General features: G+C 48.8%; 2 pseudogenes; one reads left to right on the top strand and one right to left on the bottom strand.

Moving 5' to 3' along the window:
• The window catches only part of LOC123461478, a 2,958-nt pseudogene extending 2,805 nt beyond the window's left edge, over positions 1-153 (top strand).
• Positions 154-45,615: 45,462 nt separating this feature from the next.
• Positions 45,616-105,713, bottom strand: LOC123461479 (annotated as a pseudogene).
• Positions 105,714-133,931: the final 28,218 nt, after the last annotated feature.

The following is a 133,931-nucleotide window of genomic DNA, read 5'->3' on the forward strand; positions in this document are numbered from 1 at the left end:
CTGACTGCCAGTCTCAACATTAGGCCTCACCCTTGCCACCCCCAAACTCTCCAGGACAAGCCTGCCTCACATTCACCATCCCCAAGACCCCCAGGACAAGCCTGCCTCACCCTCACCATCCCCAAAACCCCCAGGACAAGCCTTCCTGGCTGATTCTTCAGGACAACCTTTGAAATACTCGCAAGTCTCTCTCTATCTCCACCTTTTCAGCTTTCTAACAAGAAACACCATTCCCTACAAGAGTATCAGTAATCCTAGCATGTGTGTGGTCCTCCTGAAGCTTGAACACACTCCCCGAGGTTACACAATCAAAACATCTGCCTCAGTACACAGTGCAGAGAGCGGAAAAAAAGTGCTGAAACTTTTTAAAAAATATTTTTTAATTGACAACTTCCATAATTGTAGACAATAACCCATGGTAATTCCCAACTCCTCCCCACCTCCCCCTTTAAAACTCCACTCTCCATCATATACCCTCCCCTCAATCAGTTTCTCTTTGATTTTGATGTCATCATCTTTTCTTCCTATTATGATGGTCTTGTGTAGGTAGTGTGAGGTCATGGGTATCCGTCCATGCCATTTTGTGTCTGGAGGAGCACACTGTAAGGAGTCCAACCCTTCCTTTGGCTCTTACATTCTTCTCACCACCACCACCTCTTCCGCAATGGACCCTGAGCCTTGGAAGGTGTGATAGAGATATTGCAGTGCTAAGTACTCCTCTGTCTCTTCTTCTCAGCACCATGATGCTTTCTGAGTCATCCCAAGCTCACTGCCATCTGAAAAGAGAAGCTTCTCTAACCAACAGTGAGAGTAGCATTAATGTATGGGCATGAACATTAAGAGAAGTGCTTACTGGGAAGTTTGTGAGCATAGTATATACATTCAGCCAGACATCAGCGGACGTTTTACCCCTAGGGCTCATGACTACCCTTGTAGGTTTTCAGTATCAGGAATGTATTCCCTCCCATGGAGCGGGCCTCCAGTCCAATTAAAGAGCAGTTGGTTTCCCCCATAACAGACATGCCACTATTGCACCAATTGGCTCATTTGACCTGGCTGGCCAAATTTAAGGCTTGCAGTGTCCACTGTTGAGTTGGTGAGTTGGTGATTTTTCTCTTTCTCCTTGAACTGCATGCAGTATAGCTTTTTCCAGCTTTCTGTCACATGGTCTACATGGAGGAGGCTTTAAGCTCAGCTCCAGCAGGATTTCTCAGTGACTTTGCAGCCCAAGTATGTGGAGACTTCCCATGCTGAAACTTTTACTGCAAACCTGGAAACACTAGAAAACCAAATGCAGGAATAAATGCATGGGGGAGGGGAGTGACCCACACATCATGTGTGTGCACGCCTCAGGAGATACAGAACTTTGTGGCATGCATCTGAATAAACAAACCTGTCTCTGGCCACAGTAGGAGATAGCTTGTATCTCAGAACCCCTGTGTAGGGTTCTAGGAATTAAATCACTGTGTAATTTGAAAAATATTTATTTAATTTGAGAGAGAGAGGTGTAAGAGAGAGAGAGAGATGAGAGAGAGAGAGAGAGAGAGAGGTATATGAAAGAGAGAGAAGAGAGAGAGACAGAATGGTACACCAGAGACTCTAGCCACTTCAAATGAACACCAGACACTTGTGCCACCTTGTGCACCTGGCTTTATGTGGATACTGGGGAATCAAACCCAGGTCCTTAGGCTTCACATGCAAGTGCCTTAACTGCTAAGCCATCTCTCCAGCCCTAATTTCTGCATATTGTACCAATACTATTCTCTCTCTATCTCTGGAACCCAGTGTGTTGGGCATGTTAGGCAAGGTCTCTATTACTCATCTTTCTTGTCAGTCTTAGGAAATAGTTTTTCTTTTCTTCTTTTGTACTATTTTCTTCTATTCTATGTTCGTAGACTTCTGCCGTCCTTTGTATCTTTCTGTTTTGTTTTATTTCTTTCCTCAAATTTGTTCCATTGCTATTTCTCTAATACAAGTTGAATGTGCTGGGCTGGGGATTTCATGAATTAGCAGTCACAAAGCCCTGGATTTGATCCTCAGCAACGCATGAACCAGGAGTGGTGGTGCATGCCCGTAACCTCAGTATTCTGGAGGTGGAAGAAAGAGAGTCAGAAGCTCAAGGTCATCCTTGGCTACAAAGCAAGTTTGAAACTAGTTTGGGACACATGAGAACCTATCTCATAAAAGAGGAAAGAGAAGGGAATAGAAGAAAGAAAGAAAGAGAGAGAGAGAGAGAAAGAGGGAGGGAGGAAGGAATGAAAGAAGGAAGATGAAAAATAACATTGAATATATAGTATCCCTTCTCTGGTGGATCTAAAGCTATAGTTTTTTTTAAATTTTGTTAATTTTTATTTATTTGAGAGTGACAGACAGAGAGAGAGAGCGAGAGAGGCAGATAGAGCGAGAGAATGGGAGCCCCAGGGCCTCCAGCCCCTGCAAATGAACTCTAGATGCATGCACCACCTTGTGCATCTGGCTTACATGGCTTCTGGGGAATCAAGCCTTGAACTGAGGTTCTTAGGCTTCACAGGTAAACACTTAACCACTAAGCTATCTCTCCAGCCCCTAAAGCTGTACTTTTCTGCAGAGTACACACTTTAAAGTTGCCTTACAAGTGTGGCAGATAGTGTATTTATTGCCCCTACTTGATCAGGGCTGAGAAACTCCTGGTGAGACTGGCTCCCTCAGCCCAGCCTTTAGGCATCAGAACAAGAGTCCCACATTGTAGCACTGGCCCAGGCCAAGCTTGGGGCCTCCATAGCACTGGGCCATGGCTGAGCACTGGTTACCAAGCCATCCCCTTCCCTGCCTTTCACTCTGCCCACCTTGTGAACCCATTACCACCCTATGCACACAGCCAATGTCTGGGTCACCTCAAACCCAGACAGGAGTCTGCCGTATCTGAGCCTCACTGACCCGATCTGGGAAGGAGACCCTAATGACAATGTCATCTCTCACTTGAGCCAGGAGGAGAGCATGCTTGGCGTGGGGGGGCTCAGGGACTTTGCTTATCTGGCTGACGCAGTTATGAAGAGGCCTTGCTTTGTGTCTTTTTCTTTTCTCACCATGACCTTGGCTGAGCTTGGCTTTCTGTGAGACTGTTCTTGGCTAGTAAAAGGCCAGCACCTCCAACTGTGAGCCCTGGCTGGCTTCTGATGGCAGAGGCTTCCCTTTTCTCCCCTTAGGAGGCACCCTGTGAGACAGTCTCATGGCTTCCCCTCCTTAAGTAAGCCTGGCTAGAGCCAGCTCGCATGCCCAGGAGCCCAGTCTCCAGACCGGTATGCATCCCTCACACTGAGCGCAGATAACACGCCTGGTTTCCAGATAGAAACTGGAGCACAAGTTGCTTCAGGGCACAGCTGCTCTGGGAGTGACTGAGCCAGTCTCCACCTTAGACATTAGGTTCCATATACCATGTTCCTGTTCCCGACCATTGCACTGCGCTGTCTGTTTGGGCTCTGCATCCTCCTCCATAATTACCCTTGTTCTCCTCTCCCCACCAGGTCCCCGTCCCTCTCATTCCTCAGAACGTCTTTCCCCAACTACCTTTACTGCTAATGATATTGGTTGGCATTAACCAAGTCCCTACTGTGTGCTAGGGCTATGGTAGCCCCTGAATCCAGACGACACCCTCACCAGGTGGGTATTGCCACTTTTATAGATGGCAAACCCGAGGCACAGAATTAGCCTAGGCATCTGAAGTCTGCTCACCTTGCAGGGTGAGCATTGTTGTCACCCTAGGGGAGTCCTTACCCCCAAACTTGCTAGAGCTCAGCTCCTGGTCCTATCCCCCCACACTAGAGTCACCTGCTTCTAGGGCTCTCTTTTCCCTCACTCTGAGGTTTGTGGGGACTGACAAGGCCATTTCTGTGGCTTCTCTGGACAGTCGGAGCTGGGCAGTCAGATAGAGCATCCAGTCTGGAGCAAGTCCCGGTCCTCCTTCTGGGATCCAGGCCCCAGGTGGAGGGTCAGGAGTGGCAGGCAGCAACTCGGATCCTCCCGCCCCCTGCTCCCCAGGGGCCAGGCATGTCAGCAACTGGAGGTCTCTGATACTTCAGCAGTGACATTGTGTGCCTGCAAGCTGCTTCTTGCTACACCCTGGGGACCCTGGCTGGCCTATTTAAGGTGGGAGGCTCTAGTTCCCAGCTTTCCTCTCATAGAAAAAGCCACAGTGAAAAGCAGCCCCTTGCCCTTCATCTGTCTGTAAGCTCAGGGCGTTGTGAGGGGCAGGAGTTTGCAAGGGGGAATGGGAAGTTTGATCAGCTGAGGAACAGACCTCAAGCCCATGCTCACTGGGAGGTCACTGCAGTGCCAGTGTGTGGCTGGGCCAAAATGCACGGAGCCAGATCCCTTTGACCCCTAAGTGTCCTCTGGACAGGGTTGACTAATGCTGGCTGCAAAGGTGCTGGAGCACCAGCGTCAGCATGAGCGAGCCTTGTGCAGAGGGCCAGAGCCCTGCGGCTTCCAGACAGATGTGAGAACTGCTGCTGCCTCACTGGAGAAGGCTCAGCTGCCCGCTTCCCCTGTGAGAGGAACCTGCTCCATAGTTTGCTCTCAGATACCAGGGAGTGAGGCCGGGAGGAAGTTCAAAGGCCGCCCTTGCTGTAAGCCTTTCTCCAGCTGCTCTTATTTATTTATTTAATATTTTATTTTTATTTATTTATTTGAGAGAGAGAGAGATAGGCAGGCAGAGAGAGAGAGAGAGAATGGGCATGCCAGGGCCTCTAGACACTGCAAATGAACTCCAAATGCATGTACCCCCTTGTGCAACTGGCTTAAGCGGATCCTGGGGAATCGAACTTAGATCCTTTGGCTTTGCAGGCAAGTGCCTTAACCACCCAAATCATTCCTCCAGCTGCTCTTTTTTTTTTTTTTTTTTTTTTTTTGTTTTTCGAGGTAGGGTCTCACTCTGGTCCAGGCTGACCTGGAATTAACTCTGTAGTCTCAGGGTGGCCTCGAACTCATGGCAATCCTCCTACCTCTGCCTCCCGAGTGCTGGGATTAAAGGTGTGCACCACCACGCCTGGCTTCCAGCTGCTCTTTTTTAGAACATTATTTGTGTGTGTGCGTGCACAAGGCTCTCTTGCTAGTGTAAATGAATGCCAGACTCGTGCGCCAGTTTTGCACCTGGCTTTACATGGGGACAGGAGAAGTGAACCTGAGCCAACAGGCTTTACAAGCAAGTGCCTTAACCACTAAGCCATCCCTCCAGCTGCTCTTTGCCAAGAAAAACCTCATAGCTGCCTGGTGGGAGAGCTTGGAGCGCAGAAAGACTATGAGGTCACTTGGCTGAAGGGGACTACAGGGCAGCAAGTGGGCACTGAGTGTGGTGGAGACCTTCACGCTGGCCAACATGAGGACGCTTGGGTCTTCAGTGAGAGCAGAAGTCAGTCAGAGTGTAGATAAGCCATGACTCTGCAGGGAAGCAGTGGCGGCTCCCTCCACCTGTCCATCAGCTGTCCTCACGTGGCTGGGGCATGACAGGACCAATGAGATGCCTGGTGCCTACCTGCCAGGAGGGCTTCTTGGAACCCCTCAGCCTAGACAGACACATAGTTGGCTGAGGGCAGCTGTGCCCTTAGCTCAGCCCTGGCTCACCAGTGGTGGAGAGCTGACGGCGGCTGCCCCTCCTGAGAGCTGTTCTACCTGGCAGGGTGAGGCTATGTCTCTGTGCAGAGTGGGCAGCCTGTGGGCCAAGAGGCAGAAGACTACTCCTACCTCTGCTGTGACTGGACCCCCAGGAATGCCCTAGGCTGCTGTGGCTGGTGGATGGGGGTTTTGAGAGCTCTGAGGTCAGACACTTGGGTGGGAATCTGGTCCTCAGAAGCCACCATGACATGGAAGCAATAAAGGTCAACGAGCTTAGCTACTACTGAGTAGGAAGGGCCCTCACAACCATGACCAGATGCCCTTGGCATGCTGCCTCCATTCTCAGGCCTCACAGGTCCCATGGCAGCGACCTCCACTTAGGAGCAGACATGACCTTGACCTTGGCCCAGAGCTCACTGGGAATGACGCGCAGGCAGGACCCTCGTCTGTGCGGCCCAACTTCTACTTGGCGCCTTTTCACCTGCGGAAGGATCCGGCAGATTATCTGTGGGAAACTGGCTGTTCCCATAAAAATTTAGGTGAAAGGCCCTGGGGACAAACACCAGAGCTCGCTGAAGGTCCTGCGTTGCTGTGTAACTTTGGGCAACTTTCCGCCCATTTTGTCCTGTTTTCTTCTGCAAATGGGACATCTCCAGTCGGAAAGGACTCCTGGAGAGGGTCACATGAGTCAGTGCCGCCACTCAGTGCTGGGCACACGTGACGCCTTCCAGGTGATTGCACACTTGGCTGACAGGCGCAGCGGGACTCTAACAAGTAGTTAGACAGCGGCAAGTGATCTTGGGAGAAGTCAGATTATAAAGAAAGTAGAGCTGGGCGTGGTGGCACATGTCTTTAATCCCAGTGCTAGGGAGGCAGAGGTAGGAGGACTGCCACGAGTTCAAGGCCAGCCTGAGGCTACATAGTGAATTCCAGGTCAGCCTGAACTAGAGTGAGACCCTCCCTCAAAAAACAAAAAGTAAGAAAGAAGACGGACTTGATATAGCTCCCATGGCTGGCCTGGGGACCCAGAGAAGGACTTGTGGGCCATGTGAGAAGAACAGAAGAATCATGGTCCATATCCCCAGGGGTCAGAAGGGGCTGATGTCCTGAAGCAGGAGCAGCAGGGTAAAGGTGCCACCAGTTGATAGGTAAGAGAGGGAGCCCCACAGACTGCTTCCTTAACAGGTAACTGAGATGTGTGTTCTTGACAATGAGAGCTTGCTCGGGAGAGGCGGTCCCTCTCCTAGGTTTTCAGAGAAGCAAGAAAGTTGGACTCTATATGGAGACATTACAGAGGCAGCGGAGAAGCTGGTGGGAGGTTTAAAAGGCCTCTGATCCTTTAAGGTGTCTAAGAGGAAAGGGCTGATCTGCTGCAGCCCTGCTCTTAGAGGGGACCCAAAGCCACAGCTTAAATGCCATTTGAGCCGTGGCTTTGGGTTTCTCTGGCAACAGGGCCCGGTCTTGATTTCCTACCTGGCCCTGGTCCCTGGCCAGCCGGGGCCTCTTCAAGTGGCCCTGTCTGTGTCCTCACACTTGGGGACTGGGCTGTGGCTCAGCAGTAGAGCGCAAGCTTGCTCTGTGCTCCATCCCTAGCACGGAGCAAACACATCAAGGAGAAGCTGGGAATGGAACCATGGAAACCATGAAGACCTGAACAGCAGGGGAGAAAAAAATATCTGAACTAATGAGCCAGAAGATGAGGGTGAGATGTGGCTTTAGAAGGCAGGAGGGACGGACAGTTGTTAAGCAGTGTGGAAGACAAGGGCCCCCACCTCCAGATGCTGGATTCTCAGGAGAAGAGGGAAAAACCAGGGACAAGAACTATTTGAACACACAATGACCTACATTTTTCAGAATTAAAGCCACTTGAAAGGTTGAAAAATACTGAGAAGAAAAGAAGAGGCAAACACCCACTCTCTCAACACACAGCAAGATTAATACCCTTCAACAGAAAGAAACTTCAAAGGTTCCCCTGGGGAAGACTTGGCTCCCGGCGAGGAAGCTTGACCCAGCGTAGTGCGAGGTTTCCTGGCCTTGCAGTGAAAGGTGCTGAACACACATTTCTCCCACCCCCGTGGCGCTCTCTTCTGGTGTTCAAGGAGAGCAAAAGGAGGGGGTAGAAGGAGCAGCAGTCTGAGTACGCATAGGATAACACAATGACAACCAACCAGAGTTCCTCCACACGTGACCATCAAGCAAGTCTCCCAGCCCCGAGGTTCCTCTCCAATGTCACAGGTCAGGACACAAGTTCCATTAAAGCTCCTGCATCCATCATTGTGTAGCTTGATGTAATTAATGGGCAACAAAGAAACGATCTCTCTCTCCTTTCCACCCATCCTAGACGACCCTTAGGGCCCATCCCAGTCATGCCTGGCTCAGGTGTGGCAAGAAGGCAGGGGGCTGTATCCTGAGTAGACATGATCTCCACGGCCTCATTTCCCAAGGTGCCACCCTGTCACCCGTCTGTCCACACCAAAGAAGCTACTAGATCGCTCACATCTCTCAAGGTTACCTGTACTTGCTTCTTGGTCCAATTTCTATGGGTCTGAATTTTGTTTTATCACACCCCATATTGAAAGTTGTGAGGCTTCTGGCTCCAGACATAGTGGAGAAATATATATTTCTCAAGTTTCCTCCTGCTAAGCACAGCCAGAATCTGAATGTCTCAGATGGGATGAACATGGGGCCAAAAGGGACAGGTAAGGGACCTGTGATGATAGGGGGTGAGTTCCTGAGTATACCCTGAGATGGGCTCTGGGAAAGCCAGTGTCCCCGAAGTGCCAATGAGATAGACAAATAAGTAAATAAAAGGTTTTTTTTTTTTTTAAGCCTCTTATCTCTGTCCAAAGAACCAAGAAAGCAGTAGCCCAGAAAAGCAAAAAATCTGAAGACAACAACCAGATGCCACAGAGAACCCACAACCTCATCAGCAGCCCAGACTTCCTCCTTTGCCTAACTCTAAGGAGGCATTGGGGGTATGGGAGAAGCCCAAGTGGGGAGCTAGGGGGGTTCTTTTCTGCCTGCTTTGATGAGGTCCCATCACACAGTGTTGCTTGAGGCCAGAACTGGAACTTCACAACCCTGAAAGGAGAAACCACATGGGGAGCAGATGGGAACCAGCTCCGAACAGGCTGGTATTCCTGAAGAGGGGATTCCGTGGGAAGGGTGAACTCTGCCATCCAGGATGTCAAAAAGGGCTGAGTGCCAGCAGGGACTTCCACCGCCACCCAGTGTCTTGGCTGCCTCTTGCTTACTGATACCTGAACCAAAGGAGGTAGCAAAAACAGGATTAAATGTGCCCTAGAGTCTCACAGTATAAGGCCACAAATACTCAGCAAGCAAACATGAGCCACCATTATACTTACAACCTAAAAGATGTCAACTTAAATGATTAAAAAATATAGCCAAGGCCAGGTGTGGTGCGCACGCCTTTAATCCCAGAACTTGCAGAAGGCAGACAGGGGAGGATTGCTGTGAGTTTGAGGCCACCCTGAGATTACACAGTAAATTCCAGGTCAGCCTGAGCTAGAGTGAAACCCTATCTCGAAAAACAACAACAAAACAAAACAAAAAATACAGCCAACAGAGTCCAATGCTAAGGTGACAATGATGTCATCACAACTGTATCCTTTAAATCAGCTCCATAAGACTTGGGGTGGGGTGGCACCAAATAATAAAAATAAGTAAATAAATTCCATAAATGATACTTCAATAAGCAATTAAGAACACACATGAAACAAACAAAATAGAAAAATCTTAGCAAAGGCATTAATGTACAAGAAAAGAATCAAATAGAAATTTTATAATTGCAAAATATAGTGTCAGGGCTGGAGAGATAGCTCAGTGGTGAAAGGCACTTGCTTGCAAAGCCTGATGACATGGGTTCCGTTCTCCAGTACCCATGTAAGGCCAGATGGATAAAGTGGTGCATGTGTTTGGAGTTTGTCTGCAGTGGCACTGGGCCCTAATGTGCCCATTCTCATTCCATCTCTCTTACTGTTTGCAAGTAACTAAACACTTTTTTTTTAGGTAGGGTCTCACTCTAGCCCAGGCTGACCTGGAATTCACTATGTAACTCATGGCAATCATCCTACCTCTGCCTCCTGAATGCTGAGATTAAAGGCATGTGCCACCATGCCTGACTCGAATTAAATTTTTAAATTTTTAAAAAATTTTTATTTCTTTGGTTTTTTGAGGTAGGGACTCACTCTAGCCTAGGCTGATCTGGAATTCACTATGTAATCTCAGGGTGGCCTCGAACTCACAGCAATCCTCCTACATCTGCCTCCCAAGTGCTGGGTTCAAAGGCGTGCACCACCATGCCTGGCTTAAATAAAAATTTTTTACAAAGAAAAATAGCATGAGAAATTTAAAATTCAATGTTTAGACTCAACAGCAAAGAGATGAAAACAAAGATTTAACGAACTTAAAAATAGAACACTAGAAATCACCCAAGCTAAACAACTAGAGGAAAAAAAACATAAACAGAACCTTTGGGATCTGATATTTGGGAGACAAGAGAAAGGATAGGTTGAAAACAAGTCAAGGAAATAATGACTTGGAAATTTCTCAAACTTACTAAAAGATCCTCTCAAAAGTAATGATAAAGAAAAAAGACAACTTGAAAACAACAAGAAACTGTATCTCCCTGGAAGGGAAAGATACCGCCAGGCTCAGATTTCTCATCAGAAGCTGTGGAAAGCTGGAGGAGATGCCACCATCCTTGTCAAGTACTGAAACAAAAGGCAAATCAAGGCGTTCTCAGACAAAGGAAATGTAGGGGATGTTGGCCGCAGATCAGCTCTCAGAGAATGGTTAAAGGAAGATGAGCACAGGGAAGGAAGAAGCAAAATTATGAGAGCTTAAACCAGGTGTACACCTGTAATCCCAGTACCTGGGAGGCTGAGGCAGGAGACTGCTGTGAGTTTGAGGCCAGCCTGAGCTGCAGAGGGAGGCCTTGTCTTACAAAAAAAAAAAAAAAAATGAAGCTGGCCATAATAACACTTCTCTTGAGTTTCCTACATGGTGATTGACAGTTGAAAAGTATACCATTTCTGGATGAAGTCCTCAGTGTAGGTAGAGAAAATATTCAAGAAAATTGTATTTCACACCGTGCAGGGTTAGGTTTCTAAATGCCCTTGAGCTGGTCAAATGTTGGCCGGTCGGCTGATATCTACGTAGACCAGGAGGTTCAGAGTGATGATTTAAAAATCGAAGCAAAGAATTATATTGAAAATGCTGCAGACAAATCAAATGGAATTCTAGAAAACATTTGTAACATGGGGAGGCAGGCGAATGAAATTGGAAAAAAAGAAAAACAAGAAACAGAAGATTTAAAAAAAAAAAAAAGCAAAGTCTAGCTGCAGAACCGGGTGGTGCTCAGTGGCTGAGTATGAGGACGTGAGGCGCTGGGCTGCATCCCCAGGGATGGAAGAGGAAGAGGAAGAGGAAGAGGAAGAAGAAAGCAGGGCTGGAGAGAAGACAGTGGTTAAGGCGCTTGCCTGCAAAGCTTAAGAACCCAGGTTCGACTCCCCAGTACCCACAGAAAGCCACATGCACAAGATGGCTACATGTGTCTGGAGTTTGTTTACAGTGCCTAGAGGCCCTGGTACGTACACCCGTTCTCCCTCCCTCCCTCTCTCAATAAATAACTAAAATGTTTAAATTTTTAAAAAGAAGAAGAAAGCAAACTCAAGTCCCACTGCCACTAACCGTAAACAGCCTGAACCGAGCTCCGCGCTCTGAGGTGCCTTTGTCGTCCTCAAATGACGGAATTGTAGAGATTGAGGATAGATCAGCAGCTGGCAGAAGAGAGGACGGGGCGTGGGGGGGGGGGACATGGCTTGAATGGGGGTACTCCAGAAAGCCTGTGTGGTGACATTGGTCCCACCCCCGATCACAAGCACACATGTGATACCAGGGCACAGATAGGCACACACCTGCTGTGCCAGTTGCAGTGCCTCCAGCGAGGGAAGATGGGGGAAAGGAGACTTCTCTCGGCTGTCTTGACAACTTCCTGTGAACCTTCACTGATTGCAAATTCGAAAAAGAGCCACAAACTGTGACTGGCATACTAAGAGACCAATGTACCTTGTCATACAGAGAAGAACTGAAATGCATTTCCTGGGCTGGGGACAGAATTCTGTCAGCAGAGCGCTTGTCTAGCTTGCAGGAAACCCTGGGTTGCAACCCCAGCACCGCATGACCAGGGCTGAGGTGGGGCATGCCTGTAATGGGCACCGGGGAGACAGCAGGGGCATCTGAAGTTCAAGGTCATACTGCATAGTGAGGGAAGCCAGCTACTGAGACAAAAACAAACCAAAAGCAAAAATGCATTTTTCTGTGTAAATACATGGCTGTGGCTTCCTAGAAACATGTCATCAGATGTCCCTATCTCTTATATAGGTTTGGATTTGAGAAAGAAAATTAGTTTTAGTTCCAACCCCCCCCCCAAAAATACAGAGACTAGAGGTCATAGTCACTACCATCCAGATACATTAAAACTATATTAACATCGTATTAATATGTAAAAGGAGCCCACTTCCAGGCTTCAATAGCTCCATGCACGTCCCCCCACATGGGACACCTGAAGGACAGACACATCAAGAGCTGTTCTCACTGGGGAGGGACAACCAGCTCCCGGGAGGTCGCTGAGCATCCAGTCCCTGCCCATTAGGAGTCAGCAGCACCCTTCAAACGCGCCAATCAGAAAGACTTCTGTTTCTAGATGTCCCCTGGGAGGAGCACCTGCTCCACAGTGTCCCTGCCAAGCGCAGCTCCCTGGGGACACTGCATCCTGTTGGCTTCTCCAGCAAGAACATCCTTTCCCTCACTGTGGAGCCAGCCATAGGGTGTTTCTTGCCCCATGTGGTCACAGGGGCTCTGCTTCGGCCCACCCTCTCCCTGCGCTCAGGAGTCTGTCAGGGTGTCCTGACTTTGCACAGCTCAGCGGCCTCCCAGCTTTCTTCTCATGATGCTGGCTCTGTGTCTTGGTCATTGCCACATGAGCGTGGATGTGTCTTTCCAACATCTTGCACCTGTCCCCTCTCGTTGCCAACCTCTTGCTCTGATTTGCCTCAACCCATTCCCAGGACGAAGCGCAGATCTTGTGATCACCAACCTGAGCGGCCGTATCTAGTGACATGAGGGCCTTCGCTCTTCACAGGAGCCCCGTCCTGCCCGCCCACTTTTCCTAGCTCTCTCCATTCGAACCATGCTTTGACTTATCTAAAACTCCATTTGCAGCTAGATGTAGTGGTGCACGCACATGAATCCCAGCACCTGGGAAACGAGGCAACTACCAATGGCCCGGGCTACAGAGTGAGATCCCATGCTTGCTCAGATAGGGAGCCGATCTGTGCAGGCCCCTCACCGCACCCTTGGGCGCTGATCTGGCCAAGATCTGGCCGCCTCCTACCTGGTGACAGTGGGTGGAGGTCTCCCATGTCAGAGTGGGGGGGACTGAGTAGGAGAGTGGGGGGCCCCTGAGGCAAAGAAAATGTGCTGGTGGCCATGGAAGCTAGGTACTGGCTTTCCACACCGCGATCAAAGCTGGAGGCAGCCCTTGACCACAAGGACACGGGATGACACTGCCCCATTAAGGAAACCAACACAGGAAGCCTCGCAGAGGGACTACTGGGCCAGGTCAGTGTGGAAGCATTCATATATTGGGCTGTAGCAATGGGAGCCAACGAACTTTCCTCCAAGTTCTGCCTTGCAAGGTTAGATGCTCCTGTGCTTCTGTGGGTCATGTCTCTGCTCATTCATCCCTGATGAGAAGAGGCCTTTGAAGTCTAGATTCCAGGAGTCTTCTTGCACGCTGCCCCTCATACTTATGGTGGCTTCACAGGGCTTTCTGATGCCTGTCGTGGGAAGACAGGGTTAGAAGGCAGGGAGACGAGACAAGCGGCAGGAGCCTGAGGAATGAAAGCCAGAACTAGGTCTAAAGCCTCTCAGAGGAAGAAGGGAGAAGCGCATCACGGGTAGAGCCCTCCGTGGGCCACACAGTTGTGTGGTAGCTACTTGACACATTTCTTGAACATCTGAACAAACTCTGAAGCTGAGCCTGGTGAGGAAGACCACAATTTCAAGGCCTTCTCAGGCTACAGAGCAAGTTCAAAGACAGCCTGGGGAACTTACTGTAGCCCTAATCTAAAATATAGAAAGGTTTTTTTAAAAGGAAGCTTAAGATATGGCTCAGTGGATAGAGTAGTTTGCCTAGCATGTATGAAGCACTGGCTTCATCCCCAGTAGTGTAAAACAATTAAAAAAGTAAAAATAAAAAGAACTTCTCCACATTTGGTCTTTTATGGTCTCCCTCTGTGCAACTCACAAGAAAATGGTCTCGTTTTCTTCCATTTCAAGGGGAATCCTGATGGCCAAGCCAGAAATAAAAGGTTAACAAAACCCCTGAACTGTGGCTGGAGACACAGCTCAGCAGTAGAGCACGTGCCTCATCTGCAGGGGGTCTGGGTTTGATCCCCAGTTCCAAAATAACGAAATAATAATAACCCTATTACAGTATCAAGGGGTCAGAAAAGTGATGGTGTGCTCTCAGGCGCTATAAGATGGGCTGAGCAGCTGGGTAGGTGAAAACACATTTTTAAGCCGGCCAAGTTCATCTTCCAGTCAAGGGGGACCCTGCCTCCCCAAGGCAGTCAGGACCCCATCTGCCCTTCCCATCAGGCTGGAGGCATTCTTACCTTGATAGTCGGTGTTGGCCAAGTTCTTTCAGCAGCAGCTGAAATGCCCACGAAGATGAGGTTGCCTTGGGTTCTCCTGATGTGGCAGGACTGGCTCTTCCTCCTGGGATGCGGAGATAATATGGAGCAGAGGCAGGGTGCACCCTGTCTGCGGAGCTTCTGCGGCCTGGAGGTGCTCTTTTATACCAACTAGATGGAGGGGCATGGTCTCTGGTAAGGCAACCAATCAGGCGTGGTAGGCCAGGTTTCAACTCCTATTACTTAGAAAGCAAGAAAGTGGTATGGAGGGATGGTTTAGCTAGCTCTCAAGGTACTTGTCAACAAAGCCAAAGTCCCAAGGTTCAATTCCCCAGTACCCATGTATAGCTGGATGCACCAAGTGGTGCATGTTCTGGCATTCATTAGCAGTTGCTAGAGGCCCTAGTGCGCTTGTTCTGTCTCTCACTATCTGCCTCTTTCTCAAAAAAAAAAAAAAAATATATATATATATATATATATATATATATATATATATATATATATATATATATATAAAGTGATGGGTTGATTAAATCATCTGCTTATCCCGGAAACGAGTGGGGGACTAAAATTGCATCAAAGGCAAGATTAAGTGAACATGGATCTGTCCCAGGGTGGGAGGTGGGAGGTTCAGGGGTTGGGCATTTGGCTAAAACTGAGCCCCAACAGGCCCCAAGCATGATGGGGCTGGGGAGCTGCACAGAGAAGAAACTGAAGGGAACCCTATAAGGGAACCACAACAAGGATGGAACCAGCTACTGCCCACACCATTCGGGGCCTGGAGTGTGAGAAGGATGTTGGGGATGTCCAGGGAGCAGTAGGAGCTAGCTTGAGGCTCTGACACTCCCACATGAGGCCATCCCTTAGGAAAAGAACCCGGGTAGTCTGTGTAGGCAAGAACAAAGGAGCTCTGCATAACCTCTGCCTTTTCTGAGGCTGAACGAGGTTCTGTGTAAGCAAATAGCCCATGAGCCACCTTAGTCCTCACGTTAACTCTGGACCATCCACCAGGAATCATACCCAGGCAATTGAATCAATTAGCTTGCAGGTCAAGGTTAATATAAATTTCACAGGATCCTAAGAAATTCCTAAGTAAAGATAGTAGCAGTGACTTCTTGCGCTGGCCCTGTCTCAGGAGACGAGGTCTAGAGTGAGTTATAGCAGGGGTCTAAAGTAAGGTCCTTGTTGAGTTGGACCCAACTTGGGCCCTGCCTGTGTCACTGTCCCCAGGGAGTTAGAAATGTAGACTTGACTGTGCTGCTGGTGTGTAAAGGCTTGAACAAGAACAAGCTTCTTGTCTCTTTGAGCTCTTTTTTTTTTTTTAAGTTTTTTTTTGTGTTCATTTTTATTTATTTGAGAGTGACAGAGACAGAAAGAGGCAGATAGAGAGAGAGAGAGAGAATGGGCGCACCAGGGCTTCCAGCCTCTGCAAACGAACTCCAGATGCGTGCGCCCCCTTTTGCATCTGGCTAACGTGGGACCTGGGGAACCGAGCCTCGAACCGGGGTCCTTAGGCTTCACAGGCAAGCGCTTAACCACTAAGCCATCTCTCCAGCCCTCTTTGAGCTCTTTATGCCATGGTCTTGCCAGCAGCCCTCTCTCTGAGCCTGGGTTTCCCTGGATACTGGCCTCACCATTCCTTCCCCACCCAGAAATAGCAGTGAACAGCAGTGACCCCCCACTACCCACAGACCCTGGGGACTCTACCACACCCGACAGCACCCCCGCTGCCCATTTCTTTCCTCTTCCCAGGCCTCCAAAAGACACCCCTTTCATTCACCATTAAATGACTCCTTCACACTAGAGCCTTGACAGGGGACACTTGAATTTCCTCTTGAATTATATTCTGTCTGAGAACAGTTACCAAACATGCTACTGTCAGTATTTATTTTTCAATAAGCAATTGGGCTCTGCTCACATTCGCTTATCTTAAGTTATCAAATCAATAGCTGTGTGCTTCCTCCAAGGAAACAAGATTCTGAATGCCATTTCTCTGTTATCTTCTCGTCTATTCCTAGCAGCCTATGTGGATGCTTGGATTCTTGGCTTGATCCTGACGTCTAAGTTTTTAAAGCCATGCTTAATTAGATTTAGCAATAGTGTTCACTTAATGTCTGTCACTTCTGACCCACATAATTTATTTCTAGATTTATCAGCCCCTTATAAATTTCTTTCTGTAAGCTCTATAGCATATGGCTCTGCAATATTTCTTCTACTTTTCGCCCTATGAGGACATCCGCATGGGAACACACAGAAAGGGTTGTATGTAGAAATGTGCCTCATTCTCGTTTTGATTGACATGGGGCTGGGTTTAGGATTGTAACTTCACAGTTACTTTCTCTTTACTTTTGTCAGTCACTTGATCTGTGTTTAATTTACCTCCCTCCTCTATTTTTTCTGTGCAAAACTGTGATTTTTTTTTTTTAAATCAGAATCTCTCTCCTTAAAGCAGTTTTTTTTTTTCCTGCTTGAGAACGGGTAGGATTTTCTTCATCCTTTCGTATTTTGACATGCCACTAGGTTCTAATTATGACTTGTTTCTCTACTGTGGTGGTTTATTCTGCTACATGCTTGGTGTGACCTTTCAATATGAAGTTTAATTTCTTTCTTCAGTTTTAAGCATCTTAAACATTCATTATGTTGATTAATGAGCCACCAGTTTCACCAAAGAAAATCTATTTCTGACACATATCATAGGATTAAAGCCAGAAATAGCCAAGATGAAAGAATAAAGTGAAGCACTTACACTGCCAGCATTTAGTCCCACTGTAAAGCTACAATAGAAAGTGGTGTTTATCTAGGAGCAAACATGGGCTTAGTGAGATAAGATACTGGGGTTTGTCCATAAACAGAACCACCATGGCTTTCAACAAAGGGACCAACGATCCCATGCACAAGTGAAGTATGTTCCCATGAATGGTGCTGGAGATCATGCATTCCCATATTGAAAAGAAATAAGCGGGGCTTGAGAGATAGCTTAGCATTTAAGGCATTTGCCTGCAAAGCCAAAGGGCTCAGGTTTGATTCTCTAGTCCCCATGTAGCCAGATGCACAAGGTGTCACATGGGTCTGGAGTTCCTTTGCAGTGGCTGGAGGTCCTGGCACACCCATTCTCTCCCTCTCGTTCTGTCTTTCTTTCTGTCTCCTTCAAATAAATAAATAAATAAAATAAATAAATAAATAAATAAACAACCCATGCATCATACTACACACTCATTTGCAAAGACTATAGACCTAAATTCAAAAATAAAATAAGGTTTCTAAAAGAAAGAATCTTATATAAGATACTTACGTTAAGGGAAGATGGCTGAGGAGATGGCTCAGTGGTTGAAAGCACTTGTTTGAAAGACCTCTAAGCCTGGGTTCAATTCCCCAGTGTCCATGTAAAAATCAGATGCATAAAGTGGCACATACATCTAGAGTTTGTTTGCAGTGGCAAGAGGCCCTGGCACATACTTACTCTCTCTCAAATAAATAAGTAAAAAATTTAGAGTAAGGGAAGGTAGATGGAGTGGAAATGTGAAATCTCTGTACTAATTTTTTTTTGCAACTTCTATGAAATCTAAAATTATTTTTATTTTTGGTTTTATTTGTAAAATGTTATGTATAAATGAAAAGTCAAAGAAATAGTATAACTTCATAACTTTGGGATATGCAAAACTTGCCCAATTAAGAAACAAAGCCAGGCTGGAGAGATGGCTTAGCGGTTAAAGCGTTTGCCTGCAAAGCCAAAGGATCCCAGTTCGACTCCCCAGGACCCACATAAACCAGATAAACGAGATGGTGCATGCATGTGGAGTTTGTTTGCAGTGGCGGGAGGACCTGGCGTGCCCATTCTCTCTCTCTCTCCCTCTTTCTCCCTCAAATAAATAAAAAAATATATTTTTTAAATATCTTTAAAAAAAGTCCCAGCACTCAGGAAACCGGGGCAGGAAGATCACCTTGAACTCTAGGCCAGCCTGGGACTACAGAGTGAGTTCCAGGTCAGCCTGGACTACAGTTAGACCCTACCTTGAAAAAACAAACAAATAAACACACAAGAGATGGGTGTGGTGATGCACGCCTTTAATCCCAGTACTAAGGAGGCTGAAATAGGAGCATCTCTTTGAGTTTGAGGCCAGCCTGAGACCACATAATGAATACCAGCCTGGACGCTACCTTGAAAAGCTAAAAAAAAATTAAAAAATTTAAAAAAAATTGGTAATTATAAATCCAAAGTTAGATGCAATTGGCTACATTAAAGTTAGCTACTTATCAGAATAAACATTAGAGAATATGTGAAGACAAGCTTGGGTTGGAGGAAGACATTGCAATGTATATATCACCAAGGATACATACTAGACTGCATAAAGAGCTCCTACCAGTCAGTAGGGCAGAAGTAGAGCCTGGATAGGAATACATTCCACTTCACAAACAATATCCAACTGCCCAGAGTGTGTGTTGGTCACAATGGGCTCAGCATTAATAGTCATCAGTGAAATGCAATTGAAACCAGATGAGGCACTACTCACACTGTCAAGGTCAGTATTATTCACTGTGGGAGAACTAGGAGCCCCCAAAAGATAATCATGGGAGTTTAAATTGGCCTGTACTGTTGGCAATGTTCTCCATTCCAAAAGATGCACAAGAATGCTCTTATCAACTTCAGTCATTAAGGGCAAAATGGGAAACAGGATACCCAGCAATGAAGACAGAGGAGGGAGTGCTGTTACATGTATGGAGAGAGGTGGGTGTCACAGGCTGAGCTGAGGAACCCAGGTGTGGAGTCTTAGGGCTCCCACCATTTCAAATTCAAGGATGGGCAAAAGTGACCCATGGTACTAGGAATTAACTGTAGCCCCATATGGATGGGAAGGGTACCTGGGAACATTCTGGAGGCTGGGAGTGAATTGTGTTTATCTGAGCTGTAGTTATATGTGTCTCCATATATGAAAATACATTGACACAATGGTAGCCCAGGGAGAAAATAAAATTAAGCACCATACTTAAAGCACTGGTAGGCAGAAAGACATCACCAGGGAAGTTAGACCACCAGTCATTTAGGAGTGTGTTGCTTAATTGCAATTTGTCTCGATGTGAATTTCTTTGAGGCTATACTTGGAATTCACCAAAGTTCTTGGATATAGAGAAAACTTTAAGTTTTCAGCAATGATGTGTTCAAATATTCTCTCTGTTCTTTCTGCCTTTTTCTTCCTAGGACTCCATGCCTGTGCTGATGTTAGAAAAAGCAAAACCCTCACTTTCCCTTCAGAGAAGACAGGAACATAAGAAGTTACTAGACCCAAAGCAAAGTCCCGGAAGTGTGTTGTGCAGATTGTCAGGGAGAAAGATGAGACACAGTCAGAGGAACTGTAGACCAAGACCCACAAAACCAGTGTTCACAGAACAGACAAAACTTGACACAGAGTAGTCAGCAAATCTCACAGTACCTTACCATGTATTTAAGTGTACCTACAAGGCAGGGGTTTGATGTGTCTAAAGTAATGATAAGGACTTATTAGTGATACTGGAAATGGAAATAGTTAACTGACATTAGACCTATGTACTGAAATATTGCACTGTGCCCCATAACTATGTTCAGTTTAATGAAAATTGTTAAAAATTAAAAATATTAAATTAAATAAAACAATGTCACAGGAGCCAGACGTGGTGGCACACACCCTTAATCCCAGCACTTAGAAGAAGGAGGTAGGAGAGTATTTGTGAGTTTAAAGCCAGCCTGGAACTACTGGGTGAGTAGCTTCAGGTAGCCTGGGCTAGAGTGAGACCCTACCTCAAAAATAAAATAAAATAAAATAAAAGTCACAGGAGAAAATCATAATTTCTAAAATCAGGAATAAAAGATGGAATATGGTGCCGGGCGTGGTGGTGCACGCCTTTAATCCCAGCACTCGGGAGGCAGAGGTAGGCGGATCACCGTGAGTTCGAGGCCACCCTGAGACTACATAGTGGATTCCAGGTCAGCCTGGGCTAGAGTGAGACCCTACCTCGAAAAAAAAAAAAAAAAAAAAGGACTGTTACTACCAACCTTACAGAAACTTTAAAAGATGGTAAGGGGAATTTTCCCACTTAAGGCCCCTCCCAGCTGGAGGAGGGATCCCTCTCAACTTGGAAGCTTTTCTGCTTTATTTCTACTCTTACTCTTGCTCTCTTTTAAAATAAATCTTTCAGGCTGGAGAGATGGCTTAGCGGTTAAGCGCTTGCCTGTGAAGCCTAAGGACCCAGGTTCAAGGCTTGGTTCCCCAGGTCCCACATTAGCCAGATGCACAAGGGGGCGCATGCGTCTGGAGTTCGTTTGCAGAGGCTGGAAGCCCTGGCGAGCCCATTCTCTTTCTCTCCCTCTATCTGTCTTTCTCTCTGTGTCTGTCACTCTCAAATAAATAAATAAATAAAAATTTTAAAAAATTAATAAAATAAATCTTTCATAATTTACCTCTCACAGAAAAGATTATAAGGAAATACTATGAAATAACTGTATAACAGAAACTTTGAATAATCTAGATAAAATAGATAATTCCTAGATACAAACTACCAAAACTGACTCAAGAGGAAACAGAAAATATTTATCTCATTGCAATAAAAAATCAAGACGTGGAGAGATGGTTTAGCACTTAAGGAGCTTACCTGAGAAGCCAAAGGACCCAGGTTTGATTCCCTAGGACCCATGTAAGACAGATGCACAAGGTGGCACATGTGTCTGGAGTTTGTTTGCAGTAGCTGGAGGTCCTGGAGTGTCCTTTCTCCCTCTCTCTCTTTCTGATAAATAAATAAAAATAAAATGCTTTTTAAATAATTGAATCTGGGCTGGAGAGATAGCTTAGTGATTAAAGTGTTTGCCTACCAAGCTTAAGAACTTATGTTTGAATCTTCAGGTCCCACATAGCCAGATGCACAGTGATGCAAGTGCTCAATGCCATACATGCACACAAGGAGGCGCACGTGTCTGGAGTTCATTTGTAGTGGCTAAAGGCCTTGGCAGGCAGGCCCATTCTCTCTCTCTCAAGCCCAGGGAAGATAGCGTTACAGGTGAATTCCATTTAAAACCTAGTTAACTCCATCCTCACAAAGTCTTCCTAACAATAGAAGAGAAGGAATCCTGCCCAGCTCACCTTGTAATCCAGAATTGCCCATTTCAATGTCAAAACTCACAAGGGGACTACAGATCCATGTCCCTTATGAAAGCATCAGCAAAACACCAGCAAATCAAGTCCAATCCATGACTGAAAGATGGCACACTACACTTTAAAGAGGGCCTATCCCTAGCATGCATGGGCAACTAAACATTCGATAGTAACTCAATGTCTTCGTGGAATAAAGTAGAACTTCATGGTCATATCAATAGCTGTGGAGCTGGGCGTGGTGGCGCATGCCTTTAATCCCAGCACTTGGGAGGCAGAGGTAGGAGGATCGCCATGAGTTCAAGGCCACCCTGTGACTAGGTAGTGAATTCCAGGTCAGCTTGGGCCAGAATGAGACCCTACCTCAAAAAAAAAAAAAAAAAAAAAGCTGTGGAAACGCACTTGACAAAAACCCAACACCTTCCTTGGCAAAAACATTTAACCCAGGACAGAGATGGGAATGAGGAAGGGAAAACCATACTAGTGGGGAAAGACAAAAACTTCCCCCTGAACACCTAGAACAAGACAAGAATGTCTATTCTAACCATTTCTGTCAGACAACGGACTGGAGGTGCTAGGCAAGAATTAAAAATAAAAAGGCACCCAGACTGTAAAAATAAATAAAGTGTCTCATTTGCAGATGGCATGGTTTCGTGCATAGAAAATCCGAAGGAAGCCGGGCGTGGTGGCGCACGCCTTTAATCCCAGCACTCGGGAGGCAGAGGTAGGAGGATCGCTGTGAGTTTGAAGCCACCCTGAGACTACATAGTGAATTCCAGGTCAGCCTGGGCTAGAGTGAGACCCTTCCTTGAAAAATCAAAGTCAGGAAAAAAAAAGAAAATCCAGAGGAGTTAACCTAAAACCAAAACTAAAATGAACTTAATATAGCAAACAAGCAAGCTCAGTGAAGTTGAAGGATCTAAGTCAGTATGTTTGAAAACCTATTCTACTTCTTGAGTTAGGTGTGATGTCACGCTCCCAAAATCCCAGCATTCTAGAAATGGAGGCAGAAGCATCTCAAGGTCAAGGCCATCCTGGTCTACATAATGAGTTTGAGGCTAGCCTGGGCTATCTTGTGAGACCACCCTCCCATCACAACCCCTGCTAAACACTTGTAATAAGACATTAAAATGAAACTTTAAATTCTTTTTTTTTTTTCACCTGTGGTATGGTTTCACTCTAGCCCAAGCTGGCCTTGAACTCATAGCAATCCTATCTGTACTTCCTGAGTGCTAAGATTAAAGACATGCACCACCATGCCCAGCAAACTCCATTAAAAAATATTTATTTAAAAAAAAAAAGAAAAAATATCTTTATTTTTATTTGGGACAGGGAGAGGGAGAGAAAGAATGGGTATGCCAGGGCCTCTAGCCACTACAAATGAACTCCAGATGCGTGTGCTCCATTATGCATCTGGCTTATGTGGGACCTGGAGAATTGAACATGGGTCCTTAGGCTTCACAGGGAAGCACCTTAACTGCTAAGCCATCTCTCCAGCCCCAAATTCCATTTATAATGATATCAAAACATAAGATATTTAAGAACAAATTTAACAAAAAAGCAGCTTAAGGTTTGTAACTGAAAAGTATAAAATATCATCAAATGAAATTAAAGAAGATCAAAACAATTAGGGCGATCTCCCATGTTCACAGATAGAAGACTTAATATTGTAAGATAAACAAATACTCCTCAAATTGATCCTCAGATTCCCTGTAATCCCTTTCAAAACCCCCAGACGGTTTTTTGCATACATTAATAAGATGATTCTAAAATTCATATGGACACGCAGGAGGCCAGAATTCACAAAACAATATTAAATACAAAGAAAAAATTCAAAGGATTCACATCAGGATTTCAAATCATAAGGCAGGGCCATGGTAACCTTGACTGTGGAGTGGCTTGGGGAGGTGGTGAGATGGGTTAGAATGGCAAATGCAGATTAAACCCACACAGCGATAGCCATTGATTGGGACAAGGGTTCCAGGACCACGGGGTGGGGGAGTTTGACCTGTTTAGCACATGATGCCAGGGCAACTTCACGGGTACCCACATCCAAAAGCACAAAGCTCAACCCTCTCATTGTGCCCACCCTAGAAAAATTAACCCAAAATGGTCCCAAAGACCCAAATGCAATACTAAAAACTGACACACTACTATGAGCGTACACAGATACACCTCTTCATGACCACGGGTTAGGCGATGGTGGTTAGATATGACTGAAGACCAGTGAGCAAAGGACAAGTAGATAAATGGATTTCACCACATTCAAAAGTGTGTTCTGTGCTGGAAAGAAGGATAAAGTGCCTACCACGCAAGCATGAAGCTCTGAGTTCAAATCCCCAGAACCCATGTGAAGGGCTGGGTATGGCACCCACCTGTAATCCCAGCACTGGAAAGGCAGAGACAGGAGGATCTCCAGGGCTTGCTGACTAACTAGTCTGTGAAATTTAGATTCAGAGCAACTGAGGAGGAGACACCAACCTTGACCTCTGGCCTCCACACACATGCACATACACACTTCTCTGTGTACCTGCAAGCATATGTGCCCATACACACACAAACATGTATATGCACACCAAAACGAGAAAGAATTGAGAATGAGTAAGTAATTCTTTATTTTTTAAAAATATACTTACGGTGCCCCACTTTCCTCATAGTGTTTTTATTTCATCTCTCTCTCTTTTTTTTCGCTTTATGTATTTTCAAGTTAAATTTGTCATTGCATATTTTCTTGTGATTGTCCATCTTCTTTGCATGAGGAGGCCGCCTTCAGCCACCTTCTCTACTTACCTCCCTCGGCCCACCTTTTTCTCACCTCCCTGGTGCCCCAGAAGTTGACTTCAAGAGTCATATCCTGGGCTGGAGAGATGGCTTAGCGGTTAAGCACTTGCTTGTGAAGCCTAAGGACCCCGGTTCGAGGCTCGGTTCCCCAGGTCCCACGTTAGCCAGATGCACAAGGGGGCGCACGCGTCTGGAGTTTGTTTGCAGAGGCTGGAAGCCCTGGCGCGCCCATTCTCTCTCTCTCCCTCTATCTGTCTTTCTCTCTGTGTCTGTCACTCTCAAATAAATAAATAAATAATTCAAAAAAAATAAAAAAGAGAGTCATATCCTGGGCTAGAGAGATGGATCAGCAGTTAAGATGCTTGTTTGCAAAGCCTAAGGACTTGAGTTTGATTCCCCAGTCCCCACATAAAGTCAGATGTACAAAGTGGTGCATAGATCTGAGGTTTGTTTGCAGTGGCTAGAGGCTCTGGTATGCCCATATTCTCTCTTTCTCTCTCTCTCTCAGATAATAAATAAATAAACAAAACCTTTTTTAATAAAAGACTCACATCCTTCTTTGGCTTCTAGAAGACCAGAGAGCAGGGCAGGGATGGTGGGTAGGTAGTGAAGTTGGGGGAGAAGAGGACTTGGCAGAGGAACTCATTCTTGGTTCACTCCTATCTACTCTCCCTGCAGAGCTGAGGTGGTCCAGCCCTTTGTGGAATCAACTTTTCTTCTCTTAAAGCTACAGCTGCTGTAGGCCCCTAAAATCCCACTTCTACCCTGCACTGATACAGTCTCAGGCTGGCCTCTGGGGACCTCAGCGTGACTTGCTGGTTCCTACAGCCTTCCCAATGCCTCTGTGATTGATTTTGGTTTTGGTGTGGTGTGTGTGTGTCAGAAAGAAAGAGGAGAAGGTGGAACCCCGGACCTCACCCATGGTAGGCAAGTGTTCCACCATTGAGCCACACCCTCAGTCTGTTTTTTGACTGTACCACAGGGGTTTTGCTCTGAATTCTAGTTTATACTGTGGGACGAGTACTATGTCTGCTTTCCTTTGTTAATATTTACCTATCTGTGGAACTTTATCCTTTCACAGACTTATTTAATCCCTCCACATTTAGCGTCTTTCATTGACTGGATCAATGCCATCACCCTTCCACAGTGGACACAGTGGAGACAGTTCTCAGCGTCATTTCTTTGCTCTTGGCTCCTCTTGCAGATCCTCGGCCTGTAATCACTACTTCCATGCTTCACACAGAGCATGCGGCCATGCCTACCTCTGCTTCTTACCTTCCACAGCTTCTCTGTGGACTGTTAGCCACAGCTGAGGGTCTATGAGGGCAATAAACCTGCCTGGATTCTTGTTATGTCCCAAGCCTTCCTCATCTCCTTATCAGCCTTTGACAAGTGGGTTGCAATAGACCTCTAGGTCAAGGTTGTTCTGGGCAGCACATGGAAGATGCCGTTGGGATATCTTCCAGCCTTCACTGCTACAGATGCAGTCTCCACCTGTAGGAAACCCAGGATTTTGTTTGCAACCGTTTGTGGGGATTCTTGGTGTGATGAATTTTAGTGCAACATATCCAATTTTTTTTTTGTCTTATGCCGATTTTCTTTTCAATACAGTTCAGGAGTTGATTCAATACAAAGATTATTTTGTCAATTCTAGAGTTTCCCAGTCTTATTTTTTTGAAAATATTGCTTCTTATCTAGTCTGTCCCTTTTCCTTTGTGGAATCCCCAGGAGTAGATATTGAAACCACATTGTCTCCTCATTGCTCTTTGTCACATTCCATCAGTTTAGTCCTCTGTTCTGCATGGCTCTGCAGTATGCCCAGCTCTTCATCTCTTGTGTGAAATGTTATATATTTCATCACCACAGACTGGATTTGGCTCCTCATGAGTTCATGTTTGTTATGAATGGAGTGCCAGGGAGTATGTGTGTGTGAGAGAGAAAGAGGCTTTAATGAAACTCCAGCAGATTCCTATGTTCCTTCTCTCTCTTCCTCTCTCTCTCTCTCTCTCTGAGGCATTCTTCCCTCTGTGGAAGACATACTTAGCCTCCCACACACCTGCTGATCCTAGCTGTGTCACTGACTTACTAACCTTACTTTGTCTGGCTAATAGTTTTCTCTGCTGTCATATCACCATGGTCCATGTGTTTGGGCACTGGGGGATTTCTCAATCTCTTTTTTATTCAGGCGAATGATGTGTTTTCTTTTAAATTGGCGAACATTTTCAGTATTGGTATGGATTTAGCACTGGGATGGGTCGGTTGCAGCTTAGAATTTCACACAGGAAGGGGTTGTAACACAGGGCACAGGGCTCCAGGAAATTAGAAACAGTTAGAAAATGATAGAGAAATAGCTAGAGGTCAAGATATAGATGGATGGAAGGATGGGCAGAAGGATGGATAGATAGGTAGATTAGTAGGTAGGAAGGTTAGTAGGCAAGTAGACAGGCTGGAGGCTACTTATTTGGGAGAAAGATGCACACAATTACAGAGGCTCAGAAGCCCCCTATTGCAGTCAGGTTCACATTGCTAGTAGAAGTCACCCAAGAGCAGCTTGTGGGAAAAAGGTTTATTTTGGCTAGCAGGCTCAAAGGGAAAACAATGGCATGAGCAGAGGGTGGATATCACCTCCTGGCCCACATAAAGCAGACAACAGGACCAAGATAGTGTTCCAAACACTGGCAAGGGGACACTGGCTGTAACACCCATAAGCCCATCCCCAACAGTACACTCCCTCCAAGAGGCATTAATTCCCAAATCTCCATCAGCTGGGAACCTAGCATTCAGAACGCCTAAGTTTATGAGGGACACCTGAATCAAACCACCATACCCCCCCACCTTTTGTATGAGAGTTGGAAAAACACCCAAGGGCAAGAGAAGATGGATAGTCCAAGCAAGAGGGGTCACCTCTCCCTGCCTCCTTGCCCTATTTGGACTCTGTGTGTGATGCCTTCCCACATGGGGGCAGGTATTTCTTACACAGCTCACTGATTTTATTTTCTTTCAGAAATACCTCACAGACACATCACACACGATGCCTAAGCAACCATCTGGTCACCCTAAGCCCAGCCAAGTTGACATCTAAAGTCAAAGTGACTCCATCATGCAGTGTATATTGTCCTGAACCAGGACACATCTCTGCCTTTATTGTTCTATATTAAAATAATTTAGTGTCAGGCATGGTGGCGCATGCCTTTAATCCCAGCACTCAGAAAGCAGATGTAAGAGGATCACTGAGAGTTCAAGGCCACACTGAGACTCCATAGTGAATTCCAGGTTAGCCTGAGCTAGTGTGAGACCATCCCTCAGAAAACTGAAAAAAAAATAATAATAATTTAAGCCTTTGTCCTTAACTGTTTTGTCCTTTCTGTAGTTATTGTGAGATTTTTTTCTATGGCATTATTTATTTTATTTATTTACTTATTTATTTATTTATTTTTGGTTTTTCGAGGTAGGGTCTCACTCTGGTCCAGGCTGACCTGGAATTAACTCTGTCATCTCAGGGTGGCCTCGAACTCAAGTCCATCCTCCTACCTCTGCCTCCTGAGTGCTGGGATTAAAGGTGTGCGCCACCATGCCCAGCTTTCTATGGCATTTTTATAACAATCAAATTCTCCAGGAAGCCAACTGTTGGCAGAAAGGAAGGAAGCAGGACTGGACATAGAGAGGTCAAGGGCATGAGAGGTCGTGCAAGCCTGACCTCATCTGGAGGGTGAGGAGCTCTGGGGCCTGCTGGACTTGTCTAGTGAACTGGACATCTCTACCTCCCTCAGTGGCTGGGTGTGTGCAGCCGTTAGATGGGCATGTCTGGTAAGGTGGCCATCCCAAATGGGATGTCATCACAAGCTATCTGCTGGCCACATCCATGTAGGGCAGCAACAAGTCCCTGTGCAGAGGGGCCACCAGAGCATGATTCTGTGCTTGTCACAGTTTCTTTAACCAGTTGCTCATATTTCTGGGGAAGTTATTTGCTTGTGTCTATTCATCTTCCACTTAGCTACCTACAGCAGCCTCTTAACAGTAATTAATTTTCTATTTATTGAAGGGGATGTAAGCATACCCAAATTAATCCATGATAGATGTGTCTGTTTACCATGCTTGTGGCTCCCATTTCAGTTTCACCAAAATTGACCCACAAAGTAAATATTGGTTAAAACTGTCACAACTGAGAGCCCCAAGTGGCTCTTGATGGCCCATGAGAATCTTGAATGAAATCAGACATTGCCCTGAATTTTCTCTTCCCTTCCCATTGAAGAAAATGCCTCAAGCCGTGTGAAAGCGCCTAAACGGAGAGTGACAGGAAGTCAAGCATCTGTCCAGGGAGTAGCTTTGCCCCACTCTCCATAATGTATCATGCAAATGATGAGGTCACCCAATGAAATGTCCTTCGCGAGCCCCGCTCACTCCTGGTACCCGCTGACTAGCTCTTTGGACCTCATACTGTGCATGTACTTGTCCATTCTAGAATTTTCCTTGGGTGATATCTTCACTCTTGTGACTCTCCAGCACCTACAATCCAGGCTCTTGTCCCTCTAGCCCTGCTGGAGGTCCAAAAGATTAGAAAAGACGCTGGCGCTGGGGGTAGCAGTTGCCATGGATACCATGAAGATCTGGGGTTGGGCTGGTTTTCCTTTTCTGTGACCCACATCAGCCTCTCCTTCCCTTCTGGAGATAGTGCCTACTGTGGGACAAGAGGACCCTGCCTCTAGCGTGGCAGAGCATGAACCGCAAGATGTCAGAGGAGGGTAGGTGCCACTCATCTTTCACTCTGTCCCCTGCTTGTCCCCTTCAGAAGGACCTCATTTCTCAGTGTGCCCTCTATGGATCCAGTCTGGTCCCATCCATGCCAAGCCACCAGCTTTGCTTTCTGTCGTGAGCCTTGCAGCGACCTGTGACCTCTGAGGCTCCCCAAGAGCCACGTGTGGATCAGCAACGACTCTTTCCCCTCCCGCTAATGACATTGCCCAGTGAGTCTCAAATTGCTTCCGGCCTGGCTGTGACGCCTCCCACGTGTGGAGCTCTGGCATCAGGCCCCGCCCTAAGATAGTTAGTGTGGCTGGCTGGGTTGGCACGTTCTGGCATTCACCGTATTGGCCTTCACTGTTGCTTTCTCCCTGTGGCAAGTGGCTCTGGCCACTTTGGGGTGGGGGCCCTCTGAGACTTGGTTTAGTTTTTCAACGGGGATCAGAATTGATCAGGGACTTGTTGCTGCCCTACATGTGACCAGCAGATAGCTTGTGATGACATCCCATTTGGGATGGCCTGGGTGATATGAGCCATACTGAGACCCAGAGAGAAGAGACTTGGGATGAAGCTAGGCTGTAGCCCTCCAGGATGTTCCCACCTTAACTGCTGTATAGATGCCATGCCCCCCGCCCCCTCCACAGCTCCTCCATGCACCTTGCGGGTCCGTGTGCTAGGCATGACCATCCCTGCCTCAAGTGTGCCCATGCACAAAGCCTCTATCCTGGACTGCCCTCCTACTAGGTCAACTCAAGGTCAGGACCCTCCTCCAGTGCCCCTCTCCCTCTCCCCCTCCCTCCCCCGCTGCAGGCTCTTTCCACGTCACACTAGAGAGCCCTGCTTGCTCTGCAGGGCAGACTGTAGCCAGGCATGTTCTGACGGCCCCGGAGCCGCCTCGCTTACCTTGCACCTGTGCAGGTCATCAGGCTGGTGGTGGGCCAGGCTGGAGTGAATAGATGCATTTTGCTGTGCATCTGCTCCATATAGGACACAGGTGAGGGCTTTGAGAGCCCCTGTGTGTGGTGACCTCAACGTGCCTGTGTGACATGCTCTCAGCTCTACAAAATAGAAACAGAAGGCCCTAGGTCAAAGGGGACAAAATCACCAAGGTGTGTTTCTGTCCTTCGGCAAAGTGTCGGAAGGCAGGTGCCCGCCGCTTTCTCAGCTCTGAGCAGCCTCGGATGATCTGCACAGATAGCACGTCCACGGGTGAACTAGACCGTGCCTGACTGTCACAGCACTGTGGATGTTTCGTCTCTGGCCAGGGGCCTGGCCACTCTGAGTCACAAGGGAGCCTGATAAGGCACCAGGAGGACCTGTGCTTAGGCAGTGGCTGCTCCTCCCCAGTGATGTTTTATTCCCCAGGAAGAGAAGGAGTGATATTGAGCCAGTAGCTTAGGGTACTTGTGTGGCACCCACTCTTCAAGTGAGAATTTTGAGGATGAGAACCAGGGGGTGGGTCGGGGGCTGGGGTCAGGCCTGTCGGAGAGCTGGGATTCCAGCTGGAAATGCTTGGCACTGGGTTGGTGACTTTCTAGCCCAACACTCACTTCATCTTCATCTCTGGGGCCCAAGAAAAGTTCAAAAGGGAAGAACTCAGATGGTTGATTCCTTGGTCCATCTGCCCATCAGGGAAGCCTGCTGGCCCCTGCTGAGGCAAGCCCTGAGCTGCTCGCTCACTTGTGGACATAGGGTAGGGTGCTTCCTCCCTCAGACCTTCCCATGAAGAGGGTACTGCCACATCTGCCCTGCACCCAGCATGATGTTCATCCAAATACAGATATGTGGGCCCATGAGGGCCTAGGGACAGGTAGACAGACTTCCAAAGATGGGCAGTGAGACAGGGACACATTACAGCTTGTCCCAGCCCCTGCCGGGCTTAATGTGTACCCATCCAGTGCCCATGATACATGTAGATGCTACCCATCCTTCTAGGTGTATGTGGAGAAATGAAGCAAAGAATGGGGCCAAGTTTACACGGCTGAGTAGTCTGAACCCAAGTGCTGCTCAGAGCACGATCTAGCCACTGCACCACCCTGCTTGGCCTCTTGGGGCAGCAAAGGGGTGGCAGTAGTGACCAGCAAGATCCCAGAGCCTCCACAGGAGAACTGAGTCGTGCGTAGGACAGTTGTCAGCTTGGCCCTTCAGTGGCCTCCCAGCCTGATGGGTGTGTGGCGCTGGCAGCAGGAATCGGCAGCAGAGCTACCATGGCCTTCTGGCCCTTCTCCAGACACGGGTGGTGTTTTATGACTTAATTAAGCAGAGAGGAGTGTAATTGACAGTGCAGCCTGCTGGGTGCAGCAGCTTCCAGGCTCCTCCCCTGTGACTCAGATGCCGGCTGTGGGCTAATAGGTTTGCAGTGCTGATCGCTGCTCCAGGCCCACTTAGTGAGGCTCTGGGAAACTCTTGCTGCCCTGGGATTGAATTGAATTGCTTTTCATTTTGAACCACGACCCATAAATCCCTCACACATCAGCCCCTGCAGGAAGCCCCTGCCCAGACGTTAGCGGGAGGCTGCCGTGGAGGAAGAGTCACCCTGGCACGGGGCCAGTCTGTGCATGTCTGTGGCCCGGACAAGCTGTCAGCATGAGGCCACCCTGTCAGGAGGCTGAGAGACCAACCTTGGGTCTACTTGGCAGCCATGGCTTCTCCCTTGCTGGATCACTTTGGATTAAAGACTCTTTCTGCCTCAATTTCCCGCTGAAAGAGATCGGAGGCAGCGATCCCCTTCACAGTGGAGGTGGAGAGGCAGGTGGGACTGGAAGGCACGGTGAACCAGTGCCCTGGCAAACACCTACTGTATGTCGGGTGTGTTTGAGGGGCCGGAGCTGTGGTGGTGTGGAAGGTCACAAGGTCATCCGCTAGGATGTAACAAATCTGTGGGCTTGAGGAATGCTGCGGACTAAGGTTCCACCTCCCTCTTCCAGGTGTCCGAAGTACACTGAGTGCGTCTCTTTCTTACGCTGACCCCACCCCGTCATACCTCACTTCAGCTCAGGTCTGCTGCCTGGAGGGCCAGAAGTGACTTGTTCTGTGGCTCTGGCTGGTTTTGGTCACTGTGCCCATGAACCCACCTCTGCTGCCCAGGAGGGACATCAGTGCCTCCCCATGGCTGGCTCCTCTGGCCAGCTCCCTGGCAGAATGCCCAGTGCTGTGAGGAAGGTGATCTCATCCCCAGGCAATCACCATGGAAACGGGGTTGTGAACAGCTATGGCTCGCATGGAGATGAGGTGCCTTAGTGCCCTTCACCTGAACTGGTCCCCACCCCCAGCCCTGCAGGCTGACAGAACCCCCTTGTGAGCTCCTGCCAAAGAGGATGACACCTACCCCCCCACTTTAAAGGAGGTGCCCTGGGCTCTCTCCCATGCCTACCAACTCACAGCTTCTGTTACGCCCCAGGGGAGGTTTATAAATCTCAACGTGTAAGCGTGTGCTGAATATGTGTTAAATGTAGACATTTTAGCCAGCTGATAAGTCATACCATTGCTTTGAACCCCAGAGAGTCCCAAGGACTTGTCCAAACACAGCTGGTGGCAAAAGTGGAATTCCAGCTCTTGTCTCCTCTGTCTCTCCTGGTCAAGAGCATCGCAGGGTAGGGGGACCAGGAAGGCTGGCAGTGCTGCCGGAGTCTAAGAGGAGTTCAGATGGGCGGGTGTGTGGAGCCCATGAGTGTCCAATACCAAGGCACACTTCACAATAGTGGTGACTAAAGCTATGTGCTGACTCAAAAATGGAGACCTAGTGGAAGAAAGAGCTGAGAGCTGCCAGATGTATGGGTGGTGAATCACTCACAAATAATCAAGACTGAGGAGCAGGAAAATGGCTCCCAACATGATGCTGAGATATCTGGAGATGAATTTCAAAAAGAAAAAAAAAATAAAACATGAATCTGTATCTTGAGCTATAGACTCAAATTCAAAATGAATTAAAAATTCAGCTGTAAGTAATCTTAGAAAATCTAGTGAAACATAGTTGGTACCTTGGCCGATATTTAGAAATATAAATGTCTGCCTCAGAATTGAAAAAAAAAATAGGAAAATGACATAAGAAAGTAAAAATAGAATGTATTGACTATGCATGCCATTAAAAAATATTTATTTTGCACATCTGTGTGTATGTGTGCGTGTGCGTGCGTGCGTGTGTGTGTGTGTGTGTGTATTGCCATTATAAATGAACTCCAAATGCATCTGGCTTTACATAGGTCCTGCAGAATTGAACCCAGGCAAGCAAGCTTTGCTAATCCATCTTCCTAGCTCCAGCATGTCATTATAAAAGGAATGAAAAAAGAAAAAAAGTAAGAAAAACACCAAGAAACATTTGTATCGAGAGAGTTCAAAGTCACTATCATGTGGTGGTTACATTTTCCAAGCAAAAGACCTCACAGGTGAGTAGGCCCCGGGGGAAAGCACAGATGGCCAGCCAGGAGCAAGTGGCCCCTGCCTCATCCCAATCAAAAAGCTGGAAGCAAAGTGCTGGAAATCAACAGCTGCTTTACCTACGGACTCAGTGAGAGTCAAGAAGAGCGAGCGCCTGCCAGGACGGCTGCCCAGCCAAGGCTCCAGGTGCCCCACGCTCACAGGAGCGTAAATTGTCACCCCGTCCTCTGGGCAAGTCACTTGCCAGTGTGTGCTCAGAGCCAGGAAAGAAGCGGGAAGCCTCTGGACCAGGTAATCCTGCCCCTAGGGATTCACCCCCAGCAAGCGGTGCAAAAAAAAGAAAGACTGCAAAAAAGCCATGGGCAAGAATATAAGGTCTGGAGCACTTTTTAGCATTTTATTATGGAAAGTGTCAACTCCACACAAAAGTAGAGAGAATAGAATAATGAAAGCATGTGCCAGCCCTAGCTTCCAGAGATAGCAGCTCGCAGCCAATGTTATTCCACCCCCAACACACGTGCACGCATAATTTTAGTATGTTAAAGCAAGTCCTCAACGTCGCCATATCATTTTATCATAAATATTTCAATTTGTGTCTCTGGTAGATAAGGAGTTGAAGACATCTAATCGCAGTATCATCACACTCAACAAAATTAATAATTTTTTAATATCCTTTAATTCTCAGTCTATGTGTGAATGTGCCCGGATGTCTTTAGCAATCTCTTCAGAGTTGGGTTGCTGGAATCGGAATGCAAACAAGGTTGCTATATTTCTTTTGGGTCTCTCGTATTCCAAAACAGCTTTCCCTTCCTCCTGTTTCCTCACTGAAACATTTTAAAATAATGTCCTCAAAATGGAAAACGATCTCACATGCCCAATGCCAGGGACCACTTAGGCGGCGTATGGTCCCTTGGCCTGGGGAGCCCCGGCACCCTGCTGTCCCTGGCAGAAAGGACTAAATATAACCCCAGAGCAGCTGGTCATGAGCTGCCTGGAATGGCTCCGGCCTGGCCTGGCTGCTTGCCACCCCACGGTGCCTGGCTTGGCAGCGCCCTCGGCTGCCTTCCTTCAGATCTGGCAGTTTAGCCATGGAGATTCACTCGTGGCATGTCAGACCTGGCCCTGCATCTCAAGCCAGGCAGCTGTGCTTAGCAGCTGGAGGGGAGCCCACTGAGCTCCCTCCATGCCAGAACTCAAGGATCAGAGCTACCAGGACACCCAGAAGAGATTGCCACCCAACACTGCCCGTACGAGTGGATGCGTGCGGGTACAGCAGAGGAAAGCAAAACTGTCCATTGAACATATAAGCACTAAGATGATTCTGCAGACAGGCAGCAGTCATTGTGTGAGAGACAAGAGAAGGCAGTGTGTCTGGATTTCTCCTGGAATGCTTTTAGATGCAGCTATAACTATAACAATATGTTGCCTTTCTAATTAAGAGAAACAACTATTCATCCCAGTTCCATTCTCAGCTGAATCCACCTGTTGGAGAAGGGGATTGGCTCTTGCCACTCATGAGGTTGCCATAGGAACACTCTCACAGCAGGTACCAGAGGGAGGGGTGGTATGGACTGACACCCCTCTTGGTGGGCTCCTCTGCCCTTCTTCCTCTAGCCACAGGAGGCAGTGCTGGCAAGTGAGCAGGCTACTGTTCCTGACAAAACCACACAACTCTCTCTGGGGTATCTTAGTCTCTGAGCATAAAAAATATAGGTGTGGGCTGGAGAGATGGCTCAGCAGTTAAGGCACTTGCCTGCAAAGCCTAATGACCCAGGTTTGATTCCCTAGTACCCACATAAAGCCATATGCACAAAGTGGTGTATGCATCTAGAGTTCATTTGCAGAGGTTGGAGGCTCTGGAATATTTTCTCTCTCTCTCCTTGCAAATAAATAAAACATTTGAAACAAATATAGGTATGATTATTATTCAGGTATGGTGAGGCCAACAGATCAAAATCTGCCATTAAAGGACAGCTTCAAGCCAGGTGTGGTGGCACACGCCTTTAATCCCAGCACTCGGGAGGCAGAGGTAGGAGGATTGCCACCCTGAGACTGCATAGTGAATTCCAGGTCAGCCTGGGCCAGAGTGAGACCCTACTAAAAAAAAAAAAAAAAAAAAAAAAAAAAAAAAAAAAAAAAAAGGACAGCTTGTTCCTCACAGTTCTCAAAGAAAGGGGAGCACACTGCATTACCAGAGCCACACAAGGACAAGGACACAGTGGGTGGGTCGGGAGGCAGGGATGAGGCCCGTGGACAAAATCATCACTGGCGACTGTGGGATGGGCCTGTGTGGGTGGAGGAGGGCAGGCGGGAAAGGGCTTTGGGGGAGCAGATGGTCTTGCTTATTGGTGCCTGGCCCTGGAGTGACTGAGAGCAGTGGGGTTCTGAGAGCCCAAGAGGAAAGGTTGAGGAGTGGGTTTTTGAATGAGGTATTCTGCATTCAAAATCTACAATCCTGGGTGTTATTCTTGAACTTAGCTAAACCAGGGGATGGGGAACATGTCTCTCCAGAACAAGGCCCCCAGATGTTAAAGCACAGGCAATAAAAGGCAGAGTTAATACAATGACTTAAGCCAGAGCCTTGAGCCTCCTTTTAGCCTTTCTCTCCTCCTTCTCCTCCTCCTCCTCTCCATCTGTCCAATCACCAATTCCCCAGCATGGTCTCCCATACTGACATCCATTTCTTCTCTCTTCTGCTGCCCCTGGTCTTCATCCATCACCTCAGTCTCCCTGCATAATGCTACCCCTACCCCCACCCTTCATTTCCACATTACCATCCATCCCTTAGGGCAAATCATCTTCCGGAGGTCGCTGAGAGCCTGTCTCCTGCTTTATGTGCTCCTTGGTGGGGTGGCTAAACCCTTCTAGACATAGCCAAGAACTAGAGTGATTGCTCCCACCTGTGCAGAAACAAGTGAGGCCTCTGACCCCGTGAGCTGCATGCAGCTAAAGCCACACAGAGAAGCTAGGGGATGAGATGCCACCCTAAAGAGAGAGAAGGGTGCCAGGCACCCTGCCATGCAAGCCTAGCCACCTTGGAGGTAGAGACCCGAGCCCAGCACTCGAGTGAAGGGCCCTCCAGCTGAGCTTCCCCCAAATCCTGGCCCTTAGCACTGTGAGTAAGCAGAGGCAGTGGCCTCCCTCTAGACTCTAAGCTTTGGAGTTTAGCACTGGAAAACTGGAATGTGGCCCAGCAGCCTGTGAGAGAGAACCTTTTAAAATACAAAGTTCTCGGGGGTTTCTTCCCATCAAATCTGAGCAGCTTACCAGAACCTGCAGGCTCTGAGCAGTCCAGCATGCCACCTGTCCCAATCCCTGCTGCTCCCAGCCTTCCCTGACTCCAAGGCATATGGTCTCTGCCTTCCTAACGTGGCAGAAAAATAGGGACTTGGGGAGGTCAACATCAAGCTCAACTTATAAAGAGGAGATGACACTGGGTAGTTTAAGTGAAATGTCCCCCAGAGGCTCATGTATTTTGAATATTTGGTTCCCCAGCCGGTGGCAGTTTGAGAAAGCTGTGGAGGCTTTGGGAGGTGGAGCCTCGCTGGCTGGCGAAGGCGTGTCATTGGGGGTGGAGCCTGAGGCTTGTTGGCATAGCCCACTGGGTGCTCCAAGCTAGCCCGCTCAGACTACCTCCTTCCTGATGCTATGACAAGATATGATGTCCCTCCAAACAAAAGAGAGACTGATTGAGAGGGGGAAGGGATATGATGGAGAATGGAGTTTCAAAGAGGAAAGTGGTGGAAGGAGGGCATTACCATGGGTTATTTTTTATAATCATGGAAGTTGTTAATAAAAAAATTTGAAAATTAAAAAAAAAGATTTGATGTCCCATTTGCCTGCTCTGCCATGCTTGCCCTGACATGATGGAACATTCTTTGAAACCATAAGCTGAAATAAAAACTTTCTTCCCATCAGCTGCTTCTGGTTAGGTGTTTTGTCCCAGAAACAAGATGGTGACTGGGGAGACCAAGCCTCCCCAATGCTGGCTGCATGTAACAGTAGAGCATGGGGTGAGAGACCCCAGAACACCCCAAATGCAAGAAAGGGTCAAAGCTATATAAATGATTTCTAAATGGCCATGTGGCTTGGAGGCCAGAGCTTTTGTGTGTGCCTTTTCCAGCTCACTAGCCCACTTGCATTTCAGGAGTGCCTCTCTCTTTCACAATAAACTGTCTCCATTTCTATTCCTGTGTGGCTGTGGCACAACCCCTCCTACCAATGCCTATAGGCATAATGGAGAAGTAAATAAACCATACAGAGAGGAGATAGTCAAGAGAGGAGTATATATCAGTGTGCTGCCCTTCTGAGAGTGGGATGAAGACAATGGCTGGATAAGAGAGCAGAATCTCCTTTTACCCTGGCACAAGAGCCTATGGGGATCATGCCGACTAGCAGAGGACATCTCTCCAGCAGCAACTGTTAAGGGACTCCTGTGGGAGAGGGACGAAGCAGGTCAGAATGGCAGCCAGCAGCTTGTGAGCCCCCGTGATGTGAGTTTTTAACTGTCCCACCTGGTCACAATGGGAGGGCTATTTTCAAATGTTTTAGTAAATCATATGCTCTAGGGTTATAAGGACTTGGTTCAAACTCTTACATCTGAGGCACGTCTGCCCTGCTCCTGGCAGTTTTCTTAACCCCAAGAAACTCCAAGGTCTGGAACAGATGGGAAGCAGCTCTGAGTGACCCTCCCTTAGCCATAGAGGTGGGAAGGGCCAGGCTGAAGTTTGGGCCTAGCTCCTTCCGTGGCCCAGACAAGATCAGAGGCCATCCTTACCCAGAAATGAACTCCACACCTCTACACACAGGGGACAGAACCCCATCTTCTTGTCCATCCCACCACCCCCTCCCAAGCCCTTGAGCACTATGTGGGCATGCAACAAAGGAGCGGGGGCGGGGCACCTGAGCACAGCTGTGTGTAAGGTTAGTGTGCTGACCCCACCAGCCTGTGGCCAGCTCTCTGCCTCCCATCTTCTCCCATGCCTGCCATGGAACATAGGAATTGCAGCTATAATTACAGGCTGTCTCCCAAGGTCTTGTTTGCAGGAGACTGCCCTCTCTGGAGAATGGGGCTTGTCTATAGTCCTCTCCCTTCTTCTGCTCCCAAGCTGCCACCAGGTATGTGGCCAGGGCCTGGGTCAGAGTCACTGGCAGGACAAGGGATACTCAGTAGCTGTCAGAAGCTGCAGGGTTAGCTTGAGTTCTGAGAACTCTGCAGGCTGCAAGATGGGCCTAGGTGACTTTTTCAGCACTAAGGAGTGGACAGCTCTCAGAGTTACTCCTTCCCACCCAGGCTCTAGGCCTGAGGCTGGTTCAGCGGAAGGGATTGGACACTCCAGCAAGGCCAAACCCAAGATAAAGAAAACTCCAGCCTGGTCACAGCAGAGCAAGGCCTCCCTCACACCCCAGGAGGCAGAGGGACCTGCTCCCACATCCTTCCCAGCCGGCTGCATCCTCCCTGCCTCGTAGCCACCCCTCCCCCAGTTTATTCTTCCTTTTAGGGCATTGAACACAGAAGTATTAAAAGGGATTGTTCAGGCCGGTTAATTAGCTTGGAAGAGGCCTCTGCTGCAGCCTGGGTCACGGCCGTCCACCACTCTTTATTAGCAGAATTGATGGGGACAGCGGGGCCCAGATGGGAATAAATTGAATCGGAAGGCAAGAGGCTCTTGCAGAAGCTATTAACAGAAGAGAGCAAGCTCACACTTCACTCCTCAGAACGTCTTCCCTCTGCTACTGCTAGGAGCTCCCAGATGCCTACTCGGGGAGACTCCCTTGGGTGAGCACTGGTTCCCAGGAGACCCCCTTACTTGTACCTCAGAGTCAAGCTCATGCCATGGGGAAGGAAGGAATGTCACATCAAGGAATGAGGGGTGCTCTACACATCCAAGGCTCCTGGCCCCACCTTAATTAAGAAGGCAAAGGCTGCGGAGTCCAGAGACACAACGCTCCCTGTCCTGGGTGTCCACGTCCTCCCAGCACCATGCCCAAGGGTGACCTCTGTCCTTACCTCCAGTATGACTAGAAGAACTGGGACTCAGAGATGGCGAGAGACTTCTTCAAGTCACACAGCCCTTCCAAGCAAGGCCCTTCCCAGCAGCTACCAACCTGTGCTGTTGACTGTGGGCTGGTGCGCTGGCTTTCCCCTGGGGCAACAGCACCGGAACTGGCCATTAATGTCACCCCAGACTGCAGGGAGAAAGTTGCTCACAGCTGCCGAGGAAGAGGCAGCTGATGGGACATGGCATCTGACAGTTGGGCTCAGGGCAGGGTCCATGTTGACCTCTGAGCTGGCTGGACCTAGCCAGGTGGTGGGGCAGATTGGACTGAGTCAGCTGATGGGGACCACCGGGCAGACTGGACTAAACCAGGCAGTGGGGGGACCACTGAGCCAGGATGAGACGTGGCCAACTGAGAGCCACAGCCACACAGATGGCAGCTGCCCTGTTCTCACTCTGCTGTGGTCATGACCCCCTCCTTGTAGGCTCCTGCCTATAGAGTTGTGTCCAGACCTCCATCATGCTGGCTTCTGGTCACTCTGAACCAGTGCTGTGTTACCTCCTCAGAGAAGTCCTCTCTGACTATACATCAGGCCTGGCCCTAGTTCTTGGCTCTTAGGACAGTTCATGGCAAGGAGGCATTGGTCACAGCATAGATGTTGAGTGTATGGAGATCTACTAAACCCTTTCCCCATACCAGAGAGCCAACCTGTTGTCATTGGACAGGAGCAAGAGAACAGGACACTGCCAGGGAGGTGATGTGCCTATGCCCACAGCTGCCTTCCCTCCCTCCTTTGTTCCGAGCCTCTCAGCTCTGGGAGTGGGGAAGAGGCGAGCTGTCAGATGGGACAGTGAGAAGGCCATTAGAGTTTCTTAAGACCCTGCAGTAGGTAGTACACAGGTCCTGGGCCCAATGGTACAATGGGATAACTCTCTGTGAGCTGCCGTAGAGAATCCAAAACTGTTGAGAACCCCAACCTGACCACAGCATCCTCCCTTGTCCACCTTCCTCCACCCTCTCCTCCTCCTTCTTCTTCTTTCGAGGTATGGTCTCGCTAGCTCAGGCTGACCTGGAATTCACTATGTAGTGTCAAGGTGGCCTCAAACTCATAGCGATCCTCCTACCTCTGTCTCCTGAGTGCTGGGATTAAAGGCATGTGCCTCCATGCCTGGCCCCCTCTTCTTGTCACCACACTCTAAGCCTTATGACCCATACTGTCACCATCATGCTCTCACACTTTGTGCTGTCCCCTCAGCCTCTTGCTTGTGGCGAACTTCTACTCAACCTACAAAACCCAGCTCCGCCTGTCTGCAGACACGTGGCCCCTTCCCCCTGACAGTAGAGCTCAAAACACTAAGATTCTCCACCTCCCATTCCTCAGGGCAGCTGATAGGTCATGCCTGGCCCTGGTGGGCAGAGTGGGGGTGTGAGGAAGGTTTCCTGCTAATAACAAGAAGTCTCCATGATTTTTTTTGGCTGGGTACAGGTGTGTCCCAGTGCTGTGCTTAACATGACTGATGGCTGTCATCTCTGTGACCACCAAGTGAGCCTCTAGCATGTACCCACTGGAGTTCTTGCCTCTGCCCATTCACCCCTTTCTCTACTTTCAGGACAGGAAGGGTGGGGACCTCGAGGAACGCCCCTCCTGTGCCCCCACCAGGTGTGCAAAGCCAGGAGAGTTGTGGGCAACTGGGGGAGGGCGCCTCTTTGCTGTCCAGTGCTCTTCTGGCACCCCTGAAGGTGAGAGGGAACAGAGGGTCGCACTGGGGTCCTGGGCTCTCTCAGGACAGCATCAGCTCAGGTGTCTGTGGGGCCTCTGGTGGGCATCGATGGAAGTGGGGGGGGTCATCTCTCATGCACCTCTATCACACACAGGCCCCCATTGATTCACAAGTGTTTCTTCAAAGTTTTTACCCACCACCTGCAAAACCAGCCACAAAGAACCCATCATTCATTTGTGTCTGACCAGCTTCCCACAGATGGCAACTGAGCATCCAAGGCTGGTGGGGCTCAGAACTGGCAGGGTGGGGAGCCCCTGCTTCAGGATGGCTGGCAGGATGGGGAGTTCCCACCTATGACACTGAATTCTCTAGCCTCTGGTTTTCTTAGACTGGTGGTCTGGTTGAGTAGAAATCACAGGGCTTTCTCAGCTCAGCTGGGAGCTGGGCCACACCAGCAAGGGTGGCCCTGCCTGAGCTGAAGGGGCCTCAGAGGTGGAATGGCCCTGCTGGGTCCAAAGTACCACTGGTCCTAGGCCGCAGATTGCTCTGATCAGCTCATCTGAACTCCACCTCGTTAGGACATGGGAAATGAGGAGTTTGGTTGCAGAGAACAACAGAAGGGTCTGAGTGCCTGCTGGGACACCAGGACCACCCCTCAGAGTCACAATTGACCATTCCCACACCTGTGACCCCCACAGCTCACCTGGACCCCGATTGTGTAGTCAGAAGTGGCCAGGAAACGTGTCGGGGACCCGCGCAGCAGCACTGTGCTTTCTGGGACAAAAGAAACCCTGGAAGCTCCCCACGTGCCTACTCCCGAGAGAACACACAGATGCAGTGGGTGTTCAGACAATGGGGTCCCACGCGCCCTGGCAGTGATTAATCTGTGGGTACACACAGCAGTAGGAATGGATTACAGAAACAATGTCGCCTGACACAATCAAGTCACAGAAGAATACACAGGTCTGATTCCATTTGTATGACATTAAAAAAAAAAAGCAGCAAGACGGAGCAGTCCACAAGGCAGGCAGCTTCACCGCACCTCCGGGACAGCCAGCACTTGAGGACGGGGCATGGATGGAGGGGGAGCTGCAGGAGTCTGAAAGCGTCTTTGTCTTCATTCAATGGCGGTGGGGAACACCCAGGTTCACTTCACTATTCTTTTTTTGTTTTAGCTCAGGCTGACCTGGAATTCACTATGTAGTCTCAGGGTGGCCTCAAACTCATGGTGATCCTCCTACCTCTGCCTCCAGAGTGCTGGGATTAAAGGCGTGCACCACCATGCCCAGTTACTTCACTATTCTTTAACACTACCAACTCACATGGCCCATGCTGCTGAGTGTGTGGAATATTCTACAATGAAATTTTGTAAATAAGAAAAAGAAAAGAGATGGGCTAGAGAGATGACTTAGTGGTTAAGCATTTGCCTGTGAAGCCTAAGGACCCCAATTCGAGGCTCGATTCTCCAGGACCCACGTTAGCCAGATGCACAAGGGGGCGCACGCATCTGGAGTTCGTTTGCAGTGGCTGGAAGCCCTGGCGTGCCCATTCTCTCTATCTATCTACCTTTTTCTCTGTTACTCTCAAATAAATAAAAATGAACAAAAAAATTAAAAAAAGAAAAAGAAAAAGAAAAGAGAGATTGAAAGTCAGTTAGGAGACACCAGAACCTTCTAGTCAGGGCCAGCAGAATCTGGGTGCAAGATGCAGAGTGACTGATGATAGCTCACAGGCTGAGGGCAGCATGATTTAGGCAGCCTGGTAAAGTAGGAAAGGCTTTCCGGCCAGCAGGTGTCTAGAGGGTTACCCCTCACCCCCTGCTGGCTTCGGGAAAAATGGCAATGATGTCTTATAGGCAACAAACAGGGTGGGGCTCCTTAGTGGACCCTGCTCCACTCAGACACGGGGACACCTCCCCCCTCAAATCAGTTGGCCTCGGTACCCTAGGTACCACTGCAACAGAACTTGGAGCAGAGCAGGAAGAGCCAACCTCCTGCCTCGGATTTCCTTCAAAAAAACTTCAGGGCACAGGTGGTCCTGGGAGGGGCCGGGAGGAACAGATATTTCTAAACCTGCAAGTAATTTACTGTGGTTATTAAGTGGTTATTGTAGGTTAAATAACCAACACTAGCTTATTAAAAAAAATCTTCGGAGATGATAATCACCCAAGTGTTCGTTTGTACCTGGCAGCCGGAGCTCGCTGTCCTGCTGGGAGTCTGTCTCCTTAATGACTAACGTGGGAATGTGCAGCAAGCGACTTCGGGAATCCTTGTCTCCGTTGTCTCTGACAGCTTTATGCTCCATAAATACTCAGAGATTATTAAAAACATATTTATTTTAGATGAACAGCTCTCCTGCAGATACAAATCTAAGCCGATAAGGCTCATAAGCCCACTTACAATAGTCAATGACAGTATTTAAACACACAGACAGCTTTGCTTAAACTCCAGGTCTCCCTAGCTCTGAGAGGGCAACTTGGGCCGGGTTCCCTGCTGGGGCCAGGGAATCCAGACCTCTGCGGGGGAACATCGGAGGCCTGGAGGCATTGTCTCCTCTACACCCGCCTCATCTCTCTGGGCGGCAGTTTACTCATCTGCATGAATTGCCCTGGCCTGTCCTGTCCTTCAGCTCTAGAGCTTTCTGTGTCCTCTGTGCTTTTGAGAGGCCATGTGGATGGAAGCTGGCTTTGTGAGCACATGGGAGTCTTCTAGCCTTCTCTTTTCTCTCGATTTCCCACCCTCCCACCTCTGGGTAGGACCCAGTGCACACCTCAGCATCACCCCTCACCTATACTACCTGTCCTGTGCCTTCCTTCCTTTCAGCACAGTTAATTGTCAGGGTTTGAAGTGACTGTGTGACTCCTCCTTCTTGCTCCCCTTACCCTGGCCCCCTGACCTGGTGTCTACTGGATTGGTCCTTGTGGCCCAGCACCAAACCCAGGCTGGGGTGCAGTTCAACATTCGTGTGTGACTGGAGGACTGAGATGGCTGTGCAGGTGAGAGAGCAGCTCCATCCATACCCTAGAGCCACCGTGCATCAGGTCTGGGAGCCTTTTCTCCCCAAGTTCTGCTTCTCTTAGTCTCTCTCTCTCTCTCTCTCTCTCTCTCTCTTTCCATTGACTGTGGATTTTCATGATGGGCTAAAATCTGCTAGGCCAGGTGGTGCCATTGGCTGAGCTTTTTTCAAAACAACCTTTGCTATTTAAAGCATTTTATTTATTTATTTATTTGCTACAGTTTTCACTTTATTAGGTGCTGTTCAACTATTGTACAGTTTATTTTACGATAAAAACTTGAAAAAACACTATAAAAGACAAACTGAAAAATATTTACATCTCACAAAGGATTACATCTCATCTCATGCCCCAAACACACACACACACACACATACACGCACACGCACACACACACACACATAACCCACCAGGGTTGGAGGGATGGCTTAGCAGTTAAGGCCCTTGCCTGCAAAGCCTAAGGACCCAGGTTTGATTCCCCAGGACCCACATTAGCCCAATGCACAAGGGGCACACACGACTGGAGTTAGTTTGCAGTAGCTGGAGGCCCTGGCGCACCCATTCTCTCTCTCTCTCTCTCTCTCTCAATCTCCCTCTTTCTCTGTCAAATTAATTAATTAATTAATTAAAAAAAAACAGAAGCTGCTGAGAAGTTAGCCCAGTAAGGGGGCACACACATCTGGAGTTAGTTTGTAGTGGCTGGAGGCTCTGGCACACCCATTCTCTCTCTCTCTTTCTCTCTCTCTCTCTTTCTCTCTCTCTCTCTCTCTCTCTCTTTCTCTATTAATTAATTAATTTTTTAAAAACCTGCTGAAAAGTTAGCCCAGTAGAAAAGTAAAGCGAGGACCTTATTCGGGAATAGCACGAGGAGACTGAGCTTCATCCCTGCCAGTTAAAGACAAGGCTCTGAAAGCGGGAAGGTCTCTTCCTCCAGCTTCCTTGCAAACAAGTCAAACCATTTTCACTGAAGTAAAATGCAGTGGTTGCTATTGGCTGCCCATCTATCTGGATTTTTCTTTATTTTGGGGGGATGGGGGAGGGGAGGTACAGTTGTCATTTGTCTTCATGACAGAGTCTTTGTTGCCCAGGTTCAAGAGATCCTCCAGCTCCGACCTCTGGAGTTCACCACCAAGGACAGCTCATGTCTTTTCTGATTGGAACTGATCTGTCAGCTGAATAGGGACTTTTACTCTAGCCATGTTACTTTCAAGGATCTGGTGACCCAGAAGCATGACTTCTACCTCCCCTGCCACCGCTGGTGCAGCGTTTCATCATCCAGGAGTGACACCTCAGCTGACCCGAGGCTGGCTGTTCACCCTGTGCCCAGCCCCAGGGAGGGGACCTGTGAGATCAGGGGCATGGAAGTGGTTTCCAAGGAAGGGCTTTCAGCGTTACTTCAAATTCCAAATCTCACAAAGCCAGAAACAACTCAGACCAAGGGCATTTTAAGGAGGAGCAGTAGCTGGGGCAGGGATGATTTGGGAAGGGGGAAGGCCTTAGATAAGGTAGGGACATCCAAGAACAGCTGTGTTTGGCGCCTGCCTCCTGGATGCAGGTCAGGCAGCCCCAGAGTCAGGGTTGAGCTGCTTGAGTTTCTTCTGGAGGCCCCGGATCTGACTTTGAACTTAGCTGATGCGGGTTGATGCCATCCCAGAAGCTAGCTTGGGCATGCTGCAAACTGTGAGGAACCAGAATTCCAAACCAGTTCAAAGGATCTCGTGGGGCTGCTGAAGATGCTTGCTCATGGGTCTTGGCGGGAACTTTACATCTGCTCGGAGCTGCCTCATGGGGTCCCACCTCCTCTAGGGTCTAGGCGTCAACTCTGATCACCCTGAATGTCTGCAGTCTGACCTGGGCCTCACCGGTGCTCATGCAGACATGTGGCTCCATCCGGGAGGCATACTGCAGGGATCCTACCGACTTGGCACCCATGGCATAGCACGGCAGGGCAAGCGACAGTCAGCCCTCCTCCACCCGAGTGTGTTCAGCGCCGCCTGCTTTGTCTCTAGTTCCTTCAGGTCACCTAGCAGCTGCAGGTACAGCCTAAAGCACTTTTTAAACAACTTTATTAAAAATGTATATAGTCCTCTTCTAACACCTTCTTTTGATTCCCCCATCCCTCCTCCACTGACCCCTCTTCTTCCCAACTATCCTCTCTCATATTCTGTTGTCTTTGTGTGTGTGTGTGTGTGTGTGTCTTCCATTATCCATGACACGTTGGTGGGCCCAGTATTATGCAGGTAACAACAACTGCTGTGAGGTCATGACAGCTACGGCCACTTTGTGTCAGCATTGCAAAGTACCCCTCCCCATCCTTTGGTTTTTGTTTCTTGGTTTTTTGTTGTTGCTTGTTTTTTTGAGGTAGGGTTTCACTCTAGTCCAGGCTGACCTGGAATTCACTATGTAGTCTCAGGGTGGTTTCAAATTTATGGTGATGCTCCTACCTCTGCCTCCCAAGTGCTGGGATTAAAGGTGTGTACCACCACACCCAACTTTTTTTTTTTTTTGAGGAAGGGTCTCACTCTAGCCCAGGCTGACCTGGAATTCACTACATAGTCTCAGGGTGGTTTCAAATTTCTGGTGATCCTCCTACCTCTGCCTCCTGAGTGCTGGGATTAAAGGCATGCACCACTATGCCTGGCTTTTTATGCTTTTTGAGGTAGGGTCTCACTCTAGCCCAGGCTGACCTAGAATTCACTATGTAGTCTCAGGATGGCCTTGAACTCACAGAGATCCTCCTACTTCTGCCTCCTGAGTGCTAGGATTAAAGGCATGTGCTACCATGCCTGGCTTGCCTCTTAATTCTTTCCTCTGCTTCTTCCATAATGGTCCCTGAGCTTTGGAGGGTGTGATAGAAATTTCTTATTTGGTGCTGAACATTCAACTGTCACTTCTTAGCACTTTGGCATCTAAAAATATATTTTATTTATGTATTTATTTGAAAGAGAGAAAGATAGATGAGAGAGGCAGATAGAGAGAGAAAGAATGGGTATGCCCAGGCCTCTAGCCACTGCAAGAGAATTCCAGACACATGAGTAACTTTGTGCATCTGGCTTTATGTGAGTACTAGGGAATCAAACTTGGGTCCTTTGGCTTTGCAGGCAAGTGCCATAACCACTAAGCCATCTCTGAGCCCCCACTTTGACATTTTGAATCTCCCCATGGTCACTGCCATCCAAAAAGAGAAGCTTCTCTAACTAAAAGTGCAAGGGACACTAATATGTGGGCAATACATAAATATTTAGAGGTCAATTTGATGGGCACAATATATTCATTTAGTCAAACAACAGTAGTTCTTCTCTAGGCCTTATGACCATGCCAGCCACAGGCTTTTGACTAGGTTTTCAGTGCCAGCCATGGATTCCCTCCCATGGAGCAGGCCTCAAGTCCAATCAGAGAGCAGCTGGTTACCCCCATAATAGTCATACCACTATTACACTAGTGGACACATCTTGCAAGGTCCACTCTTGGTTAAGACAGTTGATGGCCTTTCTCTCCCAGCCACCAGTATGGCAACTAGTCATCAGGGAGACTCCCAGCTCATAAGGCATTTAATTCTTATATATATACACTTTTGAGGAAGTCTCTCGCCTTCCTTTTTAAAAATTTAAATTTTTTTTTTATTATTTATTTATTCAAAAGTGACAGAGAGATAAAGAGGCAGATAGAGACAGAGAGAATGGGCGCACCAGGGCCTCCAGCCACTGCAAACACATGCCAGAAGCGTGCGCCCCCTTGTGCATCTGGCTAACGTGGGTCCTGGGGAATCGAGCCTCAAACCGGGGTCCTTAGGCTTCACAGGCAAGCACTTAACTGCTAAGCCATCTCTCCAGCCCTCTCACCTTCCTTTTTAAATCCTGTAGTTTTTTAAAAGACATTTCATCGACATCCTTCATACATACACACAACATACCATAATCCCAATCCTCCCCCATCAACCTCTCTCATACCCCCCTCCACTGAATCCCTTCTTCTTTCCAATTAATATGTCTTCTATTTTGATGTCATCCTTTTCCCCTCCTATTATGCAGATATTTTAAAAATATTTTTATTTGTTCATTTGTGAGGGAACAGAGAGGAGAGAGAGAACATAGCATACCAGGGACTCTTGCTGCTGCAAACGAACTCCAGACACACATACCACTTTGGGTACCGAGGAATTGAACCTGGGTTGGCAGGCTCTGCAAGCAAACTTAATCCATTGTATGTTCATATACCATCCATTCATCTGTCCACCCACCCTCACTCATCCATACATCCACTGTCCACCCACCCACCCATCCATACTCCTGTCCATCCATTCGTCCACGTGCCTGTCCACCCACCTATTCATTTGTCTGTCTACTCACCCTGCATTGCTTCGCCTTATCTACTCACCTGTCCAACCACTCATTCATCCAGTCACCTGTCCACCCACTTTTCATTTGTCTGCTCACCTACCCATTCATCAGCTCACCTGTGTACCCACTTGTCAAACCACCTGTCCCTCCACCCACCTGTCTACCCACCCTTCATCTATCTGTCCAACTGTCCATCCACCCTCCTGTCTACCCACCCATCTATCTACCCACTTGTTCCTCACCTACCCACCCGCTCACTCACACCATTCTGTTTGTTGTGCACTTGCTCCGGGCCAGGCCCCGTACCAAAGGTGCAGGAAGCAAAAGGAGAGCAGGCAGGTGTAAATGCTTCTGTTCGCCAGCATCCTATCCCAAGGGAGCCGACAGAGGCCCTCTGCTGTAGCATCCATCAAGAGAGACAGAACCCCAAAGAAGAGCAAGGCAGAGAACGGGGCTGGGTACTGGTCAGAAGAGGCTTCTTGGGGCTTTCGCTGGAGAGGATGAGGGGGCGTTTGTGAACCTCAGGAGGAGAAAAGTTGAGGGTGGTGAAGACAGAAAGGCCTGTGGGCAGCAGAGCACTCAACAATGTCATGGGACTGTGGTCTTGTTCAGTGGCAGACCTCCGGTGACAAAAGTGTGGCTGGGGAAGGAAGGAAGGAAGCAGATGGGATGGGGAGTCTGGGAGAAGGTGAAGGATGGTTGTGGCTGGGAATGGAGGTGAGGAGGTCCTCAGAACCTCTTCCATGATGTCCATGAAGGTGGGCCTAACCCAGGTAGGGCAAGAGAGGCAACCCTCATCAATACCGAATGCCAGGGCTGGGTTGGTTTCAGCCTCAGGGTTGAGGATAAGGACGCCAGCCTGTTTCCTACGTGGGAGGTATCGGCAGCAATGGGGGCCAGGGAAAAGCCATGTGTTGGGGCTTCAGGGATCTCTGGGCCATGTGGTTGTTTCCCTTCAGCCCAAGGCTGTATCCAACCGGCAGCCACACATTCCTCTCCTAGCCCAGGATCAGCTTTCCTCAGGCCCGACCCAAATCCACCTCAACACAGCCAGGGGGTACCCATATCTCTCAGGAACCCTACCAAGGGAGGATCACTCCATCACCCCCATCCCCAGACACAGCCAATCCAAACATGGGGCATAGTATGTGTTTCAAATCAAATGTCAGCAATGGGACTGGGGAGATAGCTCAATGGGTAAGGCGCTTGCTTTTCCAGCATGAGGACCTGAATTTGGATACCCAGTGCCCATGTAAAAGCTGGGTTGGTAACACATTCCTATAATACCACCACTGGGAAGAAAGAGATAAGAGAATCCCCGAGGCACACTGGTTGACTAGATGGATTCCAGATTCAATGAGTGACCCTGGGACAAAAAGTAAGGAGGAAGGGCTGGAGGGATGGCTTAGCGTTTAAGGCACTTGTCTGCTAAGCCAAAGGACCCAGATTTGATTCCTCAGGACCCACGTAAGCCAGATGCACAAGGGGGCACAAGCATCTGGAGTTCATTTGCAGTGGCTGGAAGCCCTGGTGCACCAATTCTCTCTCTCTCTCTCTCTCTCTCTCTCTACCTATCTATCTATCTATCTCCCTCTTTCCCTCTTCCAAATAAATAAATAAAAATAAAATATTTTTTTAAAAAGTAAGGAGGAAAAAATAGTAAGGTGGAGGGCTGGAAATATGATTTAATGGTTAATGTGCTTGCCTATGAACCCTAAGGATCCATGTTTAACTCTCCAGATCCCACATAAGCCAGACGCAAAAGGTGACACAAGCATGCAAGGTCACACATGTGCACAAGGTGGGGCATGCATCTGGAGTTTGCTTGCAGTGACTGGAGGCCCTGGCGTGCCAATTCTCTCTCCAAACCATCCCCACGTCTCTCTCTCTCATTTTCTCTCTCATAAAAGTATATGCCACCACACACAGGAAAAAAAAAAGTAAGGTGGAGAGTGATAAAGGAAGACACCTGATGTCAACCTCTGGCCTCTACATGCATGTTCACACACACACACAGTGTTCCCCACACACATACGAACATGCATGCATTCTCCCCATAATAGAAGTGGATGGTGCCTGAGCAAAGGCACCTGAGGTCCTTTGGCCTCTTTATACATGCGCACGTGCGCACACGCACACACCCTTTCAATAAACAACAAATAAGTGAATGGGATGTGTGATGTACTTATACTGAACATAAATCTAAAATTCAGAGGCTTTATTTAGAGTTGTTCTCCATACTCATTAAGAAAATAAAAAGAGAAGGCTCCATGGAGGACAGTACCCACAGAGACCCAGTGTTGGAGGGACTGAGGTAGCCTTCAACTCCCTAGCAGTAAGATTACAAGCATGTATCATGCCTGACATTTTTATCTACATCTGGGAATGAAACTTAGGTCCTTATGTTTGCAAAGCAAGCCCTTGACCCACTGAGCCACCTCTTCAGGTTTCAAGACTGTATTTGTAGGCTCCGCCAATAATTCCAATGCTATTATAACTTAATCAGAATTCAAGCCAGGCCTGGTGGCACACGCCTTTAATCCCAGCATTTGGGAGGCAGAAGTCGGAGGATCACTGCGAATTCAAGGCCACCCTGAGACTACCGAGTGAATTCCAGGTCAGCCTGGGCTAGAACAAAACCCTACATCAGAAAACCAAATCTTCTTCCTCCCCTCTGACATGTGTCTATATGCTGTGAGGTGAAGAAAGTCCCCTCCATAGACATAGCCACTTCCCACCCCTCTTTCTACCCAGGTTCCTTGCAATAAGGTACTATACCTCCTCCAATTAAAAAAAAAAAAAAGCAGGCTCTATTTCCCCATCCCTTTAAGCTAATAGAATGTACTGGAAATAATGCTGCACCAGTTCTGAGCCCAAGCCTCAAGAGGCTTGGCATGCTTACAATCCCCCCACCCTGGGAATCTTGGCACCCAAGGGTGAAGAAGCCCAAGATAGCCTGCTGGAAGGTGGAGACACCATAAGAAGGCCCCAGCATCCCAGCTGAGACTGCAGACATGGGAGCCGGACCAGAAAAAGCAGCTGAGGCCATCCAGCCCAAATGGAAAACTACAGCATGGGCCACCAAATGAATGGGGGTGTGTTATCCCCGGAGCTTGGGTGAGGAGGATGTGTAGCAAACGCTCCACTACAACTCCACTCTCTCAGCTCTGGAGCAGCACCTCCTCTCTGACTGCCACCCCTCCCCCAGTTCCTCTATGCTTTCCCCTCCCACTGGCAGCATCCTTGGCCTGGGCCAGTTGGGATCAGCCAGTTGCCCTGAGCTGGCCTGAAGTTCACATACCCTCTTGATGGCTCCCTGTAAGTGTCCTCAGGACTGCCTTGCTCTGTGCTTCTGGAGGTCAAGGGCTCAGGAACAAGCTCAGGACTGGCTGGGAATGGAACAGACTTTAAGAAATGCTTGTTAGAAAAAACAAGGAATGGGAAAGTGTCGGGGTGGGAAGGGAGGCAATTACCATGGTATATATTTTATAATCATGGAAAATGTTAATAAAAATTTAAAAAAAGAAAAAAGAAAGAAAAAACAAGGGCTGGAGAGATGGTGTAGTGGTTAAGCACTTGCCTGTGAAGCCTAAGAACCCTGGTTCGAGGCTCGATTCCCCAGGACCCATGTAAGCCAGATACACAAGGGGGTGCACGCATCTGGAGTTCATTTGCAGTGGCTGGAGGCCCTGGTGTGTCCATTCTCTCTCTCTCTCTATCTGCCTCTTTCTCGCTGTGTCTGTTGCTCTCAAATAAATAAATAAATGAACAAAAAAATTTTTTAAAGAAGAGAGATATGAAATGAAAATATTTTTTTAAAAATGCAAATGAAAGCCAAGCATGGTGGCGCACACCTTTAATCCCAGCACTCAGGAGGCAGAGGTCGGAAGATCGCTGTGAGTTTGAGGCCACCCTGTGAATTTCAGGTCACCCTGGGCTAGAGTGAGAACCTACCTCAAAAAAACAAACAAACAAAAAAAAAAAAAGCAAATGGAGCTCCCAAGATGGAGCCCCCAGCTTCCCAAGGAGGAGGGGCAGATGACAATCTCAGAACTGAGTTTCCTTACCCACAAGATGAGGGCAACAGCTACTTTGCCATCCGGTTGTTGGTAAGGATTAAATAGGGAATACCCGCTATGGGGTCGGGTGTATACTGCTTATTAAAGCTAACTGCTGCTACAATAAGTAACTGTGGACTCGGCTGCTGGTGGGAAATGTGCGGCTCTTCCAGGTTCTGATTCATCCTTAACCTGAAGCCCTGACATCTGCCTCCCACATTCAAACCCCAGCTGACCAGTATCCGGTAGTAGCATCTGCCCCTTAGAACTGGCCCACAGCAAGCTCCCATCCTGGGCTAGTCTGTGGCCCTGGAGCCTGCTAACTCCACCTGTCAACTCCCCTCTGACAACCTCCTCTCCTACCCGCCCCTTCTCAAGTCCTCCCAGGAAATGTCACTGTGACAACATTGATAAATATTTATAAAGGCAGCCGAGGAGATAGTGCACCCAACAAGCCAAATAAATAAGCACATTTTAAAGCATAGCACTTGACAGCTGACTTCCTAGCATGTCTGTGTGCGCGCGTGCGTGCTCTCGCTGCTTACCTGCCCTTGTAGACTGACTCAGAGAATGCCAGGGCCTTGTAGATCATCAGCACTGGGACTGCTCATTCCACCCACGGAGAGGGACAGGGCAGGCCCGGCTGATGCGACAGGCAAGGTCCCAAGCCTAGCATCCCTGTTTTGTGACCCTGGGTCTGCGCGTGGCCTGGTATCTACACACAGACCAGCTGTTAGCAGATGTGTTAAGGGCTTTCGTGTTGGCTCCGCTCTTATCTGTGGCAGTAACTGTCGGCTTGGGGAGATAACTGGCCCCCTAGCCAGGGAGGCCAGTTTTCCACTTCCACACTGCCGCTGCCTGCAGCCTCCCTCCAGGGTCATTTCTGAAAAGAACAGCTCCCAGCAGCACCCGAGGCTGGCTTTAGATTTCTTGTGGAAACTTTAAACAGGCTGCCTGTGTCAGGGCCTTCTAATCTGGGACTCCGTTTCCCCATTAGCCTAGCAAGGTGATAGGGCTCCCTGACTTCTAGACCTCCCCCTCCCCCACTGACATCCCTAATTATCATTCTACCCCACCGGAAGGAAAAGCTCAGCCTAGTCTATATCTCATTTGCATAAAACTTCAGTATACCTCCACCCAGTGCCCAGCCCACCAAGGCTTCCTGGTTGCTTTTGGAGAGATGATATAGGAAAGGAGGTCACATGGTGACATCAGCGAGAATCATGTGCCATATCACTGGTGTCGACCTCCATCACCTCGAGAGCTTACATGTTACAAGTAAGGAACCAGGACTCTGGGCTGAAAAGGTGGTTCAGTGGCTAAGGCACTTGCCTTCAATGCCTACTGACTGGGGTTTGATTTCCCAGTACCCACATAAAGTCAGATGCACAAAGTGGCACATGCATCTGGGGTTCATTTGCAGTGGCTGGAGGTTCTGGGTGGCCAATTATCTCTGTGTCTCTTCTCTCTCTCTCTCTGCATGGAGAGGAGAAAAGAAGGAAGGAAGGAAGGAAGGAAGGAAGGAAGGAAGGAAGGAAGGAAGGAAGGAAGGAAGGAAGGAAGGAAGGAAGGAAGGAAGGAAGGGAGGGAGGGAGGGAGGGAACTCAAAGGCTCCTTGGAAGTAAGAGTGTCCATTAGGACCAAAGAGCTGGGTCTCTAGTGACTCCATGATGCCACTGCCCTCCAAGTGCCAGGCTGGGGCTATGGTCTGCTGCCTCCACAGTGCTGGCCAGGCAGCATGATGTCTACACTTGTAGAAGGGTGAGCAAGGCAGGAGGAGTAGGAATGGGTGGCTCGGGTCCCAAGGAGAGTAAGAAAGGGTGGGGATATTGAGGCATACCTGAAGGTCCCACTGTACCTTGGTCATGAGTGAGACAGTGACAGTCAGACGGGTCTGAACAAGGGCTTGGGAAGCTTGTGCCAACGGTGTCTAAAAGCCAGACAGTAGGCATGGACAAGAGTCTGAGGATCCTGTACCCAGGGGCTCTGAAAGCCAGACAAGTGGACCTGGGTGAGAATGTGGGGAGCACAGGCTGTAGAGGAGTCACAGTGCAGAGCTGGGGGGTGACTGTCCCACACTGACCATACTGAGCCTCCATCAGATGCGAACATGGGACAAGGTGATGGGGGGTGGGGGCGGGCTGCAACCCCATAGCTCCCAGCTCTCCATCCTCCTTGTCCCCTGCACAGTCACCTCCTGAACACCCCTGTTGGATTTCTTGGAGACTGGCTTTCCAGCAGGCCACCCTACCACCTTTCCCAAACTCATCTCCAGGCTCCCCATGCCCCAGCTCTCCTCCCTCCACTCTGGAAGGGCTGGGGAGAGGCTCTGGTGTGTCCATGGGGTTCACAGAGGGACTTGCATCACCCATTCTGGAGGCTACGCATATGCATGAGACATGGGCCCAGGCCTAGGACAGGCTAACAGCTAGGGAGCCCAGTGCCAGGGTCAGAGGATGGACAAGAAGCAGGGCCCGAGACTATGGGCCTGGTCCTGCACCAGAGGGTCCAGCAGAGCCATGCTCTGATGGGCATGGGAAGGTTCGGGTTATCACTGGCTGGATATGGGCTCTATCTCCTCTCTTTGTCTCTCTTCGCCCCTCTAGTATTGATACTGTATGTCTCATAATCTCTCTCTCTCTCTCTCACTCCTGTCTCTTCTCTCTTACTTGTTCTCTGTATCTCTACCTCCCTATCCCCCCCCTCTCTCTCTCCCTCCCCCTGTCTATATTTCTGTGGCTGTCTGTCTCTCTTGTCTCCTCTATGCCTCTCTCTGTCTCTCTGTGTAGCTGTTTCTTACACGCACGCGCGCACACACACACACACACACACACACACACACACACACACACCCCTCAGCATACCGTTCCTATAAGCAAGCCTTGTTGCTTTTGGTCTGAGCCCAGAATGCAGCATGCTCAACCCTCCCCTTCCCGCTACTTCCCCAATTAGCCCAGGAAACAGGGGCTCCTGCAACATCCAATTCAGCCTCAGCCTGGGGCGCGCCCAGAGCCAAGAAGCACCTGTCACTTCGAGGCTCCTTCTCTTCTCCCTGACATCTCCGCCTCTGGCAGCATGTGCCGCGCTCTCAGCAAAGAATGGGGAGGTTTGCAGGGCCAGAGGGGTGGGCAGGGAGCCCACAGGAAGGAGCCCGCTCCCCTGCCTTGGCGAGCACGCAAGTTCTCATGTCTCCTGTGTGGTGATAGGCCTTGGGGGTGCCATGCTGAACTCAGTCAGCCCACCCTCATGGGGCTACCTAGCATCTAGTATAAGACAGGCACACTCATAAGATCACCACACAAAAGCTGAAGGGATGGTAGCTGGGTGTGTGCATGCATGTGTGCACCTAGGAGTGTATGCAGGGCTTAGGGTGTGATGGGCATATACACATATGTGCATGTGAGTGTGCACATGTCTCTGTGTACATAATGGTTGCATGCACATATGGCCATGCATCTATGAATGTGTGTAGGTCTGTGCATGTGATAATTGTGTATACATATATGTGCATGCATTTGAGTGTGTCCAGGCTTGCGTGATGCTTGCATGCACATATGCGTGTACCTGGTTGCATAAGGACTGTGCATGTGACAATTGCATGTACATAGGTATGAGCACCTGTGATTGTGCACAGGCATGTGTGTGTGTGTGCATGAAAGAATGATGTCCGTGTAAGATGTTTCACATGCACCTGTATGTATATGTGTGTGGATGTGTGAGTGTTGCGGTCTGTTTTGCATTGCTGGCAGAAAACACCTGACTGAGAGCAGCTTTTGGGACAAAAAGGTTTATTTTGGCTTATAGACTCGAGGAGAAGCTCCATGATGGCAGGGAAAATGATGGCATGAGCAGAGGGTGGACATCGCCTCCTCACCAACATCAGGTGGACAACAGCAACAGGGGAATGTGTCAAACACTGGCAAGAGGAAGCTGGCTATAACACCCATAATCCCCACCTCCAACAACACACTGCGTCCAAGAGGGTTTAATTCCCAAATTTCCAACAGCTGGGGAGATGGCATTCAGAACACCTAGCTTTATGGGGAACACCTGAATCAAACCACCACAGTGAGCTACATGGGTTTGCATGTGATGTGATCGGGTGCCAAGGAGCTCAGAACTGTGGCAAGTGACAACCCATCACTCACAGCACTTGTTCGCAGCAGGTGTGTTGGGGGGTGCCTTAGTCTAGGGTAATGCAAACAGCATGCCCAGCGGGTATCACCTGTAAGAACAGCAGTCAAAGCCCCAGGATGGGGCATGGAAGGGGCAGCAGAGACATCTCGACGGTGCATTTCCTAGATTCCCTCCAAAGGCCTGGTTCTGGCAAGCAGAGACTGTTGTGCAGAACCGGGGGGTTGTGGGGGCTGTCCCTTGGTACAAACTGTCAACTAGGCTTAGGACAGGTCTGAGGGCAAAGGTCTAGACAGTCCCATAGGAGTTGAGCTGTGACATCCTTCCAGGGCCATCTAGCAGTATCACATGACTCTGGCAGAAGCACGATTCATTATTAGCTCGTTTCTACTGCATAACAACCCATTTCAGAACTCAAGGGTTCAAAGCCACTAGGGTTTCATTCTATTTATTTTATTCTGCCCCCATTCTGTAGGCCATCTGGGTGCAAGCCTGATCTGGATCTGCTGGGCTTTCCCAAGCACCTGTGATTAGCAGAAAGCTCCAGAGGGGCTCATTCCTGTGGCTGCCGGTCATCAGTTTCCCTGGCCATGGTCTCCGCTTGCCTTCTCCCCCTCCAGCAGCGGGTTGCCCTTTGCCTGTGTCAGCCTGTGCGGGCAGCAGCTCCCACACATCCTAGTGTCCCCAGACCAAAACAAGTCACATGGCTAGGCCGATTCCAGACATAGGGCAGTAGACAACCCCCAAAGACAGGGACCACAGAGTCCCATGGAGAGGGGTATCCCCAGAGAAGGTAGGGAGGAACTGGTTCCCCCCCCCCCACGGAAGTTGTGGAGATGGTGAGGTGGTCCCTCCAGAATTCCCAGGGGTTGCAGCCAGAGTACTGCAGGACCTTGCTGGAGGCTCTGCATGGACAGGAGCCAGCCTGGGTGAGGCCCACTGCAGGGAGGTGCAGGACAGCAGCTCCCTGTGGCCCCACCTGAGCACCACGTCTACCACTTTGTAGTGTGCGGCTCGGGTTCCCAGTGGCTCTGGAGAAGTCAGGCACCTCATTTTATGAAGCCTCCTGAGTTTTGAATGTTGTCAGCTAATTAAACATCCCCAAGGTGCTCCAAAGAGTGTTCACACTTTGGGCCTGGAGAGATGGCTTAAAGGTTAAGGCGTTTGCCTACAAAGCCAAAGGACCCAGGTTCGATTCCCCAGGACCCATGTTAACCAGAGGCACAAGGAGGCACACATGTCTGGAGTTAGTTCATTTGCAGTGGTTGGAGGCCCTGGCATGCCCATTCATTCTCTTTCTCTCTCCCTCTTTCTCTGTCAAATAAATAAATATATATATATATATATACATATATATATATATATTTTTTAGCCGGGCAGGGTGGTGCACACCTTTAATACCAGCACTCAGGAAGCAGAGATAGGAGGATTGCCATGAGTTCGAAGCCACTCTGAGACTCCATAGTGAATTCCAGGTCAGCCTGGGTTAGAGAGAGACCCTACCTTGAAAAACCAAAAAAAAAAAAAAAATTTTTTTTAAGGGTGTACACACTTTGGAATACTGTGTAAAATGTGACAGCATACTGTGAGGGAAATGTCTGCCCCAAGAGGAACACACTGCCCCATAAAGGCCCCTACTGGGGGATACTGGGCCATTGAGTGTGGACAGAGGGTAATGGGCTGGGCCACTGGACACCCTGGAGACTGTCTCAGGGAATGAGAGGTGCTGGAGATAGCGGGTGAGAAGGACTGGAGGCTGCCATGGGCAGGCTGCTGGCCTGAGAAGGGGGCCTGCCATGCCTGGCTGTCAAACACCCAAGTGTCGGGACACAGATCTCAGGGCTTTAAGAAAACTAGGTCTGGCCAGGCATGGAGAGGTTCCCAGGCTAGCCATGTGAAGAACGTTAGGGACAGCCTGAGCCACAGGCACTAGCTTTCCCCAGCCTGTATGGAAATTGGGTGGTTGAATATGGCATAGGCTTCCCAGCCATGAGGCTGGGCACATTGAGGGCTCCAACTTGGATTCCAGGCCGAGGCTCAGAATGTGGTGCCGACGCTCTCCTGGATCCCACAGCGGCTCACATGTTCCACAGAGCCCGGTCTCAGTTGGGTCACCATCAGTTGCCCAGGGGAGCAGAGCCTAGCTGGTGGGATGAGGCACTGCCCAGGCTATAGAATATGATGGCAGTGGGTCCCGGGGAAGATGTCCCTGTGGGCATTAGTTCAGAGGTTAATGTAAGGCATAGGGGAAAGGGAACACCTATGGAGGCAGCTTCGGGGATGGCCTGTTCCCGTCTTGGATAAGTCATCCTGCTGGAACAGAGTCCCTGATCAGATGCTGCACCATCTGACTGCACCACCAGCATGTGGCGGGGTGTCCATGGGTCTCCCCCCAGGGACAGCCCTGCTAGTGTCCCTTTACATAAGAGGAAGAGGGAGTAAATGTCTGTGTGGGGCTAAGGCTCAGAAGAGCTCCTAAGAAAACCACAGTGTTTGGAAGAAAATGACAGAGTAGAAATTAGGTCAGCCTCTAAAGGAGGAGAGGAGTGCCCGCACAATTGAGGGGGGCCTGGGAGGGCATGGGGAACGCCGGGCTCCGGTGATGGGAAAACTTTCTCCAATTATGTGAAGAAGAGCAGGTGTGTGTCAGCCAAGCCAACGTGCTGATAGCGGGTGACTGGGAGAGGCAGGAGCTTAATGGCTTTTTCCCTGCCATCAGTTAATCCAAGCAAGCGGCCCTGGTAGCCGCATGGGATGGGCAGGCATGGGGCTCAAGGGCCTCCTGAGCTGGATGCTTTTGAAGCCCAGGCCTAGGACACAGGATTTCAGCAACAGTGATAGCACAAAGGCTGCTCTCATTCCTCAGGCCAGATTCGGGCCACCTCTCCTGCCCCAGCTATCGGGGGACAAGGCACTGGGTTGGCAGCACATACTGCTCATCCCTGGGAATGGTGGGAAGGGGCAGGCAGGAGTCGATGCAAAGTGTGCACTTGCCTGGGTCCACTCGTGGGCTCACAAACATGGCCATCTGGGTGCAAGCCTGATCTGGATCTGCTGGGCTTTCCCAAGTACCTGTGATTAGCAGAAAGCTCCAGACGGGCTCACTAATCTAATCTAATCTAATTCTAATCACATACCAATTCATGCACTGGGTACGGCTATGCAGTGGGGCATGGAGGCTCACAGTGGGACGTGCAGACCTGCCTTCACTCACACAACACACTCATGTGCTTGCATATGTTTGTGGACCCAAAGGTCCCAGTGACCAGACACCAAGACACATACCTGTTCACAAAGCACATGCTTGCACACAGATACATATGTACCCACAGAAACAAGTCTGCACGTGTAGACAGCGAGCTGCAGAGCATCCTACACAGGTGTGTGATTGCCTCTACAGGCAAATATGCCTTGACTGAAACCCAGCTTTCTTCACAGGCACATCTGAGCTCCAGCTGCAAACCCATGTAGCTCATGCTCCCAGCCAACCCTCTTACCTGGTTCAGCCCCCGATCTAACCTCCCCCACCCCTACTCTGGGGTCATCTCACCTAGGACCCCACCTCAGAGCACTCTAGCCCAGCTCTCACAGCCATTCCACCCACTGATGTACCCTAGGGAGGCCTGCCCTCACCTCTTCCCCGAGCCCTGCTGAGCCCCAGCTGATTTCTGGTCCTCATTCACTCCATCAGCCAACAAGGGCTGGAACTGGGGGGCTGCGGGACTGTTACACACTGGGGTATCCAACTTAGCACCTGGGGCGTAGCTATCTCCCACCCCCACGAATCTTGCCATGATGTCTTTGTGAGAGGGAATGCCAGGGAAGGGAGAACTGGAGCTGGTGAGGGATGGTCCCAGCTGGCTGGGGGGTGGAGGTTAAATGGGGTGTTCACAGCTGGTACAAAAAGAAGCAAGGGATTCTGATGGCACCCTGCAGGGAGGGATGGGGAGCGGCCGGCAATAAGGCCACAAAGACAGGGTGCAGGCTTAGGGTCTGGCCTTGAATGAGCCAGCGGAGACTGAGCAGCCGGGAGCTTCGCTGCAGGTTGGGCGCTCACCAGGCAGAAGCTGTGAGGGGTTCAGAGGTAGCATGTGGGAGACATGCTGGGTTCTGTGGGGTTCACGGGGAAGATGAGCAATTCCTCTGATGGGTGATCATGGGAGGATGACGGGAAATGAGGGACAAGACTGAATGACCATGGCTATATTCTGAGATTAACAAAGCCTGCAGGAATTTCTGCTTCTATATTGTGGTGGGTGGAAAAATGGCCCCCAAAGACGTCCATGCTCCAACTCCCAGAATATGTCACCTTACATGGCAAAAGGGACTTCACAGTATTGACTAGGAAGGATTCTGAGGTGGCGAAGTGGCAAAGTAGTCTCGAGTGATTCGAATGGACCCTAAAGGGACAGGAGAGTTGGCCAAGCAATGAAGGCACTTGCTCGCAAAGGGACCCTAAATATCATCCCCAGAGCCCTGTAAGAGGGAGGCAGGGGGGACAGAGTCACAGCTGAAGAGAGAAGAGGGGCCACCCGCCTAGGAACATGGGAGCCTCTCCAAATTGGAAAACACCAGAGATGTTTCCTCCCTCACGCCTCCCTGGAGTACCACCACCCTCACAACACCTTGATCCTGGGCCTTCGCAGCAGAATAGTGTGTATGGCTGAAACCATTTAGTTTGTGGTTACTGACCACAGTAGTCAAGAGGAGGCTCATATTCTGTGAGGGGCGGTAGCTGTTTAAAGAAAGATGTTGTGGACACGGGTCTGGGGATGAGTGAGAGTTTAGAGGTGACAGTCGTTGGTGAGTGAAGTTTTAGTGTTCGGGACGTAACTCCATAGCAGATACAAGAAGAAGACCCTCCGGGAGTCCTGGAAACCCTCATGATGGAAGGTCAAGGAGATGAAAGAAAGCAGAAAAAGAAAAGGCTGGGGGTGGGGAAGGAGCCTCCAGGAAGCCAAGAAAGTGAGTGCTTCGAAAGACAAGCAGACATAGGCTGTGTGGGATAGGATACTGCGGTGTGCCCAGCGCTTAGCCACAGATCCCAGCCACAGACCTGGACCATCTCAAAAGCATCCCGCTGAGCAAAAGAAGCCTCTCAAAGAAGCCTTCTGTGAGCTTCCACCTCCAGGCAATCCTGGAACATGCAGAGGAATCTCTGGCGACAGGACAGACAGCAGCTCTGTGGTTGCTGTGGTTTCCCTGGGCTTGTGGCTGGGGACAGCAGTGAGGGCACACAGGAGGAAGGGGACTCCAGCGTCACGTGAGTGTTCCATAGCTGAGTTGTAGCAGTGGCTAAGAGCACAGACACATGTGTGAAGACTCATTGAGTTGCATACTTTCAGTGGGTGCATTTGATTGTATGTAAATTCTGCCTCGATAAAGTTATTTCAGAAAGAGAGAATGATAGACTGGCTCCTACAGAGAGATGGGCCAGGGTGTGATGGTTTGAATGTGAAAATCCATAGGCTTGCTGGGCTGCGGTGGTGCATGCCTTTAATCCCAGCACTCGGGAGGCAGAGGTAGGAGTATTGCCATGAGTTCAAGGCCACCCTGAGACTACGTAGTGAATTCCAGGTCAGCCTGAGCTAGAGTGAGGTCCTACCTTGAAAAACCTCTCCCCCGCACCCCCTGCAAAAAAAAAAAAAAAATCCTTAGGTTCACCTGTTTTGAAAACTTGGTCCCCAGCTGGTGGCAATTCGACAATGTTGTTGGGACTTTGGGAGGTGGGGTCTTGCTGGAGGAGGCGTGTCACTGGGGGTGGACCTCGAGGTTTGTTAGTGCAGTCCTCTGAATGTTCCGAGCTAGCTCACTCAGCCTACTTCCTTCCTGCAGCTGTGACAAGACATGATGCCCAGCCGCCTCTCATGCTTTTCTTGCCGTGATGAAACTTGCCCTTGTGACTGTAAACTGAACTAAACCCTTCTGCCCATCGGCTGCTTCTAGTGGGACATTTGTCCCTGCATTAAGAATGCAAATGCTACCCAGGGTGAGGCCTGACAGCAGCTAGTCCTGTTGACTCCATTCGGGGAGCATAGTCGAGGCAGGGGTGGCTAAGAGAGCCTGGTGTGCTCCGCAGAGGCAATGCACTGTGACTGTCTGGTTATCCGTAGTAGCTGTCACCTTGCCCACTGCTGTTGGGGGAGTCAGCAGGGAAAGCTGGGGACACACGATATCAAGACCCAAGTTTGCTTCTATGAACCCACCTCCTCCCTCCTGGCTGGATGCTGTCATGTGAACATGGAGCGCTTTCAGCTACTGTAGACATCCACCTCATGATACATGCACGTCCTATCAGCTCTCGGAAGCCCCCTTGGCTGATCTTCTGCTCACCCACCTGTGCCCAGACGGGCAACCCTACCATCCTGTGACCCTACTTACTATTCATAGCTCAGCTTGGCTCCCTTCTAGTGAGACTGGCCAGCTCCAGTGCCAACACAGGTTAGAGAAGTAAAGATGCTGGGAAACCAATCGATATCTGATTGGATTTGAGGAAACAATCCATGCCAGACACTGAAAGGCTATCCAAAAGCCAATAGTTGAGAAAATCATAGGCCCTAGGGGGAAGCTCCTACTGTTTTTGGCTAAATGCAAGTGTTGTGCCATCAGTTTGCCCTCTAAATATTTGTAAGTCTGTGCATAGATCAGTGCTGCTCTACCTTTTGGTCACAGAAGCTCATTTTTGTGGATTGTGATGGTAACTACTGGGGAGACCCAAGACTCATAGAAGGGCTGAGAAGAAGTGACAGCTAAGTGCTCAGCACCAAATGAAACATGTTTATCACATTCTCCAAGACTCAGGGAACATTGCAGAAGAGGTGGGGGGAAGAAGACAGCAGGAGCCAGAGGATGGAGAGCAGTGCTTTGGAACACCGACTCCCGATCATGAAATGGCCATTGCATTCATGACCTCATAGTTGGTATTGTTGCTTGCGCAGTATGTTGTCATCCCTGGTGGTGTGGGTTCTCAGTGATGTGGCTGCCTATGAGTCACCCAGGCTCCTTTAAGTAACCCCAATAAGCTCATTGACCAAGCCAGGCATGTTTCTTTGGTCCATCATCAGTGCCCTAACACCCTCCCTGTCTCACTCCTTTCTCTGGACAAGCTCATAGCAGCTTCCTTTCTCCGAGGACATACCTGTCCCTCCCCTGGATTTAGCATCACTGCTCCTTCCCTCACCCTTTAGCCTTAAAAGGTGGCAGCAACTCCAATCAGTTACTAATTTCTGGCCAATTCAATGACCCTTGAAATTCTCTCTGATGCTACCCATGCCACCATTTTTTAAAGCTACATTTGGGCTGGAGTGATGGCTTTATGGTTAAGGTGTTTGCCTGCAAAGCCAAAGGACTCAGGTTCAATTCCCCAGGACCCACGTTAGCCAGATGCACAAGGTGGCACATGTGTCTGGAGTTTGTTTGCAGTGGTCCTGGTGCAACCTCTCTCCCTCTCTCTCTCTCTCTCTCTCTCTCTCTCTCTCTCTTTCTCTGTCAAATAAATAAATAAAAATTTAAAAAGATAAAAAGCTACATTTTCTTTCATGTACCATCCTGTGTCCCAAGTTACTGTGAAGACCATCAGTACCCATGTGCTTTGAAGCAGTGCTTGTCAACAGGACATATTTCCGGCAGCCTAAGGGTGGACAGCCAATCTGTACTGCATTCAAGTGGCATCAGGGAGCTTGCACCTGCTTGTGAAAGGCCAACACACCCTGTATAGGCACCTGAAGGTGCCAACATGTCCCATGTGGAGCAATGGCATGATCCATCAGAATCAGAACACAATCTGACAGCTGTTACATGCCCAAGGATGCCACATGGTCCGCTGGAGACTGGCAGCTAGAAAACTAAGGTCTAAAGAATAAACCTGAAGAGCTGAAATCAATCAAGGTGAGAGCAGAACACATCAACTGTCTAAAACATTGAAGTACATAAAAAGCCACTAAGGTGGCAATAGAATCCCAAGGTGGGGGCAGGGGGAGCAGAAGCCAGAAGGAGGAAGACAGAAGCGAGTCTGGAGTTATTAATTACAACAATAAGTGTTTAACTCACTGTTTTACAATCACCATAAAATTAAAGTGCCAACCTTTCCATACTGAGTCAAACAAAATCAAGCTAAGTACCGTTCCTAAGAGATTCTTCCAACGCCTTTATACAAGATAAAAATATGCCAGCATATAAAATCTGAAGGAGTGTGTGGGTTAAATATTCATTCTGATTTAGGATCATATAACAAAAAGCTTTCCACAGGACACGAGACCAAACCGTCATGAAATTTCATGAACCAAATTACATGGCATTTTTAAAGAGAAAGTAAAAACTCTAAAAATATGAAGGGGTTTGGTGAAAATACTCTATTACTTGGGGACTATAATTTATTTCTCATACTCTTGATGGATCAACTAGGCCAAAGAAAATAAACATGAAGGAAGGAAGAAGGAAGGAATAAGAGAAGAAAGCGATTCTGAATATTAGCAAGATCATTGTGTATGGTGACATGCTCATGTGCATGTGTGTGAATAGATAACAGAAATACAGACATGTGTCTCACAAACAAAAATCATGCCTTCCTTTGCAACATCTATGGAATAAACTTGTAAAATAGTTAACCATCAAAAAATGTAAATAAGGTCTATCTCCTACCCCCCCCCAAAAAAAAAAGCTGAGAGGGATTGCACAGATCCCATTCTCTGATCCCCAAGCACAACGCTGCTAAAAATTACCAGGAAACATTTTATTTTCACCTGAAAAACTTCCCAGAAAGATCCTTCAGAAAGGTGCATGGAAGACTTTAATAAATATAGACATGTGCCTTATCCTTCTTCAGAGAGACTTGCTCATACAAATTCAACCCATCCGGCCTCACAAGATGACGCAATTCCAAAATCCTGTAGAAAATTTTATCGTTTCAACTTTGAAAAGAACACTGTGAAACTTACTGGGAAGATGTACTTCATGAATGGGCAAGGAAATAGTAAGTTCAACTCAAGAGGTACTCACTCTCCCACAGAGCAGAGTTGAGCATGGACCCACACACACACACACACACACACACACACACACACACACACACACCCTGACACACACCACAACACCTCTGGGTAATGGGCCACAGCTTGGAATGGCGAGAAAAGGGGATTTACTTCAGTAATGTTGTCCAATCAAAATGTAGTAAGTTTGTGGAGGGAGGGAGTAACTAAAGGGGCTGGACAGATTGCTCAGTGGTTAAGGTGCTTGCTTGCAAAGCCTAACAACCTGGGTTTGTTTCCCCAGTACCCATGTAAAGCCAGATGCAGAAAGTGGCACATGCATCTGGAATTCATTTGCAGTGGCTGGAGACCCTGGCATACCCATTGTGTCTCTCTTATCTCTGTCTGTCTCTGCTTGCAAATAAATGAAAGTATTTTTATTTTTTAATATTTACTTTATTTTTATTTATTTGAGAGAGAGATAAAGAGGCAGATAGAGAGAGCATGGGTGCACCAGGGCTTCCAGCCACTGCAAACAAACTCAAGATGCATGCACCACCTTGGCTTATGTGGGTCCTGGGGAATCGAACCTGGATCCTTTGGCTTTGCAAGCAAGCACCTTAACCACCAAGCCATCCCTCCACCCCACCCCCAAGTATTTTTTTAAGTAACCAAAACTACAAGGGGCTGGGGAGTGTGATTCAGTGGCAGGACATTTGCCTAGCATGTGAAGACCCTGATCTGATCGCCAGCACCACAAATCAACAAACCATAAAATGTAGCATGTGCATCAATGTCAAGGTGGGGAATGTTTTCCTAAACATGACACCAGCACCAAAGTCACACTTCTTATATAGGTTGGAGCAAACGGAATAAACCCAATGAAAACTTTAAAGAGAGAGAGAGAGAGAGAAGATGGAAAAGTGCTATAAGGGAGGGAGGAGAGGAGAGGGGAGGACTTAAGAGGATGGTATTGTATATATGTAAGTAGATGAACAGATTACTGGAGATGGAAAGGCCCAAGTGAGGTCAGGGGAAGAGATTGAGTAAAGGAAGGATGGAAGGAGGGTTAATCAAAATGTAAGAGGGTGACAGGTGTGGTGGCTCACGCCTATGGCCCAGCACATAGGAGGCAGAGGTAGGAGGACCACCATGAGTTCACAGCCACCCTGAGACTACAGATTCCAGGACAACCTGAGGTAGACTGAGACTCAATCTCGAAAAAAAAAAAAAAAGCTGGGCATGGTGGCTCATGCCTTTAATCCCAGCACCCGAGAGACAGAGGTAGGAGGATCGCTGTGAGTTGAAGGCCACCCTGACACTACATAGTGAATTCCAGGTCAACCTGAGCTAGAGTGAGACCCTACCTCAAAAAAAAAAAAAATCTAAGAGGGTATGAATAAGCCATATGGTAACCTACTTTTTTGAACAATGGCACATCTAGAAGCCACAGGTAATTACTAGAAAATTTTCAGTGCCAGGGAAGAGATACCTTCTAGTCAGTTATTGGCCAGGGAGGTCCTTGATGCCCCTAAAACATTACAGGCCATTGCTGAGGTCCTTGGTTTCCCACCAGGAATAGGTGGCAAGACCCTATTGCTGAAGACTCCACATACTTGGGCTGCAAGGTCACTGAGAAATTCTGCTGGAGCTGAGCTGAAAACCTCCTCCTTGTAGACCAGCTGACAGAAAGCTGGAAAAAGCTATGCTGCATGCAGCTCCATGGGAGAGAGAGAAGTCATCAGTGGAGACAAACAACAGTGGACACTGTAAGACTTAAGCTTGGCCAGCCAGGCCAAATGAGCCAATGGGTGCAGTAGCGACATGTCTGTTATGAGGGAAACCAACTGCTCTGTAATTGGACTTGAGGCCTGCTCCACAGGAGGGAATACATGCCTGATAATGAAAACCTATGACAGGGGAAATAAGGAGCCCTAGGGGTGTAATGACTGCTGGTGTCTGGCTAAATGCATACATTATACTCACCAAACTTTCCACGACTCTTAATGTTCATATCCATATATTAATGCTATTCTCACTTTTGGTTAGAGAAGCTTCTCTTTTCAGATGGCAGTGACCTCTGGGATGACTCAAAAGGCACCATAGTGCTGAGAAGAAGTGACAGAAGAGTGCTCAGCACTGAAACAACTCTATCACACCTATCAAGGCTCAGGGTCCATTATGGAAGAGGGGGTGGAAAGAATGTAAGGGTCAAAAGAAGGGTAGGGCTCCTTATAATGCACTCTTCCAGACACAAAATGGCCTGGATATCCATGACCTCACAGTGCCTGGCACTGCCTACACAAGACCCTCTTAATAGTAGGAAAAGATGATGGCATCAAAATAAAAGAGAGACTGAGAGGAGGAGGGGATATGATGGAGAGTGGAGCTGTGAAAGGGGAACTTGGGGGGAAGAGAATTATCATGGTTTATTGTCTATAATTATGGAAGTTGTCAATAAAAAAAAAAATCAAGGAACCAAGCATGGTGGGGCATGCCTTTAATCCCAGCACTTGGGAGGCAGAGGTAGGAGGATTGCCATGAGTTTGAGGCTCATGAATTCATAGTGAATTACAGGTCAGCCTGCACTAGAGTAAGCCCTACATCGAAAAACCAAAAAAAAAAAAAAAAAACCAAAAGAAATACATACATACATACATATATATATATATATATATATATATATATACATATATATGTATATATATGTATTTCTTTTATATATATAATTATATATATGTATATATAATTTTATATATGTATATATAATTATATATATGTATATGTATGTATATATGTATATATAATTATATATATGTATATATATATAATTATATACATATATATATATAATATTAACATGTAAATAAAAATGAGCCAAGATTATGAACCAACAATTTTCAATAGAAGAAATAAAAATATCAAAGGGCATTTGGAAAAACATGTTCAGCCCCATTAGTATTCAAGCATATGCAAATTAAAACAACAAGCTCCCACTTTCACCTATGACATCGGCTCTTTCTTAGGAGTATTATTACTATTATTGTGTTCAGGGTTCACAAGAGTGGGGTCTGGGCATTTTGTACTCCCTTGCAGGAAACACGAGGCGGTGCAGCTTGTTAGAGGGCAATTTCATTTTCCACATTTGTTTCGCAAACCTTTTGACCCATTTTTCCTTAAAGAAATTTGTCCTGAAGTAAAGAATTAGCTATAAGTCTGTTTATTGCAGTGATTTTTTTGTAATGTAAAAAAATAAATGTGAATGTCAACTAATAGGCGATCCCTGGCTATGTAAAGCATTTACATTCGCACAATAGAATTCGATGCAGCCATTCATAATGGCATTACATGAGTGTGCATATGACTGTTGTATTGTTAGGTGAAAGAACTGCTGATGAAATAATACATGCCCAAACAGCAATTGTTTTCAGGGAAGTTGGAAAAGATGCCCCACTGAAATATTAGTGCCAACTCCCACAACTGGGAGGATGGTGGGTGATTTCTATTTCCTGCATTGGGGCTATTTCCCCCTTTCAATCTCTGTACAATAGGCATACATTAATTGGGTAGTAAAAGTAAAATTTCAAAGAGTGATAGGGACTGAGTAAAATTATAATAGTTTACAGTCCCAATCAACAGCCAACAAAATTTGTGCTGTAAAATTGAATTTATTGACATAAAGATGGTCATCCCACACTCTTAAATGAAAATAGTACATTACAAAACAGTGCGTGCTATAATCTCTTTTCCGTTGAAAAACAGAAAATATATCTATTTATATGCATAGGAAAATGGCAGAAGATTAGAAAGGGAACTATTAGGGACGTTTATCTCTGGCTGGATGGGACAATACTGGCATGCTCTGTTCTTTGTGTATTTCTGTGTTTGGGACAATGCTGGCATACTCTTTTTCTTTGTGTCTTTCTTTGTGCACTGTCCACGTTGGCTTTAGCTAAAATGCACTGTTTTATAATTAGAAATTATATTCATTTGTAAGAAAATGATTACATCCTTGCACCCCATAATCCCACCCTACCACATCTGTCCTAAGGAAACCACCCTTGCCTGTGCCCACTCCCTCGCTCTAATGGCCCTCACTTCTCAAGGAGAGTGTCCCTAGGGACTAGAGTGTCTTGGACATTTCTACTTGTCACTCTGGGGACGTAGGTAATCTCTGGGTAGAGGCCTAGGACGACCCTGCAGCAGAGCTTCTCCTGCCCCAAATGTGTGTGGTCCTCGGCTGACAGCCTGCCTGACAGTGTCAGATTCTGTGTTACCACTTAGGGGACAAAGTGTCACACTTTTTTTGTCTTTGCAGAGGGTCACACTCAGAAAACTTTGGAAGCTGATGGTACCTAAAGGAAAGATATGTAAGCTTGACCTTTATGCATACAGACCTTCCCTAGGCTCTGGTTCATTACCGGGGTCACGATCCCTTCCCGGTGGACCTCAGGTCTCACTTCCTGCCCTACCCCGCTCTCTGCCTATGCGTTTTCCTTTCATCCAACCTCTGACACTGCTCTCCCTTTCCTTCGCTGGGCCGTGCACCTTACAGAGCCGAATCTGGAAGCAAAGGCATTGCTCCCTATAGACAGGAGGTGCTGCTGTGCATGCCCAGTAAGGTAAGCATCTGGGTTCACACACACTCACACACACCCCTGATGAACAAGAAATTAATGTTCATATCTACTGCATGGGATGTGCAAAATTAATTGAAATATATATATTTAGACACTATGGTAAAAAAAAAAAAACAGTTTCTGGAGCTTTTGGCTCAGTGGTTAAAGGTGCTTGCTTGCAAAGCCTGATGGCCTGAGTTCGATTCCCCAGTACCCATGTAAAGCCAGATGCACAAAGTGGCACATTCATCTGGAGTTGATTTGCAGTGGCAAGAGAGCCTGACATACTCATACTCTCACACATAAATAAATAACTAAATACAAATACTTTTAAAAAACAGTTCATGGTGAATTTTGCTACACACGTGGTTTGAAGGGAAAGCAAGAACAGCACCTTGCTTGCCCTGTTGCAATTCCCAAGATGAATGCAAAACAGTCTGGCGCTGGGCAGCCCCAGGCACATCAGAACTACCGCTTGTCATTCAGTCCTTCTTCTTGCCCAGGGCTGCCCCGGTCTGAGACCGCACCTCTGGGGTTTTCAGCTTCAGCCCTGGGTCATCTCTTGCCCTGCCATAGAGAGAGTGAGAGAGAGAGAGAGGGAGAGAGTGTGCGTGCGTGCGTGTGCGCGCGTGAGTATGCATGAGTGGGGGGGGTGGGGGCAGGAACAAGTGACTTCTGAATATAAAGATGGTCACATCCAAATTCTGATTGTCCCTAGCAATTAACATTGCAGCTGTCACCTGGACTTTGAGCTACATTTATTGGTTGGGTAGATGGATGGATGAATAAATAAATGAGTGGAAGAAGACTGGATGGACTTATGGAAGGAAGGAAGGAAGGGAGGGAGGGAGGGAGGGAGGGAGGGAGGGAGGGAGGGAGGGAGGGAGGGAGGGAGGGAGGGAGGGAGGGGGGGGGCGGGGCGGGGCGGGGCGGGGCGGAGCGGAGAGGAGAGGAAAGGAAAGGAAAGGAAAGGAAAGGAAAGGAAAGGAAAAGGAGGAAAGGGGAGGGAGGGAGAGAGGGAGGGAGAAAGTGAGGGAAAGAGGAAGGGAGGGAGGAAGGGAGGGAGGGAAGAAGCAAGACTGGTGCCTCCTTGGTGTTGAGTCATTCTCTCTGCCTCTGTTGGATTAGTGACTACTGGATAGCACTGGGCTGGAAAAGTGACCTGCTGCCCCGATCAGAGGCACAGTGTGCCTATCCACGGTGGCAGGCATGCTCTTCCATGGAGGAACCAGAGTGTGAGGCTGCGTGTACTAGAAGGAAATCTCTGGCTTGGAGCCCTAGTCTCCCACTCTGTGTAGAATGGAAATAGTGTCGATTGCTTCTGTGAGTCTATGAGAGCATTAAGTACTGCAAGTTCACCATGCCTGGCACGTAGTAGGTCCACTAAAGGAACTAGTTATGAGCACAGTGACCATGAGTACACAGAAAAGGACCCTGCCATATCCACAGGGGTAGGTGAACGTCACCTGGAGGAGGTAATGCCTTAAGGGTGGGGGGTGCTCCAGGAGAATGTGACATATGTAGGGTACCTCACTCTAGCAGTTGGCACCCCACATCCTACATATAGTAAGTCTTATCCAGTTTCCTATTGATGTGACAAAATACCCGACACTGGACAATTTATAAAGAATAGAGGTTGAGCCAGGCATGGTGGTACACGCCTTTAATCCCAGCACTCGGGAGGCAAAGGTAGGAGGATTGCCATGAGTTCAAGGCCACCCTGAGACTACCTAGTTAATTACAGGTCAGCCCGAACCAGAGTGAGACCCTACCTCAAAAAAAAAAAAAAAAAAGAATAGAGGTTTGCTTGGCTCACAGTTCTGGAAATTCTAAAGGCATGGTGCCAACATCTAGTGAAGACCAAGTCCTGCATCGCAACCTGTGGGGTGTCCATGGGGACAGAGCAGTGTGTGAGCTCAGACCTTTCCTCCTCTTCTGATGAAGCCATTACCACAGCCACGGCCCCATTCATCAGTCAACTCGAGTTGCTTCCCAAAGGCCCCACCCTGAATTCTTATGAGCACATGAGTTAGGGATGGAATTTCCAACATGTGAACTTTGGGGGCTCGCATACCAACCACAACAAAACAAACCGGGAGTGGGTGAACTTACATAGTGTATTGGTTATGAAGTGTTGGAAGGGTCGTGCTACCAAAACAGGGACACTGAGTTTGCCCAGGTATTTGTAACTTCGGAAATATTCTACACCCCAGGGCTGAGTGAAAAGATAGAGCAAGGCTCCCTGAGGCCAGTGTTAGCTGGAGGAGCTGCAGCCTTGCTGTCCATGGTGAACCCTACCTACCACAGCCTCTGCTCCTGGTGGAAGGCTGCCCTGACATCCACAGAGGAGCCAGAGCCCTCGAGCTGTGTGCCCAGGTCAGACCTGAAGCCCAGGGGTCATGTGGATGGCCACCATTGCTGCTACCCTGTCCACTGCTGCTGCCGCCGCCACTCTGTCCCCCTCCCAGTGACTTCATCTGATGCTGCTGACTAGGTAGTATGGGAGCCTAGGAAACAGCCTCCAAGGGGAGAGCTTGAAAAAAAAAAAAAAAAGGAGAGCTAGAGAAATGGCTTCATGGTTAAGGAACTTGCCTGCAAACCAAAGGACCCAAGGTTGAGTCCCCAGGACCTACATAAACCAGATGCACAAGTTGGCGCATGTGTCTGGAATTGGTTTGAAGTGGCTGCAGGTCCTGGTGTGTCCATTCTCTCTATCTGCCTCTTTCTCTCTCTCTCTCAAATAAATAAAATAGAGAGAGAGAGAGCTTGGTGTGCTCCTGTAGGTGCCTGCAGAGTCCATGGCCTCAGCAACATGTCCCGCTCACCATCCACACTTCCTCACTGTCCCAGACGAAAATAGCAAGAGTGCATTCTCTGCGCACTCATGCCCTGTCTGAATCCCCTCTCACCAAAAGGGTCATGTTCCCCCGTAGGCAGCATTTACCTCCTTTGAGTTCAGTCACCATACAGGCCAAATGTTGTCTGACATGAAAACTGGGACAAAGAAATAATTTATAAATATATGTGAATAAAGCCATAATAAGCATTCCTAATGCTTACACTGACTGTGCAGCCAGGGCTCATTTGTGTGTGTGTGTGTGTGTGTGTGTGTGTGTGTGTGTGTGTGTGATGTATGCACGTGTGTGCAGATGCCCATGCCCTGTGCACATGCACACAGAGGCTAAGGGAAACATCAGCTATCTTCCTCCTCTCTCCTCTCTCACTCCTCTGCCTCATTTTCCTTTCTTTCTTTTTTTTTTGGGGGGGGGGTGTTCAAGGTAGAGTCTCACTCTAGCTCAGACTGATCTGGAATTCACTATGGAGTCTCGGGGTGGCCTCCAACTCACAGCGATCCTCTTACCTCTGCCTCCCGAGTGCTGGGATTGAAGGTGTGCACCACCACACCTGGCGCCTTATTTTCTTGAGACAAGGCCTCTCACTGAACTTGAACCTCCTCATTTTTCAGTTAGACTGGTTGATCAGGGAGCCCCAGTGATCCTCCTGTCTCTGATCCTCCAGAGCTGGGTTTACAAGCATGTGTGGTCACGTGAGATGTTTTGATGTGGGCGCTGGGGATTGAACTCGGGTCCTCATGCTTGTGTGGCATCCCATCTCCCCAGACTCGCCACAGTACTTTTTTTTTTTTTTTTTTTTCGAGGTAGGGTCTCACTCTAGCTCAGGCTGACCTGGAATTCACTATGTAGTCTCAGGATGGCCTTGAACTCACAGTGGCCCTCCTACCTCTGCCTTCCGAGTACTAGGATTAAAGGCGTGTGCCACCATGCCCGGCTCCACAGTCCATTTTTATCTTTCCTTCTTCTCTCCGTTTCAAGTTCCCTTTGATTTCAGCCCCTCAATTGAGGTTTCTTGCTAATGAAGAGACCAGTTGTCTTTCCAGAAGGAGCTGTGTGGTCTGGCTTTCTTAGGATGTTCCTGTCTTTGATTTCTTTCTCTCTCTCTCTCTCTCTCTCTCTCTCTCTCTCCCTCCCTCTCTTTGTGGGGAGGGGTCCAGGAAGGACCTTGCTGTAATCTGAAATTCACTGACCTTGAACTCACACCAGTGCTCCTACCTTGGTATCCCAAGTGCTGGTATTAAAGGCATGTACCACCATGGGGGAGTGTGGGGAGAGAGAATGGGTGCACCAGGACCTCTAGCCTCTGCAAATGAACTCCAGATTCATGCTCTATGGGCAAGCAGCTTTACCAGAGAGCCATCTCTGTAGCCCTCCATTAATTTTAATTACTAGACACAGAAATACTGAGAGATTGCGAGAGACCCTTAGATTCCCACCATGACCTTCCCTTTCCCTGTAGCCCACTTCCCCTGACATATAGGATCCATCTCTTCAGCCAATACCAAAACCCCCTTCTTTGTTGACACAGAGCCCATCATGAACAGGTGTCTGTCCCCACTTCCCACTCGACAGAGCCGCAGCTGTGGCCCCTGTTGCAAGCATTTCTTCCTGCAGAATGTGGTGTCTGAGCCAGCAGCGCCTGCAGCTGTGCAAATGGAGCACGAGTCACAAGCGTATTTCCACATTTGCTCCCACTTCTCCCATTGGCTCCCAGGCTCACAAACCTGGCCATTGATAAGACAGCACCATGTGTTGGTCACAAGCCCAAAGCGCATACCGGAACCCTCAGGATAACTGTCCAGCCTGGCACAGGCACTCTCCTTCCTGGCTGTGGAACCAACTGGCCAATGTTCTATATGAGGACTTGGCAAATTGTACTTCATGGGCCAAGCCTGGTCTGTTGTCTGTTTTTGCAAATAAAGTTTTATTGACACAGCCAGGCCCAAGATTTTTTCCAAATCTTTCTTGGCTGCTCCTTTGCTACCAGAACAGTGTTGCACAGACGTTACAGCAACTGTGTGGCCCATAAAACCTAAAGTACTCCAAAGGCTGGCTGACACTTGGTGATGTAGGAAGAGAACAAACAAAAGCTATACGTCTGAGATCATAGCTACTTATATTTTATCTAAAATAAATCCAGAACTTTTCATAAGATACTAATGAGCAGATGATGGTGTTGCAACCAGGGAGGCAATTCCCTGAGGACAAGATATATTAAGATTCAATGTAGTTTGTGTGTGCTTAGGGGGTCCAGTTGTTCCCTGGGATTACAGTGCCACACCCATGTGTCTGGTCATGTTGCTGAGCATCTTGTAGTGACACCAGCTGGCATTGCACCAGTGAAAGAAAGCCCCTTCCTCACACAGGGCCTGAACGACCTGCACTGGAGGCAGTTAGAAGGGCAGGACTGAGTCTCAGCATGCCACATTGATGGTGGGGACCCTGCTTCAGTGGGTACCTCTCTTTAAAATTGTTTTTTAATTTTATTTTTTAATTTTTTTCTTTTCACAATTTTTATTAACATTTTCCATGATTATAAAAAAAATCCCATGGTAATACCCTCCCTCTCCCCCAACACTTTCCCCTTTGAAATTCCATTCCTCCCCATCTCAATCATTGTACTTACATATATACAATACCAACCTATTAAGTACCCTCCTCCCTTCCTTTCTCTTCCCTTTATATCTTTAAAATTTTTATTTGTGGACTGGAGAGGTGGCTTAGCCGTTAAGCACTTTCCTGTGAAGCCTAAGGTTAGAGGCTCGACTCCCCAGGACCCACGTTAGCCAGATGCACAATGGGACGCACACGTCTGGAGTTCATTTGCAGTGGCTGGAGGCCCTGGCGTACCCGTTCTCTTTCTATCTCTATCTGCCTCCCTCTCTCTCTCTCTCTCTGTCATCCTCAAATAAATAAATAAATAAAATTTAAAATTTTTATTGGTGTATATGGGGGTGGGCACCCTAGGATCTTTTGCTGTGGCAAATGAATGCTCATTTGGCTTTATATGGGTCACTGAGTTGGACCCACGGCTAGCAAGCTTTGCAAGCAAGCTGAACCATTTCCCCAGCCCATCAGTGGGTTTCTCTTGGTGAGTGGTCCTATGGGCCATGAAAATTTTCCCAGCAAAAACTTTTGAGAAGTTCACCTACCTTCTCCAAACCTAAGCCCTTCAGACCAGGTACAAGTATAAGTAAGCCATCCTTCTTATCATCTCTCTAGTCAGCCAAATAGACTCCACCTCCAAGCACTGCAGGGGTGGCCATGGTGGGAGAGTCCAGTTCTGGAATACCCCCACATCATATGGAAGCGTTTGCAAACTGAGGACACAATCTGTCTTCCTACATCACAGAAAAAAAAAGAAAAACAACTCTAAGATAATCTCCTAGATCAGACCTGAGCCATGCCTCCTGAGGCAGAGGGGTGGGCTCTAACATCTCAGGTTGGAGGACAGGAGTTGGCATCCTGGAAACTCACTCCCAAGAGCTCCTTACAGACTTCTCTGGAGAGAAGGGACCATCACTCCAGACAGAAAGAAGCAGCTGCTTTTCAGACTCATCCAAGTTCAATGACATGCCTTGTTTTTCACCCCACCATTTGTGTAACACATCCGAGGTTGTGAATTCAATCGACGTTGCCATTGTGCAAGCTCATGAACAAATCTGGAGTCGCTTTCCACTAGATAGGCCTGTAGCTACAGAGGACATGAGGTCATTTTAGAACGGTGGAGGCCCTCTCATCCCTGACAGTATCCTGGGAGATTTCACAGCTCTGAGTTGGTTGTTTTCTCTCTGTTAGCCTTCTGGTGGTCAGAAGTAGCCAGGCAGTTTGGGGGGTCTGGTAGTCACCACTCCTCACTGCCAGTCACACAGCCGTGCCTCAGTGTAGTTTCCATCACGTCTCTTTCGGTGGGTGTCGATGGCAGGACTCTGTGCTGTCATCTGTAAGTTCCTCGGGGACTCATTAACTTGTGCTTTCCTGCATCCCACAGCACAGGACATCCAGGAGAGAGTACTCAGCCCAGCTGCTATTTCTAGCCTACAGTGGGTATACTGATGGCACCACAAAGGTGCACCCACCCCCAGCTGGCCTCCATGGAAAAGGAAGGTGGTGGTTTAGTTCTGTGGTCAACTTGATCTGATCCACAGACATTCCTCATGGGTGGGCCCCTGGGTTGCTTCCAGGAAGGATTGACTGAAGGAGGAAGTCCTTCCTCCAGAGTTGGTGGCCCTCCCAGAGGGTCACGTTATGTAAGGAAGCTCTGGGAGAAAAGATCAGATCCCCTTCCTCTTGCCTCGGCTGCTGATGAGTGCCTTCACTTGTACATGCGTCTGTCCTGTTTGGCTATCCGTCCGCAGTGGAACCAACTTTCCTCAGCCTTTTCAATTTTTTTTGTTGTTGTTGTTCATTTTTTATTTATTTATTTGAGAGCGACAGACATAGAGAGAAAGACAGATAGAGGGAGAGAGAGAGAATGGGCGCGCCAGGGCTTCCAGCCACTGCAAACAAACTCCAGACGCGTGCGCCCCCTTGTGCATCTGGCTAACGTGGGACCTGGGGAACTGAGCTTTGAACCGGGATCCTTAGGCTTCACAGGCAAGCGCTTAACTGCTAAGCCATCTCTCTAGCCCTCCTCAGCCTTTTCATGTGCACTGAAGACCAGCGCTCTCCAGGAAGCCTCCAGGCCTTCAGTGCTGGATTGGGACTGCTGAGGCATGCAGCCACGTGGACTGAGCAGCCATTGTGGGACTGCCATAAACTAATCCAATAAATCTCCCTTTTAATACAATTCATTCTATCGGTTCTGTTTCTCTAAAGAACCCTGACTAATACAGGGAACATCTGGGTTCACATAGCCTGGGGACACAGAGTAGCTGTCCTGAGCACAACCTAATGCAAGAATAGTCCACAACACCAGGCCACACCTTATCTCTGCCAATGTAGACAGGAGGCCAGGCTGCCCTGAGCAACTCTCCTGGCAGAAAGGGATTCACCTCCATAGACAAAGTGTCAGAAGGGACACCTGGGTTGCCCCAGATCAAGCCTTGTGACTTCTCTGAAGCCCTCCATTGACATGATCCATCGGGCCATCTCTGAGCCACTGGCTCACCACTGAGGCCACAGAACTTGGTGGGTGTGACTGGGCTGTACCCAAGACAGGGTTCCTGTTTCATGGGAAGAGAAGATACTGGGTTCACAGACACATCATATACACACAGAATAAGCACTCAACACATGTTCATGCAACACATTCATACAATATATATGCACGTGCATGCACACCACACACACACACACACACCAGGTTGAGGCTCCTGCCTTACTTGATGAAGCGAAGAATAGGTATTAGCATTCACACATTACACGTGCCCCACATATACACAGCACATGCACACAAATGTGTACATACAACAGCTATAAATGCCCAACACATACACGCATGAAGTTGCACACACCACACATGCACCAAAGCGGGGCACCTGTTTCATTATAACAGAAGAGGGAGTACTTAACACACACACCACATCCATGTGCTCACCACACACACACACACACACACACACACACCACACAAAGAAACAGATCTGTTTTACTAAACAGTGAACTGGAAACTATGTCGCTCTGTCAATGATAGACTTGTCAGGAAATCACAGGATAGCCCTAAGAAGCATGCAAAAGCTCCACTGAGACTGAACTATATCTCAAAGCATGTCGTCCCCATAAAGAAATCTGAGATATGGGGCTGGAGAGATGACTTAGTAGTTAAGGCGTTTGCCTTCAATGCCTAAGGACCCAGGTTCAATTCCCCAGTATCCACACAAGCCAGATGCACCAAATGGCACATGCATCTGGAGTTTATTTGTAGTGGCTGGAGGTACTGGTGTGGCCATTTTCTCTCTGTATCTGCCCGTGTGTGTGTGTGTGTGTGTGTTTGTGTCAAATAAAGTAAATAAATAATAAAAATATTTTTGAAAAGAAAGCTGAGATAGAATAATGGCATACTGTGAAGCCTTTTGCTTTTTAAACAATAGTTATATATGCATATGTATGTGCATTTTAAGAGGTTGAGACAAAGCATAGATTTTTGAAGAAAATAAAAAGGAAGTTTTCATGTGGAGATGACAGTGAAGGGCTTGTGTTCACTTCTCTCTCCCCTACTCATTTCAGCTCAGTGAGCAAAGAGCCAGGCACTGCCTCCAAATTTGAACAAATCTCAAGGCAGGCAGAGGAGGCCTCCAGCTTCCTCTAGGGTTCTCTTGCAGCTCCCCACTTTCTGCCCTTGTCTTCTCTCCTGCCCTTCTCCCATATCCCACACTTTTCTCCATGTTGGCCTCAAGAGTAAACTCTGTCTTCTTACTATAGAAAGTAGACAGGCTGGCTCCTGAAATCCACAATTATAAGAATGGATTATGGGAGCTGGGCATGGTGGCGCACGCCTTTAATCCCAGCACTCGGAAGGCAGAGGTAGGAGGATAGCCAAGAGTTCGAGGCCACCCTGAGACTACCTAGTGAATTCCAGGTCAGCCTGAGCTAGAGCTAGAGTGAGACCCTACCTCGAAAAAGGAAAAAATAATAATGGATTATGGGGGCTGGAGAGATTACTTTATGGTTAAGGCACTTGCCTGTGAAGCATAAGGACTCAAGTTCAATTCCTCAGTATCTGAATTGCCCACTGGCTGAAGGCCCTGGTGTCCCCATTCTCTATGTATCTGCCTCTTCCTCTCTCTTCTCTCTCTCTCTCCCTCCCCCTCTCTCAAATAAATAAAATAAAATTTTTTTAGAGAAAAGACTGGATTATGGCCCTATGAATGTGCGCCCTTCCTCAGTTCTCTGAGTCTAGAGAGGAAAGGCCTTATAGCCTCCCACAGCCTGCCCAGCCTAGATCTAGCTATGCCTAGCAGTACAGAGTAAGGAGGGGGTGGGGGTGACTGGCAGAAGCGTTGGCAATGAGCTGAAAGCTCTGAGGAGGGAAGATTAGGTATGGCTATACCAGAGACTGGATGGGCACCCAGGACCCCAGGATAGATCAAAGCCCTGGGAACACAAGGAAAGTGCCTCCTGCTTCGAAGATGCTGGCACTTCTGTATGGTGACTCCACAAACTAGGTGACCTGAAACTCCCTACCACCAACTCACAGAAACAGAGGAACAAGTATGGCAAGTGTCCCTCTAAAAGTAGACAATTTGTTCAAGAAATGAGAGAGTAAGGGGCACAGGCAGAAGGGAGCAGGTGGGCAGATGTTTGGGTTCAGGTGTGTGGGGAGCTCCAGTCCTGATGGCCCCATAGGAGTAAGAACAGAAACCTTGGCCTTGGACAACAAGGGACAAAGCTGAGCCCTCCCTAGTGAAAGGCTGAAGGTGCCATGTCAAGTGTGAAAGCAGCTCTGACCCATGATTCACCAAGGACCCTAGGCAGGTCTGTGGGAAGTCAGACCCTTGTCTCTGGTGGCCATCATGGCACCCTGAGACCTAGTAATGGCCAGCCTAGTGATGGTCAGGACACAGCTTCCCTAGCACTGGTCCATGTCTGACTCAGGACTAACCAGAGCCCACAAAACATGCACCCCTGACAGCCATGCAGAATGCTGTTCCTGGGTGCCACCTGCAGCTTCTCCATTCCCACAGACCCCAGGTTACATCTGGCTGCAGCTTCTCCATGCCCACGGCCCCCAGGGCGTACCTGGCTGATCCATTCCACACCCCCACTGAGCCTATGTCAAAACACAGTGACAATGGCAGTTCTCTTGCTTAGCAAGTTCAGGATAAGCAGCGCCAGGCCCTGAGGAAAGCCACTTCTGCTTTACTTAGTTTCTGGGAGAAAAAGCCTCCCATAGAGGCAGGGCTGGGACCAGACACAGCTCCAGGTCCACGTCCAAGGTCTCCCCCCACAGTGCGGGACATGTACGCCAGGAACACTTGTTGACACGCTCATTTTGAATAGAACAAATGGAAGAATAGAATCACAAGATCATCAGAACCGATGCATTTCATGTGACAGTGTCCATTCACAACTGCAAACAAAATAAAAGGACTCCTTAGCATAATACAAAATGTGAGTTTAAAACCTGCTACAAAGTCGTGATTCATGACCAGCCATCCCAGTAAATGTCAGGAGGGTGACAAGGACTTCCCACTCTCGCCGCATCTACTCAGCGCTGGGCTAAGTCTTAGCTTGTGCAGTACGACAAGAAAAGGAAATTGTATGTATGGAGACTGGAAATGCAGAGACAGAAGCCTTCGTTATACACAAAGGATGAGATTCTCCATTGAAAGTCCCAGAGAACCTACAGACAATGTAATGTGATTAATTCAAGAGTTCAGCAAAGTTGCAGGACACGGGATCAAAAAAAAAAAAAAAAAAAAAAAAAACACAGAGACAAATTGTTCTGTGCCATAACAACAAATGGAAATTTTAATTTTGAAACTGATACCAGTGCAAATAATAATGCCTGTATAGGATTGTGGAGAAATCTAGCTGAGATATACATATTCTTTGCACAGAAAATTATAAGACCTCATTGAAAAACATGAAGTAAATTAGCCAGATATGCTGCACCCACGAGTGAGAGGAACTGATGTCATAAAAGTGACAATTCTCTCAAATTGATCTATAAATTTAATTTAATCTCAACTAAATCCCAATAGAGAATTTTAGAGAACATGACAAGCTAATTTGGAAATTTATGTGGATGAATAAAGGACTGAGAGGAAAGCTGTGACGTTTGGGAACAAAAAGGCAGGGGTCTCATCAAAACATCGCAAAAGATCCGCTTCAGTTTATTGACTGAGTGACGTGTTGGCAGAGGATGAAAAATAATACACCGGGGTAGACAGAGCCCAGACACTGACTCATCCCGACAGAACTCTCACGCCAGATGCCTGGAGACAGAAGACAGAAGACTGGAACCTTGTCCCTGAGTGTTTGCAGGTTTGCTTGTTTGCTTATTCCGAGTCATGGTGTAGTCCAGACTAGCCTCAAACTTGTAATTGTCCTGCTTCCACCTCCCTCAATGTGTTTATTAAGTATCGTGCACAGGGGCATTTGCCTGCCATTTAGAAGTGTGGATAGCTTGGATCCTTCCCACACTGCAGGCAAGTATTTAAGTTGGTGCCACCTTTTTGTTAAGAAAGAAAGATAAAAATAAAAGTCCAAACATTATGGTATATAGATGGTAAAGAAAAGGGGATTGGGGCTGGAGAGATGGCTTAGTGGTCATGACACTTGTCTGCAAAGCTGAAGGTCCCACATAAGCTAGATGGGGCATGTGTCTGGAGTTTGTTTGCAGTGGCTAGAGGCCCTGGAGCACCCATTCCCTCTCTATCTGCCTCTCTCTCTCTCTCCCTGCCTCTCAAATAAATAAATAGAAAGGGGGCTCATGAAAATGGGAAAATATGTGTATAACTTCAGGTGGGAAGGACAAAAGATTAGAAACTGTAGGGGGAAATATTGGGAATGTTGGATACATTAAGGCATAACACTTCTGAGACACAAGGTGAGGAAATCAAAATGAAAACAGGCTGGGAGAGCTGCTTGCTCTACATTTGGTTTGCAATGGCATTATTGAGAATACCAAAGACCTACCCTGTCAGAAGAAAATGCTACACCAGCAAAGACCCAGTGAAAGATACAAAGACAGAATTCCTAGAAAGGGACAGTGAAGTTAACACAGGAAATGTTCCCAATGCCTGCTTTGAGGTGTACCTAAGGCCTTCCCTGTGTTCCGCCTGTGTTCCATGCATCTTTTGTTTGTTTGTTTGTTTTTATTTTGCTTTGTCTTTGTTGAGGTTGTGCTCATGCATTCATTTGTTCATTTGTTTTCGGATGGTGTCTTGCTATGTAGCGCTGGCTGGCCTCAAATTCATGACCTTTCTGCTTCAACTCAAAGGTAGTTTATCGAGTGCCTGCCTTACACAGGGCTTTTGTTTGCCTTCTAGGAAAGGGGAAGCTGTAGCAAAAGAAGAAGTTTCTCACACTGCAGGCAAGCATGTAAGTTGGTACCACTCTTGGTTGTATCTAAATATAGGGACTGACAGCCCCAATCCAGTAACTCCATTCCTAACCCACACGCAGGAACTGTCTCCACAGTTTGGCTCGTCCTAGAGAAAAATGAGACAAACTCTAAACCAGCACGACAAGAAAGTACTGATCAACTGTTTATTCCGTGAAATGCTACGCAGCGTGTGAAATGAATGAAATTGTTTACAGTGACCAAAAAGAGAGAACAAAGGCTTATAGATGTGGGAGCATGAGACCAAGGTGGGAAAACGACAATGGGCCCAGGGAACCTTTAGGGCTGGCAGACATGCTTGTATCTGGGTGGTAGTGATGGTGCACAGTCCTCCTTGATCTCCCAGGGGAATTGGCTCCCAGATCCCCCCTCCCACCAGAGATACCAAATTTCACAGGCACCCATGTCCCACCCCTTTCATAATGTGTTACGCATGCTTTAGTTCAAGTCTGGCTTTACCTACCGGGCCCAGTGCGATGGAAACATTACTGTGCTGCATTGTTTGGGGTTTCAGTGACAAAACAGAAGTGTGTGTTGAGCACGGAAGCAATTTCTTAGTGTGTGTTTTGATGCTTGGGCACTGGAATCCCCAGGTGCCAAGGGCTGAGAGCATTGTGCCATGACACATTAGCCTGTAGAGTTTTACTACGTGATAATCATTGCTCGGCGATGATATTTTGACCGAAATTTAAATGGATCAGTCAATGTAGGGTCTGGCCCAGAGAAGAGGGTTCCCGGAGTTGGGGTTGGGAGAGATCCACTTGTCTGTGTCTCTCTATGGAATTGGCCTCGCCTATGCTGCCTAGTGTGGATGGACAGAGAGAGAACGGGTGAGAAAATAGGAGGGTCAGCTAAGACCTGTACGGGAGCAGGAAGTGATCCCTAGCTGAGGGCCGTGTGGGCCTGAAGGAGACTGTATCCAAGGTGGAATCCAGGCATGAGAGCCCAGATGTCAGGTGGAGTGAAGCTATATGGGCAGGGAGGACACAGAGCACCAGGTAGAGGAGACAGAGGGTCTGGGCATAGGAAGAAAAGCGGTGCCGGGCATGGCCTCAGCGGTGGGTCCTAAGATGCCCATGCCCTTGATGGCTTTGTCTGCTTGCACACCTGGGGACGGTGCTTCTGGGAACAGAGCCCCTAGGGACAGCGTCCTTGGGGACAGTGCCCCCAGAGACAGTGCCTCTGGGAACCATACCCTGAGGACAGTACCCTGGGGGATAACACCCACGAGAGAGTGACCTGGAGACAGCAGCCAGGGGACAGTGCCCTGGGAATAGCACCCTGAGGACAGCACTCTAGTATTCTGGGTTGTCATGTCCCTGCTGTCACGGCTCATTGTGTCAAAGAAGCTGAGGCCCCTCCCCCACCAGCCTCACTTTCCTCACAACAGGCAGGTCTGAGCTTTGGGGTCACTTGGCTGCTGCAGTACTGTAAGGTCCAGTGTGAGCTCTACAGTCACCTGGGGGGGGGGTCAGTCACCCCACTTGGCCTGGGGCTGGAGCTGCCTGCGGCCATGTAGGCACCAGGGAGGGTAGCCCTGTTCTAAAATAAAGGCATCAACAGTAAAGGGGAGAGGTATGACTCCACACTGATCACGCTGGCCATCTACACGAGCTGATCCAGCCTCCTTTTGCCTGTGTGAAGCCAGATGTCTTTCTCTGGAGCAAGGCTGGGGTCCTGGCTGACCTGAGACCCTCTGGACAGATGAGGATGGTTGGGAATCGTTCCTGGAGTCACTTAGCCAGGTGATGGACAGTCCCACCTGTTTCCCTATATGGACAGTCAGCCCTGCCCTTCATGAAGAGGCAACTTCCTACTAACCTTGGGCTGCTCATCACCAGCTGTCATTGCATTTGAGAGGGGAGAGAGTTGAGGCTCAGAGGAAACATGTATTCCCCCATCTCACATCCAAGCTGGGGGCACACAGTGAGAAAGCCCCTCTGTGACTTTTGCTCCTGAGCTGTTTCCTCCAGAATCTACCCTGACTTGCTGACCCTGCTCTTCAGATCTGACCTCCCCATCAGCTCCAAACCCCACAGTTGGCATGTGGGCCCGCCAAGCACTTGAACCTTTCTACATCCTTCCAAAGTCCAGCCCAAACCCTCAGGGCAGAGCCCCACCTCATGGATGGGAGAGATAGGAGATGGAAACATTACCACACACCCACACCTAGGCTGCCCTCCAGAAACATGGAACGGTAGCCTGAGTCATGGTTGGCACATCTTCCCTGGGACCCATCCCCAGTCTCCACATATGGCTCTGGACCAGCCCTGCAGCTGCTGGAGGAAGAGTTAGACTATCCTAATGGACCAGCATCCCGGAGAATCAAGAGCATGATGGGCTTAATGAAGCCATTTTTCTGACACCCGGCTGTGCAAGATGTGAGGATGAGAGGGGAAAGTGGGTAGGAATTGGCTCTGGGAGGTCTCCAGAGCAGGGACAGAAAACTAAGCTATCTAATTGCCAAGTCACAGACTCCAAGCCTGACCACAGAGTCAGGTCCAGGCTGGAAGGAGGTCTTTGCAGCCTGGGCTCACTCAATGGAACCAGTAAAAACAATGAAGTATTGGGAAGTGGGATTCTCTCACACTCTGCTCTCTACTCTGGCTCCTGATCTCACTGTTCAGCCTGAAGAGAAGTGAGGAGAAGGTCCAGCCATAAAACCACAGACCCTCCCCTGCTCTGCTCCCAGCAGAAACCACAGATTACTATTGTATGGAAAACAAACCTCTCTGAGAGGTGACATCAGTAGATGGTGACATTATTCAGGACCTTTAAAATCTTCTCTTCCACAGAAGCCCTGAGCACTCTGGCAAAGACTGTCAAAACATTTCCGAACTCTGGTCTGGAAATTAACCAAAGGATTTCACCAAGGAAAAAGCTGAGTCTGGAAGAGCAGCCAACTTAGTGGCATTTTTAACTTGTCCCATTCCCATACCTTGCTTTACCACAGTTCTAGGAAACCCAGAACTCCAACAGCCCATAAACATGGTAAAACCAGTCGTCAGGAAGCCAACGGAAGGGTGGGAGCTAGACATCATAAAAGCCTGTTCCTAGAGAATTAACTGCCTGGTCCCTCCCAAGCAGAGTCAGTCCACTTGCAAAACTGATTAAAGGTCGCCCAGGGCAAACAGCCTGTGACAATGAATTATCTGTCAAAAACCTTCCATTGCAGGGCTGGAGAGATGGCTAAGCGGTTAAGGCATTTGCCTGTAAAGCCAAAGGACCTCAGTTCAATTCCCCAGGATCCACGTAAGTCAGAAGGGTGGTGCATGCATCTGGAGTTTGTTTGCAGTGGCTGGAGGCCCTGGAGCACCCATTCACTTCCTCTCTCGCTCTCTGCTTCTTTCTTTCTCATTCTCTCAAATAAACAACAACAACAACAACAAAAAAGTTTTTGAAGCATTAAAACAAAGTACAGGATTTTATTTTTAGAAAAAAATCCTTCCATTGCAAATACCAGAGGCAACATATAACAGGTGAGACTAGAAACTGGCTAACCAAGGAGCAAGCAAGAAAACGCTAGGAGTCACCATTACTGTTACTGAACTACTTGCGGCCTGTATTTAGAAGCTAGATTTGTGCCCCTTCATCTGGTGTCTCAGAAGGAAATGGGAGCCTACGTCTCCCTGGCACACGCACACACCCCCCCAGGGCAGCTTGCATGGCCCCGCCCCACCTTGAATCTAGCCCTGCTGCTCCAGCTGTCTGGAAGCCACTGGCTTTGCTGGGCCCCTTTCCACCCCGTGGTACGCAAGGACCAGCGTCCAGCCGAAATCAAAAGACGAAGAAGGACCTGCTCTCGCTGCTTCTACCTGTTCATCATTACAACACCCCCCCACCCCGCCCCGGGTAACGGCCCCTTTCCCTCTGCAAAGCAAACACCTATCCAGGTGGAGCATACTGAGACACGTGTGGACAGGAGACAGCGTGAGCCAGAACCCAGGATCAAAGGCACCACACAAGGCCCCAGGTGGCCAAAAGCTCCTGCTTCACTGTCCTTGCAGAGCCCATCTCTCGGGAGCAGTTACTCTCCCAGCCAACATCATGGGCCTGGGTCCCCACCAACATCTCCCCATCTCTCACAGAGCAGAGGTGGCAGGTAAGGAGTCACTGATATGCTCCCTGTACAAGTCTGGGCTGGCCCTCTATGACTTCTTCGTTAAAGCTTTGCATTTCTCCTTGCCAGACACATACTGTCTACTCCCACCAACAAGCAGCCTCTGTACACCCAGACCCTGGGCAGGAGGAGGGGTGGGCCTTACCTCCCTCCCCTGGGGGTAGTTACACTTGTTAGTGCATCAGGGAGTTTTCAATGGGAAAAGGTTGCCTCCACGAGCCACTTACATTGGGGAGTACTTATCTTTCAACCTACCAGCATGGTCACAGAGTAACAGATGGTTTAATCTGTTATTCCACGACCACAACAAGAATCTCATTCCATCCTCTCACACCCTTAAAGGGCATTATGTCGTCAGACTGAGCCACTTTCTGAATTTACTTGGGAGGTCAATTCATCCTGTCTTCTTCGTTGTTTGTTTATTTATTTCAAAGCGGGGTCTCACTCTAGCCCAGGCTGACCTGGAATTCACTATGTTGTCTCAGGGTGGCCTTGAACTCATGGTGATCCTCCTACCTCTGCCTCCTGAATGCTGGGATTAAAAGCATGTGCCACCATGCTTTACCCATTCTGCCTTCTCTGGTTTAGGTTTTTGCCAACCTGGATTCACATTGAGATTTAATTTTTTTTTAACTTATTTGAGAGAGAGAGAGAGAATTAGTGCACCAGGGCCTCCAGCCATTGCAAATGAACTCCAGATGCATGTGCCACCTTGTATATCTGGCTTACATGGATCCTAGGGAAAGGAACCTGGGGCCTTTGGCTTTGCAGGCAAATGCCTTAACTGCTAAGCCATCCCTCCTGCCCCCACATTGAGATTTAGCTGCCAGGATAATAGTGTTAAAGGGTGGAGGCTAATGGAAGACACTTAGGTCATGGGAATTCTGAGGAAGGGATTCAGGCTGGTTCCTCAGGGTGAATTAGTGTCATCAGCACACTGTTGCATTCAGGTTCACAAAAGGGTTTATTTGGGCTTGTAGACTTGATGGAAGGGGAAAATGATGGCATGCATAGAGGGTGGACATCACCCCCTGGCCAACATCAGGTGGACAATAGGAACAAGAGAGAGTGCCAAATACTGGCAAGGGGAAACTGGCTATAACACCTATAAGCCCGCCCCCAACAGTACACTGCCTCCAGGAGGCATTAATTCCCAAATCTCCATCAGCTGGGAACCTAGCATTCAGAGCAGCTAAGTTTATGGGGACATCTGAATCTAAGTACTACATTCTGCCCCTGGCCCCCATAAGCTGATAACCATACATAATAGAAAATACAATGCATTCAGTCCAACTTTCAAAGTCCCCACATTTTCTATCAATCCTAATAATGTTCAAATAGCCCCATAATCCAAGGTCTTTTAACTGAACCATAATACCAAAAAAATCCTCCCAAAACCCATAATGGCACAGATTAAACATTTACACTGTAAAAGATGGCTTTAGGCATAGCAAAGAAATATTCAACCAATACAAGATTTAAAACAACCAGGGAAAACATCAAACTCTGTAGCTTTAAGTCCAACAACTCTAGCCAGTGACAAATCTCCAAGTCTGATAATTCTAACAAGCAACAATTTCTCCCCTCCAGCTAGGCTACTCGCAGTCCTGGAAAACTTCATCCAGGGCTGACAGCTTTCCTTAACAGTCATCTCATGGTCCTAGCATCTCCACTGGGTCTCCACTGCAACCCATGATCGATTCTCATGGCTCCACTGGGTCTCCATGCAGGCAATCCAGCAAACCTGCTACACACTGCCCATGGCCATTTCCAAAAACAAAATACCATGTTTCAAATTCAATGACCCTCTCTTTCCTGCATTTCTTATACTCCATAATACCAGGTGGGGTGTCAATTTGTTAATCCAGGGTGGGGGGGAATAAAGCAGACTTTGAAGAACAGTACAATCCTTGAGCATTCTGGCCCCTTCAAAAGCTGCATTCTTTTATGTTGTCCCAATGCAGGTTAGCTGTCCCAATCTCAATGGTTGTAATCTCTCATACAATTGCAGCTGAACAGACAGCAGTTTTGGCCTAAAGATTTCTTTCTGTGCCATATCCCTGTGCACACACCAGTCCGTTTCTATGCAAAGCAACGCTGCAGCACTTCTCAGGACATGGCCATAACAGCAAGCCTCTCACACAAACTGATTCTAGCCTGGTCCAGGCAAAGCTCTTTCTCACCCTCATAAACCAAACCTCACAGTCCATAGTTCTTACTGCATTCAGGTCTTTCAACTCTGACCAGAATAGTCCACCAAGCTGTACTTCAAGGTGACTCTTAAGCCAAGGTTTCAAATCCTTCCACATGCCTCTTGAAAATCAGCTCCAAAGGCCAAAGCCATGTAGTCAGGATTCTAGCAACAATCCCACTCCTTGGCACCAATGTTATTGTTGCAGTCAGGTTCGCATTGCTGGCAGAAATCACCCAACTAAGAGCAGCTTGTGGGGAAAAAAAAAGAGGTTTATTTTGGCTTATAGGCTCAAGGGGGAAGCTCCATGATGGCAGGGGGAAATGATGGCATTTGCAGAGGGTGGACATCACCCCTTGGTCAAAATAAAGTGGACAATAGCAACAGGAGAGTGTGCCAAACACTAGCATGGGAAAACTGGCTATAATACACATAAACCCACACCCAACAATACATTGCCTGCTGGAGGCATTAATTCCCAAATCTCCATCAGCTGGGAACCTAACATTCAGAACAGCTAAGTTTATGGGGGACACCTGAATCAAACCACTCCATATGCTATGTCATAAACATAGATGAGCACACTCCTGTCTTTCCATGATGTCAGAATGTATTGAATAACACTAAATTCACAAGGTACGATGGTTTCAGTGACAGCAATTTGCCAGATACTCCTGCTTTCCTTGATAGCCCTGGCTGAGGCAAATACAGGTTTGTTTGTTTTTTTTTTATCCCGGTCTTAATTATTAATGTTAACTCTCAAATCACACAATACACATCACACAAACGTATCTCTATATATGACTACGTAAAGGTTAGACAGGGAAGGGTTTCAAAGAGGCCCCAGAGGCCAGAGCTAAGAAATAGATAGAAATGCAGTCTCTTTATTGATCAGATAACCTGCTGCAGGAGAGGCTGGAGGAAGCTGCTGGTCATAGTCAAGCTGTGAGTAATGTATTGTTGGGTGTGGGTTTATGTGTATTATAGCCAGTTTTCCCATGCTAGTGTTTGGCACACTCTCCTGTTGCTATTGTCCACTGAGCTGTAAGAACCTGGGGACAGGCACACTGGGTCCAGATAAGTGGATGACGGGACAGCAGGTGCAGATGGGTGACCAGGCAGATGGCAACTGAGCAAGCCTTAATGTACACCCTGGGAGGTCAATGGGGGTTATTGTCATTGCAGTACTAGGTGTCCACTTCTTTTTTTCAATTTTTTCATTTATTTATTTGAGAGCAACAGACAGAGAGAGAAAAAGGCAGAGAGAGAGAGAGAGGGAGAGAGAATGGGCACGCCAGGGCCTCCAGCCATTGCAAACGAACTCCAGACACGTGCACCCCCTTGTGCATCAGGCTAACTTGGGTCCTGGGGAATTGAGTCTCGAACCGGGGTCCTTAGGCTACACAGGCAAGTGCTTAACCACTAAGCCATCTCTCCAGCCCGGTGTCTACTTCTTGATGGGGTTCAGGCGAGGGAGTTATACTCCCTCCTCTGTCTGGTATGTCAGATAAGTTCCTGGGCCTAGTTAACCTGCTATGATTTTAATATACCCATGTGCACCTAGAGTCATCATTCACCCCAGTAAATTTAGAGAGTGCACCATTTCTACACCAGGAATACATCATTTATCAGTTTGTGCCGCGTTGGTGGTGCCAGACAGATGGTGCCGGTCATGTCCACCCAGTAGCAGAGCCATCATCTACCCTCAAAATGAAGTCATTTTGGGCAAGGAACATTCTAAAAAAGCCATTTTCACACAATATGGAGTAACTTAGAGCCAGGTGCAGGCTGATCTCAAAGGGGGCACCGGGTCTTGGTCTTTAGACCTCTTACTCAGCTCCCATGCACTATCTGGTCACTTGGTGCTTCTGCCATGTTTGGAGCAGAATGAAGGCCCTACAGATGCAGGCCCTCCATCTTGCATCCCAGCCTCAGAAATGTGAGGAATATGGCTGAAGAGATGGCTTAACAGTTACAGCACTTGCCTGTGAAGCCTAAGGACCCAGGTTCAACTCCCCAGAACCCACATAAACCAGATGCACATGGTGGCACATGCGTCTGGAGTTCCGTGGCTAGAAGCCCTGGCATGCCCATTCTCTCTCTCACTCCTAAATAAATAAATAAATATAAAATATTTTATATATATATATGAAATGTGAGAAATACATTTCTTTCCCTGATGAATAGCCCCATCTGTGCTTCTTTTGTTAAAGCAGCAGAAGGGCATGGTCTCCTTGGTGCTCTCATCATGCATGTATTATTTAGTTACCAACATATACTGTCGGAGGAGAATAATTTAAGAGCCACTTGTAATTTTAATGTTCCAGTTGCTATTGGTTTTTATTTGTTTACTTTTTTTTTCTGAGACAAAGTCTCACTACTGTAATCCAGGCTGACCTCAAGATCCCCATGCTCCTGCCTCAGGTTGTTGAATGCTGGAATTATAGCCACGTTTTTCCATTTTTGTTTATTTATTTGCTTGCGCACTGTGCACATGCATATGAGCATGCCAGGGTCTCTTGCAAACAAAATGAATACAGGTGCTTGCACCATGTTTTGTGGCTGGGGAATTGAACCCAGGTTGGCAGCCCTTATCAGCAAGTACTTTTAACCACTGAGCCATCTCCCCAATCCTACCACATTAAAAAAAAAAAAAAAAAAAAAATATCGAGCCGGGCGTGGTGGCACACGCCTTTAATCCCAGCACTCAGGAGGCAGAGGTAGGAGGATCACCGTGAGTTCAAGGCCACCCTGAGACTACATAGTGAATTCCAGGTCAGCCTGGGCTAGAGTGAGACCCTACCTCGAAAAAAAAAAAAAAAAAACCACCTAGAATTACTTTTCATCTTGTTTTATTTAATATATGTAAAACATTACCACCTCATTGTGCAATTGATACAAGATGGTAAATGAGGTAGTTGACATCCTACCACATGCCTAGATCACACCAGCATAGTTCAGAGGTGTCCAGGACTTGGTAGCCACCTGAAGTAGTAGCAGGAGGCAGGCCCTGAGAGGCACAGGGCCCACCTGGCCTGGTCCTGCTAGAATAAGTCAGCACTCCATGAACGTACTTTCTCCTCCTGTCCCCCCCATTCCCTCCTTTGTGGGGTAGTATGGAACCCTGGGCCCCCATATGTCAAGCAATGCCCACCACATCCCAGCACCGTCTTCAGAACCTAAGGAGGAGAATCTGTCAAGAGGATGCTGAAATCCAGAATTTTTGATGAGCTGCTTCCTGTTTCCACTGGCTGCACCTCCCCCTTCCCAACAGGTGCATATATTTGCATACAATTGGGTGCTTGGCTACCTGGCTTTATGCTGCTACTGCCGGCTTTCTGCTGACATACAGCTTCTTTTTCTTAAAGGGGAAATACAAAACACAAAAATGCTGGCTTTCTGACAAAAGGACACGGTGACTTCCTCTAGAGAGTGGAGGTGGCTGGAGATCTGACCTAGTGTCTCTCTTGCCCTTGTTTCTAAAATGTTCCAAGGAGGAAAGGAGGAACCAGATTGTATATGAGGAGAAAGGATGCAAGAAGGCCTGGAGTCAGAGGGTTACTTAATGAGCAGGTGGAAATGATCACCCACCCCTGAAGCCTGTGCTAGAAATGCAGTGGTAAGACCTACCCCTGGTGAACAGGTGCCCACCAGGACAAGAGCAGGAATTCAATACTAGGACCCACAGCATGGGAAGCAGCCAGGCCTCCAGGCACTGAGTATCAGGCAGGTGATATGCAAATAGGGATGAGAGCTTACTCACTCTAGATATGAACTCTGGCCCTAGACCCTCAACCACCCAGCCCCAAAGTATAGTATGGTGACACTTACTTTGATGTTAAACCCAGAACTTGAGAGAGGGATTTCCAAGATACAGAGTTTATGGAGCCCCTACAAAGGGCAGTCAATAAAGAACCATGACCTAAGACAAGTTACAAACAGATCCAGCAGCAGGACAAGGTGGCAGGTAGAAATAACAGGTGGCCCAGAACTAAGGTGTGTGGAAAAGGAAAGTCCAGGTAGCCCAGAGCGGAGGTGTGTGGAGAAGGAAAGTCCAGGTAGCCTAGACCTCAGATACGTGGAGAAGGAAAATCCAGGTGGAACAGAGCTGAGATGTATGGAGAAGGAAAGTCCAGATGGACCAGAGCTAAGGGGTGTGGAGAAAGAAAGTCCAGGTGGCCCAGACCTCAGATGCGTGGAGAAGGAAAGTCCAGGTGGACAGAGCTGAGATATGTGGAGAAAGAAAGTCCAGGTGGCCCAGAGCTGAGGTGCATTGAGAAGGAAAGTCCAGGTGGCCCATAGCTGAGGTGGTGGAGAAGGAAAGTGCAGGTGGACCAGTGCTGAGATGCATGGAGAAGGAAAGTCCAGGTGGAACAGAGTAGAGGGTTGTGGAGAAGGAATGTCCTGGTAGACCACAGCTGAGATGTGTGGAGAAAGAAAGTCCAGGTAGCCCAGATCTTAGGTTATGGAGAAGGAAAGTCCAGATGGACCAGAGTTGAGGTGTATGGAGAAGGGCCTGGCAGTTCAGATGAAGTGAAAAGCTGAAAAGAAGACTTGCCCACCTGGTGAGCATCTATAATCTTGTGGTGGGCTTGACCCTCAGGTTCAGGTGAGTCTGAGAGCTGAATGGGGGACTCAGCTGGTGGCTCAAGAAAAGACCAGCCATGATGTCAATTTTAGGGCCAAGTTTAACCAACCAGAATTCCAGGATCAGATTTAAACCTTAATTTTAGGAAAAGGGAACTCCTTCCCAGAGGGATATTCAGGTTGTTTATGGAAAAATAGATCTAGGGAACTCCTTTAGGCAAGAGACCTTCTCTGATCTCTAGCAAAGTAGTGTGCAAGGGCAGGCCCAAAGACATTTCTGCTTTTTAGTTCTGGCCCACTCACCCAAAACTGCCTCAGGTCCAGTAGGGCTTCTTAGATCTTGGGAGATAAGACCCAGGTCTCTACTTGGGCCCTATCCTGAGTTCCTCTTAATGTCCCAGGAGGCACTTTCCCAGGAAGCCTTCCCCCGGACCTTCTGTGTTATCTTCCTAAACACACATGTGGGGTCTGAAGGAGACTGGAGATCTGAGGCCCTCTGTGACCCTAGATCCATGAGGTCTAAAGAGCCATCCTCTACAGGTGGTCTTGTACTCCCTCAGGGTCTCTATGACTCTGTCTCCATCTGATTTCCCTTAGTTGCCATCCATGGAGTTGCCTAACTTAGCTCACCACCATGTGATCTGGACATGTTTGGGTCTGCATGTGTCCCCTCTTTCCAGGTGACACTACCCCCCCACACACACTTGCCCAGTCATGCCAACCCTATGTCCTCCATGGCCCTTGGCCCTTCTCTTTTTCAGAGCCTGATGGCAGCCACCAAATCTGCCCTGGGAAGCTCAAAGTTGAAGTGGCTAGAGAGGAAGGTGGACCAGGACAGATGGCAAGGACCAGGGAGCCAGGACCAAGGCCAAGGCCAGCAGTTGCCAGGGCCTTGCAGTTGGACACCTACTCTCTGCGCCAGCCAAGACCTGTCTTGTCCTGTTGAAAGGCTTCCTTTAGGAAACACACCCACACCTTCTCAGCCCTGTGAGCAGATGGATCAGCCAGCCCAACTCAGTCAGACTACACTGGCCACAGTGTTCAGAGGAAGGCTTCAGACCTGGCCCTATGGGAACCCAACTCAGGACTTGTACAGTGGCTATTAGGAACATGACACTCTCTTTCCAGCTGAGAGCGAAGTGCCTGCATTCAGCAATCACAGTCTTGGCTAAAGTTGCTTGAGAATGAAGTTGGCACAAAGAAAGCCAAACCCAAGAGATGAAGCGTCTGTCTTTGAGCAGCTGGATCCCATCATGCCTGAAGCTGCTGTATTTCTGGATTTCTAGTGACGTAAGCCAATATCTTTCCATTTTTGGTAGTGTTTGAGTTGAGATTCTGTCATAATGCCCTGGGGAAAAAAAAAAAAAAAACACAGATATTCCAGAAGCTGTCCCTCACCCCTGCAACAGTTGAATGTGTCCTGCCCTCAACAAATACTCAGGACGATCGTGTCACAGTGGGTGTGAAAACACAGAAAGGCTATGGCTTGGTCCCTGCCTTCCCTGCAGGGAGACTTGCATGGTCCTGAAAGACTCTTGAATTATACAATACTGCCAAGATCCACACGATGTCAGAGTCCCGGTCATCAGGCCACAGATCCTCAGGTGGAGGTGGGGGCGGGTCAGGTTTTCTGGAAAGGGCCAGTACTGAATCATCTTGCCTTTGTAGCCCACACAGTCTCCATCACAGTGACTCCCAGTCCTACTCCCAACCCCGTAGCATGAACCTAACATAATTAAGCAACAGGTGTGGCTCTGTGAGAACATGTACTTTTCCAAAGGGGAAACCCGGCTGGCTTGGACCATGATGAGCAGTATGCTGGCCTCTAGGAAAGACATCTGCTTGGGCCTCCAGGCAAAGAAGGAGTCTAGGTGGCTAAGGGCAGAAAGTTCTGGATATGTCCCCAGCCACCCCTGTGCCTCACTGGCTTGGGCCACACAGCTGTCTTTAACCGCCATCATGTGCTTGAGCTCCTGGAGGCTGTGAACTTGGAGGTGACCAGCATTGACTTTGAACCCCTCTTGGAAACTGTGTGGGTGAGTGAATAGATGTCAGGCCAGAATCATAGCCTCTTCCTTGCTAGCATTAGACATCATTAGCAATGAGGAAGAGCATTGCAACATGTGGCAAACACATTACCCATGGCTGCCCCAAGTCCTTGGGAGACCCTCTCCATGTTTGCTACCATGCACATACCCATCCACACCCATCCTTCCATTCTTCTTTTCATCCATCCATCTACCCACCCATCCATTCATTTAAATAGATACCCAGATGCCCCGAGGAGAATTCCAACCTCGTGCTTCCAAGTCCCCCTTGCTGCAGGGCTCAGACTTTCCTACAAGCTCTCCAGATGTTTCAGAGGCGGTGAACCTGGGGCCAATGTGCAGGAGAAGAGAATGGGAAAGCGCCCACGAGACAGAGTCTCAATGCAGGGAGCAATCCAGTGCCCCAAACCCACAAGACCAGAGTACCTGCCTGGGCCAAGATGGTTCCGCAAGGCTGGAAGACAGAGTTGGGAGAGGCCGTGGGATTTGAAGCAGGCAGCCCACTAGTGGTCTCCACGAGGACCATTCCCCTGGAAAGCAAGCAGGAATACCCAGTAGTGGGGCCCTTCGTGACAGCCGGCACGTACCTATAGGATGCCAAGTGGAATCTAGGAAGGCGTTTCAGCCACTGGGGAAAATGTCCAGAATATAAAATCAAAATGGCAGACTTCGTGATGGCAATGTGGTTTTTAAAGACTTGAGCCATAGGGTCCATTGCAGAAGAGGAGGCGGAAAGAATGTAAGGGCCAAAGGAAGGGTAGGACTCCATACAACGTGCTCCCCCCAGACACAAAATGACTTGGATATCCACAACCTCACAGTGCCTGACACTACCTACATAAGACCATCGTAATAGGAGGAAAAGATGATGACATCAAAATAAAAGAGAGACTGATTGAAAGGGGGAGGGGATATGATGGAGAGTGGAGTTTCAAAGTGGGAAGTCGGGAGGAGGGAGGGAATTACCATGGGACATTGTTTACAATCATGGAAGTTGTTAATAAAAAAAATAATAAAATAATAAAATAAAAATAAATAAAGACTTGAGCCAGGTGTGGTGGCGCACACCTTTAATCCCAGCACTTAGGAGGCAGAGGTAGGAGGAGCACCTTGACTTCGAGGCCACCCTGAGACTACATTGTGACTTCTAGGTCAGCCTGGACTAGAGCAAGACACTACTTCAAAAAATCAAAAAGAAAGACTTGAAGGAAATATGCCAAAAGCTTTAAGAAAGGTCTAATGCCACATGGATGATTCTTTTTTTTTTTTAATAGTCTTTCTCTATCCTGCCACTCAAGGTGAGGTCTGACCCGCTCCTGTGAATCTACACTGGCCTAGGAGCTGCTGGCCTCATGAGGAGAATGGCCCCGAGCCCAGCCCTGCAGCCTCTGGCAGCCCCAGGCCCTAGGCTGCCCCAGTGCAGCCACACTGGCCCAGACCACAGTCACATGGGAGGCAGGCCCCTTACTCACTGGGTCTGCATCCACAGGAGAGAGCTGCCCTCCAGGCCCAGCAGCCACAGGACTCTCCTGGCTACTCTGGACCCCACAGCCACACACCGCACCCCAGTGAAGTTCCTCTGTCTATACTGTGGGTTGCGGAGGAATCTGAATTGTGCCAGGTCCATCTCTGACCACCACCCCCCGAGATGGTCACTATAGACCCTGTGGTAGGAGGGATACGATAACACGCAAAACACGAGGCAAAGTGAGACCTTTCCAAGGGAGAGAGGGAAGGCGTTCAGAGGCCCAGTCCAGACAGCTGTTCCCTACTCCACAAATGAAGATTCCCTGGCTCTGACTGGCCCCAGCCTCTGCTTGCCACTGTCCTGGATTGGTGTCTTTGCCAGTGCCATCCCTACGAGCAGCCACGCCCGAGCCGGCACTCTGCAGAACCCCTTGCAAACACTGCTCTCCTCTGCACCTGTCCTGGTCTCCCTGGATGCCTCCCTTGCTGCTGACAATCCTGGGGCCATAACGCAGGAGTTTGTTCACCTCCTTGTACCTGGAAGCAGAAGTTCCCCAAGCCATCACCTCAGCCCTGCCAAGCTTCCATGATACGTGTGCAGGTGAGGCTTGGCCTGACCCCTGTGGAGTTCCTGCTCTGAGGAGCCCTGAGTGATGGCTTCTCACCTCTATCCCTCAGCCAGACCCTCAGGAGCATCAGATGGAGAGCTGTGGGGCTGCAGGCAGGGGCCCATCACTATATCCTGCTGGAGGACTGAGGATACTTGGAGGACACACCACATTGATCTTACCTCTGTGTGCGCCAGTGACCAACTGGAGCCCTTTGACCCCCAGGGAAAGGGTGAACCTTGTGGCTATGTGGACACAGAGAAACGGTGAGCCTCTGTGGCTACTGAGTTTGCTGGGCCCCTGTGAAATCTTGCAAACAGCGGACCACTAGGAGACAGCTGGCCTGAAGTCCCATGTCCTGAGGCACAGCTTGGACCTTCTTCTATTATCTGTGTCTATAGGACAAGTCACCCATGGGGCTGTTAGAGTTCTCTCTCAGCACCATGTGACTTCCAAGTGGGCCTGGGTACCAGGCTCATCCGGGCCTTCAGCTATGCCAAGGAGGTAGTGATGCTGCAGTCAGACCATCCAGTGTTCTGCGTCCATGCTGAGCTACTTTGAGCTTTCCAAACCCCAGCCACAGCTGAGCCCCAGGGCCAGTGAAAGGTTGTAGGAAAGGGGCTGGGGTGGGGGGACAGCATAGAAGGCAACAGGGTCTTATGTTTAGGGTTGGCAAGGGCAACAGCTTCCACTGTGGATGGTCAAGATAGAAAGGCTGTGTCCTTGGGCTCCTGGGTCCACTGATCTGCAGATAGTTGGTTTGGTATGTCCTGAGTGGGCCCACCTTGCAGGGTCCCTGGGGTGGAGGAGGTGACCCAGAGAAGAGCAGACATGCATGAATTCTGGCATGTTGCCCAGCTCCTGCTGGACTCCGAGGCTGGTCTAGCAGCTCTGTGCAGCCTCCTCGAGAGCCTTCAAGCTGGTCTGGGGCAGGGAGAGGCCCAGGCCAGGTCCAACTACTTCTGTGGTCTTGGGAAAAGCCGTGACTTCAGCCAGCACCTCTCTTCTCTGTCAACCCAGATGTAAAGCAACCAATTTGAGGACTTGCAAATACCAGATTCTTTTAAAATAGTAGTGATTAATATTGTAGAAAGAATTAAAAACAGCACTTTGGGGAGGGGGATAGCTCAGTGGTAGAGGATTTGACTGCAAAAACAGCACTCACTTAATTCCAGATTCCCCAAAAAGTAGATCCTAAGTAGGTTGTCAGCTCAGGTAGCCTTCCAGGCAACAACCCAGGAAGCCAAGGAGGATGTGGGAGGCCAGGAAGGAGAGTGAGGGGCGATGCTATACAAGCGGGGCGCCACGGGCAGCAGTCACTCCATACAGCAGGTGCCCTCTGAGGCCTATAACAAGCCTGCATCATGGTCACCATGGGAATAAGCCCTTGAGCACAGCTAAGCACTTTCAACAAAATGCCAAGACCACATACGTGGGAAATAGTAATCGTTTAATTAATTAATGTATTTATTTTTTGCTCTTTGTATGTGCATAGTACATGTGGTAATATATATGGTATATGCCTATGGTGCCCTGTGCCCTGGTTTGTGGCACCTTGCTCCCATTTTTCTCACCTGCAACAGCCAGAGAAAAACACCAATGTCCCCCTCTGTCACTCACCCACATGTTTTTCTTTGCAAAGAAGTCACTCACTGATTCGGGAGCTTGCTGTTGGTGGAGCCCATGATTGTCTAGTCTGTGCCCTCACAGGATGAGGGCTATCAGCTAGTGTGGATACGCCCAGCGGCTACCTGAGTTCTGGACATTTGAATTCAGGCAGTCTCAGGGCTTGTACAGGAAGCAGACCCAACCACTGGGCAATCTCCCCAGTCCAGCAAGAATCTTTTTTAGATATTTTTTTATTTTATTTTAATTTATTTATTTTAAAGAGGCAGAGAGGGAGAGAATGAGAATGGACATGCCAGGGCATCCAGCCACTGCAAACAAACTCCAAACACATGCTCCACCTTGTGCATTCAGCTTACATGGGTCCTGGGGTATCAAACCTAGGTCCTTTGGCTTTGCGGGCAAATGCCTTAACCACTAAGCAATCTCTCCAGCCCTATTTTATTTATTTATGTGCAAGGAAAGAGAGATTGAGAATGCAGGTGTGCCAGGGCCTCTAGCCACTGTAAACAGTCTCCAGATGCATGTAGCACTTTGTGCATTTAATTTTATGTGGCTACTGGGGAACTAAACCCTGGTCATTAAGCTTTGCAAGCAAGGGCCTTAACCACTGAACTATCTCCCCATCCCAAGAGTAATCTTTTTAACATGTTTCCAGGCAAACTGAACACCCGCATGCAGAAGAATGGATGTGGGTTCTTCTCTCCACGCACAAAATCTACCTGGAAATATGTCCAGGTGTCAGTTCAAGAGCTACATAAAGTACAGAGCTCTTCATGTTGATCACTTTCGGTCCTTGTGACACACACACACAAAAAAAAAAAAAAAAAATTAAAAAAAAACAGCAAATGACTTGACACAGGGAGGGTTTGTTTTGGCTCGTGGTGTCAGAGGTCTCAGTCCATAGTCACTGGGATCTGCAGAGAGGGAGAGAATCATGGCAGGTAGGAAGTACAGGGTGCAACAGAATGTCACCCTGTGGTAGACAGAAGTAGAGAGAACAGGAAGGGGCTGAACCAGAGCAGGCGCTGTTCAGCTCTGACTTTTGTAAATGACTCCTCTGCCCAGCCCAGATTATCACACACTTTTCAGGTGCCAGATAGCAGGGAGAAGTACAAGAAGGGCACGTCTGGCCTTGATAGACCCATCCAGGTCACAGCACCCAGTGGCTCTTTTCCTCCAACCAGGCCTCACCCCAGAAAGTTCCCACCACCTACCAATGATGGCATTGACATATGAATCTTTGTACAGATTGAGCCAGGGGTGAGATCAGAGTCCCCCAAAGCCCATCAGTTGACAGGCAGGACTGTGACATGTGCCTTGGGGTCACTTCCGATTCAAACTAGGACTCTCAGAAGAAAGCGGGGGGCGGGGAGCATCATGCCGTTGGGTCCGGCAGTGGCAAGTTCTTGGCTATGGTGACAAAAATACGGACCGTGAGAATAAAAACACATCAATCAGACTTAGCTAGAATTGAAAACTTAAGTACACAGCAGAGACATCTGACGAATGGGAGAAATTACAACTTGTATGTTTGAAGAGAACTTACAATGCAGAATGAACAAAGAACTCCCTCAACTCCACAACAAAGACAAGCCAGGCCTCATTTGACTGAGGACTTGCGCACAGTTCCCCAAAGATGTGTGAAGGACGGCAGGGACAGGCCAGAGGACAAGCAAATGAAAGCCTGAGCTGGTGTGTGGCGGTCGGGTTCACATTGCTGGCAGAAAGCACCTGACCAAGAGAAGCTTGTGGGGAAAATAGGGTTTATTTTGAGTTACACACTCGAGGGGAAGCTCCATGATGGCAGGGGGAAATGATGGCATGAGCAGAGGGTGGACATCACCTCCTGGTCAATATCAGGTAGACAACAGCAGTGGGAGAGTGTGCCAAACACTGGCAAGGGGGACGTTGGCTATAACACCCATCAGCCCATCCCCAACAATACACTGCCTCCGGGAGGCTTTGATTCCCAAATTGCCATCAGCTGAGGACCTAGAATTTAGAACACCTAAGTTTACGGGGGACACCTGAATCAAACCACCACATGGTGGGTGCCATAGGCCTGCCATCCCGGCACCGTGGGGCTGAGGCAGAAGGATGGAAAGTTCCAGCCTGCCTTGGCTACATAATGAAACCCTGTCTCGAAATAAAAATGCGAAAGGACGGTTGGGGATATAGGTCAGCGGTACAGGGCTAGTCTGACATGCACGGGGCCCTAGGTTCGAACCACACCACCATCACAACAACCAAACCACACTGAGCCGAGAGGTAAGCTGCAAATGATGAAAGTTGGTGAGAATGTGGTGCCCTGGGAACTCTAGGGCACTGTTGCTGTCAGCTTTACAGTGCTATACCATTTTACATGGTTAGAACCGCTGTGAGACCAAAAAAAAGTAAAATAGAATTACCATGAAAAGTCCACTTCTATCACTTAGAATGAACTGAAGGCGAGGACTGGGACAGATTTTTACACACACTGCAAAACCAGTATTTTTCACAAAAGTTAACAATTAGAACCCCTAAGTGTGCCTATGAACCAGTGAAAAGATAGGACCATGTTAACGTGCAGTTAGTTACCTTCTCATTGCGAGGACAAAGCGCCTGGCCTAAAGCAGCTATGGGAGTGGGAGGAAAGCTGGCATGGAAAAGCATGGCATGAGCAGAGGGTAGACATCACTGGATAGCCCTTGAACCCTAAACCCTAGGTTCATGCCTAATTTTAATCAAAGAATTGAATAAAATAAGTCTGAGATGGAGAATAATTAAATTATATTTACTGAGGGAAGTACAGAGCCAAGGAAAGGCACCCACGTGGCTAGAGATCCCAAGTAGAGAGCCAGGGAAACTGTGGAGAAAAAGAAAAGAAAGTTTGAAGAGCTCCTGCCACATGGGGAGCTAGAGGGGGTAAAGAGCCCATGTGGAGTGTAAGGGCTGGGGGACTCTGCCCTCAGCTCGCCAGTAGCTGCAAGTTCCCAAGTGGTCAGACAGCTCAGATGTCTTGTTCTCCCATCACAAACGCATTTAAAACCTTATGGTGGTGGGCCCGATCTTCCAGCTCAGCTCACCCTGAGGGCAGCTGACTGGTCTGGGCCAGGGGTTGTCTCAGAAAAAGGCTGGCCATGATGCCAAATTCTGGTGGCTGAACTTTGACTAACCACAATGTTAGGGCTAAATTTAAATCCTAGGAGAGATCTCCCTCCAAGGAGGGGCCCAAGTTGTTTGTGGCAAAGCTGATCTAGGCAAGAGGTAAAAAGTCAGATCCTTAGCCAAGTGGGCATGGTGGCACATGGCTTTAGTCACAGCATTCAGAGGTAGGAGGATCATCATGAGTTCAAGGCCACCCTGAGACTCCATAGTGAATTCCAGGTCAGCCTGGACTAGAGTAAGACCCTACCTCGAAAAACAAAAAGAAGGAAGGAAAGAAAGGAAGGAAGGAAGGAAGGAAGGAAGGAAGGAAGGAAGGAAGGAAGGAAGGAAGGAAGGAAGGAAGGAAGAAAGGAAGGAAGGGGAAGGGAAGGGAAGGGAAGGGAAGGGAAGGGAAGGGAAGGGAAGGGAAGGGAAGGGAAGGGAAGGGAAGGGAAGGGAAGGGAAGGGAAGGGAAGGGAAGGGAAGGGAAGGGAAGAGAAGGGAAGGAAGAAACCCACAAGAAGTCAGATCCTGACCCAAAGACATTCTTGCCTTTTATTTTTCACTTTTAGGGGTCACCCTAACTGCTTAAAGGAGCTACCTAACTACCTGGCTCCCTCTCGTCACCTCTGCCATGGCAGGTAAAAACAGTAGCAAGAGAGTCAGCCCTGACCTGGCAAGGGGGAGCTGGCTACAACCCTGAGAAGCCTAACCCCAGTGACATGCCTCCTCCAGCAAGGCCTCACCTCCCAATTTGCTATCCGTTGGGAACAAACATTCAGAACACATGAGTTTACGAGGGACATCTGATTCAAACCACCACAAATCCCTATGTGTGTGCACAGACAATGGAAAGGTAAGTAAGCCCAGAGTGGTCCACACATACAATGGAGTTCTATGGGGCCTTAAACAGGAAAGAATTCTACGTGCGCCACAACATAGATGAAGCTAGAGGACTCGCTGCTGTGAAAGATAAGCTAGTCACAGAGACAAATGCTGTGGCTCCACATATGAGCAGTCAGGTTCATAGAAACACGAAGTAGAATGGGGAACCTTCCAGGGGCTGAGAGGAGGGAACAGCAGAGTGTTTAATGGGAAGATGAAGAGGGTTCTGGAAGCAGCTGCTCTGTTTAACACCACTCAACTGCACACTCAGCGATGGCAAACATGACAAGCACTATGCCATGTATATTTTACCACAATTAAAAATAGTAATTCTAGGGGCTGGAGAGATAGCTTAGCAGTTAAGGCGCTTGCCTGTGAAGCTTAAGAACCCAGGTTCGACTCCCCAGAACCCACAGAAGCCAGACGCACAAGGTGACACATGCTCACAAGATCACACATGCACACAAGGTGGCACACACATCTAGAGTTTGATTTCAGTGGCTAGAGACCCTGCATGCTAATTCTCTCTCTCTTTTGCTGTCTCTCATTAAAAAAAAAAAAAATAGTAATTCTAAAGCTGGAGAGATAACTTGGCAGTTAAGGCACTTGCCTGCAAAGCCTAAGGACTTAAGTTCAATTCCCCAGAACCCAGGTAAGCCAGATGCACATGGTGGCTCATGTGTTTGGAATTCATTTGCAATGGCTGGAGGCCCTGGCACACCCTTTTCTCTCCCTCTCTCTCTCATAAATAAATAAGTAATTAAATAGTAATTCTACAAATGTTCTTAATGAGATATAACCTGTGATGAAAAAGAACTGCCCAAAATAAAATAAAAACAATATAAACATATGGAGAAAAAAACAATTGACAAAAGGTAGGCTATTTCAGCACTGGCTCTCCTCGCTCTCATTTTCTGACCCTTCAGGGTTATTTCTGTGCCAGCCATGACCTTCCAGGTTGCCCTGTCCCCAGGCTGGTGTGGAAGGGCCTCGGCTGAGGAGAGACTCATGGCTTAAGGAGTACAAAGTCATGGTGCCCAACAGACCATGCCAACCACGCTTCATATAGGATGGGAATCCGTGGAATCTGTCCCTTTCCGTTGGGCGATGCTGTTCAGGAAGTCAGTGACTTGGCCTCAGTTGTGCGGGAAAACAGTGGACAGTCCAAAATATGCTCATTCCACTTCCACATGAGTCCGTGGATGAAGACTCTTGCTTTGGGGCAGAGGACCCAGGGAGGCTCCACCCTCACTGGCCTCTGCCTCACTGAGCCCTAGGCCTGTGACTCAGTTGCAGAAGGCTGAGCACCCACAGTGTGGCACCCAGACACACCAGCCATGAAGGAAGGGTGCCCGCCCTTTGCAGTGAGTGGCTGCCTATGAGACGGCCCCAGCAGCAGCATACAACACTGAGGGGTGTGGGCAGGAGTGCAGTGGTGGGTAAGGCTCCCCTCAGCAGAGGCGGATAGCTGAGCCAACTCCTCTCAGTAGGTCTTGGTCTTTAATTAAAGTGTGCTGAGTCTGGGTGTGGCCCCGGAGGGTCGGTGCAGCTTCGGGCTAGGGTGTAATTCCATCTTTCTCCTGCGGCCCCTCCCAGCAATTCCAGGCAAGGGCCAAGCTATAGGGCAGTGCCAGGAGGAGCCGTGCTGGCCACAAAATTGGGTCAGGGCTTGAAGGACAGACAGGGGCCACTGAGTGTCCACTCCGCTGATGCTCCAGGCCCCAGAGCCACAGAAGGGTCAGACTTACCCAGAGAACTTGACCATTTCCCAGAAGTGGTGGGAGCCCAGGCTTCATGTAGCCTTTCACTCTCCATCCCACTGAGAGCTTGACCCTGAAGAGCCTCACCTTACTTACCTTGCCCTCGATCCTGGGGGCCTCAACTGAGAGCCATGGCAGGTGGCTATCCCACAGGAAGGCCAGCAGGGCTGAGTTGGAGACAGGTTGGTCAGGATGGGTGAGGACTGTCATGCCAGGCAGGTCCTTGAAGCATGACGCCTTTCGTATCCTCATGTTCTGCCTCTGTCCCCTAGCTGATGGGGACAGACCCATGTGACTTAGCTGCTGGCCTGCCTCTGATCTCTGCCAGTGCACAGCAGCCCCCTCAGATACGACAAGGCTTCAGTCTCCACTTAGTCCTGAGAAAAACAGTCCATGGGCACAGATGTCAGATCTAGTCTCTCTCTAGATACATGCTGCCCGCGTTAGGCCCTTGGCACATGCTGCCTCCCAGCCTGGACTTCTGTCTCTGCTGTCGGCCTGGAATATCTGCTCAATGTGAGTCCTTAGGAAACTCTTCCTTGATTATCCCCCACACGCCACCTGGTCCCAGGCTTGTAAAGCTTCCCTTCTAAAAACACCGTAGTGGGCTCAAGAGATGGCTTAGCAGTTAAGGCGTTTACCTGCAAAGCCAAAGGACCCAGGTTCAATTCCCCAGGACCCACATAAGCCAGATGCATAAGGTGGTGCATGCGTTCCTTTGCAGTGGCTGGATGCCCTGGCATGCCCATTCTCTTCCTGTCTCTGCATCTTTCTTCCTCTCTCTCTCTCTCAAATAAATAAAAATAAATATTTAAAAACACCATGGCAGTGCCAAGACTTGTTCCTTCCAACACTTTTTACTAACAGTCCTAGTAAGCGTTTGCCGGGCACTGAGTGCATATGGGACATCAGTTTAAGTTCTTTTGGTGGGCTCCCTCATGAGTTAACTAACTCACAATGGCCCTAGGAGGGAGGGGACACTATTTACCACCTTCTGAAAACAGTCACTCAGATCCACCTGTCTGGAGTCCCCTGACAACATGACAGAGAACAACCCAAAAGAGCCAAACAACAAGCAAACACAGTCAGCACAAGAGGCTTCCCAATAGGCAACACCCCCCCCCCACGCCTCCCTCTCCTCCCTCATTCTTGGCTTCCACCATACCTCATAAGTCAGCAGAGGGTTACCCAGATGCCATGCCCAGAGAGGGGACTCTGCCCCTAGGTGGCAAAGGACCAGGACCCGTGTGACAGTCCACTGCTGAGTGAGCCTGGGTCATAGACCCCTCCCATACAGGTCATCACCACGGGGATGCTAGATCCTGCTAGAAAGAGGGAGCTCCCACACTCCTGGCCCCCAGCTCGGCACCCACTGGGAAGGCTCAGGCTGGAAATTCCTTAATTTCCTGGTCAGGAGAAGCTAAATACCACATAGTGCCTAGGACAGAGCCTGAGAGCCAGACCTGGGATGCCCTGAGCAGAAGAGGGCAGAGGACCCTCCCCCCAAAGCTTCAGGTGAGCCCAGGATGCCCAGGGCATTCCTTGGGGCCTAGCAATGGAAGATGAGCTCTCTAGAGAGGTGTCCTGTATGGATGTGGGCCTGAGATGGTGATCTTGGGACACATCTCTGTGTCCTCTTGACCCAGAGTATCAGGTACCTGATGGGGCTCAGACCTCCGGTACCTTCTCTGCTGGTATCCCCTGCTTTGTACCAGCTCCCTAGGTACACTGTCTCCAGGCTCACCTCTAGATGGTCCTGGGCTTATGCAGCCTTCCCAACCCCACCATGCCTCCACTTTGCATTATCAGCTCCTGAGGGTCTCCCACCCAGACATATGTCTAGCTGACTTGGATTTACCTAAACTGAAGAGGGCTGAGGGCCAAAAGGTCTGCAGATGGCAGGGCCGCCCTGGTCTCTCCCAGGCCTGATCAGGTCACATATTGGGACTGGGCCCGAATCCAAACCACTGTGGTTGGTGACATCCTCTACCGCCATCCTAGATCCTCTGTGCTGGTCCCTGTAGCCCCCGCCTGGCTCTGCTCTGAGACCACGTAGTGTTACGGATGGGACCAGAGAGTAGACAGGGCATGCAGCCCCTTGAGGAAAGCCCTGTGTGTGGGGGCTGGGGGGTCTTCTGATCCAAGAAGCAGCTGATGGGGGCAGTGGCCACAGGCTGGTTGCTAAGGAAGCATTAGGTGAGGATTTCCAGGTTGAGTGACAAGAGAAGCTATTGGTCAGCCAAGAAGGCAGGACCCTGGGGAGAGACTCTGAGAGGGAAGAAAGGCCCTGAACCCCCCCCCCCCACACACACACACACAGAGCAAGCAGATCATGAGTGTAGGGTTGCAGGTGCCTCATGGGTGCTCAGTTGCACCTGCAACCCTACACTCATGATCTCCTGCTTGCTCTGTGTGTCGGACACTGGATTCAGCTAATGCATGCAAGCTGGGGGGCCAGATCTCACCCCGGGTTCGAGTCTCCATCTGGCCCCATGCTGAAGCTGCACGGGACAGAGCCCAGGGCACCAGGCACCAGCCTCTGGGTATGGCCTCCCACTGGCTCCTTCACACTGGCATGGTGCCTCAGGGGCACCAACCTCAGGGGACGCTCAGGAACATAGCTGTAACACCCATCTTCCTCCCCATCTTGGGTTCCCTCCTTGGCTTCCTCTTCTCAATTGGTCTCCTCCCGCTCACCAGCTGCTCCCCCAGGATGCAACGCCTGTCCTGTCCTTCCCATAAGGACAAGAGGGGTTTCCCAGACCATCTCCCATCCAGCCTCTGCAGCCATGATGAAGTGTTCCAATGAGTCAGAATCAGAGCTCCACCGTACCCCAGGGCATGCTGGCCCAGGACCCTCCCACCATGCCAAGTCCGAGTTCCCTGCCCCACCCAGGGTATTCTAGCCACAGAACACAAGAACACCCCACAGTTTGCAGAGTGCTTTCCCTCAGGTCCCAAGGTGTTTACTTGCCTCCCTTGGGAACTCTTCACCCCATGCCCATGGACTTTCCTGAAACCACCCCCCTTCACCCCTATTTCCCAGTCTGGCCAGTCACCAAATTTCCCTCAGTTGCTCTGTGATGCCATGAGTCCCCCTTGAGCAGAGCAGCTGTTAGAGAAAGGCAGTCTACACACTAGAGGCTGCAGGAATGTGGCATCAAAGGTGGGCCAAGGGCTGAGAGTGAGGTCACCACCATCCTGAGGCCGGCGCTGGGGGCGGGCACACTGAGATCCAGAAATGCCTCTTTCCCTTCAGCCCATCCCAGTTAGTCCACTGTTTCTGCAGACCCCGGGGACCGAGCTCTGCAGACACTCTAGCCCAGGGCCTCATCACAGCCTCTAGAAAGCAAGCTTTCCCCTTAGCCACCCGAACTCCATACTGCTGCCAGTGTGTCTCATCTCACTGGCAGGACCCACTCCCAAGGCCAGTGGCCTCTCTCTTACCTCTGAAGCCCCATGATCTGGGGAGACACAGCTCAGCTCTGTCCCAGATTCCACCTTGGTTCTGTCACTCTGCCCTTTCCACTGGAAGACCTGTGGCAGTTGTGCCAATCTGAGCCTTGCCCACCTCCCCTGTGAGGCCCTAAAGCATGTCCAAGAAGACAAGTGTGGCAGGATTCAGTCATGCCATCATTACTCCCTAGAGCCTTCTTTGAGCAGGTGGCATCTCTGGACAGCGGGCCCCACCCTGTCAGAGTGTCCTGGCCATAGGAAGCCAGGAGACAAATGCATAAGGACATGGAGAAAGCTCCGTGCAGTCAGGGTGAGGGCTGCCCATGACAGCTCAGAGAATGTTCCAGCATTCTGCAGTGACAGCCACTCTCCCTCTCTGATCTCGGTCATGAGCTCCTGTGAGGCGGCCGGTGAGATGGGGCCTGAAGTTCTTTACATTTTATTGAATTTTAAGTAACTTAAATTTAAAAACTGAGGCTCAAATCAGTTCGGATATTTTGGAACTACTTGGGTATGTAAATCCTCTCTCTCAACGGTAAATTTTATCAAATCTAAATGCAGATGGAGCATTTCCGGTAGAAATTTAGCTTCTGAATTGACATGGGCTCTAAGTATATAGTGCACACCATATTTCACAGGCATAGTACAATAAGAAGACTATGAACATATCTCGGTAATTTACATTGATTACCCACGGAATAATATTTTTGATATATTGGGTAAAATGGATTAAATAAAATGCAGAAAAACAACATACATGTAAATATCAACTAAGTTTTATTTATTTATTATTTTTGGGTTTTTTTGTTTTGAGGTAGGGTCTCACTCTAGCCCAGGCTGACCTGGAATTCACTATGTAGTCTCAAGGTGCCCTCGAACTCATGGTGATCCTCCTACCTCTGCCTCCCAAGTGCTAGGACTAAAGGCATGTGCCACCACACCCAGCCCTAAGTTTTATTTGTTGTCAATGAGGCTCTTATAAAGTTTAAAATTATACACATTGTTTGTGTGATCTTTCTATGGGATGGTCCTTTTCTAGAACATTCTTGGAGGGAGGCAGAAAGCCTCTCGGAAGACGTAACACCAGAACTGAGATCTTCAGAAAGGGAATGAAATAGCCATGTGGAGACAGATGAAAGAGTGCATGCCAGACCTTAAGACAGAGTGCTTGGGAAGGAGTGAGCAAGAGGGGAGGAATCCCCCTTCAATTCATGAGCCAGGCCCACACTATGGAGAGAGGGCCCACATTTTCCAGAGATGGCCATGCCGATGTTTCCCATCTGACATGCTTTTCTGCATACAAGTGACACAGTCATTCCTCCAGCCATGGATCCTCCCCTTGAGACTGAGGGTGTGGAGACCTTGCCTTGTTGGGTCTGCAGGTTCTCTTGTAGTTACCTTCTCATTGCTGAGACAAAGAACCCAACCAAAAGCAGCTATTGAGAGCGGAAAGGTTTTAGCTTGGCTTACAGTCTCAAGGGGAAGCTTCATGCTGGCAGGGGAAGATGTGGCTTGAGCAGAGGCTGGATGCCACCTCTGCCACAACAGGTGGACAACATCAACAGGACAGCTAGACAAGCTCTGGCAAGAGGGAGCTGGCTATAACACTCCTAAGACCCCTCCCAAAAACATACCTCCTCCATCTCCCAAATTGCCACCAGCTGGGGATCGAGCATTCAGAACACGTGGGTTTATAGAGGACATCTGATTCAAACCACCACAGGGGCCATGGAAGTGAGACGAGTGTCTTCCAATAGGAGGTCAGAAAAGGCCACACAGGAGCCCCCATCAAGCTGTGCCGGCCCCCAGCCACCAAGGTGGAAGGAACCAGAGACACACATGGGCCATAGGCAGGTGGTCCTTTTGATACACCCAGTCCTGGCTGAGCCCAGACTTGTGTGATGGGAGCAAACCAGCCTTTGAGTGCTGTCCACAGTCCTGATGCCCAAAGTGCGCAGCCAGGACTGCAGAGCAAACTGTAATGGCGCATGCCCACCAGCACTGACTCAACAAGGCGTTTTCAGCCACATCTTAGGTGCTTCCTCAAGGGAGTGGTGTCACTTGACTTCTAATGTTTGGAACATTGATCCTGGCCACTGGGCTAGGGCCCAAGGAGGTTTTTGTTTGTTTCTGGGGTTTGTTTGTTTGGTTGGTTTTTGAAGTAGGGTCTTGCCCAGGCTGATCTGGAATTCACTATGTAGTCTCAGGGTGGCTTTGAACTCATGGCAATCCTCCTACCTCTGCCTTTCGAGTGCTGGGATTAAAGGCATACGCCACGATGCCCAGCTGCAAATTATCTTATTCATTTATTTACTTAAGAGAGAGGCAGATAAAGAGAGAGAGAGAGAGAATGAGCACCCAAGGAGCTTTGAGAGCCAATTTTGGGGTTCCAGGGGTGCACTTCAACAAGGATGCCACCTAGGTCTGGATGACAAAGAGCTGGAGCCCTGCCTGAAATGCTACTGTTGGGATGGGGAGCAATCTGCAAGTTGAGGGAGTCTACCCCCCCCCCCGTTGTGTAGAACTCCCGGAGGGACATCAGCTATGTGACCTCAGTGTCCAGGGCCAGCCCACCGTGCCTCCCTCAGCATGGAGGAGCCTACGCACACCCAGGGGCTCACAGGACTATGCTCCCACGTGCAGGATCAAAGACACTCGCATAGAATCAAAGACACCCGCGTGGTCTTCCTGCCTCCGCGGACACCGATCGGTCTCGTGGCCCACTAAAGAGATTACAGCCTGCCTTCTACAGACACCCCGGGCCGTGGGGGCTGGCCCCACTAATCCCAGCAAAGGATAACAGCCCCTAATTAATTCTCTGAATCTGATGGCAGTGCAAACACCAGCCGGGCCGCCCGCCTTAATGAGTTTAATCGACTGGACTTGATGATTTTACTCGAAACCTAGGGCCGCAAATTAAGCTCTTAAAAAATGCACTTGAACTTGATTGGCAGGTGTAATCTCAACAAAGTCAGTTTAATCCCTGGGCTGCCTGGGCAGGAGCAGCCTGTGTGGGGCTACAGGCTTCAGAGCACCCACGGGAGCCCCTCCTGCCTCAGCATGGCTAGCTGCTCTCTGCTTAGCCATACTTCTCCCTGCTGTCCCCCAGGTGAACTCCTACACACCCTTTAAACACCAGCCAGAGCCTCCCCAAAACCCTTCCGGCCTTTTTCCTCGTAGCTCCAAGTGTTTCCCCTGATAGCCTGTCTTCATCTATTCCCTGTTGAGAGCCTTCCAGGGCAGCAGCCTCTCCTGCCATCTGCTGAGCTGGACATTGGTGGCTGCCAGCTTGGCATACATGGCCCCATACACACACCAGTGGCCTCAAGTCTTCATCAGAGAGATGGACAGCAAAGTTGGCCTCAAGGTCCTCCTTCCTGTGCCCATGACCTCCTTAGGAAGCTACTCCCATCGAGGGCCTTCCTTCTGATAGGGAAGGGCATGGTGCCTATAGGAACCACTGCCTCACTCCCTGGCATCCTGCCACTATGTACAGCAAGCCTAGGCCTGAACTAGGATTGGGAGACCTCAGAGGACAGAGCCAGGAAGGCACAGTGGAGGCCATTCTAAACCAGCCAGCTCCAGCTGGTCTCAGAGCAGCCCAGTCCAGCCCAGCTCTGCCTGTGCCCAGTTCTGGCTCCTCACCACCCTGTGCTGGCCTCTCATCTTGTCCTCAGCCTCCCCCTCCCCCAGGTGTCCCTTCCTCCAGACCTATGAGAACAGGGCTGAGAGGATGGGGCCTTTCTTCCCAGATGGCCTCAGGTAGGGGGTTGGTACTCATTCTATGCTTTCTCTCCCCAGAGCCAGGAATGGACCAGATACTTTGAGTAAGACATATGCACACATGTGCACACACAGGCATGCATAGCACGTTTGCACTCACGCAGTTACAGGCTCGCTACGCTAGTCACGGAATGACCTGCCTTGCCACCGAGGCCGAGAACCCGTCAATGAGTACAAAGCCAGAGGCCCCTTTATGCTTCTCCAAAAGCATTTCCCTAACAGGCTGGCTAGACTCCAAGTGCCCTGGAGATGCTGTGTTGGGGAAGACCTCAGACACTGATGCTTCCCGCCCCACTGTGTGAGCCTCTTGTGGGGTAGCCCGCCCAGAGCAGTGTGGCCACCCGCCATGCAAGCCACATCCCCAGGAACATCTCTGAAACTCATGCAAGGACAAGGTAATGGCACTTCTATCTCACAGCAGGAGCCTAGGTGTGGCCCTGAGCAGCCATCCTATTCCAAAACCACTGAAATGCATGTTCTGGTTCTTTAAAATATCTCAACCAGCAGCCGGGCGTGGTGGCGCACGCCTTTAATCCCAGCACTCGGGAGGCAGAGGTAGGAGGATTGCCATGAGTTCGGGGCCACCCTGAGACTCCATAGTGAATTCCAGGTCAGCCTGGGCTAGAATGAGAGCCTACCTCAAAAAACCAAACTAAATAAAATGCAACCATGGGCAGCGGGTGAAAGTGAGCTGCTGAGCCATACTCACCTCCCAGCCCTCACCTTCCACCATTTCCCCCAGTGCCCACCCAGCCACTGGCACTGTGTTCCTGTGGGTGCCGGCCCCTCCTGCCGAGGAAGCTGATCCTGCACTTTCTCTGTCCACCCCTGTGCCTGCACACCAGGGGTACCTCGAGTTCCCCACCCACCCCCACTCTAGGCCTGCAACCTCTGTGTGGCATCCAGAACTGGCCAACAGCAGGACGCCCGAGCCCCAGTGCGCGTGTGAGCGGAGGCCGGGGCTTTGATGAAATTTTCAGACTCCTCCATGCATCTTTCAGGAACCGGCGAGGCGAGGCGAGGGGGAGGGAGAGTCAGTATGGAAGGGAAGCTCCCCAGATACCTTCATGCCAGGAGGTCTGGGCCTGTTGGCTGGGCCCAGCCAAGGAGGAACCAGAGCTGACCCAGCCCTCTGCTGTAGGAGGAGCACACAGGCCCTGGGGAGCAGGGAGCACACAGTCTCTGTCCACTGGCCACTGCCCTGTCCTGTCAGAGCAAGTTCTTCCCTTCCTCCAGCCGTAAACCACAGTACACAGAGAGTCAGCTTTTGCCTGTGGCCTGCTGGGCCCCTTCCAAGACCTTGGTTAAGATTCTGAATATTTGATGGTGAAGCAGGATAGCAATGTGGAAGGGAAAAGAAGCCACTCACCGAGATCTAGGTGGGGTTTCCTGCTGGGTGAGAGCCAGGTAAAAACTGCCTGTAACACTTTGGTGTGTTTTCCTAATGGCATCTCAGATAAGGATGTGGAAAACAATAAATAAGTCATGTTTGCTTAGGGCTAGAATGGCTGTGACCTTGAATTTACCAGTCATACCACTCCCCTCTTACTCCTAAATCTAAACAGTGCAACCTCATAAAACCACTATAAAATTACAATAAGAAAGGAAATGCTTGGGCTAAGGAAAGAGCTCAGTGGGTAATGTGGACCTGGGTTTGGATCCCCATATCCACATAAAAGATTGGCATCATGGTGCAAGCCTATAATCTCCGTGCCAGGGAGGTAGAAGACCCTGTCTCAAAAATAAAGTGGAGGACTGGAGAGATGGCTCAGCAGTTAAGGCACTTGCCTGCAAAGCCTAACAACCCAGCTTCAATTCCCCAGCACCCACATAATGCCAAATGCACAAAGTGGTGCAGGCATCTGGAGTTTATTTGTAGCAGCTGGAGGCCCTGGCATGTCCATTCTCTCTATCTCCCTCTGCTTGCAAATAAATTTTTAAAAAATTAAAAAAATAAGATGGAGAGCTGGGGAGATTGTTCAGCAGTTAAAGATACTTGTTTGCAAAGCTTGATGGTCTGGGTTTAAGTCCCCAGGGCTCACGTTAAGCCAGATGCATGAAGTGGTACGTTTGCAATGGCAAGAGGCTCTTGTGTGCCCCTATTCATCCTTTCTCTCCTCACATATTAAAAAAACAAGGTGGATAAATATTTTTTTTAATTTTTTGCTTTATTTTTATTTATTTAAGAGCAACAGATAGAGAAAGAGGCAAAGAGAGAATGGGCGCATCAGGGCCTCCAGCCACTGCAAACGAATTCCAGATGTGTGCGCCCCCTTGTGCATCTGGCTAATGTGGGTCCTGGGGAATCGAACCTTGAACCAGGGTCCTTAGGCTTCATAGGCAAGCGCTTAACCGCTAAGCCATCTCTCCAGCCCAAAAGGTGGATAACTTCTGAGGAAAGCACCTGCTGTTTACCTCTGGCCTCCATGTATACACTTAAACACACCTGCATACAGGTGTGCCCATACCCATATGGACATGCAAGTACACAACTATACACACCACAAACACATACACATGCAAAAAGGAAATTTTTTGTGTATGTTGTATCTGGTGTGGTGTATACACACGTATGTGCAAATGTGCTCACAGACATGTAGAGATGAGAGGAGGACATGAGGTGTCCTTCCTGTTACTCATCTATATATTGCCTTGAGACAGAGTCTTCCTCTGGACACAGACCTCATGCAGTTTGCATGAGACCCAGTGATTCTCCATTCTCTGCTCCTCATAAGACTGGGATTACAGCAGTGTGTAGCCACACCCAGCTATCTAAGTGGTCCTGGGAAATCAAACCCGGGTGGTCTTAGGCCCCTCTCAGAAAGCACTCACCTATCCAGCCACCTCAGAGTTTATTCTTTTTTTTTTTTTTTTTTTTTTTTCGAGGTAGGGTCTCACTCTAGCACAGGCTGACCTGGAATTCACTATGTAGTCTCAGGGTGGCCTGAACTCAAGGCAATTATCTTACCTCTGCCCCCTGAGTGCTGGGATTAAAGGTGTGCACCACCACGCCTGGCCTAAGTTTTGTTTTTTTTTTAATATTTGTTTTTATTTATTTATTTGAGAGAGAGAGAATGGACATGCCAGGGTCTCCAGCTACTATGGACAAACTCTAGATGTATGTGCCATCTTGTGCATCTGGTTTACATGGGTCTTGAGGAATTGAACCTGGATCCTTTGGCCTTGCAGGCAAGCACCTTAACCGCTAAACCGTCTCTCCAGCCCATAAACTTTAAAGTTTTAAACCTTGCTATCAATTACAGCATTTGAGCAAATGTAACTTAGAAAGCTAATGAGCTAAGAATGATTTACTATATGTAGCCATTGTAAATCCACCTAAGCATGACTGTCTATCTTCAGCACTCACACTGGTATAGACTGTCTTTCATGTGTCTCTCTCTAAATACTTGTGGTGGTGGCTTGAATGTAACGTGTCCCCCATAGTCTCATGTGTTTGTGATGAAGCCTCATTCTCAAGCCCCAGCTGGTGGAGCCTTTGGGAATTGGAGCCCTGCTGGAGGAGGTATGTCATTGAGGACAAAGACCTTGAAATTATTAGTCCAGCTCACTGGGTGTTCAGAGCTAGCTGACTCATTGCTCCCACCCTGCTGCTGTGACAAGACGTGATGCCCAGCCTCTGCTCTCCCAGGCTTTCCTCGCCATGATGAAATTCCCCTCAAGACTGTAAGCTCAAATGCACCCTTTCCTGCCATAAGCTGCTTCTCACTGGGTGTTCTGTCCAAGCAATGAGAAGGGAACTGCTACCCCCACACTTGGGCACTGTCTCTATCTCTACCTAATAAACTTGCAAACTTTGCTTCACTCTGATGGCTCCTGAAATTCTTTTCTGTGGCATAGTCAATAGGGCACATGGCATCTTTGGCTCATGTCTTAGTTTTTGCCCTTGGACTCTCTTCTGCTCACATAACCAGGACAGCCTGGTTGTGGTTGGGAACCGAGGGAGGTGTAGTTAGTTTCTGCAGGGCTCCAAGCAGCAGAGAATAGCCTGGGGACAGTAGCAAGAGCGTACTGTACGATGCCCATGGCCCAGGGAGATGGAGAAAATACTGGCCTATTGACAGACTCACCACCAGCCAGTTCTGGGAGCCCAACATGAACCTCTGCAGAGTAACCAACCAACCCATGGTGAATGGGAACATAGGTCCCAGGACCCTGCTGCTCAGAAGGGTCTGACTATTTCTGGAAGCTTCCTTTTACAAGAAGGAAGAAACTATGGCTTGTAACTTTATAGCTCATTGCCTTTGTGTTATTTTATTGACTTAAATCACATCCATTGATCTTTCTCACAGCCCAACTCCGGCTTCCCATCAGTTCTGCTTTGTCTTAGTGCTGTTCAGCTTGAAGTGGCTGGGATTGCCTCTGTGTGATTCAGGGGGAGGAACAACATAAATATTGTCCTTTGGTTGGATTCTCTCTGTTTTAAATTTATTTTTACTCCTACCATCTCATTTTCCATCTCCAGTTTCCTCTCCTTAAACAGTTCTTCCCTTGAAGTTTACTTCTCTGCGTTTTCTTTTGTTTTGTTTTTTGAGGCAGGGTCTCGCTGTAGCTCAGGCTGACCTGGAATTCACTGTGTAGTCTCAGGGTGGCCTCGAACTCTCAGCAATCCTCCTACCTCTGCCTCCTGAGTGCTGGGATTAAAGGTGTGCACCACCATGCCCGGCTCACTCCTCTGCTTTTCACAATGGCAGCTGTGAGGGAGGAGCAAGGGCTGATTGATGGTGGCAGGGATGAGCCAGGCCTTCAGCTTGCTAGAATCCCAACCTGGCTGCCTGTGAATGGAGAGAGGTCTTCAAGTGGTAGCTCTCAGGGGCCAGACAGTGGGCAAGCTCCACAGTGAGCCCAAGATTATGCAAAGGAGCCCAGAGCCCCTTGAAACACTAAATGCCAGGGGCCTTTGGAATAGTTGGAAATCCTTTTCCTCCTGAGGAATACATGTGAAGCAATACTCAGGAAGACTCAGCCCCTCGGGAAGCTTGGTCTGAAATATGCTGGAAGCCTTTTTTGTTTTTTCAATTTATTTGAGAGAGAGAGAGAATGAAAGAATGGGCATGCCAGGGCCTCTAGCCACTGCAAGTGAACTCCAGATACATGTACCACTTTGTATATCTGGTTTACATGGGTCCTGGGGAATTGAACTGTGTGGTCCTTTGGCTTTGCAGGCAAATGCCTTGACTGCTAAGCCATCTCTCCAGCCCTGGAAGCCTTTGTTTTTTAATTTGACAGAAAAAGAGGGGGACAGAGAGAAAGAGAGAGAATGGGTGCACCAGGGCCTCCAGCTGCTGTAGACAAACTCCAGACACATGTGCCCCCTTGTGCATCTGGCTAATGTGGGTCCTAGGGAATCGAACCAGGGTCCTTTGGCTTTGCAGGCAAGTGCCTTAACTGCTAAGCTATCCCTCCAGCCCACTGGAAGCCCCTCCCCTTTTTTGTTTCTTTAATTTGAGAGGCAGAGAGACAGAGAGAATGGTCATGCCAGGGCCTCTAGCCAGTGCACAGGAGCTCCAAATGCATGTGCTACCTTGTGCATCTGGTTTACATGGGTACTGGGGAATTGAACCTGGGTCCTTAGTCTTCACAGGCAAGCACCTTAACCACTAAGCCATTTCTCCAGCCCACTTTTTTTGTTTTGGTCAGTGATGATAAAAGGGGCCCCAGGAACTTCAAGCCTTAGCATTGGAGTCCCAGACTGACCTCTTCCTGGCAGTGTGACTTTGGGCAACCCATAGCCTCTCTGACCCTCATCTTCCCTTCTGCAAGTGTGGGACCAGAGCCCTTACTTTGCAGAGGTCTCCTGATAGGTACACACTTCAGCTGTCACTGCTGATGGCCTGGCCACAGCTGAGGGCCAGGTGTCCAGTGTGGTGAGCTGACAACCCCTGGACTGTTCGGGTGTCAGCTGTGCTGTGCAAAGAGCCAAGGCCAGCTTCCCAGGCTCTCCTGTAGCCCATGGCATGAAGTCAGCTCTTGGCAGGAGCAGGCCCCATGTCTCTGTGGTCTTGGTGGCGGGTGTGCCACTGCTCACCTCATGGTGGCCAGGGAATCCTTTCAGCCACTGTGACCGAGTCAGCACCAACTGCTCACAGTGTCACCATCCACCGCCCTGGCCATAAGTGGCAGCTAGCAAGAGCTTGGCTATCCCATTTGCTCACAGTCCCCCGCTCACACTCAGAGGAAGGAATCTCAGGGCCATGTCAGTCTTGGGTCACCACAGCCTGAGATGCCTCTGTAGTTCTGAGGGTCTCTGGGCACAAGCATGAGAGCTCTGCCTGACTCTTTACTAGCTATGAAATTTGCCTAGCAACCGTTGCCAGGCAACAATCTTCAGAAAGAGCGGCCAAAGAACTTGGTGCATGCTCCAAGGTTGGGATGAGGAAGCAGTATATAGGTCAGTGGGTGCTGGGCCAGGGTGCCTCTTTCTGGGCCTCACTGGGGGGGGGGAGGGGCGTAGGGAAATTGCACTGTGGGACCTTGGCAGAGCCACATGCCCCTCTCAGAGCATCAGGTTCCATCTGTCAAATGGGAGTCACAGCTGAGTAGGGAAGGGAAGGTAGGGGATGGGCGTGGGGTGTTTGTGAGCCTAAAATCCTAGGGAGGACTCCCCTGATTGCACCAGGGGTCAGCTCGGTTGAGGCATCCCCACCTCACTCTCGTTGGGTGTGCTCCCCAGGCTGGGCCTCACACCTCAGGTTCCTTCATCCCCCCCCCCCCGTGTCATTCATTCAGCCAGTGAATTTCTTCTTATTTAATTTAATTTAATTTTGTTCGAGGTAGAGTCTCACTCTAGCCCAAGCCAACCTGGAACTCACTCTTTAGTCCCAGGCTGGCCTCGAACTCACAGGGATCTCCTACCTCTGCCGCCTCAGGGCTGGGATTGAAGGCGTGCGCCACCACGCCCTGCAAATTTCTGCCAAGCATCTGCTGTGTGTGTTAGTCATGTGCGGGGGAGGGAGGAGAACGAAGGACCAAATAAATGAGCTATTATACAGTGAGGCAGATGGTGTGAAGTCAGTGGAAATAAGTAAGGCCGGAACAAGGAGACAGCGTTATCCTGGTGATGGGGAGCTATAATTTTAAATCAAGTAGTCAGGGAATGTCTCACTGGAAAAGTAAGCCTTGGGTACTGGCCGGAAGGAGGAGAGAAAGGGCACAGGCAGAGGTGGCAGCAAGTGTAAGGCCCTGAGGCACACGGGTGCTCTAAAGGCAGGCCTAGGGAGACAGGCGTGCTGATGACATGATGGTGTCACCCAGGTGTATTTCTACAGGAGACCACAGAAATTCCTGAAGGGAAGGACAAATCACACAAGGAGGGTAGCACTCTGGCTAGTCTCTGTTGCAGGTCGCTGACAAGGCAGCCAGAGGGACCTCTGGAAGACACAGGTGTATGTCATCCACCATTCTCCTGACCTAAGGACGGTCTTCGCTCCTCACCTCCACAACACTTAAAACAGTCTCCAGGACCTCCTCCTCAGCCACAGCTTCTCCAGGGACAGGGGATCCCACGTCCCTGTTTGCCTGTGGACATCAAGGTAGGAGCCACCCTTTCCACCCAGGGAGGTCCAGCCAATGATATACTGAGGCATTGTCAGTGAACTTTCCACTTTTGTAATGAAATACCTGACCTTCTAAAAAAAATGGTTTGTTTTGACTCAGAGGTTTGGACATTTCAATCCATGAGTGATTGGTCCCAGTTCCTTGGGACTTGTGGTGAGGTAGCATCTTGTGGTGAGAGCAGACAAGGCACAAAACCATCCACCTCCTGTCTGGGATGTCAGAAAAGAGAGGTTCTACTGTTTTTTTTTAAATATCTTTATATTATGTATTTTTTAAAAATATTTTTGTTCATTATTTATTTATTTATTTGAGAGCAGCAGACACAGAGAGAAAGACAGATAGAGGGAGAGAGAGAGAATGGGCGCGCCAGGGCTTCCAGCCACTGCAAACAAACTCCAGACGTGTGCGCCCCCTTGTGCATCTGGCTAACGTGGGACCTGGGGAACCGAGCCTCGAACCGGGGTCCTTAGGCTTCACAGGCAAGCGCTTAACCGCTAAGCCATCTCTCCAGCCCTATAATATGTATTTACTTGAGAGAGAACGAGAAAGAGAAAGAGAGAATGGGCACACCAGGGCCTCTAGCTACTGTAAATGAACTCCAGATGTATGTGCCACCTAGTGCATCTGGCTTTATGTAAGCCCTGGGGAATCGAACCTGGGCACTTTGACTTGGCAAACAAGCACCTTAACCACTAAGCCATCTCTCCAACCTTAAAAGAGGTGCTACTCTTAATGGTTTTCCACCTCCCAGGAGTGGCAAGCCTGCAACACTTAGGCCTTTGGGGGACAGTTCATATCCAAACTGTATCAAGTGTGTATATGAGAGTTGGTCACGGAGAAGAGAAGAGCGCACTGAAAGACACCTGTGCATCTGTGGAAATGTGGGAAGTAGCTAGAATAGTCAAAACTCAATAATGGGAGTGGGAGGAGCGCCAGTCATTCATGAGAAAAAGCTGGATGGATCCTGCCTCACACCTACACAGCTCCGAGTAAAACAACCTTCCAGAAGACTTGAGGAGGACAGATCAGGTAAGAGGGATTCCCTCAAACAGAAAGAGGAAAGGCTAAAATCCATCATATTAAAATTAAGAATATCACTGGGCGTGGTGGTGCATACCATTAATCCCAGCACTCGGGAGGCAGAGGTAGGTGGATCGCCAAGAGTTCGAGGCCACCCTGAGACTACATAGTGAATTCCAGGTCAGCCTGAGCTAGAGTGAAACCCTGTCTTGAAAAAACAAAACAAAAAAAGTTTTTTAAATGCTGATGAGCAGTTATATAGAAGAGAGAAAAATAAAAGAAAGGTATCCCAAACAACAGCTCATCAAGAGAAATCACCAAGCTGGGTGTGTTGGCGCATGCCTTTAATCCCAGCACTTGGGAGGCAGAGGTAGGAGGATCGCCATGAGTTCGAAGCCACCCTGAGACTCCATAGTGAATTCCAGATTAGCCTGGGCTATTGTGAGACCCTACCTCAAAAAAATAAAACAAAAAAGAGAGGGAGAGAGAAATCACCAAATGCTGACAAACATGCAGAGCCTCCAGAATGTTCACACACTGTGATGGAAAGGCAAAACGGGCCTGGTTGTTTTTCTTTCCTTTTGCATGTCTATGTGTGGGTGGTGTGTGTATATGTGTGTTCATATGTGTGTGAGTATGCATGCACATGTGTGCACATGGGTGTGGAGGTCAGAGGTCAACATCAGGTGTCTTCCTCAGTCTCTCTCCACCTTATTTTATCGAGACAAGGTCACTCCCTGAACGTAGAGCTCAAAAATTTGGTCAGACCAGCTAGCCAGTAAGCCTTAGAGACCTACCTGTCTCAGTCTGCCCAACACTGGGACTATAGGAGTGGGCCACCAGGCCTGGCCTTTTCATGTGACCACCAGGGTCCAAATTCAGCTCAGGGCCTCATGCCCGGGCAGCAAGTGCTTTACTCACAGAGACACCTCCTTAACTCCTAGCCATCTCTTTTTCTTTCTTTCTTTCTTTTTTATTTATTAGAGACAGACAGAGGGGGAGAGAGAGAGAATGGGTGCACCAGGGCCTCCAGCCGCTGCAAACGAACTCCAGACCATGTGCATCTGGCTTACATGGGACCTGGAGAATTGAGCCTGGGTCCTCAGGTTTAGCAGGCAAGCGCCTTAACCACTAAGCAATCTCTCCAGCCCATCCTAGTCTTTTGTTGCTTTGTTTTGTTTTGAGGTAGGGTCTCATTCTATCCCAGGTTGACCTGGAATTCACTATGTAGTCTCAGTGTGGCCTCGACCTCACCATGATCCCCCTACCTCTGCCTCCCGAGTGCTGGGATACGCCCGGCTCCTATCATTCCTTATAGAATGAAATAGTCTTGTCATATGATGTGGAAGTCACAGTCCTGGGCATTTACCAGGTGGGTTGAGAACATACGTCCACATACTGCCATGTGTATAATGGCCTTATTCATAACTGCCCAATCTGGGAGCAGCCAAGGCAGTTGCCAACAGGTGAGTGGGCAAACAAATTGAGTGCACCTGCCTGACAGAATATTATTTAGTGATTTTAAAAAGAAACAAAGATTAATGATCCTTCAAGCCACAAAAATACATAGAGGAATGCTAGAGAGATTGCTCTGCAGTTATAAATGCTCCCTGTACAAGCATGAGGGCCTGAGGAGGCCTAAGAGATGGCTCAAGTTTGATCTCCAGGACCCACATAAACAGCTGGGTGTGGCCATGAACATCAGTAACCCAAGTCTTCTAGGGAAACAGACACCTGAGAATTGGCAGAACTTGTGGGAGGGGGAGGGGTCAGAACAAAACAGCAAGTTCTGGGGTCAGTAAGAGACTCTGGCTTAAATATGAATGGATGGAAGGGTGACAGAGCTAGATACCCAACATCCTCTCTGGCCACCATAGGTGAGTACACCCTGCTGCAGGAGAATGCAGGGGGAGCTACATGGGCACATGCGTGTACATACATGTAACACACATACACACATACAAAACCACATCATACACACACAACAAGCAAAAAAAAAAAAAAAAGTGCACAGAACAACCTTAAATGTATCTTACCAAGTAAGATGACCAGATCATCATAGGACAAAGCTACATAGTGTGATTCCAAATGCTTGACTTCCCGGCACAGGTAAAACTACGAAGACAGCAAATAGGCCAGCAGTGGCTAAAGCTCAGGCATGTTTAGGGCAGTGGCACATGGCACAGTGATGACAGACAGGACCCACAACACTGCTCCTTTGTGTAAACTCATGCCACTGTGCCACACTAAGAGCCAGCAATGAGTTTTGTTTAACTGCAAATCACAGCATTAGTCCATTAATTGTAACAAGTGTCTTCAGCTCGTGCAAGGTGTAAATAACAGAACCTGTGTGCACCCTGCTCAGTTTTTCTGCAAATCTAATACTGTTCTAGAAAGTAGTCTGTTCGTTCTTAAACGATCACTGTGAATAGAAAAAGAAAAAGGAAAAAGGAAAGAGATGATACTTATGAGAAGTTAGGAAATTGGTCTGGATGGCATGTCACTCACTAATAGGAGACCCCGAAAAGCAAAGCAGAAGTCATTGGAGTGTGAGCATTCAGGAAGCCAGGCAGAATCCAGACACACTGTAGACCTGCCCTTTTGGGGTTGAAAACATGGTATGCACGGGCCAGTCTCCACATGGAGTCATGGGATCCCTGGCTAGCTCCCCAGTTCATGTCTTACTTACCATGATGGACTACCCTCAAACTGCGACCCAAAAAACAAAGCCTTCTTCCCTTAATTTGCTCTTGTCAGGTATCTGGTCATAGCAACAAGGAAGCAACAAATACACAGGAAACAGAGTACCACTATCAGTTACTTACTTGCTGCTGAGACAAAAATACCTGATCAGAAGGAAGGGGGTTATTTCGACAGTTCATCCTTTCAGGGGGAAGTTCTGTCATGGCGGGGAAAGCATGGCAGGAACAGGAAGCTGACTGCATCCATCCATGTGAGGAAGCAGAGAGCGTGGAATGCTGCTGCTCCACCCGCTTTCTCCTTTTCATGCCACACAGACACCCAGGCCATGAGAGTGCTACTCACAGACAGAGTGGATCCTCCCACATTAGCTAATTTAATCTAGAAAAATCTCTCACATACAGGACCAGAGATTTGTTTACATGGTGATTGTAAGCTCTGTCAAATTAGCAACCAGAGATCAACTGTCAACTCTATGGGCAGCTATACTCATGGAAAATAAACATGTGAAAACATAAACTTAGCCAGTGGCGCACGCCTTTAATCTCAGCACTTGGGAGGCAGAGATAGGAGGATTGCTGTGAGTCCAAGGCCACCCTGAGACTACAGAGTGAATTCCAGGTCAGCCTGAGCTAGTGAGACCCTACCTCGAAAAACCAAAACATAAATAGGTAAATTTAGCTGAGCATGGTGGTGCACGCCTTTAATCCCAGCATTTGGGAGGCAGAGGTAGGAGAATCGTCATGAGTTTGAGGCCACCCTGAGACTGCAGAGTGAATTCCAGGTCAGCCTGGGCTAGAGCAAGACATTATCCCAAAAAACTAAAAAATAAATAAATAAAAATAGATAACTTCATAAATTTAAAGCTGGGCATGGTGGTGCACACCTTTAATCCTAGCACTCAGGAAGCTGAGGTAGAAGGATGGCTGTGAGTTCAAGACCAGCCTGAGACTACATAGTGAGTTCCAGGTCAGCCTGGGTTAGAGTGAGACCATACCTCAAAAACAACAACAACAAAAACAACGACAACAACAACAAAAACACACACACAAAAAAAAAAAACCATAAAATTAACAGATTTTAAAAAAGTTTGAGACACCTAAGGCCTCACAAATCTGCCTCCTTTGTGCACACTTACTGAGAGCCTACGGGAAAATGTGTTAGGCCCACATGAGGTATAAGCCAGGAAAAGGTGGTTTAAACAGACCCTGAGGCAAGGGGGTTCCAGGACACCAAAGACAGAAAGACCAAGGCTATAGCAACAACCAGTTGAAGCATCTGGGCTCCAGGAACAAGAAAATATTTAAATTTAATTTTGTTTTGAATAATAATAAAAACTAAACCACCCCCCCCCAATGGGGCAATTCCAAAGGAAGGAAAAAAGTGTTAATTGTCATTTAGAGAGTGTACTACATGTGTGGATAAGCCAGAGCAATCTACAGGAGACCCAGCCACCAATCCTGATAAGACTGAAAGACAGGAGGACATGGCCAAGGGCAAAGATATGAGAAATTAAGACCCATGCCCTGTCTTCTACAGGACATTCAACCTTGCAGTTAAATGAACAGAATTAGCTCCGTGATTGAGACGCATGGAAGTACATAACTGAAAGGCATCTAAAGGGTTAGAAGTCGGTGCAGTGGCTCACATCTGTAACCCCAGCACTCCGGAGTCCGAGACAGGAGGTTTGCCATGTATTTGAGTCCAGTCTGAGCTACAGATTGAGACCCTGCTGTCTCAATAAAATAAAATAATTGGATACACCTGGCTTGGGGCAAACATGGGTGCATGGGGGGGGTGGCAAGATACAGAGCAGAAGTCTGCCTATTTTTTGTTGTTTGTGACTCTGGGAATTAAACCTAAGGCCTTATGCATACTAAGTAAGTACTCAACCACACCCCCATCCCAGGACAGAGGATTTAAAAAAAATTATTTTGTTCATTTTTATTTATTTATTTGAGAGCTACAGACAGAGAGAGAAAGATGCAGATATATATAGAGAAAATGGGTACACCAGGGACTCCAGCCACTGCAAATGAACTCCAGATGCATGTGCCACTTTGTGCCTCTGGTTTACGTGGATCCTAGGGAATCAAGTCTCAAACCGAGGTCCATAGGTTTCACAGGCAGGTGCTGAACCGCTAAGCCATCTCTCCAGCCCAGGACAGAGGATTTTTGACCTTAGCATAATAGTGCTACAATCTGAAGGTTCAAGTTACATACATTTTATTATGTTAGAAGTAGAACACTGGGGCTAGAGAGATGACTTAGTGGTTAAGGCACTTGCTTGCAAAGCATAAGGACCCAGGTTCAATTCCCCAGAACCCACATAAGCCAGATACACACTGTGGTACATGTGTCTGGAGTTTTTAGAGCCCTTGATGTGCCCATTCTCTCTATTTTTTTCTTTTGTTTTGGTTTGTCGGGGTAGGTTCTCCCTCTACCCAGGCTGACCTGGAATTCACTATGCAGTCTCATGGTGGCCTCAAACTCTCAGCGATCCTCCTTCCTGTGCCTCCCAAGTGCTGGGATTAAAGGTGTGTGTGCCACCATGCCTGGCTTCTCTGTCTGTTTGAGTCTTCCTCTCTCAAATAAATAAATAAAAATTTAAAAATTGAAAGTTGAAAGCTAAGGGCATGAGGAAACGGCTCAGTGGTTAAAGGCTTGTAAGCCTGCTGGCCTGAGTTCAACCCCCTAGTACTCCACATAAGGCAGGATATAAAGTGGTGTGCCTTTAAAAAAGTTATTATTCTTTTTATTGACAACTTCCATAACTATAGACAATAAACCATGGTAATTCCCCCCCCAACTTTCCCCTTTGCAACTCCACTCTCCATCATATCCCCTCCCCCTCTCAATCAGTCTCTTTTATTTTGATGTCATCATCTGGTCCTGGTATGTCCTTTTGTGCTCCTAACAGGCCTGTGGCAATGGGAGACAGAGCCAGAACGTAGAAGCTCACTAGCCAGAGTCTAGAGCACACAAAGTGAAGGTGGCCAATAAACAAAATAACAACAAAGGAAACTCTGCCTTAAGCAGGGTGGATGGGGCAGACAAACACCCCAAGATTATCCTCAGACCTCCACATGTGTGCTGAGGCACACACAACCCATGTAGATGAGCATCATACACATTCACACATACAGATAGACACACACACATTTTTTTTTAACTAAAAGCTGGCTTAGCGGTTAAAGCATGTGTCTGCAAAGCCAAAGGACTCTGGTTCGATTCCCCAGGACCCACTTAAGAGCCAGATGCACAAGGGGACGTATGCATCTGGAGTTCGTTTGCAGTGGCTAGAGGCCCTGGCATGCCCATTCTCTCTCTCTGTCAAATAAATAAATAAAATATTTAAGAAAATTAAAAGCTAAGTATAGGAAACATTATCTCCAATGCACAAAAACAGCTGGAACTAAGACAAAAGCCTTTTGGAAACTTTTTAAAATTCTCTCTTAACATCTACATCCAGGGAGAACTCAAAACCCCAATCTGAAATATTCTGAAGTAAAAACGCTACATTCCAGCAGTTGGGAGACAGAGGTAGGAGGAATGCTGTGAGTTCAAGATCGCCCTGAGACTACATAGTGAATTCCAGGTCAGCCTGGCTAGAGTGAAACCCTACCTTGAAAAACAATAAACTGAACTAAACTAAATAAAATTCACAGCTTTGAGTACTTAGATAATAAAGAGATGAATGCAGCTGGGCTGAACCTAAACTTCCAACTCCACAGTTAGAAGAATAATGGCACAGTTTCTGTCCTCTAGGCTGTCCTGTGTGGGACCACCATTTCTGTGAGCACAGCTCCCCAGAAGGGCAGCCCTTCAGGGTGGGGACTTCCAGTTTAGGCCAGAGCTTCTGCAATTATAACAGGTCCAGGTGATCATTGCTAGGCCGGCTGAGTGGGGCCAACCTGTAGTGACTTTCAAGGCTAGAACTACAATAGGCCCTGGGGGCTTCCTTAGGCTTCCTCTTGTGTCTCCACCCTGGGAAGCCAACCACCATGTAGTAAGATCACCTGAGGGATCCTGGGGGGCCCGCCCAGTGACAGCACCAACTTTCCAGGCATCATGGGGGGGGGGTACCCCTGGTTCAGCAGGCCTTCCGATGATGGTTTGTTTGGTCAGCATCTTAATCACATGGAGACGTGACAGAAGTCCTTGAAGAGGAGCTGCCTGACAGGCTGGAGTCAGAGGGTCCAAGTACTGATGAGGTGATCCATCAGTTTCAGGGTAACTGTCACCCAGGAATAGATGTTAATATGAGAGTTCATTGACCACTGATGGCCTGACTGAGAACCGCACCGGAATGAAGATCTAAACTGACCCACAGGAGTCAGCTCTGAAGGGAAAGCCAATGACCCAAACAGCCAGGACCAGCAGCCACCATGGCCGCAGGAGTGCCCAGAGTGGGACAAGCCTTGGCTCCTCAGTAGGCCTGTGACATAACTTGGACCCTGTGAACTCCTGGAGGGCTAGGACAACTCAGGGTCCTTCCACAAGCTCTGCTCCATTTGTAAGTCAGAGCTCATATCTGCCCACCACAGGGAGCCCCAGTGGCTATAGCTGGCTGCTGGCTCAGGCTGCCTTTGGCCAAGGCCACAGAGCCACACAGACAGAGAGAGCACCAGGGAGCTGTGTGTAGATGGCTTGAACCTTCCTGAAGCCTCTGTAGGGTAGAGATTTCAAGGAAGACCCAGCAGGGCTTCATGACAAGAGTTGGTGAGTGACAGGCCCCAGCCCCTAAGGGGATGATGGAAGGACTTATCCACCATTAGTCATTAACCAAGTATTCCAAAGTCAGAAACAGCTGATGACATAACTTGAAACCTTGGAAAGCATGCACACCCTTTCCCTGACTGAACAGGAAAAAAAAAAAATCTTCCTGAATTCAGACGTGGACAGGACTAAACATTAGCATTAGTTTGGACACTCAAAGGGCTCAGCATACACTGGGCTGGGGAGCTGGAGCCCCAGCATGCTGCAAGCAGACTATGTATTGCTTGGTTATGTAATGGGGAAGAACTTCATTTTGCCTTCCGGGATGTTTCTGGATGCCTCTGGAACCCTCAGCCCTTAGGGAGGGGCAGCTGATAAATGACTAGAGTGGCAGTTGGAGTGGTGTGCTGGGGTCAGGAATCTTCTATTTATTTATTTGAGAGAGAGAAAGAGGCAGAGAGAAAGAAGGGCACGCCAGGACCTCCAGCCACCGCAAACGGACTCCAGATGCGTGCACCCCCTTGTGCATTGGCTTACGTGAGTCCTGGAGAGTCGAACTGGGATCCTTTGGCTTTGCAGGCAAATGCCTTAAACTGCTAAGCCATCTCTCCAGCCCAAGGGTCAGGAAACTTCACAGGCAAGCAAACCAGGTCATGGGTGCCGGGTCACTTTAAGTTGGGAGTGTCACTGACCTGGGCCACTTCTGCTGCCTTGGGGAACACATGTAGGGTCCATTGTGTTCCCTCTGGACAGGGTCAGATTCCTTCCCCCACTCTTTGACCCGTTATTCAACTGTAGAGGATAGAGGCTGAGTGAACAAGGGAGGCACCCTGGCTAACTACCAGCAACTGCTCAATCTCACCTGAGGGCCCAGCAGACATGAGGCCCTTGAAGCCAAAGGAGATCAGAACTTCAAGCCACTGTGAGGTTTGATGCTGCTCATGGCTCTCCAGGAGCACAGGCATTGCTGGGGCAATATGGGAAAAACACAGTTGGGATGGTGGCCAGAGTTGGACCCCAGAACCACCAGGGAGGAGCCGCCCAGGGCCAACACCCAGCCAGCAGTTTCAGACACCCTGACCCTCCCAGGGTCTCAGTGCTGGTCACAGGTGTCCTGGCTGTATGGGTGGGTGGAAGATTTGATCAAGAGGGAATACAGATCCTGGCAGCCGTGAGGGGGGAATTCTGGTCATCCCAAGCCTCTCCAATAGAGCCTAGGTCCCGTCCTCATCTTTGTCCCCAACACACAAGCCTAGGAGGGCAAATAGCTGCTGACTCCAGCCAGCCACGAGGAACCCTGTTCAAGTATGGGGCCCATGAGCATCTGGGATCGTGGGGCTCACTTGCCTACTCTGTTTTTTTTTTTCATGCTTTTTTTATTTTAGTTTTTTTTTTATTGACAACTTCCATAATTGTAAACAATATACCATGGTAATTCCTCCCTCCCCACACTTTCCCCTTTGAAATTCCACTCTCCATCATTGCCTACTCTGTTTGGCATGTACTCTCTGGGAAGCCAGACTTTAGCCCAAAGGGAAATAAACATCCACCCAGACTTCCAGATGTGAGCAGAAAACACCTCTCCACTTGACCAGCACGCAGTGGGCCTCCACCAGGCAGAACAGTGGAGCCACTTTGGATGAGGACCTGGAACGGACAACAGGAATGCCTTCCTCCGCGGGCTCTGGCCCAGCTACTTAACTTCAGGGTGTGAGGTGCTCAGGGACAGAGTGCAGGCTGCTCTGCGCAGGTGGGACAGCATGGCGGGCGTTCTGTGCTATGTCAGCTAGTGCCATTTTGCTAGAACTGCCAAGGTCAGCAAACGAAACATGGTCCCCTAGTTAAATGTGAATTTCAGATAAGCATTCCCCACTTCCTGTGGCTTATCTAACACTTGGGTTTAATAGGGCAACCTGTGTTTCATCTGGCAGCTAATGCCCCCAAGTCCCCATGGGAACCTATTGGACAATATATGGCTCTAATTTCTTACAGGGCCCCTGGCCCACATTACAGGCTCTCCTGACTACATCTGGGGACAACTTGTCATAGCAGATCCACGATGGCTGTGTCCAGGGTAGTTGCCCACCTCTGTATGTGGTCTCTTGTCCATTGTAACCATCACAGAAAGTGACCACAGCAAAACTGGGAGCAAGACTGGGAGCTGGCATACAGCATTCCTGCCACACACGTTGGGTCAGATGGGTGTGAGCCACTTAGGGCTCAGAGTCAAGGGAAGAGTCTCCAAGGAAAGAGTGGGGTGTGGCAGGGAGAGAACTTCAGTTAACCTGTCCCCACTGCCTTGGAACCAGTAGCATGAAGCCCACAATGATTCCACATGACAGGAGCAACGTGGAGTTTGTAAGCAGAGCCCCATGGGCAAGGCAGGGTGGTGGCCGACACCATAGGGGAGATGTCATAGAATTGCTACTCTGGAATGAGAGAAGTGACCAAGCAGAACTGGGGTTTAGATCTGAAACATGCCCCAGGCACTTGAGTGCTGAAGGCTGAGTCCCTGTGCAGCAGTGCTCAGAGCTGGGCAATAGGGACATGACTGGATCATGAGGATGCTGACCTCATTGTATATTGATGGTGTTACCAGGCGAGGGTGAAAATTAGGAGGTTGGGTCTAGTTATAAGGAGAACACTAGGGACATGCCTTTGAAGGGGATGCTTTGTCCCTACCCTCTCCTCTTTGCTTCCTGGACACCATGAGGAGAGCAGCTTAGTTCCACCATGCTCTTCCCTCCAACATGCTCTCCTCCTCCGTGCTCTCCTTCCTATGCTCTTCCATGTTCTCCTCCTCCATCATGCTCTCTGCCTCCATGCTCTCCTCCTCTGGGTTCTCCTTCACTATGCTCTCCTTCATGTTCTCGACCATGCACTGCTCTTCCATGCTCTCCTCTTCCATACTCTTTTCCAGCATGATCTCTTCCTCCAGGCTCTCCTCAACCACGTGCTCCTTCTCTGTGCACTCCTCTTCCATGCTCACCTCCACCGGGCTCTCTTCCTCCACCATGCTCTCCTCTGTGCACTCTTCCTCCATGCTCTCCTCCACCATGCTCTCCTCCTCCGTGCTCACCTCCACCATGTCCTCCTCCACCAAGTTCTCCTCCTCCATCATGCTCTCCTTCTCTTGCGCTCTTCCTCCATGCTTTCTCTGTGCTCTCCTCCTCCATTCACTCCTCCACCATGCTCTCCTCCACCATACTCCCCTCCACCATGCTCTCCTTCACCAGACTCTCCTCACCAGTGGCAAAAACAAGGAAGATCTTGTTTCAAACAAGGTAGAAGGAGAGGACATACACATTTTTAAAGTATAATTTATTTATTTGAGATAGGGGGAGAGAGGGAGGTGGGGGAGAAAGAGATTGAGAGAGAGAATGGGCATGCTGAGCCTCCAGCCACTACAAATGAACTCTAGATGCGTGCACCACCTTGTATGGCTTGCATGGGTCCTGGGGAATCGAACCAGGGTCCTTTGGCAAGTGCCTTAACTGCTCAGCCATCTTCTCCATCCCCATACACTTTTTGGGGAGCAGGGGTTGGTGTTTCGAGGTAGGGTCTTACTCTAGCCCAGGCTGACCTGGAATTCACTATGTAGTCTCAGGGTGGCCTTGAACTCATGGTGATCCTCCTACCTCTGCCTCCCAAGTGCTGGGATTAAAGGTGTGCACCACCACCGCTCGGCCCATAAATGTATTTTAAAAATATTTCAAAAAGTGGATGGCCCATGAAGAATGACACAAAGTTGTTTTCTGCCCTCCATGTGTGTACACATGTACCCACACACAGAGATGCTTAAAAGCATAAAGATAGTTAGCCAAAATCCTACCCACAGTGAGATTCCACTCCACACCTGCCAGCCCTGGTCAGAATGCCAGAATACTAACAAGGTGTGGAGAACTATGCCCTCACATATGGCGGGATGTACCATGAGGCCAGTGCACTAGAAAACAATCTGGTAGTTCTTAAATGAAACTCCAGTTACCCTGCAATGCCATACCTCGGGGCCGACCCAAAGAAACGGAAGCCCACTGAAACTTCCCCATGGTTGTCCATGACAACACTGTTCACAACATCCCAAAGACGAAAAGATCTCCAATGCCCAGAAACCGACTGATGGTGGGACACATGTTGGAGGTACACAAGCATAAGACAGAATAGTTGGTATTGTTGGGTGTGGTGGCACATGCCTTTAATACCAGCACTCAAGAGGCAGAGGTAGGAGGATCGCCATAAGTTCAAGGCCACCCTATGACTACGTAGTGAATTCCAGGTCAGCCTAGGCCAGAATGAGACCCTACCTAAAAAAACAAACAAACAAAAAAACCCAGAATAGTTGGTATCAAAAGAGCAAAAGGATTTACTCCATCTGGCCTAGTTTTCATTGCTATTCACTATTTTGTCCACTGACCAAGCTGTGGCTCCTCTGGACTTCCAGAGAGAAGAAAGCTGGCAAAAAATGTCCTCTCCATCCAGAGTGGGGCAGAGGGCTGACCTTGGCTCTCTGCCTCCCCAGACCCCATGGCTGACCTGCCTAGAGCTGCCGCAGCCCTGCCAGGATGGGTTGACACCTTCGATGAGCTTGCAGCAATCAGACACTGCTCCTGGTGTGGTAATCACACTTGATCACCCCAGCGCAGAAATACTGATTGTAGCTCCTAGAGGCTGCCTCCTTTCCAGGCAGCAGGCCGGAGACCTTGGAGGCCTAACGAGGGTAATTGAGGCAGGGCTGATTATACCAAAGGTTGGAAGGACCCCAGTGACAATAACAGACATCACACCCCAAACAGGCTAAGTTTGCTGAATCTGTTTCCCATGCAATTTCATGGTGATTACACTGATTTTATTTTCGTAATCGAGCTGGTCAGAGCCAGTCACCAAGGCTGCCACTGGCTGGGAGCAGAGGACTCAGTGTGATTTATGGGCTGCTGTCAGAAGCCAGAAGCCCAGGAATGAATGGGACTGACCCTCAGGGGCCAGTGTAGCCTGTGGGGTGCTTGAAGTCTAGAACTTCCACTCCCTTAGGGCCACTAGAGGACTAGCAAGCTTGCACCCCTAGCAGTGCTGTGGATGAAGGATCAGGAGGCACAGTTACCAGGCCTTAATGCCTCAGTCCTGCCTGGAGTACAGGAACCAAACCACCCCTGGTACCCTCTTGGAGAGGCAGCCCAGGCCATGAACTATGCATGATGCTTGGCACCAGGGGTCTGGAGC

This window comes from Jaculus jaculus, chromosome 6 (assembly GCF_020740685.1).
Source record: "Jaculus jaculus isolate mJacJac1 chromosome 6, mJacJac1.mat.Y.cur, whole genome shotgun sequence".
Taxonomy (NCBI): Eukaryota; Metazoa; Chordata; class Mammalia; order Rodentia; family Dipodidae; genus Jaculus; species Jaculus jaculus.